Raw genomic sequence first — 108,104 nt, 5'->3', positions numbered from 1 at the left:
TGGTACAAGGATGGAGCATTTAGGAATAAGAGATCAGCTTTTGATTCAGTACCCAGAAGCACAAAATGTTAAGAGCTCGGTGGGACATCAGAGAGCATATAGACCAAACTTCTCATTTTATGGGTAAGGAAGTAGACCTAGTCAGTTGTTAGTGACTTGCTCATTAAGCCATTTAAATGTTTAGGTTTGCCTGCTGGCTCTCTTACTGTGACCTAAGTAAAAGCTCTATAGAAAATTCTGGGTCTTATAAGAAAGGGATAATCCAGATTAAACCACTGTACAAAGGGCTATTACCCCTCCCCCATGGAAAAAGAAAGAAAGAAAGAGAGAAGTGCTCATAGATCAGAAATTGCTCATTCAAAATAATTTGGTCTGGTGTCAGGGTAAGAAGTTTTTTCTGTCCCCCATTTATATATCCCCAAAGGTCTTTCTTTACCTAATACCAATTCTAAACAGTAATTCAACACTGAGGCTCCATTCAAACCATTATTCTGTCCCTCTTTCCTTAGAACCTTCCTCTGTTCTATTCCTCAAACCTACACCTTTAAATCCATTATTAATGCACGTCTGCCCTACAAGGTTCACTTAGGAGTATAGAATTTTAGAGCTGGAAGGGACCTGAGGAATCCCCCAGTAAAAATATCTCATTTGGGGCCCTGCTTAGTTGGTTTGTTGTAAAGTACCATACCCCAGATTCTAAAAAGCACCGTACCTCACTTCAGTGGGTTTACGTAGAGACACCAAGTCCAAAAAATGAATTTTGAGGAGTTATTGATTAAGCCGGTGGCTTACACGGGGGATTCTTCAGACCCAAATCATGCAGCCTGGAGTATATTTTATTTATTTATTTTTATTATTTATTTATTTATTTATTTTTGTGGAATAACAAAAGCCTTTATTGAGTATAGAGCGTGCATCCCACCGGTGAGGTTCCCTGGCCCCGAGGAAAGATGGAGGCCAGGGAAGTCACCCCGAGTATATTTTAGAGGCTGGTTATATACCCTTTGACTACATGCAGGTTGGGGGGGGGGCATGACAGCATGACACAATCATTAACAAGATTATAACATTTGTCTAGGTGATTTACAAAAAACGTTAAAACTTTTAAGGTAATACAATAAAAAACATTCATAAACCTTTTAGTGTCTATCTCTCCTCCTCTGCCTAGAGCAGTGTTTTTCAACCAGTGTGCCGTGAGACATGCTCAGGTGTGCCGTGGGGAAATTAAACATGGGTCCCCAAACTACGGCCTGCGTGCCCGTGGAGGCTATTTATCCAGCCCGCCGCCAGCCGCCTCCATCCGAACATAAACATTCCCCTCACAATCCCTCCAGCTATCAGCGACAGGAAGAGTGGAGGCACAGGAACACTCACTGACCAATCACCTTCTAGGATTCATCCCGACCACTAGCGATGAGTCAATAGTAGGCCGCCTCTCATCCATACCCAGGAAGGTCCCACTTGGGCTGCCGCGCACTTGTCATTGTGTGGCCGCAGTGAGTAGTTGAAGCTGCTACTCCTCCCCATGGTCCCGATTTCTAATCCTAGTCAGGACTGGAGGTAAATGTTGCCACCACTAGATGAAGCCTCAGCCTCAGCTGGTTAGGTCTATCCTGATGGTGTATATAGATATTTGACCTTTTTATTTTTAAAAGAGGCCCCCCGCAGAGGGTGATATACAATGCATCACAATGTTATCTAACTTTAAAGCTAAAGTTTGCTAATCTTCCTTTGGACAGTTTTTGGTTATCTGTTGCCAAGGAGTTCCCCATTCTGGCCAACAAAGCTATTTTGACATTGCTCCCGTTTTCAACCACATATCTATGTGAGCCGAGCTTCTCAAGCTTGACTGCGATAAAAACTAAAAACAGAGAGAGACTGAGAACTGTTGAGGAAGAGCTTCGTGTGTGTCTTTCTACCATTCCTGCCAGGATATCCCTTTTGTGTTCATCAAAACAGACCCAGGTTTCACACTAAGTGAGTATAAATACATTTAGAAACTATATTATTAACTATATGTATAATATGTACTGTGTTAGAGTGTCATTTTATGTCATTTTGGTAGGTGGTGTGCCCCAGGATTTTGTAAATTTAAAAAATGTGCCGCGGCTCAAAAAAGGTTGAAAATCACTGGCCTAGAGGTACACGTTAATCTCATGATTCCAGGAAAGGAGGGAAAGCCAAAATCAATGTAGGGTGGTATGTAAATTTTGCCTTTTATTGAAAGGGAAAGGGAGTTCTTCAGATAACCTTAATCCTTTCAAAGAACTTAAAACCAAATGACCCTCATCATCCTTGTAAGTCAGGAGATTTCTATATCCTTTTCCCTCCATTTTCCAAAAAAGGACAAGACAGAAAGCCTGACTTTTCCTCTTTAAAATGGCATTGCCAATACTAAGTTTTACAGTTTTCTGGCACCTTACCACAGGTTCAGTGGATAGAGCATTGGCCCAGGCTTATGAATATCCTGGGTTTGATTCCCAGTCAGGGCACACAAGAGATGTGAACATCTGCTTCTCTCCCCTCCCTCTTTTTCTTCCCTCCCACAGCCAGTGGCTTGATTGGTTCAAGCATAGGAGCTGGGCACTGAGGATGGCTTGGTTGGTCCTAGTATTGTTGTAAGATACCAAAAGCTGAAAATTGGGCCCTGGCTGGTTGGCTCAGCGGTAGAGTGTTGGCCTGGCGTGCGGAAGACCCGGGTTCGATTCCCGGCCAGGGCACATAGGAGAAGCGCCCATTTGCTTCTCCACCCCCCGCCCCCTCCTTCCTCTCTGTCTCTCTCTTCCCCTCCCGCAGCCGAGGCTCCATTGGAGCAAAGATGGCCCGGGCGCTGGGGATGGCTCCTTGGCCTCTGCCCCAGGTGCTGGAGTGGCTCTGGTCACAGCAGAGCGAGGCCCCGGAGTGGCAGAGCATTGCCCCCTGGTGGGCAGAGCGTCACCCCTGGTGGGCATGCCGGGTGGATCCCAGTCGGGCGCATGCGGGAGTCTGTCTGTCTCTCCCCGTTTCCAGCTTCAGAAAAATACAGAAAAAAAAAATAGGGGCATGTTGGGCAGATAAAATGTATTATGCTCACTTTATTAAAGATGGAGGCCGTCGCTCAGGTGATATTAATGTGTTGAGAATCCTTGTAGCCTGGGGCTTGGTTTTGGGATTAAGCCTTTCCCACCCTTTTTGATGTGGGGTGGTACAATCCAATCATGCCTCAGAGAAGTAACTTTGTATTAGAGACTTCCCTATTTTATATATTGGATTAGAGGTTGTGAAGCTACACTATAAAATGAGGGTACAACGAGAGTTTAGGTGCTTGGTTCCTGAGATTATCATTAGAAGAGAGAGCAGAGGAGAGCAGAGAAAGGCCACGTGGAGGAGGCCAGAAGCAGCCAAGATGGTGGAGTGCTGAGTGAGATGCCAGTTTGTGTAGAGTTTGTATCTGGGATAAGGAAGGAGATGGGGAACTGAGGAGAATAAGGCTGGTGAGCTAGAAACCTTTGATTCTAGGAAACTCGGATAAGTCAGTGGCTTTGTGAGCACTGAATGTGAGTGGCTTTTGGAGCCCAGTGTATGTTTTTACTTGCCGCCGGGTGCAAGCTAGAATTAAAGACTATGGCCCACCAGTTTGTGGCTCCGTTGTTTCTTTACCGACTGTCTGAATCCAATGCGAACCTGCATGGGCCGGGCTGCTCTGATGGTGGCCCTGGCCGTGCCTCCTGGCTTTACAGGGCAGAACAGGAGCTTGCTCTCTTAATTCCTGAGATTATCATTAGAGAGCAGAGCAGAGAGGAGAGCAGAAAAAGGCCACGAGGAGGAGGCCAGGAGAAGCAGCCAAGATGGTGGAGTGTTGAGTGAGATGACAGTTTGCAAGTGCAGAGTTTGTGCAGGAAGAAGGAAGGAGATGGGGAACAGAGGTGAATAAGTCTGGTGAGCTAGAAACCTTTGATTCTAGGAAACTCGGGTAAGTCAGTAGCTTTGTGAGCACTGAATGTGAGTGGGTTTTGGAGCCCAGTGTGTGTTTTTACTTGCCCGCCAGGTGCAAGCTAGGATTAAAAGCTAATGGCCTACCAGTTTTTGGCTTCGTTGTTTCTTTACCGAATCCAATGCGAACCTGCATGAGCCAGGCTGCTGTGATAGTGGCCATGGCATCTGGCTTTACAAATACCTCTAGGCTAGTAAGGGAAGATGAACCATGAAAGATTTGTGTAAAGCCAGTAGCCAGGGCCACCATCTCAGCAGGTTCGCATTGGATTCGGACAGCCGGTAAAGAGACAACGGAGCCAAGAACTGGTGGGCCATTACCTTTAATCCTAGCTTGCACCTGGCGGGCAAGTGAAAACACACACTGGGCTCCAAAACCCACTCATTCATTGCTCACAAAGCTATTGACTTATTCGAGTTTCCTAGAATCAAAGGTTTATACCTCACCAGACTTATTCACCTCTGTTCCCCAACTCCTTCTCTCTGCACAAACTTTGCACAAACTGGCTTCGCATTCAGCACTCCACCATCTTGGCTGCCTCTCCTAGTTGGAATCCATGGGAGTCCACAAGACCAGAGTAACAGGCTTTATTGAAAGGAAAAAAGGAACCCTGCCGGGCACTTCTCTTGGGGAGAAGAGCACTGGTTACAAACTAGGGGTGAATTATATAGTGTTTGGAAGAGCCTGAGGGGATACTGAGGCAAAAGTCCTAGTATGTCCGGAATGCTCCTCCTTGGGGGGCTTGCCAGCTTCTTGGAATTCCTCTGTCTCAGGGGCGATAGTCCAGTAAGGGTGAGGTCTGACAGATAAGCAGAACATCAAGAGGGCAGTTTGGAATACACATATCTATCATTTCTCAACTCTGTGGTTACATATAAAAGAAAGGCAGTTATTAATTTTATAATATACAATGAGAGGTGGTGAGGAGAAAGAAGAGAAAAAATTGAAAAATTATTGCTTCTTCTGGAGAAAACGCAAGAAAAGAATCTTGCGAAGCCAAGTTCCCCATCCAGTTAAGGAGGTCGTCAATTTCCATGCTGTAAGGTCTGAACCAGGCGATGTCCTCAAAAACCTGAGTGAGGAAGTAAAAAAATTTTGCGAGGTAATAATTGTGAATTGCTTGCTGCGTGTGCCGAGTAGACAGAGTGAGATGGTGATACAAGGTCTCCTAGATGAGCCTCATGAGACGTGCTGGTCTGGTTCCTCTCGAATGGGAGGACATGTGGAGAATTTTAGAGACACAGAACCTGTCGGTGTAAGTTTTTGAAGGACTGAATATGTGTGGTTTAAAAGGAAGGGGGTTTGGAGAACATTCAGGAGGTAACTTCTCGGGCTGAGGGGCAGCTTCTTCCTGCTTTCATCTCTACCTATTTGATATTTCCCTTGTGAAGTTCTCCTTGGGATATTGGGGGCAAGTATTTGGAGATCAGGAATGCAGAGATAAGGAGGATTGTATAGCGGGGGGTGAAATTTCTTCCATGGTAAAGTTAAAGATATTCTTTCCTGGCAGCCCTGGAGAGAGAGCAGTTAGCTTGAGCTAAAAAAAAATGTTTCGCCCTGGCCGGTTGGCTCAGTGGTAGAGCGTCGGCCTGGAGTGCAGAAGTCCCGGGTTCGATTTCCGGCCAGGGCACACAGGAGAAACGCCCATCTGCTTCTCCACCCCTCCCCCTCTCCTTCCTCTCTGTCTCTCTCTTCCCCTCCCGCAGCCGAGGCTCCATTGGAGTAAAGATGGCCCGGGTGCTGGGGATGGCTCCTTGGCCTCTGCCCCAGGTGCTAGAGTGGCTCTGGTCGCGGCAGAGCGACGCCCCGGAGGGGCAGAGCATCGCCCCCTGGTGGGATCCCGGTCGGGCGCATGTGGGAGTCTGTCTGACTGTCTCTCCCAGTTTCCAGCTTCAGAAAAATACAAAAAAAAAAAAAAAGTTTCATGTTCGTTTGTAGGCTCTTCTTCAGCCAAGAAGACCCAGCGATCTTGTCCTCTTACTATGTGAAGGGTAAAAAGACTGAGAAGCGTTAAGAGGTGAATGCTATTCATTCTCCTAGTTCTTCAGGGATATGGGAGAGCTTTAGGGTTAGGGGACCTGTAGGGGTTGAAAGATAGGATTTAGGATGTTTGCTGATATAGGGTTTCAGATTTTTCTGTTCTGTGAGGGCAGGTTTCAGGGTTGGTATGTAGGGTTAGGTAGATTTTTCCAATTTTCTGATTGGCGAAGGTCTGCATGCGGTTCTGAAAGAAACTAGTGAACAAACATAAGAGGCAGGGTCTAAAAGTTAGAAAAATAAATAGGAGAGTGAGTGGACCAATGAAAGGCAATAGTCAAGATGCCCAGTTTGTATGAAACCACTGATTCCATGTTTACAAATTCGCTGGGCTTCAGAGAGAGAGAGAGAGAGAATAGGAATAAGACAGGGAAGGGGCCAGTCCCCCTGCCCTAGACCTACTTTTGTAGAGATTTCTAAAGCAATAAGAAGAGGGATTACTTGTACAGCTCGTTTGGTTCTTAGACTGACGGGTAGTGTACTAGGAATTGAAAGAGGCTCATGGGGTGGGATTAGGTTGATATTTGGGGTGAGATAGACTAGGGTACAGGTTTCTGTCCAATTAGTAGGGAGATATATATAGGTGTTGGTCCCATACAAGTAGAAAGCCCCTGATTGGGTGAAGTAGGCTGAGAGGTGAATAGAGCATAGAAGGACAAGGGGTCGGTTTTGTTTCTCGGTTTCTGAGCTCCAGATGGTTAGGGTGGAGGAACGATCGTCCCAATAAGTAGGGAAAGTAGAGGATTGTTAGTTAGGGTGACTGATTAAACATTCTTTGAAAACCAGTTTTCTGACTGTACAAATTCTTTTTTCTCTATACAAACTTCCTACAATCTGCACAAATTTTCTACAATTTACATAAACCTTCAGCTTTCATGCACTTTCTTATCCAGAAATAACTGGTCTTTATAACAACTTGCTTTTCGTTTTTCTTTCAAAAGTATTTCCATACCTTATACCTCCTATTATCAAAACCATACAATTCCTTTCTAGTCAGAACTCTTGATTTAAAAATCTTTAACCTGCCTGACGAGGCGGTGGCACAGTGGATAGAGCATCAGACCGGAATGCGAAGGTCCCAGGTTCGAGACCCCGAGGTTGCCAGCTTGGGCACGGGCTCATCTGGCTTGAGCAAAAGCTCACCAGCTTGGACCCAAGGTCGCTGGCTCCAGGAAGGGGTTACTCGGTCTGCTGAAGGCCCGCGGTCAAGGCACATATGAGAAAGCAATCAATGAACAACTAAGGTGTCGCAACAAAAAACTGATGATTGATGCTTCTCATCTCTCTTCGTTCCTGTCTGTCTGTCCCTATCTATCCCTCTCTCTGACTCTCTCTATCTCTATAAAAAAATAAAATAAAATCTTTAACCTTTAGTGACAATTAAGTTGACTTTCTTTTTTTTTTATTTTTTTAAGTTGACTTTCTTTTTATCCTAGTTTCCCTTTTCCCAAAGCCTGATTAAAAGAGTCCTTAGGCCTGACCAGGTGGTGGCGCAGTGGATAGAGCATCGGACTGGGATGCCGAGGACACAGGTTTGAGACCCCGAGGTCACCAGCTTGAGCATGGGCTCATCTGGTTTGAGCAAAATCTCACCAGATTGGACCCAAGGTCGCAGGCTCAAGCAAGGGGTTACTCAGTCTGCTGAAGGCCCATGGTCAAGGCACATATGAGAAAGCAATCAATGAACAACTAAGGTCTCACAATGAAAAACTGATGATTGATGCTTCTCATCTCTCTCCATTCCTGCCTTTCTGTCCCTGTCTATACCTCTCTCTGACTCTCTCTCTCCCTGTAAAAAAATAAAATAAAAAGTAAAATAAAATAAAAGAATGGCTCAATAAAGCCAATTAAAAAAAAAAGAGTCCTTAGTTTTTTCATATATTTGCCATACGTAGACCAACCAGCTTCAGGTTTGTGGTTGGAGTAAGGCATGCCATTTTTCTATTTTAGCAGCAGTGGGAGTTGTCAGGATCATGGTGTGTGGACCTGTCTAGAAGAAATTCAGTCCTTGGGTGATGTACTGCTGGAAGCGCCTCTTGGACAGTCTTTAAATAGTTTTCTGAGTAACCTGTAAATCCTGCAAGTACTTAGAGAAAGGGTGGTTACATTTCTACACTTTTCAGTTAGAGTTTAAGTCCTAGTGACCACTGCTTCTAGCTGGAATTAGCAGCAGGTCCCAGCCTACAATAGGTATGGGGCATTGAGACAAGAGGAATACAGGAGATACTATACATTAAATAAAGTAACAAAATTAGACTGTCAGTACCCACAGTAGAGATCTTCAAGGGATAAATAAAACTCAAATATTTAGGCAAGGCATAGTAGATGGCTCTTGTGTTTACAAGAAATGAGATTAGTTTATCTGCTACTTGGAAGAAATACCTAAGGCTCGTGAACGATGTTCTTGGGCCTTCAGTAGCAATTCCCAGCATGCTGGGCAAGGTCAGGTCACAGGTAGCTGGAGCAGGGCTAGAAGAGACTGAACCCTCCCTCCATGGAGCAAGGGGGCAGCTTACCTTCTCGTGTCCCTCTTCCACAGCACAGAAATGTAAACCGGTGGGGCCGGGATTCAGTTCAATAACCTTTCTTTCCACTGTGGAGCAGGATCCTGATGTAATTCTATGAAGCCTTTTAGGGTGCTAGAGTCTTTAGAGTGTATGCCAAAAGCTGGTATTTCCTGACTTCTTTTGGGCCTTATTTGCCTTTTCTGTTACTTCCTTGGTCATTATAGACCTTAAAAGCCATGCTCAGAAGATCTCACTGAGGGGCTTGACTAAGAGAGCAAAATTGGGGATTCAGTGTCTAAAGAAGCCTCTTAGACTGAGGAAAGAAAGGATTTGATTTGCAGTGGTAGGCGGTTGGAGACTGTGGAGGGTCTGAGTTCGATCTTGGGTGAGACCTCAGGTGGTGGGGGTTAAGGTGATGCCCAGATAGACTATGGAGTAAGAGTGAAGTTGAGCCTTAGCAGAAAAGACACGATATTCCTACACAGTGAGGAAGTTAAGAAGGGTGGCTGTGTGTCTCCTTGAGGCTGGCAGGGAGGGGCTACAGAGGAGTAGGTTATTTATATATTGTAAGAGAGTACTAGTTTTTAGATTGCATGTTGCTAAATCCTGAGCTAGTGCTTGCCCAAACAGGTGTGGGCTGTGTTTGATCCCCTGGGGTAAAATAGTCCACGTAAGTTGCTGGGCTGCATTAGTGTCTGGGTCAGTTTAAATAAAGGTAAATTCAAACAGAAAGTAAGAGTCAGGGTGTGTAGAGGAATGATAAAGAAGACATTTTTGAGGTCTAGGATCCTGAAGTGAGTGGTGTTTGAGGGAATGTGTGACAGTAACTTATAGATATTAGGGACTACTGGATGGAGGGGAACTATTGCCTCATTGATTAGATATAAGGCTTGTACAAGGCGATAAGCCCCTGAAGGTTTTTGAATAGGAAGGATAGGGGTATTGCAGGGAGAGTCCATGGGGATGAGTAAGCCTTGATTTAAGAGGTGGGTAATTATTGGTTTAAGGCCTTAGAAACAGACACAGACAAAGAGACAAAACAGATTACTTACTCACACAGCTTAATAGACAATTCTGTTTTTTAAAGTTTTTCGAGATGGCAGGGAGTTGCCAGCATAGAGGGGAGGAAGAGAGAAAGACAGATGAACAGTGTGAACAGCTGGATGGAAAGAAGGAGGGTCAGAATCTGCAGGAGGAGGGGAGGAGGTTAAAGTGCTTGTGATCAGAGGAGTTAAAAAGATTTAGAGCTCTGAGAAGAGGGGAGGGGGCGAGGGGGAAAGAGGCACAGTCACAGTTTGTAAGGAGGAAGCAGGGGTCAGAGAAGAGACAGACAGAACTGCAGTTTGTAAGGAGGGAGAAGGGGTTTAAGAACACAGTGGAGAAGCGAGGGTTCCCTGGCCAGCAGGGGAAGAGAAAAAAAGACTGGTTGGTATTTGCTAGTGAATGAGAAAGAGGATTCAGTGAAAAGAGGGGAGGAGGCTTTCTGAAGAGAAGAGACTCAAGTGGAAGAGATTTGTAGAGGGACCAGAGAGGGGTCCCGAGAGAGGGGTGCCCCTGGGGGTCAGGCAAGAGGGAGAGAGAGTTGGGAGTCCATGGAGAAGGAAAGATTAGGAGTGGAGGTTTTAGGTGAGGTTTCTTTGGCCAAAAAATGGCCTACGTGTAGAACAAGCACTACAGAAATTAAGGACAGGAGAAAAGGTAGAAGAAAGCCTGCACATAAGGAATCTCTGATGCCCTTCCCATCGGTGGCAGAAATTGTCAAGATCTCTTAGGATACTGTAATCGAATGTTCCATTTTCAGGCCAATGGGAGTCATTGTCTAGTCTGTACTGAAGCCATACTGTGTTACAGAAGAAGATTAATTTCTTTAGTTTGAGGTCTGAGAGACCGAGTTTGGTGAGGTTTTTTATGAGACATCCTAGAGGGGTTTGGTTGGAAGGCCTAGACTCTGAAGAGCCATGGAGACAGGTGAGCAAGAGGGGGCATCCCTGCCTTTTGTCACTGCCCCAAGAGGAGAGAATCTCCATGTGGGGGAGTCGTCCCTAATAGAGGTCGTCACCACCTGTCAGGGAGCTCCGAGGACCAGAAGTCTGAGAAAGTGGAGAGGTTTGGCTAGGCGCCTAGTCTTCCATGCAGTCCACTGAGATTGAAAGTCAAACCCCTCAAAACGTGAGGCGTGTCAGAGAAAACCATCCAACCAGGAAGGGGTGTTTTTAGAGAGAAATTTGGAGGCCAACTGGGGAAGGGGAAGGGAGAAACTCCTTACCTTTCTCTGGTCTGGCAAGGGTTCAGGACAGGGTTAGACTGCCGGCCAGTCAACCTACAATTACATGTCAAAACAATCAGGGAGTAAGCCCGGATGAGCTGCTGCTGCCCATTGCTTCCCTGGTTGTAAGTTTGGACGGCAAAGAGGGATCGTCCAGGCAGTTAGTACCCTGTCCCGGGTTTTGGCACCAAATATTGGAATCCATGGGAGTCTGATAGACCAGAGTGACAGGCTTTATTGAAAGGAAAAAAGGAACCCTGCTGGGCACTTCTCTTGGGGAGAAGAGCATGGGTTACAGACTAGGGGTGAATTATATAGTGTTTGGGAGAGCCTGAGGGAATACTGAGGCAAAAGTTCTGGTATGTCTGGAATGCTCCTCCTTGGGGGGCTTGCCAGCTTTTTGGAATTCCTCTGTCTGAGGGGCAATAGTAGAGTAAGGGTAAGGTCTGACAGATAAGCGGAACATCAAGAGGGCAATTTGGAATTCACATATCTATCACTCCTGGCCTCCTCCATATGGCCTTCTCTGCTCTCCTCTCTAATGCTAATCTCAGGAACTGAGAGAGCAAGCTCTTGATCTGCCCACATTTTATAATGTAAAAATCAAAACCTTTAATCCAATATACAAATAAGGAAGTCTCTGATACAAAGTCACTTATCTGAGGCATAATGGTATTCCTCATGAGAGTGTACCACCCCACATCAAAAAGGATGGGAAAGGCTTAGTCCTAAAACCAAGCCCCAGGCTATAAGGATCCTGCCTGCTCACAGCCTGCCTCAACACATATTAATATAATCACACCCATTCCAAGCAAGAAGGGCAACTAATATCACCTGGGCGATGGGCTTCCACATGGGCAGCGCCATCTTTAACAAAGTGAGCATAATATATTTTATCTGCCCAACAATCAATCCCTATGCTCACTTTACTACCCACAATCTACACCACCAGCATCCCTGTGCAAGGAGATTAGACACATTACACAAATTACAACAACATGACAAATCATACAATTTCAACAATTACAAAGGTACATTTCACCAGTCTCTGAGTACTTTGCCAAAAGCGCAAAATGTCCTCGGCCTCCTTTCTAGCCATGGGAAAAGCTTCCCGGGGCAGGATAGTGCTTCCAGCCAAGCCGCCCCCACCCTTATCAGGGTATTTCACATTGTCCAAAATCCATAAGTCCATCCAACAAAGGAGCCAGTGCCCCCTCCTGTCGTAGTCCAGGAAATCAGTCCATGCACATGGGGCATCAGCCACCCCCCTCATTCCTGCCATCCTGGCAGGTCTTACACTGTCCCAAAGAGGAGCACATGGCAATTGCAGTCAGCATTTCCATCTCTGCTCCGGAGAGCATGATGGTGTCCACCCATATGTCCCAAAATCACAGTCCTACCAGGAACATAGTAAGTATTCCTTGCTACTGGGCTCTTACCTTCTGGAGACTGTGGATCGCCACTCCAGCCCGATTCTTTTCATCCTCCAAAGAGGAACTGGAAACATCAGCTCCTGCCTCCGGCCTTGCAGCCCTGGGCCCATCCTCAACCCAGGCCTCAGCCTGAGCCCCGGTCTGCCACTGCTGCTGGCTCTCCACAATGTCCAGGTTAATCTTCAACTCACAAACTTGTGATTTCTTCTCCAGCATCTGCTCCATTTCCAAACGAATCTCGCAAACCTGGTTGGCCTCCTCCGGTGCTTGCTCCAGCTCCAGGGTTGGCGTCTCTTTCTCCCACATTTGCTCCAGCTTCTTCCACTGCTCAGTTTGCAGGTCCTAGGCAGCCTCTTCCACAGAGCTCTTGGTTTTCTCACACATGGATGTAAAAGTCAGCCAGCCTACGATCCCCAAAAGGATAGCCATGGAAAACCATAACAACAACCAGTCCTCTACCATGCACATTAAAGGTGGCAGCTCCATACCAATCTCTGAGTCCTGCTGACTACACCAAATGTAAAGCCAGTATCCAGGGCCACCATCACAGCCACCCAGCCCATGCAGGTTCGCATTGGATTCGGACAGTTGGTAAAGAAACAACAGAGCCAAGAACTAGTGGGCCATCATCTTCAATCCTAGCTTGCACCTGGTGGGCAAGTAAAAACACACTCTGGGCCCCAAAACCTACTCATTCAGTGCTCACAAAACTACTGACTTATCCAAGTTTCCTAGAATCAAAGGTTTCTAGCTCACCAGTCTTATTCACCTCTGTTCCCCATCTCCTTCCTTCTCTCTGCACAAACTGGCTTCTCACTCAGCACTCTGCCATCTTGGCTGCTTCTCCTGGCCTCCTCCACAAGGCCTTTTCTGCTCTCCTCTCTAATGCTAATCTCAGGAACTGAGAGAGCAAGCTCCCAATCTGCCCCCATTTTATAGTATAAAAATCAAAACCTTTAATCCAATATACAAATAAGGAAGTCTCTGATACAAAGTCACTTATCTGAGGCATAACTAGATTCCTCATGAGAGTGTACCACCCCACATCAAAAAGGATGGGAAAGGGCCTGACCAGGTGGTGGCGCAATGGATAGAGCGTTGGACTGGGATGCAGAGGACCCAGGTTCGAGACCCCGAGGTCGCCAGCTTGAGTGCGGGCTCATCTTGTTTGAGCAAAAGCCCACCAGCTTGATCCCAAGGTCACTGGCTCCAGCAAGGGGTTAATGGGTCTGCTGAAGGCCCACGGTCAAGGCACGTATGAGAAAGCAATCAATGAACAACTAAGGTGTTGCAACGCACAACAAAAAACTAATAATTGATGCTTCTCATCTCTTTCCGTTTCTGTCTGTCTGTCCCTGTCTATCCCTCTTTCTGACTCACTGTCTCTGTAAAAAAATAAAGAAATAAATAAAATTAAAAAAAAAAAAGGATGGGAAATGCTTAGTCCTAAAACCAACCCCAGGTTCCAAGGATCCTGCCTGCCCACAGCCTGTCCCAACACAAATTAATATAATCACGCCCATTCCAAGCAAGAAGGGCAACTAACATCACCTGGGTGACAGGCTTCCATGTGGGCAGCACCATCTTTAACAAAGTGAGCATAATATATTTTATCTGCCCAACAATTTGTAAACATCTTTGATTGTGTTACCTTGAGAGTCTTAATGTTTCTGTGTATCCCCTAAACAAATGTTGCCAGCTCGGGCCATGATGTCATGCTCTCCCCCACCCGTGTGTGAGCAAGGGTATATAAACAGCCCCTGAACTATTTTTGGCACTGCACAATTTGGGCTTGCAGATGCTCCGTGTCAGCCATATGCAGCTGTCATATTAATAAATCTCCTCTAATAAAAATCTTCAAAATTCATCTGGACTGGGTGTCTCTACGTGAACTCGATGAAATGAGGTACAGTGCCTTTCAGAATCTGGGGTGCAGTAGTTTATAACAGTATGTCAACCTCAGGTGCTAAAAATAGTTCAGTTGGTTCAAGCATTGGCCCCAGACAGGGTTTGCCAGGTGGATCCAGGTCAGAGCACATGTGGAAGTCTGTCTCTTTATCTTTCCTCCTCTCACTTAAAAAAACAAAAACAGCCCTGGCTAGTTGGCTCAGCAGTAGAGCATCAGCCCAGCATATGGAAGTCCTGAGTTCAATTTCCAGTCAGGGTACACAGGAGAAGCATCCATCTGCTTGTCTACCCCTCTCCTTTTTCTTTTTGTCTTCCCCTCCCACAGCCATGACTTGAAAGGTTTGAGCAAGTTGGCCCCGGTGCTGAGGATGGTTCCATGATCTCTCCTCAGGTGCTGAAATGACTAAGTTGCCAAGAAATGGAGCAGTGGCCTCAGATGGGCAGAGCATCACCCTGTGGAGGACTTGCTGGGTGATCCCAGTTGGGGCACATGTGGGAGTCTGTCTGCATCCCTACCCCTCACCTTATTGGAACAAACAAACAAACAAAAACTTCTCATTTTAGCCTGACTGATGGTGGTATAGTGGATAGAGCATTGACCTGGGACACTGAGGTCTCAGGTTGAAATCCTGAGATTGCTGGCTTGAGTGCAAGCTCTATTGGCTCAAGCACAAGCTTGCCAGTTTCAGCATGGAGTGGCCAGCTTCAGTGCGCTCATGTAGAAACAATCCCATGGTCACTGGCTTAAAGCCCAAGGTCTCTGGCTTGAGCAAGGGGTCATTGGCTCAGCTGGAGGCACCTCCCTGTAAAACTAGTACCTATGGCCACCATCACAGCCGCCTGGCCCATGCAGGTTCAAATTTGATTCGGACAGACGGTAATGAAACAACAAAGCCAAGAACTGGTAGGCCATTACATTTAATCCTAGCTTGCACCCAGCGGGCAACAAATACACACAGTGGGAAAACACTTCCCTTTCCATCCAGGGCTCCCAAAACCACTGACTTATCCGAGTTTCCTAGAATCAAAGGTTTGTACCTCACCAGCCTTATTCACCTCTGTTGGGCAGATAAAATATATTATGCTCAGTTTGTTAAAGATGGCGCTGCTCATGTGGAAGCCCGTCGTCCAGGTGATTGCTTCGGATGGGTGTGATTGTATTAATGTGTGTTGGGGGTGGGCTGTGGGCAGACAGGATCCTTGTAGCCTGGGGCTTGGTTTGGGGATTAAGCCTTTCCCACCCTTTTTGCTGTAGGGTGGTGCACTCTTACGAGGAATCCTGTTATGCCTCAGATAAATGACTTTGTATCAGAGACTTCCTTGTTTGTATATTGGATTAAGGCTTTGATTTCTATACTATAAAGTGGGGCAGAAAGGGAGCTTGCTCTCTCTCTCTCGGTTCCTGAGATTAGCATTAGAGGAGAGAGCAGAGAGGAGAGCAGAGAGAGCCACGTGGAGGAGGCCAGGAGAAGCAGCCAAGATGGCGGAGTGTTAAAAAAGAAGTCAGTTTGTGCAGAGTTTGTGCAGAGAGAAGGAGATGGGGAACAGAGGTGAATAAGGCTGGTGAGCTAGAAACCTTTGATTCTAGGAAACTCAGATAAGTCAGTAGCTTTGTGAGCACTGAATGAGTGGGTTTTGGATCCCAGTGTGGGTTTTTGCTTGCCCTTCAGGTGCAAGCTAGGATTAAAGCTAATGGCCCACCAGTTCTTGGCTCCATTGTTTCATTACTGTCTGCCGTAAACTAATGAGAACCTGCATGTGAATGGCCACGATGGTGGCTCCTGGCCATACATTTGGTGTAGTCGGCAGAATTCAATACAGATCGGCAAGGAGTCACCACCACCTTTGAGCAGTGGAGTAGAGCAGTAGTTCCCAACCTTTTTGGCCACGGACTGGTTTAATGTCAGAAAATATTTTCAACGAACTGGCCTTTAGGATGGGACGGATAAATGTATCACATGACCAAGACAAGCGTCAAGAGTGAGTCTTGCCTGACCAGGCAGTAGCGCAGTGGATAGAGCATCGAACTGGGATGCAGAGGACCCAGGTACGAGACCCCTAAGGTTGCCAGCTTGAAAGCGGCTCATCTGGTTTGAGCAAAGCTCACCAGCTTGGACTCAAGGTCGCTGGCTCGAGCAAGGGGTTACTCAGTCTGCTGAAGGCTCGCGGTCAAGGCACATATGAGAAAGCAATCAGTGAACAACTAAGGTGTCACAACAAAAAAAACCTAATGATTGATGCTTTGCCTGACCTGTGGTGGCGCAGTGGATAAAGTGTCAACCTAGAACGCTGAGGTCACTGGTTAAAAACCCCAGGCTTGCCTGGTCAAGGCACATATGGGAGTTGATGCTTCCTGCTTCTTCCCCCTTCTCTTTCTCCTCTCTGTCTGAAAATGAATAATAATAATAAAAAAAAGAGTGAGTCTTAGATGGATGTAACAGTGGCAATCTGGTCATTTTTAAAAAATAAAACATCGTTCAGACTTAAATATAAATAAAACGGAAATAATGTAAGTTATTTATTCTTTTTCTGCGGACTGGTACAAATGGCTCACGAACCGGTACCAGTCCGCGGCCCGGGGATTGGGGACCACTGGAGTAGAGGACTGGCTGCTGTTATGGTTCCCCATGGCTGTCCTTTTGGGGGCCATAGGCTGGCTGACTTTTACAGCTATGCGTGAGGAAACTGAGAGCTCTGTGGAAGAGGCTGTCCAGGACCTGCAAACCAAGCAGTGGAAGGAGCTGGAGGAAACATGGGAGAAACAGATGCTGACCCTGGAGCTGGAGGAAGTGCTGGAGGAGGAGGCCGACCAGGTTGGTGAGATTCACTTGGAAATACAGAAGCTGCTGGAGGAGAAATCACAGGTTCGTGAGTTGCAAATTTCCCTGGATGTTGTGGAGAGCCAGCAGTGCCAGGAGGCTGGGGCTGAGGCCAGAGCTGGGGCTGCAAGGCCTGCTGAGCAGAAGGCAGCGGTGGCCCGGGGCTCGAGCTCTGCAGCGGGAGCTGGTATTTTCAGTTCCTCTTTGGGGGATGTTGGTCAAATAAGTTTGTAAATGTGATATATATGTTTGCTCGCTTGTGACTTGTATTGGGTGTGGGGGACAGGCTATAAGCAGGCCAGGTCGTTGCAGCCTAAGGTTTGGTTTTGGGACTAAGCTTTTCCCCACACCCTTGACTGATTGTATGATCTGGGTGGTGCACTCTCATGAGGAATCCAATTATGCCTTGGATAAGTGACTTTGTATTGGAGACTTCCTTGTTTGTATATTGGATTAAGGGATTTTGGTTTTCTACACTATAAAGTGGGACAGACCAGGAGCTGGCTCACACAGTTCCTGCTATCACAATTGCAGGGGCTTCCCTGATCCCTTGCCCTTCATGGGAAGAGCTGGTTTTCTGCTTTTCCCTTGTCTTCTTTTGTGGTTTGCCTGTCTTGGTGAGACACCAATAAATAGGATGGCCCCCCGTCCTCTGACTCCGCCATTTCTTTATCGTCTGCCTGTAAGGCCAGGAGCCGCCATCGTGGCCATTCACATGCAGGTTCCCATTGGATTCGGGCAGACGATAAAGAAATGGCAGAGTCAGAGGACGGGGGGCCATCCTATTTATTGGTGTCTCACCAAGACAGGCAAACCACAAAAGAAGACAAGGGAAAAGCAGAAAATCAGCTCTTCCCATGAAGGGCAAGGGATCAGGGAAGCCCCTGCAATTGTGATAGCAGGAACTGTGTGTCCAAGCTCCTGGTCTGTCCCACTTTATAGTGTAGAAAACCAAAATCCCTTAATCCAATATACAAACAAGGAAGTCTCCAATACAAAGTCACCCATCCAAGGCATAATCGGATTCCTCATGAGAGTGCACCACCCAGATAATACAATCATTCAAGGGTGTGGGGAAAAGCTTAGTCCCAAAACCAAACCCCAGGCTACAACGACCTGGCCTGCTTATAGCCTGTCCCCCACACCCAATATAAGTCACAAGCGAGCAAACATATATATCACATTTACAAACTTATTTGACCAACACTGCCCGAATCCAATGGGAACCTGCATGTGAATGGCCACGATGGCGGCTCCTGGCCTTACAGTGGTCCTAGCCAAAGTGGGCGGGTCTGAGTTTCTACATGACCATCCCTCTATCCACCGACCTTACATTCTGACCTTTTGTGTTAAATAGGAAAAGGGGCGCCATTTATCCGTCTGGCTACTTCCTGCTGAATAGGGGCATCGTGGGGAGGGGAGATCAGAAGGTGGTGGCTTTGAGGGGTGTCAGGAGGTACATTTGTGTGGCTGTGACTGGAGAAACTTCACAGATGCGGTCCTGTAAGGATTTTAAAAAAAAAGAGGAGTAATAGGGGAATTTGCAGGGTCCAGGCTTTTGGTGAGCTGGAGATGGATGAAGTCCAGTGGTTCTGACTGTCAGTGGTCCTATAAGGAGGCAAGCTTGAGGCAGAACTGCATGTCAGGAGTGGCGTAAGAAGGGGAAAGAAAGGGGTCCCATCTATTCCCATAACCGAAACCTGTGAGGGAACTAGAGGTCCAGAGTGTGATGGTAAAACAGAGAAGGCAGCCCCCTTGTCCACAAGAAATGGACTTACTCACTTGTTGCAGAACCCTGGGTTCTCCAAGTCCAGGCCATGTCCTAGGAGTTCGAGCAATGCACCCACCTGGCTGGATTGGCCTTCCATTTGGGCGGCTTGTCCTCCACGTAGAGGCGCTGAGGAAAAAACCTGTTGCCCAAAGGGGCAATCACTCCACCAGTGACTGGGCTGCTTGTAGTCAGGGCAGGGCTCAATGGGCAGCCGCGGGCAGAGGCCCTGCTGGGACCAGTGGTCCTGCTTGCCACACTTAAAGCAAGATGCTGGTGGCTCTGCTGGTCTCAGGGTTGCCACAAGAGCTGGGGTTTGGAGCGTTACCTTCTGCTGTATGCAAGCCCTGGCGGAACAGCCTTGGCCTGTATTAGTTGGGACTGTTAAAAACTTTAAATACCATGTTCACAGGTTCCGGATAGGGGTTTGGGGGATTGGGAATAAGAGGAGGGGGGCTTGTGTGGAGCCTGGCACCCAGATCCCACAGGAAAAACGCTGGAGCCAAAGGCAGGACAGGGCAGGAACTTCCTGTAAGAAAATTGGGGTTGGACATCCTGAAAACCGGTGTAAGAGCCAATGCAAGGCTGAGAAAGGCCTGACGGAGGCGGGACTAGAGAACACAGTGAAGGGAGGGGCCCCTGGCCAGCAGGGGAGGAGAAAGAGATGGTAGTAGATGGCGAATAAGAACAGGTTTTTGTGAAGGGAGGGGAGAGAGAGTTTGGAGTCCGCGGAGAAGGAAAGATTAGGAGTAGAGGTTTTAGGTGAGGTTTCTCTGGCCAGAAAAATGCCTGCGCGGTGGAACAGGCAGCACAGAGATTAAGGACAGGTGCGCGAATAATTACAAGCTGTGAATGTAAGAGATCTCCAATCAGTTCCCAGCTTTTTTGGCGATAGTTAAATTGGTGAGGGGGTTAACACCGAAAGTCCCTTCAGGAGGCTAATTGAGTGGGTTCTGTGGCCTGGCCACAGCGGAAAAGAAGAACAGTTTCTTCTTCCTTAGGGAGGGAAATTCCTGTGCCCCAACAGCCGCACTCAGTTCTCGGAGTGGTCAGACCTGAGCATTAGTGTCCTAAAAACTCAATGTCCAGCCACGGATGAAAGTGGATGTGCTTGGGGAGGTCTCCACAAGCACACGCTCACTCGGACGGAAAAGAGTTCCCTGACGTAGCTACGGTTTTGGACAGGGAGTCTCGGAGGAAAGAACTGAGAGGAAAGCTGGAGGCAGGGGACTTACCACACTGTGCACCGAAGTGGGTTGCAGATTGGAGATCCTGGTTCTTTCTCGGAGGGGAAAGGAAAGGAGCGGTCCTTACAGACTTCTAACTCCTCCCGGGTTTTGGCACCAAAAATGTAAGGTATTTTTCCCTGCCGAGAAGGAAGGAAGAGGGCCGGAGCCGCAAAATGTGGAATAATAAACGGCTTTATTGAGTACAGAGCGCACACCCCACCCGGCAAGGTTCCCTGACCCCGAGGAAAGAAAGATGGAGGAGAGATGGAGGTCAGGGAAGTTGCACAGATTAAACTGCGTGGGAGATATTTAAAGGGTCCCTCTAGGGAAGTGGAGCTACTATGACGTGGTGAAATTTCACTGGCTGGCAGATGACCGCTTCTTTCCAAATGGTTCCTGGGAAGCGTCCTTTGGTGGGCTTGATTGTGGGCGGTCCTAGCCAAAGTGGGTGGGTCTGAGTTCCTACATGACCATCTCTCTATCCATCGACCTTACAGGTTTCATATGTGCAATTTTAATAGTAATAGTACATTTTTTACTTATTTAAAAATATGCTTAACATTAAGGTGACCAATCATCCTCCATTAGGGAGGACAGTTCTTCTTTTGTAAGTTCTGTCCTCCTACATGTCCTCCTTTTTGATATTGGAAGACTAATCTGCAAATGTTCGTATTCGATCGATGCAGAGTTGATCCATTGCGTGTGATGTGACATATTTGTATTTGACATGACAGTTCATCAAGGATCAGTACAGCATGGTGAGACGCAGTTATGAGACACATGTGCTCTGCACAGGAGATCTTGAGAGAACACGCAATATACCCAGTGCGCAAATGGCTTTGTGTACTTCTTACTGAAACACGACACAGCACATAGACACTGTAGACTCACGATTATTTCTTTCTCAGTAAATATTAAATCATAGGTAAGCACAATTCACATTTTATTAATTCACTATCTATTTAATAATTTCCAAATACGTATAATTTTATTTACAAATATTTTCCCGAAATTCAAGTTTTAAAGTGCAAATCTAACTTCAAACCATATCTATTAATAATGCATTTTGATTAAATAGTTGCATAAAACAGATGTTTTTTAATTAGAAAATGAAAAATACACTCAAATATCACTCCAAATTAGTGGATTTGTTTGATATTTAGTTTTACTAAATGAATACTTTTTTCTTAAAATTATTATTAAAAATTAATAGGCATGTAAGCATAATTACAATATAAAATATTACAAATATTTTTATTATGCATTTATCATACTATAGTGCAGGGGTTGGGAACCATTTTGGCTGGGAGAGCCATGAATGCCACATATTTTAAAATGTAATTCCGTGAGAGCCATACAATGGCCCATGTACATTATGCATTATCCAATAAAAATTTGGTGTTGTCCCAGAGGACAGCTGTGATCGGCTCCAGCCACCCGCAACCATGAACATGAGTGGTAGGAAATGAATGGATTGTAATACATGAGAATGTTTTATATTTTTAATGTTATTTTTTTTTTATTAAAGATTTGTCTGCGAGCCAGATGGAGCCATCAAAAGAGCCACATCTGGATCGTGAGCCATATGTTCCCAACCCCTGCTATAGTGTATTAGTGTATTATTGTTGAAATGAATAAAATGTTTCTTTTATTTACGATATTGTTTTTTTCAATTTATTTTTGTCCTCCTTTACATTGTAATAAAGTTGGTCATCTATTTATTTATTATTTTTTAAAATTAATTTTAATGGGGTGACATTGATAAATCAGGGTACATATGTTCAGAGAAAACATCTCTAGGTTATTTTGACATTTGATTATGCTGCATTCCCATCACCCAAAGTCCAATTGTCTTCCGTCACCTTCTAACTGGTTTTTTTTGTGCCCTTCCCCTTCCCAAACCCAAGTTGGTCACCTATTAACATGTATTTTTATTTTTCCTGTCTCTGTCTTTTTTTAAGGGGCCCAATATTTTCTTCTGTGCCTGGGGCCTCAACTGGCCTTAATCTGCCTCTGCCCAAAGCCTTTAAGCATTCTCCAGTTGCACACCCGGAAAATCTTCTCCAGCCCAGTTCCTCCTGGAATCAAAGGCCCCACCAGCCTCAGTGGAGCTCCCAAAGCCCCTCAGCTCAGGTCCGCCTCTGCACTTCTTTTCCTGCAAAACCCAGGCTGGGGAAAAATCCCTTTTCCAGCAAACATTAGCAATACAATGGCCACTCCCAAGCAGGAAGGTAATCTGCCATTTGCAATCTGTTGCCCTGAGGGCAAGCACAGCAGCCTTTCACAGATTACAGACACATGTCACTGCCCAGGCCAATGCAAAATATAAGCAAGCAAACCTAAAAAACACATTTTATAAATTCATTTGGCCAACAGACCATTTTACCCAAAGCAATATATAAATTGAATGCAATCCCCATATTGGGCAGATAAAATATATTATGCTCACTTTGTTAAAGATGGCGCTGCCCACACAGAAGCCGTCGCCCAGGTGATATTAATGTGTGTTGGGGGCAGGCGGTGGGCAGACAGAATCCTTGTAGCCTGGGGCTTGGTTTTGGGATTAAGCCTTTCCCACCCTTTTTGATGTGGTACAATCCCATCATGTCTCTGATAAGTGACTTTGTATTAGAGACTTCCCTATTTTGTATATTGAATTAAAGGTTTTGATTTCTACACTATAAAATGGGGGCAGAACAGGAGCTTGCTCTTTTTGGTTCCTGAGATTATCATTAGAGGAGAGAGCAGAGAGGAGAGCAGAAAGAGGCCATGTGGCCAGGAGAAGCAGCCAAGATGGCGGAGTGTTGAATGAGAAGCCAGTTAGTGCAGAGTTTGTGCAGGGAGAAGGAAGGAGATGGGGAACTGTTGGGCAGATAAAATGTATTATGCTCACTTTGTTAAAGAGGCCGTTGCCCAGGTGATATTAATGTGTGTTGAGAATCGTTGTAGCCTGAGGCTTGGTTTTGGGATTAAGCCTTTCCCACCCTTTTTGATGTAGGGCGGTACAATCCAATCATGCCTCAGAGAAGTGACTTTGTTTTAGAGACTTCCCTACTTTGTATATTGGATTAGAGGTTGTGAAGCTACAGTATAAAGTGGGTGCAAAACGGGAGTTTGCGCTTTTGGTTCCTGAGGTTAGCATGAGAGAGCAGAGCAGAGAGCAGAAGGAGGCCACGTGGAGTAGGCCAGGAGAAGCAGCCAAGATGGCGGAGTACTGAGATGCCAGTCTGTGTAGAGTTTGTATCTGGGATAAGGAAGGAGATGGGGAACTGAGGAGAATAAGGTTGGTGAGCTAGAAACCTTTGATTCTAGGAAACTCGGATAAGTCAGTGGCTTTGTGAGCACTGAGTGTGACTGGGTTTTGGAGCCCAGTGTGTATTTTTACTTGCCCGCCGGGTGCAAGGTAGGATTAAAGGTTATGGCCCACCAGTTTTTGGCTCCATGGTTTCTTTACCGACTGTCCGAATCCAATGCGAACCTGCATGGGCTGGGCTGCTGTGATAGTGGCCCTGGCCATGGATGCTGGCTTTACAGGAACAGAGGTGAATAAGTCTGGTGAGCTAGAAACCTTTGATTCTAGGAAACTCGGATAACTCAGTAGCTTTGTGAGCACTGAATGTGAGTGGGTTTTGGAGCCCAGTGTGTGTTTTTTGCTTGCCCGCCGGGTGCAAGCTAGGATTAAATACTATGGCCCACCAGTTTTTGGCTCCATTGTTTCTTTACCGACTGTCCGAATCCAATGCGAACCTGCACTGGCCAGGCTGCTGTGATAGTGGCCCTGACCCTGGCTACTGGCTTTACACCCCATCAAAATCCCAGTGCCATTTTTTAAAGAAATAGAACAAAAAAATCACCACATTTGTATGGAACCATAAAAGATACTAAATAGCCAAAGCAATCCTGGGAAAAATGAATGAAGTCAAAGATATCACACTACCTGACCTCAAATTATACTACAAAGATGTGATAATCAAAACAGCATGGGCCTGACCAGGTGGTGGCGCAATGGATAGAGCATCGGACTGGGATGTGGAAGGACCCAGGTTCGAGATCCTGAGGTCGCCAGCTTGAGCACAGGCTCATCTGGCTTGAGCAGAAAAAAAAAGCTCACTAGCTTGGACCCAAGGTCGCTGGCTCCAGCAAAGGGTTACTCGGTCTGCTGAAGGCCCACGGTCAAGGCACATATGAGAAAGCAATCAATGAACAACTAAGAAGTCGCAACGCACAACGAAAAACTAATAATTGATGCTTCTCATCTCTCTCCGTTCCTGTCTGTCTGTCCCTGTCTATCTCTGCCTCTGTAAAAAACAAACAAACAAAAACAAAAAAAAACACCCCAGCATGGTATTAGTGGCAAAAAAGATATATCAACCAATGGAATAGAATTGAGAGCCCAGAAATAAAACCATGTATAAGGCCAGTAGCCATGGCCACCATCACAGCCACCTGGCCCATGCAGGTTCGCATTTGATTCGGACAGATGGTAATGAAACAACAGAGCCAAGAACTGGTGGGCCATTAGCTTTAATCCTAGCTTGCACCCGGCGGGCAAGAAATATACACAGTGGGAGAACAGTTTCCTTTCCATTTAGGGCTCCCAAAGCCACTGACTTATCCGAGTTTCCTACAATCAAAGGTTTGTACCTCACCAGCCTTATTCACCTCTGTTACCCATATCCTTCTCTCTGCACGAACTGGCCTCTCCTTCAGCACTCCGCCATCTTGGCTGCTTCTCCTTTCCTCTATGTGGCGTTTCTCTGCTCTCCTCTCTAATGCTAATCTCAGGAACCAAGAGAGAGCAAGCTCCCGGGCTGCCCCATTTTATAGTGTAGAAATCAAAACCTTTAATCCAATATACAAACAAGGAAGTCTCTGATACAGTTACTTAGGGTGGGAAAGGCTTAGTCTTAAAACTAAGCCTTAGGGTATAACAACCCTGCCTGCTTACAGCCTGTCCCCCACACCCAATGCAAACTATAAGCGAGCAAACCTATATATCATATTTACAAACTTATTTGACCAACACCACATATAGGGACAAATAATCTTTGACAAAGGAGCCAAAAACACACAACAAAGAAACGAAAGCATCTTCAATAAATAATGCTGAGGAAATTGGAAAGCCACATGCAAAAGAATGAAACTTGACTATAGTTTGTCCCTGTGCTCAAAAATTAATTCAAAATCGGTCAAAGACCTAAATATTGATATAAGGTCTGAAACAATAATTTACTTAGAAGAAAATGTAGGTACTAAACTTATGGACCTTGGCTATAGAGATTTTATGAATCTGACCCCCAAAGCAAGGGAAGTAAAGGCAATAATAAATGAATGGCACTCAGGGGGTCCTCAGGTTCCTACCACAGTGACATAACAAAAATTTTAGTATAAGTCAAAATACACCCTAACCTAAATAACTTACCTACTTTAACACAGTTGTTAAATCATGATCTAGAACAGTGGTTCTCAACCTGTGGGTCGCGACCCCGGCAGGGGTCGAATGACCAAAACACAGGGGTCACCTAAAGCCACTGACTTATCCGAGTTTCCTAAAATCAAAGGTTTGTACCTCACCAGCCTTATTCACCTCTGTTACCCATATCCTTCTCTCTGCATAAACTGGCCTCTCCTTCAGCACTCCGCCATCTTGGCTGCTTCTCCTCTCCTCTATGTGGCGTTTCTCTGCTCTCATCTCTAATGCTAATCTCAGGAACCAAGAGAGAGCAAGCTCCCGGGCTGCCCCATTTTATAGTGTAGAAATCAAAACCTTTAATCCAATATACAAACAAGGAAGTCTCCGATGGCTTTAGGTGACCCCTGTGTTTTGGTCATTCGACCCCCGCCGGGGTCGCGACCCACAGGTTGAGAACCGCTTATCTAGAACACAAAAACACAACTAAGCCACAGAAAAAGGAAAAGGACATAAATATACTGTACCGTACACTGTACTGTAGTAACAGAAAAAAATGACAAAAAATTAGTAAGCCTAAACACTCATGTCTCAACTTTTATAAGTTTTTATGGGAGTAAGCATTATAAACTCAAAGTGTCATATGTTGAGACTGTCGTAACCCAAGGACCTTCTGTATCTCAAACTTAAAAAGCCTCTGCACAGCAAAAGAAAGTGACAGCAAAACAATAAGGCAGCCAGCCAAATAGGAGATGATATTCACAAACAACAGCTTTGATAAAGGGTCAATATCCAAAATATATAAAGAACTCACAAAACTCAGCAACAAACAAGCAAACAATGCAGTTAAAAAATAGGAGAGGTTCTGAATAGATCTTCTCTCAAGAAGACATACAAATGGCTCTGGCCGGTTGGCTCAGTGGTAGAGCGTCGGCCTGGCGTGCAGAAGTCCCGGGTTTGATTCCTGGCCAGGGCACACAGGAGAAGCGCCCATCTGCTTCTCCACTCCTCCCCCTCTCCTTCCTCTCTGTCTCTCTCTTCCCCTCCCGCAGCCGAGGCTCCATTGGAGCAAAGGTGGCCCGGGTGCTGGGGATGGCTCCTTGGCCTCTGCCTCAGGCACTAGAGTGGCTCTGGTCGCGGCAGAGCATCGCCCCCTGGTGGGCAGAGCATCGCCCCCTGGTGGGCGTGCAGGGTGGATCCCGGTCGGGCACATGCGGGAGTCTGTCTCTCCCCGTTTCTGGCTTCGGAAAAATCCAAAAAAAAAAAAAAAAAGAAGACATACAAACAACAAATACATGTGTGAAAAGATGCTCATCTTCGCTATTAGAGAAATGCTGTTGCCCCATTAAAAATAAAATTATAAAAAAAAAAAGAAAACTAGATAGAAGGTGACACAGGACAATCTGACTTTGGGTGATGGGTATGCAACATAATTGAATGACAAGATAACCTGGACATGTTTTCTTTGAATATATGTACCCTGATTTATTGATGTCACCCCATTAAAATTAATAAAAATTTATTTTTTTAAAAAAAAAGAGAAATGCAAATCAAAATAACATTGAGGTGCCTGACCAGGTGGTGGCGCAGTGGATAAAGCATTGGACTGGGATGCGGAGGACCCAGGTTTGAGACCCCGAGGTTGCCAGCTTGAGCACGGGCTCATCTGGTTTGAGCAAAGCTCACCAGCTTGGACCCAAGGTCGCTGGCTCGAGCAAGGGGTTACTCGGTCTGCTGTAGCCCCATGGTCAAGGCACATATGAGAAAGCAATCAATGAACAACTAAGGTGTCGCAAGGAAAAACTGATGATTGATGCTTCTCATCTCTCTCCGTTCCTGTCTGTCTGTCCCTATCTATCCCTCTCTCTGTCTCTCTGTCTCTGTAGAAAAGAAAAAAAACTACATTGAGGCCCTGGCTGGTTGACTCAGCGGTAGAGCATCAGCCTGATGAGTGGAAGTCCCGGGTTCGATTCCTGGCCAGGGCACACAGGACAAGTGCCCTTCTGATTCTCCACCCCTCCCCCTCTCCTTTCTCTCTGTCTCTCTCTCTTCCCCTCCCACAGCCAAGGCTCCATGGAAGCAGAGTTGGCCTGGGCGCTGAGGATGGCTCCATAACTTCCACCTCAGGTGCTTGAATGGCTCCAGTTGCAGTGGAGCAACACCCCAGGTAGGCAGAGCATCGCCTCCTGGTAGGCATGCCAGGTGGATCCCAGTCTGGTGCATGTGGGAGTCTGTCTGCCCGCCCCCCCCCCCACCCCCTCTGCTTCTCACTTTGGAAAAATACAAAAAAAAAAAAAATAGATCAGGAAGAGCAGGTTTTAAGGAACAGTGATGAGTTTAGTTTTGGTCATAACACAAATAAAGTACCTGAAGACAGACAAGGGAATATTTTCCCCTGACGTTTCTAAAAGAAGTCTGGGCTAAAAATGGAATTGGAAAGCATTAGTGTACAAATAGTAGTCAAAACCATAAAAGTGGATGAAACTAGTTAGAGTTTGTAGAAGCAAAAATGAAGTAAAAATGGCTGAGGACCACACTTTTTTTTTTTAATTTTTCTGAAGTGAGAAGCAGGGAGGCAGAGAGACAGACTCCCACATGTGCCCAACTGGGATCCACCTGGCATGCCCACTAGGTGTGATGCTCTGCCCATCTGGGGCATTGCTCCATTGCAACTGGAGCTATTGTAGCACCTGAGGTGGAAGTATAGAGCCTTCCTATAGAGCCTTCCTCAGTGCCCGGCCAACTTTGCTCCAATGGAGCCTTGGCTGTAGGAGGGGAAGAGAGATTGAGAGGAAGAAGAGGGGGAGGGGTGGAGAAGCAGATGGGCACTTCTGTGTGCCTGGCCAAGAATTGAACCCAGGGGCTTCACATGCCAGGCCAAAGCTCTAATACTGAGCCAACTGGCCAGGGCCCACACATTTTTTTTTAAGTGAGAGGAAGGGAGATAGTGAGACAGATTCCCACCTGTGTCCCCACTGGGATCCACTGGGCAACCCCTGTCTGGGGTCAGTGTTGGAACCAATCAAGCCACTGGCTGTAGAGGGAGGAAGGAGAGAAGGGGGAGGGGAGGAAGAGAGAGCAGATGATCACTTCTCTTGTGTGCACTGACCTGACCAGAAATTGAACCTGGGACGTTCACACACCAGGCCCATCCTCTATCCACTGAGCCAGGGTCAGGACCACACATTTAAAGCTGGGGAAGAAACTGACCAGGCAGTGACACAATGGATAGAGCATCGGACTGGGATATGGAGGAGCCAGGTTGGAGACCCCGAGGTCACCAGCTTGAGCGTGGGTTCATCTGGTTTGAGCAAGGCTCACCAGTTTGAGCCCAAGGTCGCTGGCTTAAGCAAGGGGTTACTCAGTCTGCTGCAGCCCCCAGGTCAAGTCACATATGAGAAATCAATCAATGAACAACTAAGGAGCCACAACGAAGAATTGATGATTCTCATCTCTCTCCCTTTTCCTGTCTGTCTGTCCCTCTCTCTGTCTCTGCTCAAAAAAAAAAAAAAAAAAAAAAAATCTGGGGAAGAAGATGGTTAGCAAAAAAGCAGAAGAGAAGCAATCCAAAGGAACACCTGAAGAGAGTGGGGTCATGAAACCAAAGAATAACATTTCAGTGAAGGTGCAAATGTCAAAATGAGCTGTGATGGTTTTGAACTTTATCGGTTTAGCCAAATTAGAATGAATTTCCCAGAATTCCTTTCCCTGTATGATTTCATGTTATGATTGACCCACAAGAGAAATTTGTGTGAGATTTGATAGGAGGCAGTATAGCAACAAAACCTCTAGTTAGTGTTGTTGAGGAATAGACATAGACATGGAGGGGAGGATGTCCAGTTTGGTGATAAAGAGAGGATGAAAAATAGAAATAGGTCAGTCAGATAAGTATTCTTATTCAGTCTTATACTTTTTTTTTCCCAAGACATTTTTTTTTTTTTTTTTTTTTTTTTTGTTGCAACACCTTAGTTGTTTGTTGACTGCTTTCTCATATGTGCCTTGACCTCGGGCCTTCAGCAGACCGAGTAACCCCTTGCTCGAGCCAACGAACTTGGGTCCATGCTGGTGAGCTTTTTGCTCAAACCAGATGAGCCCGCGCTCAAGCTGGCGACTTCGGGGTCTTGAACCTGGGTCCTCCGCATCCCAGTCCACACTCTATCCACTGCGCCACCGCCTGGTCAGGCAGTCTTATACTTTTGAAAGGTCTCAGAATCTATCTAGTCTTTAATAGCAAAACATAAATATCATCTTACACTAGACTAGACTGTAAGTTTTCTTATTTTTTTTTTCACAGAGACAGAGAAAGAGTCAGAGAGAAGGATAGATAGGGACAGACAGACAGAAACGGAGAGAGATGAGAAGCATCAATCATCAGTTTTTTGTTGCGACACCTTAGTTGTTCATTGATTGCTTTCTCATATGTGCCTTGACTGTGGGCCTTCAGTAAACCAAGTAACCCCTTGCTCGAGCCAGCAACCTTGGGTCAAAGCTGGTGAGCTGGTGAGCTTTGCTTAAACCAGATGAGCCCGCACTCAAATTGGCAAACTTGGGGGTCTCTTGGCATTCCAGTTCTGACACTCTATCCACTGTGCCAACAATTGGTCAGGCTAGAATGTAAGTTTTCTTTTCTTTTTTTTTTACAGAGACAGAGAGAGAGTCAGAGAGAGGGATAGAGAGGGATAGACAGGGACAGACAGACAGGAACATAGAGATGAGAAGCATCAATCATTAGTTTTTCGTTGCACATTGCAACACCTTAATTGTTCATTGATTGCCTTCTCATACGTGCCTTGACCATGGGCCTTCAGCAGACCCAGTAACCCCTTGCTGGAGCCAGTAACCTTGGGCTCAAGCTGGTGAGCTTTTGCTCAAACCAGATGAGCCCTCACTCAAGCTGGCAACCTCGAGGTCTCGAACCTGGGTCTTCCACATCCCAGTCCAACGCTCTATCCACTGCGCCACCACCGGTCAGGCTAGACTGTAAGTTTTTAAGCAGAGACTGCACCCCGTTGTACCCCAAGTGCCTAACACAGTTACTGGCACGTAGTGATAAACAAAGGATTTGTTAAATAAATAAATTCTACACTACCCATTCCTAGCCCATAGTATAAGGGCTAAGAACTGTACCATGATGATGAACTTGCTGCTTCCACTCAAAAACTTTAAATGTTCACTTCAGAGAAGGGACAGTCTTCAAAAAAATATTCCAATTAATAAGTATTGGGGGGTATGAGAGAAATAGAACACCACAGTAGTAATTACCACAAACAAGACCCATCAATGAATGCTAAAATTAGTGGGGAAAAGTGTAAGGAGAAACAAAGTGTTTGCATAACCTCACAGTGTCTCCTCCCAAGTATATATTAATAATAAAAGGAAAAAGTAACTTCACAGTGAAGAAATCTAGTTGACATCACCTTTACTAAGAGATCAGATTAACATCACCAGTTATAAGATGTATCATTTGTTCCTGACCAGGTGGTGGCGCAGTGGATAAAGCATTGGACTGGGATATGGAGGACTCATATTTGAGACCTTGAGCTCGCCAGCTTGAGCAAGGGCTCATCTGGTTGGAGATAAGCTCACCAGCTTGGACCCAAGGTTGCTGGCTTGAGCAAAGGGGTACTCGGTCTGCTGAAGGCCCACAGTCAAGGCACATATGAGAAAGCAATCAATGAACAACTAAGGTGTTGCAACGAAAAACTGATGATTGATGCTTCTCATCTCTCTCTGTTCCTGTCTGTCTGTCCCTATCTATCCCTCTCTCTGATTCTCTCTCTGTCTCTGTTTAAAAAAAAAAAATGTATCACTTGTTATATAGCCCCTGATAGAATGTGTTGAGAGGGGCACTTCACCTCATGGTATTCTAAAAATTCATAATCACAGTATAATCGTGAGATAACATCAAATGAACCCAAATTGAGGGCCTTTCTACCAATACCTAACCAGAACTTTTCAAACATGTCAAGGTTGTAAAAGATAAGGAAAGACTAAGGCAACTGTTACAACCATAGTAAGGAGAAGTAACAGTAGATGCAATGTCATGTCCCATACTAAGTCCTAGAACAGAATAAGGACATTAATGGAAAAACAGATGAAATCATAATAAAGTGTATTTCATTAATAGTATATTACCAATGTTAATTTATTAGTTTTCATCATTATGTCATGGTTAGGTAACATTAATATTAGAGAAAGCTGAATGACACTGTCTTTGCAACTCTTCTCTGAGTCTCAAATTATTTCAAAATAAACATTTTTAAATGTTTACCCCACTTTAAGTCACCTGAATTGGAAAAATACAAATGTAAACGTTGTGAAGATTTCTTCTTGTGGTAAAAAACAGAACTCTCTCCAAAAGAGGTATTAAAAAAGGCTTAGGTTTACATACTGAACATTCTATCCTCAAAACTGAACATCACTGCTAGTATATAAAATATATTAAAACTTTTCCTGAAAGAATAACTAAACCCTTTTGGAGGCAGTAGAGGAGCTGGTTGACTGGTATTAGGTCTCAACATATGGGTGGAATGAGGTAGGGATTCTCTGAAGTTTTAAGTCTTTGGAAATAAGTAAAAAAAAATTGGGGGGGGGGGAGCCTGGCCAGTTGACTCAGTGGTAGAGCATTGGACCAACATGTGGAAGTCCCAGGTTTAATTCTGGGACAGGGCACACAGGAGAAGCAACTATCTGCTTCTTCACCCCTCCCCCTTTATATCATCCCCTCTTTATCACTCTCACTTTCTCTTCTCCTCCTGAAGTCATGGCTTGAATGGAGCAAAGTTGGCCCTGGCCTCTGAGGATGGGTTCATAGCCTTGCCTCAGGCACTGAAATAGCTCAGTTGCTGAGCAATAGAGCAGTGGTCCAGACAGGCATTGCATGATAGGGGGCTTGCCAGGTGGATCCCGGTTAGGGCTCATGCAGGAGTCTGTCTCTGCTTTCCCACCTCTCACTTTAAAAAAAATTATTTTTGAGAGAGATAGAGAAATATCAACTCACCATTGCACCTACTTGTGCCATTGATTGCTTCTCATACGTGCCCCGACTTGGGCTTATACTGGCCACCTCAGAGGTCAAGCTAGCGTCCTTGGGTCTATCCAGTGATTCCAGGTGTTGCTGGTGACCTCAGGATCAGCAACCCCAACTATCTGGACTGATGATCCACCATGCCACCAGCCAGGGCGTGTGTGTGTATGTGTGTGTGTGTGTGTATGCATATATATATATATATACACACTGTATATAAAAGTGTGTATATATATATATATATACACACTGTATATATATATATATATATATACACACTGTATATAAAAGTGTGTGTGTGTGTGTATGTGTGTATGTGTATACACATACTTTTTTTGAGAGAGAGAGAGAGAGGCAATGAGAGAGAAACAGGAACATTGAGCTGCTCCTGTATGTGCCCTGACTAGGGAATCAAACTGACAACCTCCACACTCCCAGACGATGTTCCAACCAACGAAGCTATCTGGCCAGGGCTTAAATTTTTTTCTTTTTCTTCTTTTAGATGGGAGGAGGGTAAATAGTGAGGCAGACTCCCACTTGCACCCCAACCGAGATCCACCCCACAACCCCATCTGGAGCCAATACCTGAGTATCGAACTATTTTTAGCACCTGAGGCTGGTGCCCTCAGACCAACCAAGTTATCCTCAGCACCCCAGGCCACGCTTTAACCAATGGAACCACTGGCTGCAGGAAGAAAAGAGGGAGAGAAGGGGAGAGGGAGAGAAGCAGATGGTTGCTGCTCCTTTGTGTACTGACTGGGAATCAAACCCCAGACATCCACACACTGGGCTGATGCTATATCCACTTAGCCACAAGCCAGGGCCCAATTTTTTTTAACTGATTAATTTTTTAAAAGGACAGAAAGAGAGGAAAGGAGAAAGAGGGGAGAGGGAAGGGAAGGGAAGCATTCATTTGTTGTTCCACTCAGTCGTGCATTCATTTGTTGCTTCCCATCTGTGCCCCGACTGGGGATCCAACCGCAACCTTGTTGTTTGGGGATGATGCTCTTAACTGACTGAGCTAACTATCTAAGACACCTTTGATAAATATTTTCTAAATGAAAAATTTTATATTAAAGAACAGTGATAACATATGAATATATTATAATTAAGAAAAAAATAACAGATTCATAATTAGTGATCCATGTTGAACATTAAAAATAAGTTAGTTATGCCTGACCAGGCGGTAGCACAGTGGATAGAGCATCAGACTGGGATGCAGAGGACCCAGGTTTGAGACCCCAAGATCACCAGCTTGAGCGCGGGCTCATCTGGTTTGAGCAAAAGCCCACCAGCTTGAACCCAAGGTTGTTGGCTCCAGCAAGGGGTTTCTCGGTCTGCTGAAGGCCCGTGGTCAAGGCACGTATGAGAAAGCAATCAATGAACAACTAAGGTGTTGCAACATGCAATGAAAAACTAATGATTGATGCTTCTCATCTCTCTCCATTCCTGTCTGTCTGTCCCTGTCTATCCCTCTCTGACTCACTCTCTGTCTCAGTAAAAAAAATAAAAAAAATAAAAAAATTTAAAAAGTTAGTTATTAAAAAAATTAATTAATTTTAAAAAAGTTATTATGGTAGAATTTATACTGTTATAAAATTTCTTTCTTCCTGCATTATTTTTATATACTTTATGCTATAATAAAACAAATATAAATTTTTTTTGTTTCTAAGTAGGAACACATTGGTTTAAGTTACAAGATGATATTTGAAAATGTAATAATTAGAGACCAAAGGGGAAACTATGTTTCAAGCTTAATACAAATCTTTTTTTTTAAAGATTTTATTTATTCATTATAGAGAGGGGAGAGAGAGAGGGAAGGGAGGAGGAGCAGGAAGCATCAACTCCCATATGTGCCTTGACCAGGCAAGCCCAGGGTTTTGAACCGGCAACCTCAGTGTTTCCTGTTTGACGCTTTATCCACTGCACCACCACAGGTCAGGTGATTAATACAAATCTTATGTTAAAAATTTTAATTATTTCACAACAATATCTAAATCCTAACTTTACTTCCAAAATGCTCCTGAGGAACCCTCAGAGTTACCTGGCATAGGACTTGAATCTCTTCTTTGACTTAAGAAGAATGGTGAAAACTATAGCAAGGATACTCAGTCAGGGCAAGGATAAATGGAAGCTAGAGGAGTGATGGATTCATTACTAGTGAGGCTTGATCGTGAGACTTTAGAATATTTGCATTTTGTCAGAAAAAGTTTTGCTTTTGTTTTTGAGCAGCTGCTTTCACATGGTCCTGGGCTGCTGAAAGGATAATTTGGGGGTGGGGAGGAATAGGAGGAGGTAAAATCAATTTTCATGGAAGTTACCATTTATTACTTAGTGATCTTATGAGGAACTAGTTAGGGTAGCTGGGATTTCTGTCTTCTTTGCTCACTGATGTATCCAAATGCTTAGGATAGTGTCTAGAACATAGGAACTCAGCAAATATTTGTTGAATAAACTTCTATTCAAGTATCACTGAAACCAGATCATTTTTATTAAAGAAGGAGTTAAAGAATGAGCAGATGAGCTTTCCATTTGAGAAGGTGAGCTACAGAAAGCCAGGAGGAGATCAATCATTAAATACCTATAGAGCAGTTTGAGACTTTAATATGCATATGTAAAACCTGATTCGATAGGCCTTGAGGATGGAACCTGAGATTCTGCACACCTAATAAGTTACCAGGTAAAGCCAGTTCTTCTTGTTCTCAGACCATACTATGAGTAAAGCTACTCAAAGATGCTACTCAAAAAGCAAAAACTTTGTATATAGCATGTGTAAGATTTAATGCTTCCTTACTCTATTTTATCATTTATTGTATCCGGATTGTCAAGTTCAATGGGTGCTCAAATACAGATCTTACTGGATCATTCCTTTCTTGAAATTCTATCTTGGCTCTAGTGACATTACTCTAGAACAGTGGTAGTCAAACTGGTCCCTACAGCCCACTAGTGGGCATTGCAGCTTTCATGGTGGGCAGTAGCCGAGCAACCAAAATATAAATAAAAAGATAGATTTAACTATAGTAAGTTGTTTTATAAAGTAGTTTTATAAAGATTTATTCTGCCAAACTTAGCAAAAATCTGACATAAAGTACTTGGTAAGTAATTTTTATTATATGCTTTAACTTGCTGTAACTCTGCTTTATAAATTTTATAAAGTAAAGTTACTTCCCTACTTTATAAATCACCATTACTGTGGAACTGGTGGGTGGTTAGAAAATTTTACCACTAACAGAGATACAAAAGTGGGCGGTAGGTATAAAAAGGTTGACTACTCCTGCTCTAGAATGATTATCCTCCTCTCTTCAGCTCTTTCCTCTCAGGCTTCTTAGTTGGCTCCTCTCCCTCCTCCTATCCCTTAAGTGCTCCCATTTCCCAAGTGTCTGTCTCTAGGCTTCTTTTCTTCTATTTGTACTGAATGGAAATTCTTTGTTATCTCTAATTCTAGTTGACTCCTTTGGAGTTTCTAGGTATACAATTGTGTCTAAAAATAATAGTATTAGTTCTTTGTTCTGTTTATACCATAGTTCTTATAACAAGGTATTTAATACAAAATTATATATTGACATTTATTTTTAAAACATTTTTATTTCTCATTTTATGGGGAATGACTACAATGCTTTTCCTTGAAATATAATGTTGGTCCTTGGTTTTAGATAATTTTTACTTACTTCATTTTAAAAATTAATATATAGTTCACATAATATAAAATTCACCATTTGGAAATTGTTTATTTTAGAGATGAAGGGAGAGAGCAAGAGTGAGAGAGAGAGACAGGAACATCTATGTGGGGAAGCAGCTGTGTTGGGCTTGCTCACTGGTTTACTGGCTACAAGCACTTTGCCTGATTGGTGTGTGAGCACATGGCAGAGGCGCATGTGCATAGCCTATGTAGGGCTATGGGTGCTTGCACTCAGTGCAGATTGCAGAGGGTGAATGGCAGATTGCCTTTCCGCCATTGTGAGGGGCCATTTTGCTGTTTGTTCACTTGCTGCTGTGAGAGGAGGGTTTCTCCTGCCTGTTTGCTTGTCTGCTGTTGTGAGAATTTATTAAAAGGGAATGGCCCAATGCTTTTTGGCTCTGCAGTTTCTCTACCATCTGCCCAAATCCAATGTGGACCTGCCTGGCCTTGGCCACCAGCATTACAATCTATGTTCCTGTATGTGCTCTGACCAAAGATTGAACTGTCAACTCTATGCTTCAGGATGATGCTCTAAGGGCAAAATTCATCATTTTAAAGTGTACAGTTTAGTGCTGTTTATATACGTATGAGTTAAACACTCAAAACATGATAGAATTTTAATAATAAACATTTCTAAAGACTTGCATCATCCAACAATTGAATGGGATTCCCTGTATGTAACTAAAAACATTAAGCAGCAGCTGGATAATTTCTCTTTCAGCGATGTTCTAAAGCATGTTCTTGCTCTGATAGGGGATAGAAGGGACCTCAGAGTTGATCTAACACTAAGAATCTATGGGATGTTGTAATGCTGGCGGCCGCCAGGCACGTCCACATTGCATTTGGGCAGATGGTAGAAAAACTGTGGAGCTGGAAAAGCGTTGGGCCATTTCATTTAATAAAGTCTCACAATGGCGGACAAGCACACAGGTAGGGGAAACCACTTCTCAGGCAAACAAACAGCAAAATGGCCCCTCACAGTGGCAGGTAGGCATTCCACCATCCACAATCCCCAATCTCGTCTCTCTCGAGCGCAAGCACCCGTAGCCTTATATAGGCCATACACACGTGCCTCTGATGCTTATGCACTAATCAAGCAAAGTTCTTGCAGCTGGTACACCAGCGAGCAAGCCTAACACAGTTGCCCCACATTCCACCCCTGTAGGGTTGCTTGCCTCACAATAGGCACATTACATACATTCTAAAAATAATTACAAAGGTGCCCTTCACGATGTCTCCCTGAGCACTCTGCCCAGGGAGTTAACTGGAGGCCCACCTCTAACTCCCCACCCCATGGTGCCAATAAGGCCACCCATCATGGGTGGGGGGCCTGTGCAGTCCAGGGCCATGTCCATTGAAACCAAAAATGTCCTTGGTGCGTCTCTGCAGCTGAGTGAGAGCAGTTTCCTGGTGCAGGAGGGTCTCCACCGGAGCTGGCCCCCCCATCAGGATCTCTCATACTATCCAAAGGCAGCATGCCCATCCAGCAAGGGAGCTGGTGCCCACCTCTGGTTGCAGTCCGTGATAGACAGCCCAGCTGTCTGTGCAAATCACCAAAGGTCCATTACATGCAACTAGGTTCACATAGGGCCTCAGGCCTCCTGCCTTATTCCTGCCATCGTGGCAATTATGAAGACACTGCCCCAAGGAGAAGCATGTGACAACAGTGGTCAACTTCTCCACCGCTGGTCCAGAGAACATGATGCCATCCACCCCTATACCCCACAATCACAGCAACCCTACCAGGGGAGGTACTCTTTGCTGCTGGGTTTTTACCTTCTGGACAACTACTGGCCAGGCTCTGAGTGTGTGGACAGCAGCTTCAGCCCAAGCCTCCTCACCCTTGGAAGAGGGGCTGGAAATGCCTGCTCTCACTGACTCAGAGCCACTCTGTGGACAAGGCCTGCCAGGGGAGAGGATGACGGAGACGCAAAGACCCAACCCCGGAGACCAGGTTCAGTGACGCAGATCCACTTTATTAAAGAAGTAAGCTAGCTTATATACATGAGTTCAGCCAATAGAATGTTACAGCATGTCCTTCACAGCCAATGGCTGCAAAGGTCAGGGAGCTGCCTGGCTGGCGCTGAGTCATTTCCATATAGTGGGTGAGCTCCCTTCCTGGGTGTGCCCAGGAGGGTTCCAGGAGCTGGAGTATTCTCACAGCATTGCGTCAGCCACAGCTGCTAGGTAAATATTCTGTGCTCTACCTACATCTCCTCCCCCTTCTCTTTTAATTAAGGCCAGTTGAACCTGCTTGATGACTGCTTGTTGCTTTGTAGCTTCTGAAAGCTTCGCATTATGCAATGGAACCCTAGTAGAACTAAAACAACTATAATACCTGTTATACTATATGCTAATAGATTAGCTGGATTAAACAATGAGACAAGCTTCTGTAATGTATGACTAGTTAGGAAATAGAACAGGGGTCTTAAACAGGGGATTCCTCCTAGGGATCGAAATGTCATTTTCCTCCCATTGTGTTACAGAGACCTTCCAGGTGCCATTAAACACAGTTCCATTTTGATTGTAAAAAATGGATGTAGGTCCATGCACGCCCCCTTCTCACAAAGGTCCCAGCATCCAAACATGGAACAGATGGCTTGCTGCAGGCTGCGTACTGCATATGGTTGCATTCCATCTCTCAGCTTCTGATGCCAAACTTTGAGATTGATGGTCTGCACATCCAGGCCAGAGGCAATGTGGCAGTCTCTCCAGGGAATTCCTTCTCTCGGGAGTGTTCTTAGATGTTCGTCATACAGGAATGGGCAAAGAGGCTACACTGGGAAGGCAAGGTTAGCGGGGTGGGCCCAGCTGTTGGTAGCTAGGGGAAGGAGGGCTTGTAGGCCAAGTACTGAGCCTTGGTTGGTAGTACCATTTTCAGCAAAGTTCCCTGTAGTATTATTTCAAAGGAGGACCCACCCCTCCGAGGGGATGGTGTTATTATTCAGAGTAAACTTAAGTAGCATTGGGTCACTGAGGTTACCCCATATAGTGCCGTTCCATTGTTGGGATTACCGGCTACTATTGTCACAAGGGAGATTAAGGGAGAAGTTACTGGAATATGCTGTTGGAAACTGTGGGCTTTTAAATTCTACAGGCATAATTATGCCAGGGTGGGGAACAGCCACCCAGAAGTGGGGGTCTGCCCACATCTGGGAGTTAGCGGTTACTATAGCACACACAGCAAGAACAGAGCTGTTGGGCAGATAAAATGTATTATGCTCACTTTGTTAAAAACGCCGCTGCCCACATGGAGGCCATTGCCCAGGTGATATTAATGTGTGTTGAGAATCCTTGTAGCCTGGGGCTTGGTTTTGGGATTAAGCCTTTCCCACCCTTTTTGATGTGGGGCGGTACAATCCAATCATGCCTCAGAGAAGTGACTTTGTATTAGAGACTTCCCTATTTTGTATATTGGATTAGAGGTTGTGAAGCTACAATATAAAATGGGGGCAGAACGAGAGTTTGATCTCTTGGTTCCTGGGATGATTAGCATGAGAGAGCAGAGGGAGCAGAGAGAGAGCAGAAAGAGGCCATGTGGCCAGGAGAAGCAGCCAAGATGGCGGAGTGCTGAGTGAGATGCCAGTTTGTGCAGTGTTTATATCTGGGATAAGGAAGGAGATGGGGAACTGAGGAGAATAAGGCTGGTGAGCTAGAAACCTTTGATTCTAGGAAACTTGGATAAGTCAGTAGCTTTGTGAGCACTGAATGTGAGTGGGTTTTGGAGCCCAGTGTGTGTTTTTACTTGCCCGCCGGGTGCAAGCTAGAATTAAAGAAAATGGCCTACCAGTTTTTGGCTCCATTGTTTCTTTACCGACTGTCCGAATCCAATGCGAACCTGCATGGGCCAGGCGGCTGCTGTGATGGTGGCCATGGATACTGGCTTTACAAGAGCACCAGGGCCTGGGGGCCTGTCAGGGGCCATTCCCTGGGCCCACTCCACCAAAGCCTCCACATCACCCCAGGTGATGGGGTGCACACACTGGCCACGAGGTCTTCTTCTGGAGTGCTGAGGACCTCCTCCCCTCAGGCACAGTCGGTGTGGAGGAGGCCAGGGCTGTAGCTTTGGACAGGTAAAGACTGAACCACTTAGTGGGTGCCCAAGAAACCCTGTCAAGCAGGTTGGGGGATTCCTGGAATCCAAATTGGCTGAAAAAACACAAGCATAACCTCTCCCTTGTGTTAAAAGAGGGTGTGGTCCCCGCCACTGTGCTGTGGCTGGGTCCTTCCAGCGTCATTTCAGAGAGAGGGGTGGGGGAGAGAGAGCACAAAAGATACAGAAAAATAAACAAGACAGACAAATGAGGGGAGAAAAGAAAAAAGATACATGGGAGCATATAGGCTGGCCCATGGGTCTTCAAAAGGAACACATGTTGGAGTTAAAGCTGGGGTAGAAAATGGCGTCTGAGAGGCTGGGGTGGGGCACTGAGCCCTGGCTGGGAATGCAGAAGTAGCGAATTCCGCTTCTTCGGGTGGCAGAGCTGATGGTGCGGTTTCTAATGTATCTAGTTTTGTTTCTGCATGCTCAGCCGCGATTTTGTCAAACTCGGAGGCTAAATTATTTTCCTCCTTAGTGGAGGGGGCGAATAGGATGGTAGGGGCTCCCCAGAATGAGGGGGTAGCCTGTAATATTTTTGGCACCAGTGGAGGGTCCCCAGCAGGAGCACTGGTCAGGCAGGCATGTATCGCTAACAGGGCAGGAATGAGGCCAAGAGGAAAGGTTTGTCCTTCATGTACTTCGGCAGAACGGACGTGCCAGATAGCTCGGGCCCAAGTATCGGGGTCCCAAAGAGGCACATCTGGAACCAAGGGTTGAAACCTGAGAGGATTTCCCAATAGGTACAAAAATCCTTTTCACTAACTTTAACTTGCCTCCTCTGCAATAGGGGATAGAGGGCTCAAGCTTGCAGGGCTCGAGGGTGAGGGAGAAGGTTTCCCATTGCAGAGGGTCACTCACCTGTCCTTTGAGTGCCGGCTGGGTCCCTGGACTAGAGGACTGGCTGCTGTTATGGTTCCCCATGGCTGTCCTTTTGGGGACCGTAGGCTGGCTGAGTTTTACAGCCATGCGTGAGGGAACCGAGAGATCTGTGGAAGAGGCAGCCCGGGACCTGCAAACTGAGCAGTGGAAGGAGCTGGAGCAAGCGTGAAAGAAAGAGATACTGACCCTGGAGCTGGAGCAGGCACTGGAGGAGGCTGACCAGGTTCACGAGATTCACCTGGAAATGAAGCAGCCAATGGAGGACGAATCACAGGTTCATGAGTTGCAGCTTGCCCTGGACATTATGGAGAGACAGCTGCAGCAGGAGGCCGGGGCTGGAGTTGCAAGGTGGCGGCAGCCCAGGGCTCGAGCCTGGCAGCCAGAGCTGGTATTTTCAGTTCATCTTTGCAAGATGAAGAGAATTGGGCCGGAGTTGCAATTTGCAGACTCCAAAAGGTAAACGTCGGCGGCTGCTGTGGGAGGATAAATGGACATCCCAGAAGCCAGGCTTGTATCGCTGAGTGGCTGCTGGAATGGCAGGGAGTGCCTGCTAAGCCGCTGGTGGGTTTGCTGACATATTGGGACATAGGGGTAGGGGCCATCATGCTCTCTGGAGCAGAGATGGAAATGCTGCCATTGCCACGTGCTCCTCTTAGGGAAGTGTAAGACCTGCCAGGACAGCAGGGTTAGAGGGGTGGCTGATGCCCCACATTGGGCACCAGTTGTGAACAAGGCCTGCCTGGGGTGAGGACTTTGGAGATGCAAAGACCCAACTCCAGAGCCCGGGTTCAGTGACTTTATTAAGGAAGTAAGATAGCTTATATACATGGGTTCAGCCAATAGGATGTTACAGCATGTCCTTCACAGCCAATGGCTGCAAAAGTCAGGGAGCTTCCTGGCTGGTGCTGAGTCATTTAGCGGGCAAGCTTCCTTCCTGGGTGTGCCCAGGAGGGTTCCGGGAGCTGGCGTGTTCTCAAAGCATTGCGTCAGCCACAGCTGCTAGGAATGCGCTCTGTGCTCTACCTACACCACTCCGCTGGCACGGCTCCATCTTCAGCTCCTGTGGCTGCTGGCTCTCAGCGTGAAGCTGAACTCACAGTTGTTCCTCGAACTGCTGCTGCCAACTTTCAACTTCCAGGGCAAACTGCAACTCATGAACCTGTAGATTGCTCCAGTTCCAGGCACCATCGGTGCTCTGCAGCTCTCTAACCCAGTCGGCCTCCTTCTCCAGCTCTCGCTCCAGTTCACACAGTCGTTGCCGCTCAGTATGCAGCTCATCCTGGAGCTTTCAACCTCGCTCAGCTTCTCGCACAGAGCTCTTAGTTTCTTTTTAATTTTTATTTATTCATTTTAGAGAGGAGAGAGAGAGATAGAAAGAGAGAGAAGGGGGGAGGAGCAGGAAGCATCAACTCCCATATATGCCTTGACCAGGCAAGCCCAGGGTTTCGAACTGGCGACCTCAGCGTTTCCAGGTTGATGCTTTATCCTCTGCACCACCACAGGTCAGGCAAGCTCTTAGTTTCTTCTCACAGGATTGCAAAAATCACCCAGCCCACAGTTCCCACCAGGAGAGCCACCGGAAACAGCCACTCATTTACTCACCCCTCAAGGCAGTTGGTGGCTCCATACCGATCTGCTTAGAATCCTACCCACTATGCCAGATGTAATGCTGGTTGCTAAGGCCAGGCAAGTTCATATTGGGTTCAGGCAGATGGTAGAAAGGTTTGGGCCATTCATTTAATAAAGTCTCACAACGGTGGACAAGCACACAGGCAGGGGAAACCACCTCTCAGGCAAACAAACAGCAAAATGGCCCCTCACAGTGGCAGGCAGGCAATCCACACATCCCCAATCCCTCATCTCTCATCTCTCTCGAGTGCAAGCCTTATATAGCCTATGCACACGTGCCTCTGCCATGTGCTCACACCACTAATCAAGCAAAGTGCTTACAGCTGGTAACCCCACAAGAAAGCCTAACACACTGCCCCACAGATGCTTACTGATTTGAACATTTCTACAAAGTGGAATCACTGCCCTCAGCAATAGGAAGGAAATGGAATAAAGGATTTTATTTTGACTCAGAAACAGGTGAAAATAATGTTTGATTAAAGTTAATGGTACATGGGAGAAGCAATGTTTGTAGAGGAGGCAATGGTAACAATAGTTCTCCATTAGTTGTACTAATATACCTGGGATCTCTTTAGCTTAACCCTCCACAAGAGAGGCTTGTACCCACCAGGGAGGGAGAGGGAGAGGGTGAGATTAGGAGTCTGTCAGGAAGTAGAGTTTGCAGAAAGGTGGGAACTTGAGTTACAAAGTCAAGGAAAGAGTCAGCCTGAGCAGCTGTGGGAAGGGTAGAAAGCCAAGAACCACAGGCTCCACTGGTCTTTTTCACCTAATCGTGTATCTTTCAGTATTCTCTATGTATCAGAGACAGGGCACTAAGCAATTGTTAGCAGTATTTATTAAACATTTATACTTTTAATTCTCCATTTCCAACTATTCCCTTCATTATCTGTTGCCAAATATATCAAAGGCATCCATCATCGACTTTACTTGTCTTCAAAGTTCATCAGTGCCTGAACTGTAAAGAAAAAGACTGTGAGGCTGGAGAACTAAGAATATTTAGAACATATAAATGTTTAAAGACCTTTATCTGGGTTCCCACACAAATTCTTATTAGTCTTTACTCTTGTAAAAAAAATATTTATTGATTGATTGGTTTTTAGAGAGAGAGAGAGAAAGAGAAAGAAACATCAATTTGTTCTACTTTTTATCCATTTGTTGGTTGATTCTTGTATGTCCCCTTGAATGACTAGGGATTGAACCACAACCTTGGCGTATTGGGACGATGTTCTAACCAACTGAGCTACCCGGCCAGAGCTAACCTTCACTTTAAATTAAGCCATATGGGCCCTGGCCAGTTGGCTCAGCGGTAGAGCGTCGGCCTGGCGTGCGGGGGACCCGGGTTCGATTCCCGGCCAGGGCACATAGGAGAAGCGCCCATTTGCTTCTCCACGCCCCCCTCCTTCCTCTCTGTCTCTCTCTTCCCCTCCCGCAGCCAAGGCTCCATTGGAGCAAAGATGGCCCGGGCGCTGGGGATGGCTACTTGGCCTCTGCCCCAGGCACTAGAGTGGCTCTGGTCTCGGCAGAGCGACGCCCCCCAGAGGGGCAGAGCATCGCCCCCTGGTGGGCAGAGCATCGCCCCTGGTCGGCGTGCCGGGTGGATCCCGGTCGGGCGCATGCGGGAGTCTGTCTGACTGTCTCTCCCCATTTCCAGCTTCAGAAAAATACAAAAATTAATTAATTAATTAATTAAGCCATATGTTACATGTCAACTTTAATTGAAAAATAAAGAATTAAGCCATATGCACCTGTACTCTTTTCCAAAGATGAATTAATCAGGATTAAGCCTTTGAATAGTATGCACGTTCATGTACGTCCTCACTCAAAGGGTTAACAAAAAACTCACTACACAAAGGGTTAAAGAAGTGGTCTTGCTACTTCTCTCGTCATGTTCTCCTTAGAAAATAAGTGGGAAGGCAAGGCTGAAGACAGCTGGAAAGAGCAGGATTAACTTTAGGCAACATTTGAAGTAGGTGAATGTCTATTTTGACATCCTGTTCTAAATTCCACATTCCAAAGTTATAAATTTCTCTTGCCTGACCAGGCGATGGCGCAGTGGATAGAGTGTCGAACTGGGATGCGGAGGACCCAGGTTCGAAACCCCGAGGTCGCCAGCTTGAGCGCAGGCTCATCTGGTTTGAGCAAAGCTCACCAGCTTGGACCCAAGGTCGCTGGTTTGAGCAAGGGCTTACTCGGTCTGTTGAAGGCCTACGGTCAAGGCACATATGAGAAAGCAATCAATGAGCAACTAAGGTGTCGCAACAAAAAACTGATGATTGATGCTTCTCATCTCTCTCCATTCCAGTCTGTCTGTCCCTATCTATCCCTCTCTCTGACTCTCTCTCTCTGTCTCTGTAAAAAAAACCCACAACATTCTCTTATTGGCCACCATCAACACACATTCCTCTTCCCCAGTTGTTAATTTTCACACTGAGTTCATTTCAACTAGGTATGAGGAAGACAACATGAATCCATATTAAATTGTAAAAAAAAGAAAAAGAAAGGGCAGAGGCCCTAATTCTTCCAGTTTTTATTTGTAGAGAGAAATTTTATTAATCCAAATTAATCTTCAAGTTGTGAAATTTCAAGTAAGAAATTTAGGGAAAATAATTCTATTATTTAAATCTCATACTTCTCTCTGCCTAAACTGACTGTAGAAACTGTTGAAAGAAAGAGAAGTCTACAATTTATAAAATTTTGCGGGGGGTTGAAGGTAGTGGGCACTTGTAGGCTTTCTGTTGTCTAATTGCCATAGCTATCAGTCATTATATATGCAATCTCAAAATCTTAAGCCTAAGGCCCTACTACTCAGGTCTAAAATGTGGCCTTCAAAGAGAAGAAACATGTACAAAAGGGGAGTGGACTACCAAAACAAGCAAGAGCCCACCTGTCTTAATTCCCAACAACTGGAACATTCTCCACTTGGGAAACAAGCTCTCAGAACTGAAAGTATTTAGGAGTCCTACTGAAGAGGCAAAATTGCCAGGTTCTCTCTAGGTTAGAAAAAGTCAGGACATATGTCCTGAATGTAACATGCCAAACCAAGGATTTGCCTTTTTTAGGTATGAGGTAGAAATTCAGAGGCTGAGATACCAAAATAGTGACCACCCACATCCTTAATCTCAGTTATATATGTTACTCCAAATGTACTTAACTCTTAGTCCCTATGACTGCCCCAAATCCATACCTGCAAACTCTTGCAACTGTTGACGCTCCTCTAGATTATACTGAAGCTTTTCCAGCAACTCCAAATATCGAAAGAGTGAATCTCTAGGCCAAATAACATGTTCGGCCTCACCCATGTCCACTAGCCCAGGCAGATTCTGGTGCACATGAGTCTCCCAGTCCAACTGACCTGGATGGAGGAATTCTTCTTAAAACATATAGATTTGCGGAAGTTGGGAAAGAACTGATAAAGCTTACGGTGTGTGTGGAGGAAAAAGCAGGGATGGAAGAGGAAACAGGAAGCAGGGAGGAGGGTAAATAGTGCATCACCAAGAGATCACTTTTCACAATAAGCAAAGACATCCACAGCCACATTTATCCAAGGTGAAACAGAAGTACAGGGAAAATGAAGAAGCACAAAGAAAGTAATTAAGACAGAAAATCAACCTGACCAGGTTGTGGAGCACTGGATAGAGTGTCGAGCTGGGACGCAGAGGAACCAGGTTCGAGACCCTGAGGTTGCCAGCTTGAGTGCGGGCTCATCTGGTTTGAGCAAGGCTCACCAGCTTGAGCCCAAGGTCACTGGCTTGAGCAAGGGGTCACTCACTCTGCTGTAGCCCCCTGGTCAAGGCGCATATGAGAAAGCAATCAATGAACAATTAAGATGCCACAATGAAGAATTGATGCTTCTCATCTCTCTCCCTTCCTGTCTGTCCCTATTTGTCCCTCTCTCTGTCTGTCTCTGTCAAAAAAAAAAGGAAAAAGGACAGAAAATCAGACTGGTATAGAAAGTGGGAGAGCTCCTAATAAGATTGGGATGTCTCCTAGAGATGAAGGGTCTGAATTCAAATGGAAGAAACTCTGCTTACCAGTAGCCTTCAAATTTATGGATTCAGAAGATGAAGATAAGAAGGAAAATGTGGACTTTTCCTTTTTTGACAAAGACTCTTTTGTTTTTGGCTCAGATACTTCTGGACTCTCTTCAGTGACACTGCTTTCAGGCTCTTGAGAAATTTCTGAGAAGTCCATAGATTCTGCTTGTTGACTGGTAACTCTATAAGTGAAAGGGGAAATTTTATTGCTTCAAATACATTTATGGGATATAGCTAACTCTTTCATTATTCTGGTCCTGGACCTGGCCCTGGCCCTGGGCATCCCCAATCCCTGAGACTTTAGGTTGTGAGGGCCAAAATGCTCACTGTATATACAAGTTATTATATATACAAGCCCAAAATCTGATCTTAAGCACTTTCAACCTCAATTATCCCAGTGCTATATCTATATTAGTGCCTCTCAGCACATAGCTTCTGTGCTTAGTTTTACTCATGTTTCCACATTCCACATCCAGCCTTATTTTACCAAGCTTTGGCTCCCCACTCCATAGTCCTATGCCTATTACACCATAACTACAGCTTTTGTCCCCACGATTCAATCTCTTAATAGTACAGGGCTCACTTTGCTCAGCTCTTGGTCTTTTTATCTTCTCCATCCAGTCAATCCTTTGGTTATCTAATCTGAGTTTAAATGCCTACTAAATGTAAATGTAAACCTCTGGTCCAGACCTCATTCCTCAAACCAGACTAGTATAAACAACTTTGACTCACATATCACTACTTGAATGTCTAATAGAAATCTCAAATTCAACCAAAAGCCAACTCTTTGCCCAAACACTTCTTCCAACTTCAGCTTTCCCCATCCTGACATTGCTCAGGCAAAAACTTTGGAGTCATCCTGAACTCTTCTCTGATACCTTACATCCAATCCATCAAGAAATCCTGTTGACTCTACCTTCAAAATACTGTATATCTTTTCTCACTGGTACCACTCTAGTCTGAGCCATTATCATCTCTTGCTTGGATAGCAGCATAGCCTCCTAATTCATCCCTGTTCCTTCCCTTATACTTCTACAGTCTATCATCATCACAGCAACCAGGGTAATCCTTAAATCTAAGTCATTTCATGTCACTGCTCTGCTCTGTTCTCTATTTCACTCAGAGTCAAAGCCCAAGTACCTACAATGGTACCCACAGCCCTACAGTATAGGGTCTCCACTATCTATCTGACCTCATTTCCTATCACTCTTCCCCTGCTCACTTTGATCCAGTCACAATGGCTTCCTTGTTGTTTCTCAACATCAGACATGCTTCTGGCTTAAGACCTTTGTAGTAGCTGTTCCCTCTGCCTATAACACTCTTCCCATAGATATTCACACAGTAATCCCCTCACCTATTCTAAGTCTTGCTCAAATGTTACATTTTCAGTGAGGCCATCATGACTACCTTGTTTAAAATTACAACCGATCTGCAACCCCCACCCTCCAATCCTCCTTAACCAGTCCTACTTTTCATTCTTTAATAATGCTTATATATTTTAATGTTAATATGCTTTTTAATATATTCATTATTTATTGTCTCTTTCCCCTACCTCATATGTAAGCTACATCAGAGCAAGCATTATTGTCTGTTTTGTTCACTGACATATCCCAAGCATCTAATAAGCATTCAATAATTATTTATTAAATGGATGAATAAGTTTATTTCTCCTTCTACTTTCTTGTTCATGGTGGAATACTTACGGTCTAGTATTCATAGAATAATAGTATTCCAGGTATTCTATCTAGTATTCTGTTTCATAGAAGGTACTTGTATTAATTTCCTGTGGCTGCTGTAATAAATTACCACAATCTTGATAGCTTAAAATAGCAGAAATTGATTCTCTCGCAACTCTGGAATCCAGAGTCTGAAATCAAGATGTTGGTTGGTCCACCCTCCCTCTGGAAGCTCTAAGGGAGAAGGTTCCTTGCTTCTTCTAGCTCTAGCAGTTAGTTGCCTGGCATTCCTTGACTTCTTTTGGCTGTGGTTGTATCACTCCACTCTCTAGCTCTATCTTCACATCTCTTATTCTCTGTCTATTCTGTCTCTGATGAGGACCATTGCCACTGAATTTAGGGTCCACCTGAATAATCCAGGATAATCACATCTCAAGATCCCTAACTTAATTGCAACTGCAAGGACCTTTTTTCCATATAAGGTCATGTTCACAGGTCCTGGGAGTTAGAACATATCTTTTTGGGGGGCTATCATTCAACCCACTACAACTAATAGTTATTGAATGAATGAATTCTCTCTCAAAGCCAGTATTCATCTTTGGTTTTATACCCTCTCCTCCTTCATGTGTGTCCATCCAGTTTATAGTCCTAACCTGGTATCCATTTTGCTAATGCTTGACATTTGTGCCTCAGGGGACAGGTTTTGTCTCCTGCAAAGCAAAAAACACAAGAGTGAAGAGATTTACACTAAAGCAGTTGTTTAGTGAGGAAAAAAATAATTCATATCATAAAGTGAATAAAACTGAGTGAAGAGAACAACTTGTAATAAAGAGGTGAAAAGAAGTAGAAAAGTCAGCCCTGACTGGTTGGCTCAGTGGACAGAGCATTGGCCTGGCATGCAGAAGTCCTGGGTTCAATCCCCAGTCAGGGCACACATGAAAAGCAACCATCTGCTTCTCTTCTCCCTCTCCCCCTTTTCTCTCTCTTCCCCTCTTGCAGCCAGTGGCTTGAGTGGTTTGAGCATCAGCCCCAGGCTTTGAGGATAGCTTGTTGGTCCTAGTGCAACAACCTTAGGTGCTAAAAATAGCTCAGTTGATTTGAGCATTGGCCCCAGATGGGGGTTGCCACGTGGATCCTGGTTGGGGTGCATGCGGGTATCTGTCTCTCTATCTCAGCTCCTCTTACTTAAAAAAAAAAAGAGTAGGGAAGTACCAACAGTAGATAAAGAATCAGGCAACAATCTGACCAGTGGTGAAGCAGTGAAAAGGGTATCAAACTGGGACACTGAGGTCCCAGGTTTGAAACCCTAAGATCGATCGCCGGCTTGAGTGTGAGGTCATCGACATGATCCCATGGTTGCTGGCTTGAGCCCAAAGGCTTGAAGCCCAAGGTCACTGGCTTGAGCAAGGGGTCACTGGCTCAGCTGGAGCCCCCACCTGCCAAGGCATTTATGAGAAGCAATTAATGAACAACTAAAAGTGCCACAACTATGAATTGATGCTTCTCATCTCTCTCCCTTCCTCTCTCTCTCTCTCTCTCTCTCTCTCTCTCTCTCTCTCTCTCTCTCAAAAAAGGAAAAAAAAGGCAATATTTTAGAGCTGTGTCAGGCAAATTGCCTGTCACAAAGGGAAAAATGGTGTCAAGGCCAAAGAGTAGAAACAAGGAATGAGGTCAGGAAACTGTTGAGAACTATAGTTGAGTTTGAAATGGGGAAGCATACCTCTGGGTAATCTGCTGCTTGAATATGTCGGCTTTGTGCTGAACCTCCAGGTTTGTCATCTCCTCATTCAGCTCATTTCTGATGTTCTGAAAGTTAGTAACTGCCCCAAAGGGCCATTAGGAGTTGGGAATGGTGGTGACTAGACCTGGGGAGAGGGCTTAAGTGGGGATAAACCAAATGAAATATCCATTATAGGCCCCAAGACCTGTATCAGGTTCTCTCTCTCCATAATCCAACAGTCCTAGCTTTCACTCTAATATCTTCCCAACCATCCATCCCACCAAGTTTCACCTGTTCTATGCTTACCCATCATGGCTACTATGATATTTCGAAAGATAATAGACCCAAGGAACAACGAAAGGATGACATAGATGCTGCTGAAGGTGCGGCTGACTTTGGGCACCTTCCAGGTGTCCTGAAGCAGTGCATACCAATGATCCATGGTGAAGAGGATGAACACTGTCACTAGGGAATTCAGCAAGTCCCTGAAGAAAAAGATGTGCATTTAGATAAAACAGAGATATAAACCTCTCAAAAACAGTTTCATTCTCACTCTTTTTTTCCCATTTTCATTCTTAAAGCAACATAAGAGCATTTCTTTATAGTTTGCTCTGAATGTGTCTTTTTCTACCATACTTAATTTTTTAGCTAATTATTCTTAAGTTTAAGGTTGTTTTATGAGGTTTTCCTTTATCATAAATAATCTATGAATTTCTCTTACTACTTACTCCATTAGTATCTGGAGCATAGTAGATACTTAATAGATACTGACTGAATTTTTTAAAAAAATGAATGAATCAGCAACTACATATCATTTTTTGTAAGTTCATTCTCCACTGTCCTACACATGTCACCTAACAGAAGGTCACTTAATGAATTTAGCCTGACCAGGCGGTGGCTCAGTGGATAGAGCGTCGAACTGGGATGCAGAGGACACAGGTTCGAGACCCCAAAGTTGCCAGCTTGAGCGCGGGCTCATCTGGCTTGAGCAAAAAGTTCACCAGCTTGGACCCAAGGTCGCTGGCTCAAGCAAGGGGTTACTCGGTCTGCTGAAGGCCCATGGTCAAGGCACATATGAGAAAGCAATCAATGAACAACTAAGGTGTCACAACGGCAACGAAAAACTGATGATTGATGCTTCTCATCTCTCTCCGTTCCTGTCTGTCCCTATCTATCCCTCTCTCTGACTCTCACTCTGTCCCTGTAAAAAAAAAAAAAAAAAGAATTTAGCAAACATCATTCCTATTTAATTTGTTGGTATGAACTGATAGGCAAATGAACAAATGGATTTGTGACATAAACACGTGATCCCAAATAATAAATATTAATATATCACAAAAGCTCTAAGGAAGGCATGTAAAATTGCCTTCTTTCCTCCTTAGTCCTCCACATACAATTGGTTCAAAACATCAGGGCCTGAATAGGATCAATTTTAGTACTTTCCTGACTCATACATTAGTTTTATAAGAGAGAAGAGCTGAGAGGTGCTGAAAGATAGGATTCCAATTCATAAATAACATTATCACCTCTAAATCCCAATTGACTTTTTACTAGTAATCAGTGTTCTCTAGACAGAGATCTTGCCGGGATTTTACTCTCTAATGAGTATAAGTATGTGCATGTGTAATCCCCACACCTAGAAATTGAGGTAAAACCAACATGTATGAGAAAGTAACATTTATTATCACTTACAATATGTGTTAAATACTCTGCTAAGTGCTTAGATGCATTACCTCATTTATCCCTTACACTCTTATTCCCATTTTTCTTTTCTTTTTTTTTCTTTTTCTTTTACAGGGACAGAGAGAGAGTCAGAGAGGGATAGATAGGGACAGACAGACAGGAATACAGAGAGATGAGAAGCACCAATCACCAGTTTTTCGTTGCGACACCTTAGTTGTTCTTTGATTGCTTTTTCATATGTGCCTTGATCGCGGGCCTTCAGCAGACCAAGTAACCCCTTGCTGGAGCCAGCGACCTTGGGTCCAAGCTGGTGAGATTTTGCTCAAGCCAGATGAGTCGGCGCTCAAGCTGGTGACCTCGGGGTCTCGAACCTGGATCCTTCCGCATCCCAGTCCGATGCTCTATCCACTGCGCCACCGCCTGCTCAGGCTTATTCCCATTTTTCAAAAGAGGTAACTGAGTCATAGAAACCAGGGCTTAACCATTGGAGTATACTGGTATTTAAAGATGGTTTTTGAGGGTGTGCATGAATTTGCAAAATCCAGAGCAAATCTGGTAGCTGCCCTATCCTCAAAATCAGAGTGAATACAATTAACCATTCCTTTGCTTTCTCTTTGCCTCTCCTTACTGTCTTCTATTCTAATTTCTTACAATAGACTATACTTTATTACTATACTTTGAACTAGCCTCCCAGTCTCTTGCCTAAATTCCCTCCCCCAACCCAGGCTTCTCCCAGTTCTGCTTACGAGAAGAACATGTGGTACTTCAGGTCCGTGCGAGATGAACGGGTATAATTCTCGAAGAAGTAGACACCGGTCACAGCAAAAATGTAGAAGAAGATGATCAGCAACAACAAGAGGAAGGTCATACTCTAGAAACCATGACTTCAAGTAAGAGCTGGGCCAGAGAAGGCTGGTCTTCACTTATAGCCCAGCTAAGTCCACCCTGTCAATCCCCCATCAAATCCTTATTTCCAGTCCTGAGCCCTGTCACCTCTAGACCACAGGAGCTTGACCTCAGCCCTTTTTCATCCAATTACATATAATAGTGTCTTTCACTGCCTTCTTTGACCCACTCAGACTAGTTTCATGTAACCCCCATGTTCATCCACTCCGCCCACCTGGCTGTGCTGCTACAGTCAAATCACCTTGAGGGCCCTGACCAGGGCCAAAATAATGACTCGAATTTGACGAAATCGTGTAAAGAGTTTGAGAGACCTTAAAACCCGGCAGATCCTCAGCAACTGGAGCCATACAGACTGGCCTGTTACCCCTACCAGCACCACAACCTCAGGAAGCAGGGACTGTGAGAAACAAATAGATTATGAGTAAAATATACCCAAAGCACCCATGGACAGTAGCTCCTTCATTATCTGATATTCTTCATAGTTCCTTGGAAATTACCCCTTGAAAAATATTCTCTAGTGATTGTTTTCTATTCAGTCTATTTGATATTACTTAAACTCTGTATTTCAATTTGCTCAGACATAAAAGGGATAAATACAGTGCTTATCTCATTGGTTTCTTGTGGATCTCAAATGAGAAAATATATGTAAAACACTTAGAAGGAAGCTTGGCACTTAGTACGTGCTTAGTAACTGGTACATATTATTGTTGGGGTTAATGTTGTGGTTAGATTCTGCCTTGCTCCCAATAGCAGCAACTCCTGCAATGATTGACTTTTAGTTTTAGATGGAAAATAAGAAAGTTAGGTACATTTCTATTTGTTTCTTCCTGTGACCTAATTATCTTAATTTTTCTTGTCATTTTGATTCAGCTAGGCACATCCTCAGGATATCTATCCTTACCAACATGGTAACAACAAAATCAAAGACATTCCAGGCATTCTTCCAGAATAGGGAAAAGCTGGATAGCCACATAAGAATAATCTCCAAGATGAAACTAAGTAAGATGAACCAAGCTGCCACCTCCAGAGTCAGCTTCACGGGCCAGAGTTTGGTATTTGAGGATTCCAACAATTCTGTGGGCATAAAGCAAAGGATGAATAAGAGGGAAGTGGGAAGCTGAATCATAAAGGATGATCAAAACGTGTTACAGCTTGATCAGGTGGCACAGTGGGATAGAGTGTTGGACGGGGATGTGGAGGACCCAGGTTTGAAACCCCAAGGCCACTGGTTTAAGCATGGGCTCATCTATCTTGAGCACGAGCTCACCAGCTTGAGCATGGGGTCACTGGCTTGAGCGTGGGATCACAGACATGACCTCAAGGTCATTGGCATGAGTCTAAGGTCACTGGATTGAGCAAGGGGTCACTCACTCTGCTGTAGCCCCCTAGTCAAGGTACATATGAGAAAGCAATCAATGAACAACTAAGATGCCGCAACAAAGAATTGATGCTTCTCATCTCTCTCCCTTCCTATCTGTCTGTCCCTATCTTTCCCTCTCTGTGACTCTATCAAAAAAAACAAAAACGTGTTATAAACTCCAGTTTTGCCCATTGCTATTATACTTTTCTTTGCATTTCTCTAAACACTGCTGTTACTTCAACCTGTGAAATACAAGGGAGGGCAGAATCAAACATGAAAAATAGCTATGACTCATCTCTCCCGCTGGCATGGATGTGCCTAACAGCTGCCAGTCACTGCCTTTCCCCTCTGGGGTCACAGAGACACTAAGAGATTCATTTCTTTTCTTTTTTTTTCAGTGAGAAGAGGGGAGGCAGAGACAGACTCCTGCATGTACCCCGATCGGGATCTACTGGGCAAGCCCACTAGATGGCGATGCACTGCCTATCTGGGGTGTTGCTCCATTGCTCAGCAACAGAGCTTTTCTTAGTGCTTGAGGTGAAGGTCATGAAGCCATCATCAGTGCCCGGGGCCAACTCGCTCTAATTGAGACTTGGCTGCTGGAGGGGAAGAGAGAGAGAGAAAGAAAGAAGGGGGAAGGAGAAGGGTGGAGAAGTAGAAGGTCACTTTTCCCATGTGCTCTGCCCGAGAATCTAGCCAGGGACTTCCATATACCAGGCCAACACTCTACCCCTGAGCTAACCCGCCAGGGCCAAGAGATTCATTTCTTTTCTTTCTTTTTTTTTTTTTTTTTTTTTTTTTGTTTTTTTTTCTGAAGCTGGAAACGGGGAGGCAGTCAGACAGACTCCAGCATGCGCCCGACGGGGATCCAGCCCGCCCGCCCACGGGGGTGGGGGGGATGTGCTCTGCCCATCTGGGGGGTTGCTCTGTTGCGACCAGAGCCAGTCTAGCACCTGAGGCAGAGGCCACAAAGCCATCCCCAGCGCCCAGGCCATCTTTGCTCCAATGGAGCTTTGGCTGTGGGAGGGGAAGAGAGAGGCAGAGAGGAAGGAGAGGGGGAGGGGTGGAGAAGCAGATGGGCGCTTCTCCTGTGTGCCCTGGCCAGTAATCGAACTCGGGACCTCCGCACGCCAGGCTGACGCTCTACCACTGAGCCAACCGGCCAGGGCCGAGATTCATTTCTTAACTACCACTAACCCCAGCCTGACCTGTGGTGGCGCAGTGGATAAAGCGTCAACCTGGAAACGCTGAGGTTGCCGGTTCAAAACCCTGGGCTTGCCTGGTCAAGGCATATATGGGAGTTGATGCTTCCTACTTCTCCCCCCTTCTCTCTGTCTCTCTCTCTCTCCCCTCTCTATAATGAATAAATAAAATCTTAAAAAAAAATAAAGAAAAAACTACCACTAACCCTGTCTGCTGCACTGTTACCCATAGTCCCAAATTTCACAAAGAAGCAATAAGCCTTGAGAATAGAATGAAGATGTAGGGCCATGATATGTTAAGTGCTTTAAAGGAGATATAGAAAGAAGCCAGATTCATGGGGCATACTGTTATAATAAAAAAATAGCTTGGTTTTTTTTTTATTATTATTATTAAGTGAAAGACAGGGAGGCAGAGACAGACTCCCACATGCAACCTGACTGGTCCTCCTGGCAAGACCCTTACTGAGCAATGCTTTGCCTAGCTGGGGCCACTGCTCGGCAACTGAGCTATTTTAGTGCCTGAGGTGAGGCCATGGTGACATCCTCAGTGCCCAGGGACAACTTGCTTGAACCATTCAATCCATGGCTTAAGTAGGAGGAGGGGGAGGGAGAAGAAGGGGTGGAGAAGCAAATGGTGGCTTCTCCTGTGTGCCCTGACTGGGAATTGAACCTGGGACTTCCACATGCCAGGCTGATGCTCTACCGTGGAGCCAACCAGCCAAGGCTATTTGTTAGCTTTTAAAACATTCCTTTTCTTCTATAAAATTGATTTGTCCTACAAAGCAAATTATATCCTGTACTTTCTTTCTAGAACCCTATTATTTGCTAATTGCTATTCCTTAACTCATTGCCTTAATCTTTCAACCCTCTTCATCTCTTTTATACATTTAATGGATGTATGCCATGCGATTGAAAAACACGTTGAGATTAAAATAGGCTTAAAAGCTAAAAATGAATATATTTCCCTTTAAAATAGAATACTCTGAGGGCCTGCAAATGCATGATGACTGATATGCTTGGCAGTTAATGGAGATCAGAAGAGCATACTCAATCACCCTGAAGAACACAAACTGCTATGTAGATTTTGACACACAGTTTTAAATGGTTATTGCTTTTAGTAATATTTTGGTTAATTAATCCACAGTGGAAGGAACAATGATGTTGAAATAGAACTTCATGAAGAGCATAATAATTCTGAAAAATAGAATTCTGCATGTTTATCTCAAGATGATCTTATCAGATTCTATAAATTACATATATCTGATTTAAAAAATCTTATATAGCCCAAGATATCTCTAGAATCTCAAAAATCAATGTAAAAAAGTATAAGAATGTTATACTTGGTTTCTCTCTCTTTTTTGGAAATAAAAACTACTCACACTTGCAACATATTACTTTCAGAGAAAATGAGCCAAATCTTCTTTCTTTTTTTGCTTATCATTCAGAAACAAAATATGAAAATTATTAAACTAAGCAACGGATATCATTGTGAAAGTAGACATTTTTCTATTTTTTATGCCCTATTACATAAATTTACATCTTCACTTTAACATATAGAATACATGTTGTAAACCTGCAACTGTTGTCAATGATCTCATTTAAAAAAATAATAATAAATTAAAAACCATACAGAGTACAAAATTAATGTATTTGATCCAAAGTCAAATTTAATGGCATTTTAAAATTAATTTGTAGACAAATCATGTATTTTCTTTAAATTAGCATGAATCAGCCTGACCAGTGGTGGCAGAGTGGATACAGCATCGATTTAGGATGCTGAGTTCCTTGGTTCCAAATCCTGAGGTTGCCAGCTTGAGCAGAGGCTCATTGGCTTGAGCACAGGCACACCAGCTTGAGTGCTGGATTGATGGTTTGAGCATGGGATCATTGGCTTGAACCCAAAGGTCACTGGCTTGAGCAAGGGGTCACTGGCTCTAAGTGAACTGCCCCCACCCCCCCATCAAGGCACATATGAAAAACAATGAACTAAAGTGAAGAAACTAGGAGTTGATGCCTCTCACTTTGCTCCCTCTCTCTCTTAAAAAAAAAGAAAGAAAATGCATGAATCACTTAAAACATTGCAAAAGTAAAAATTTGCTCACATTTTTAAATTTATAAATATTAAAATACAATATTTAATATGCTGATCTAAAACATTGTTTTATTTCAATTTGTTTATTCCACATAAAAATAATTAAATGATTAAAACACCTAAGAAAAAGAAACACCTAAGAAAGTTTTTAAGATTATATACAGTGTGTCTGTAAAGTCATGGCGCACTTTTGACCGGTCACAGGAAAGCAACAAAAGATGATAGAAATGTGAAATCTGCACCAAATAAAAGGAAAACCCTCCCAGTTTCTGTAGGATGATGTGGCAGCATGTGCGCATGCACAGATAATGATGTAACACCGTGTATACAGCGAGCAGCCCACGGCCATGCCAGTCAAGATGTAGACGGTACAGGGGAAAGTTCAGTGTTCTGTGGCTCGCTAAATTTGAATCCGTGACCAAAGTGCAACGTGAATATCGGCGCATTTATAACGAAGCACCACCACATAGGAATAACATTACTCGGTGGGATAAGCAGTTGAAGAAAACCAGCAGTTTGGTGGAGAAACCCCGTTCTGGTAGGCCATCAGTCAGTGACGAGTCTGTAGAGGCTATACGGGATAGCTATCTAAGGAGCCCTAAAAAAATCTGTGCATGAGCCCACATCGAGTTGCACTGAATAGGTATGAAACTGGGAGAGTTTTCCTTTTATTTGGTGCAGATTTCACATTTCTATCGTCTTTTGTTGCTTTCCTGTGACTGGTCAAAAGTGCACCATGACTTTAAGGACACACTATGTATTACTGGGAAACAAAATCAGAAGACAAAAAAAGATTGGGGGCTTTGATCTAGAATCCATTAATAACTATTTTTTTTCTCTATAACAACATTCTTTGTGACCTGAAAAAATTCTTTTGAGAGAGAAAGGGGGGGGAGAAGTGGGAAGCATCAACTCATAGTAGTTCTTTCTCATATGTGCCTTGACTAGGCAAGCCCAGGGTTTTGAACCAGAAATCTCAGCATCCCAGGTCAACACCTTATCCAATGCACCACCACAGGACAGGCTGAAAACTTGTTTTTTAAAAGCCTTTACAAAATCTTAATGTTTATTGCCTGGCCTGTGGTGGTACAATGGATGGAGCATTGACCTAGATAGAATGCTGAGGTCACTTGCTGGTTGAAGTCCCAGGGCTTGATCAGTCAAGGCACATAAGACAAGAAAACAATGAACAACTAAAGTGAAGTAACTATGAGTTGATGCTTCTCGCTCTGGCCCCCCCTCTGAATTAATATTTTTTTTTTAAATCATGTTTATCATGTAAACTAATCTGTTGAAATAAATCTGCTAGCCGCAAATTATTATTCCTCCTGCCCTTCTACCATGGGAATGTACTGAATAAAATTTGCATAAATTTTCCAGGTGATTCCCACTCAGGCAATCAACCTATTCTCTGGCATAGTGATCATGTTTCACAATCAGCCATTTTACTAAATAGAATGGTTAGTGCTATTCTTTTTTGATTTGTCCATTAGATGCAAGGAATCCTGTACATTTACTGCTATTTACTTTATTCCAAAGTTTAACACTATATCCCTAACTTCACAAGGCAAATACATACCAGTTATCAAGAAATAGGAAATGTAGGTGACCTAGTTCAAAATCCTCCCTATATGCAAAGGAAATAAAATACTTCAAGCCCTGGCCGGTTTGCTCAGTGGTAGAATGTGCAGATGTCCTGGGTTCAATCCCTGGTCAGGGCACACATGAAAAATGACCATCTGCTTTTCTTCCCCTCCCTCTCCACCTTCTCTCCTCTTCCCCTCCCCTCTTGCAGCCAGAGGCTTGACTGCTTCAAGTGTTGGCCCAATAGCTCAAGTGGTCACAGCGTTGGCCTCAGGTGCCAGACAGGGGTTGCTGGGTGGATCCTGGTCAGGGTGCATGTGGGAGCCTGTCTCTCTATATCCCCTCCTCTCACTTAAAATAAAATAAAAACATTTCAGGCCCTAGATGGTGTCATAGATAGAGTGGATAGAGTGTTAGCCTGGTGTATGGATGTCCCGGTTTGATTCCCAGTCAGGGCACACAGGAGAAGCAACCATCTGCTTTTCTCTTCCTTACTCTCCCCCTTCTCCTCCCATAGCCAGTGGCTCCATTGGTTTCAGTGTGGCCCCAGGAGCTGAGGATAGCTGCTTGGAGCGTGTCGGTCTCAGGCACTAAAAAGAGCTCTGTACTTGAGCATCAGCCCCAGACAGAGTTGCCAGGTGGATACTGGTCGGGCACTTGTGGGAGTCTGCCTCACTGTCTCCCCTCCTCTTACCTAAAAAAATAAAAAAATTAAAAATAAAACATTTCAAAGTATACATAATATACTATAGTAGTCAATGACATCAATTATCATGGTATATTTAAATATCTTTGACCTAATTTTATTAAAAGATGGTTTTATTTTTTTAAATAGATTTTACAGAAAGAAAGGGACAAAGGGAAAGAGAAACATCAATCTGTTTCTGCATGCACCCTGCCCGGGAATCCAACCAGCAACCTCTATGTATCAGGAGGATACTCTAACCAAGCTATCCAGCCAGGGCAAAGAGTTTTAAGGTTTTTTTGTTTTGTTTTGTTTTGTTTTTTTTTACAGGGACAGAGAGAGAGTCAGAGAGAGGGATAGATAGGGACAGACAGACAGGAATGGAGAGAGATGAGAAGCATCAATCATTAGTTTTTCGTTGCGACACCTTAGTTGTTCATTGATTGCTTTCTCATATGTGCCTTGACCGTGGGCCTTCAGCAGACCGAGTGACCCCTTGCTCAGTGAGCTTAGGTCCGAGCTGGTGAGCTTTTTTTGTTCAACCCAGATGAGCTCGTGCTCAAGCTGGCGACCTCGGGGTCTCGAACCTGGGTCTTCTGCATCCCAGTCCGACGCTCTATCCACTGCGCCACTGCCCGGTCAGGCAAATAGTTTTAAGTTTTAAAGTGGGAGCCTGACCAGGTGGTGGCGCAGTGGATAGAGCGTCGGACTGGGAGGACCCAGGTTTGAGACCCCGAGGTCGCCAGCTTGAGCGCGGGCTCATCTGGTTTAAGCAAGATTCATCAGCTTAGACCCAAGGCCCCTGGTTTGAGCAAGGGTTACTCGTCTGCTGTAGCCCCATGGTCAAGGCACATATGAGAAAGCAATCAATGAACTAAGGTGTCCCAACAAAAAATGATTGATGCTTCTCATCTCTCTCCGTTTCTGTCTGTCCCTATCTATCCCTCTCTGACTCTCTGTCTCTGTAAAAAAAAAAAAAAAGTTTGGTTTTTTTTTGGGGGGGGAGGATATTATTATGTGGCAAGTTTTTTTTCAGGGGATTTCAAAGGAATTGGACAGGAATCAATTTCTTTTATTTTCTTTTTTTTACAGATATAGAGAGAATCAGCCAGAGGGATAGACAGGGACAGGCAGACAGGAATGGAGAGAGATGAGAAGCATCAATCATCAGTTTTTCGTTGCAACACCTTAGTTGTTCATTGATTGCTTTCTCATATGTGCCTTAACTATGGCCCTTCAGCAGACCGAGTAACCCCTTGCTCGAGCCAGAGACCTTGGGTCCAAGCTGGTGAGCTTTTGCTCAAACCAGATGAGCCTGCGCTCAAGCTGGCAACCTCGGGGTCTCGAACCTGGGTCCTCTGAGTCCCAGTCCAATGCTCTATTCACTGCACCATCACCTGGTCAGGCAAGCAAAAAAAAAAAAAAAAAGTTTTAAAGTGGGAAACTTTCCCAAAACACTGAGGATAAAACAAGGAAGTACTTCTACTGTCCTTAACCTTCTAAGCAGTTCTAAGCAGTTTGTTTGAGATAATCAAATGAACTTACTGATTCTTCAGATTTTTCTTGTTAATATATTTAATATAATTTGATTGGTTTAGAATTATTTACTCTTTTTTTAAATTTTTAAAATTATTTCTTTATTAATTTTTAGAGGGGGGGAGAGAGAGGGAGAGAGAGAGAGGACAGGAGGCATCAACTTGTAGTAGTTGCTTCCTGTATGTGCCTTGACCAGGCAAGCCCAGGGATTTGAACCAGCAACCTCAGCGTTCCAGGTTAATGTTTTATCCACTGAGCCACCAGAGGTCAGGCGAATTATTTACTCTTTAGGTCATTTTTTGGCTCATCTAGTATCTTAACTGTACCCAACTTATTTGTCCTTAATCTTTCTAAATATACTTGTAAAAATGTAAGTATTGGATCACTCACTGATAGGAATCAATATCTCTAATAGGAAAGGTTAATTCAAACAAATTTAGTTTGGCACAAGAAATATAACTGGTTTTTCCAGCTCCAGTTCCTTGTATTATATCCTACCACTAAACGTCTAGACTGCCTTATATCTATTACACTTTCAAGAGCCCTCCAACTGTACCTATATCTTAGTAGTTGCACAAACACTACTCCAGAAGACTTAATATAACTATGCCTATTAGAATTCAAGTGACATTCAAAAATGCAAAATGATCAATATAAAGGAAAAATGACTCCACTTCCTCTTTTTTTTAAAAGTATTTATTCATTTTAGAGAGGAGTGAAAGAGAAAGAGAGAAAGGGAGGAGCAGGAAGCATCACCTCCCACATGTGCCTTGACCAGAAAAGCCCAGGGTTTTGAACTGGTGACCTCAGTGTTCCAGGCTGACACTTTATCCACTGTGCCACCACAGGTCAGGCTCTCTTTTTTCTTTTTTTAATTTACTGGTTTTAGAGAGAGAGGAAAGGAGAGAGACAGAAACATTAATCTGTTCCTGTAAGCGCCATGACTGGGGCTTGAACCCACAACCTTTGCGTATCAGGAAGATGCTCTCTAACCAACCCAACCATCCAGTCAGGGCCCACTTCCTCTTTCATTCAAGGTCAGTTCTCACCTATTTCAACCATCAGTACAATTGTATTCAAAAAGATGAGGAAGATGATGAAGTTTGTGAAGAGAGGACCTGTTTCCTCTTAAGGAATCATACATAGTGGAATTCTGGTTCTTTTTTTTTTTTTTTTCCTGAAGTTGGAAACGGGGAGGCAGTCAGACAGACTCCCGCATGCGCCTGACCGGGATCCACCTGGCATGCTCACCAGGGGGCGATGCTCTGCCCATCTGGGGCGTCGCTCTGTTGCAACCAGAACCATTCTAGCACCTGAGGCAGAGGCCATGGAGCCATCCTCAGCGCCTGGGCCAACTTTGCTCCAATGGAGCCCTGGCTGCAGGAGGGGAAGAGAGAGACAGAGAGGAAGGAGAGGGGGAGGGTGGAGAAGCAGATGGGTGCTTCTCCTGTGTGTGTGCCCTGGCAGGGAATTGAACCCAGGACTCCTGCGTGCCAGGCCGACACTCTACCACTGAGCAAACCGGCCAAGGCCTTTTTTTTTTTTTTTAACTAGAACTGCTGAATAAATTCAACATGCTTTCTTTTATTTTTAAATTTTTCTTTACAGAGACAGAGAGAGAGTCAGAGAGAGGGATAGACAGGGACAGACAGGAATGGAGAAATGAGAAGCATTAATCATTAGTTTTTCATTGCGCGTTGCAACACCTTAGTTGTTCATTGATTGCTTTCTCATATGTGCCTTGACCGCGGGCCCTCAGCAGACTGAGTAACCCCTTGCTTGAGCCAACGACCTTGGGTCCAAGCTGGTGAGCTTTTGCTCAAACCAGATGAGCCCGCGCTCAAGCTGGTGACCTCGGGGTTTCGAACCTGGGTCCTCTGCATCCGATGCTCTATGCACTGCGCCACCGCCTGGTCAGGCGGAATTCTGATTCTTGCAGGTGAAATCATAGGAGCAAGGATAGGCCCAGTGAGAATGAGAATAAAATGGGAGTTCGAAAAGGGAAAAATAAAGTCATAAGGCAGATGATGAGACAAGAGAGACAGTAAAGAAATGGGATAAAAATGAGTGGCATTGAAAGGATACGCTCAAGGACCCATCCAGCCCACAAAGAAAGAGGTGGCCTCTGACTGCAGCGCACTTGAAACCTGCTAAGCAGCCTATGGGCATGTGTAATCCGTTCTACATGATGAGGCTTCATGGAGAAGCGCACCAGCTGGTGTTGATCTCCTAACATAAGTTTCTTCTGTTGAGAAGAATCTACACCAAAAATAAAAAAGAGACAGATATAAAGAGAAGTTTTAGGGGGATAAGAAGAGCAGGTAGGATTGGGGGCAGGAATACTAGTTACATAACCAGCCCAAGAGCTGGCTTTTGCCTTGCTGCTCCTACTCACAGCAACCAATACTAGTTTGAAGAGCTATTGTATTGCTTATGATCAATACTGTCCATACCCAAGAAAAAAAGGCAGCAGGTTCAACCCTTTAAGTTTTAAGTGTCCTTGGTAAAAACTTCCACATCAGCCAAGGCTAGCAGTTATCCTAGGACTATAAGTGAGAGGTATGGGTTCTATATCCTGGACTCAAGGAATTTTATTTCTAAAGCCTTTGATTTATCAAGTTTATTGTAACCTCCGAACTAGTAACCAAATCAACCTCCCCTGAATTTTCTACCCTTAATATTATCTGTCTTCTTCCTATTCTTTAGAGGGTGTGGATAGGAGTCTTAAGTTTCTCCTTGTGAAGAAAAAGGAGAAACTGCTGACCAAGTATCTCTCGGATAGTGTGCCGTGGCACAGCTTGACTGAAGCCTTGCAGATGCTGTATGAGGGAGAAAGTATCAATGAGACGAGAACGAATGGCATCAGCTCGGGGCAGTTGACTGTGTCCTTCTCGGTGGTAAGTGGCCATGTCTGTTAAGAAAATGGAAGAGAAGTATCATTTCATTCTTGAAGTTGCACCCAAGATCAGTGGTTTTCTTCTCTCACCTCCCCCATTCTTGCCTTTAAGAAAACAAACACATTGTACAAAGATTCAAGGATTTTTGAAACAAGAGATAAGAGTCGTAAGAGAATATTGCGCAGTTGATTAAGTGGCCGAGCACCTTCATTTGTGTGAGGGTATTTCTAAGAAAAAAGCAACAACCACAAGGGCAGGAGTCCCGGGGCTGGACAAAGAGGAATTCGGGAACCACCCGGACCCCAGGGAACCAGGCAGTGCATTGAGGTCAAGCAGTGGGAGTTGGGGCTTCCCCCTAAAAAAAATTTTTTTTTAATAAAAAAAAATTAAGAAGAATTGGACAAAATGTAACAGCCTGACAGTTTGACAATGTGTCCGGTCCCAACGCTCCCTCGGCCAGCTTCTCTCAATTCCCGCTCGTGAGGCTCACCTCAGCCCGGCCCTCTTTCTCCCACTCAGCCCTGACTTCACTCCTCCGCCTCCGCCTTTTGCGCCCCCTGAGGTCCTCTCTCCCTACGCAGGATGCGCTCAAGGTTGGATCGCCGCCTCACTGCGCCCCATTTCCAGTTCCGCCCCGCCCGCACTCCCGGTTCCGGCTCGCCCGGGACCCAGCCCCCGACCCCCAGCCGCCGGCCCACGCCACCACCTAGCCTCCTGGCCCGTGTGCTAGCCGCTTCGGCCCCGCCCCGCGCCCCTGGCCACTCGGCAGTTACCAGCTGGTACCGCCCGCCCGACGCAGGCGCCGCGCAGCCAATCAGCGGCTGCCACACTGCGGCCCGAGTGGGGCTGGGGGGTTGGGACCTCCGGTTGCAGGTCCGCCTGGGTTAGACAGTGAGTGCAGGCAGAGGGTGCGTGGTTGCCGGCCCGGCATCCGCAGTCCCCCGACAGAGCCCCAACCCTCCTGGCCGCCTCGACCTCACCTCGTTGCCATGCGCCTCCGCCGCCTAGGATTGTTCACGGGAGTGGCGCTGCTGCTCACCGCGGCCTACCTAGCTGCTGCCTCCGACGTGCTGGAACTCACTGACGACAACTTCGAGAGTCGCATCTCCGACACGGGCTCTGCGGGCCTCATGCTCGTCGAATTCTTCGCCCCCTGGTGAGGCCCCTGAGCCGGGAGCGGGTGGGAGTCGGGCTGGGTCGGGGGCGAAGGCGCGGGAACGGCTGGGCCTACGCAGCGCTGGGTCGTCCACAGTTCCAGCGGGCCCGGCTGCGGCCTGCGAATTTCCCGGCCCTGGGGGTCCGAGGTGCCCCGTCGAGAGAGGAGAAGTGGGTACTGATCGCCGTGGGGGGGAGGGGGCGAGACCGGAGAAGGAAAACCCGAGAAGGGCCTTCTCACTCAGAGCCACATCCTCACCTCCGGGCTCTTGCGGCACTTCCTACTCGCAGAGGGTTTAACTCTCCCCTTGGCCCCTTCGATGGGGATCTTCCCGTTCCTGAGTGAGTCACTGTTCTCCGTTCTACAGAGTGGGCATTCCAAAGCCTCATCTCGGAAGCGAACGTTTCATCAAGTGCAGAGGTCCTAGGCTCCCAGGGTACTTCCTTTCTTCTTGCCCCAGACCCCGCAGCCAGTGGTTTTTAGCCAAGGTCACTCGGTGGCTACATAATGGTCCTAAGTGCTTTCTTGGGGCGAGCAATTATTTTGTCCATCCTATGGTGCACACTTTCTCCATTAAGTACACCGCTTCGCAGCACCAGCAGAATCCTGTCAGAAAGATGGAGTAGGTGAACAAGAGTTAATTTCGTCAGAATCTGCCTGAATTGTCCGATTTAATTAGGATTTGTTTTTTAATGCCAAAAAATTCTCCAGTCGGAAAGTGAGCAGTGTTGGAGAAATACTTCACTTCAGGGTGATTGAACTAAACAAGGCTGTAAATTCCTTAGGATAGAACTAACTCGAAATAAAAAGCTGGGGGTAGGAACAGGGAGCAAATAGGATTTCTGGTCCAGTAATAAACTCAAGTTTTATTTTTTACTTAACCCCTCAAATCTTTACCACAGAAAAACTGCAAACAGTGATTAAATTAACACATGCGATAGCTCAATATATCTATGCTAATTAGCAGTACTTAATTTTCCACCCTGCCACAATTGGTACCCTTAATTAAAACCTCTGTATTCGGCTCTGGCCGGTTGGCTCAGCGGTAGAGCGTCGGCCTGGCGTGCGGGGGACCCTGGTTCAATTCCCGGCCAGGGCACATAGGAGAAGCGCCCATTTGCTTCTCCACCCCCCCCCCCTTCCTCTCTGTCTCTCTCTTCCCCTCCCGCAGCCAAGGCTCCATTGGAGCAAAGATGGCCCGGGCGCTGGGGATGGCTCCTTGGCCTCTGCCCCAGGCGCTACGCCCCGGAGGGGCAGAGCATCACCCCTGGTGGGCGTGCTGGGTGGATCCCGGTCGGGCGCATGTGGGAGTCTGTCTGACTGTCTCTCCCCATTTCCAGCTTCAGAAAAATACAAAAAAACAACTCTGTATTCAAGCCCTGGATGGGTGGTCAAGTGGTTAGAGCGTTGTCCCCCACACACCAAGGTTGCAGGTTCCATCTCCTGTCAGGGCACATACTTGAATCAACCAGTGAGTGCATACATAAGTGGGATAGCAAATTGGTTTCTCTCTCTCTGTCTCTCTCTTCTCTCTAGAATCAATCAATTTTTTTTTTTTTTTTTTTTTTACTATGTATTTTAAAGTATCAGTAAAGCAAAGTGCATAACTTTCACTTGCTTCCAACTCTGGTCTGGCTAGTTGAGTGTTATGCTAGAACTCCTATAATGAAGTTCATCACCTGAACCAGAAGGATTGTGCTAGAGGCAGTGAATTTTGTTTTTAACTTGTAACCGATTTTGTGTCCAGGGCATTCCTATGGCTAACTGGCAGTACTGAATACACATCATATGTGGTCTTTATACATCTTTAGATTCATTCTCTCTTAGAAAACTCTTTCCAATCATATAACCATGCTGTTAGCTTTAAGGGGGTGTTACTGTAATTAGAGTGCCCATATGGAATTTTTTTCATAAGTGGGTGATGCTTCAATGACTACAGGAGTCAACATGAGGTGAATTGCTGGAGAACTGTGTTTAAGAGTAAAATGAGCCTATTTTGAGCGGGTTCTTTTTCTGATTTAGGATATTTTTTCCACTTTCATTTTACAAATGAAAGTGAAAGATTCTTTTTGAAAACTATTATTTATAGACTAATTTGTAATACTAGCATTATCTGAATTTCTCTGGGCAAGTAAATATGTAGCACCATTTAAATGTTTGTGATAATTTCAGAAAATTTAATCAGTGGTAAATTTTAAGTCCTCAATATCTACTTATGTTGTAGATTTCTGCCCTACTCTCTAGGACAGTATTATTAAATAATGACATTTGATATACATAGTTTCTAGCATAAAGAAAAAGACTGTCCATAATATGAAATGGAATAATTAATACAGGGTGGGGCAAAAGTAGGCTTACAGTTGTTAGTATGCAAAACAGTCTATTCTGTATTATTTATTAATTGTATTATTTTCAATATGAACAACTAAGTCTACTTTTGCCCCACCCTATATTTATTTATTTAATGTTTATAAAAGAGGGAGACGGAAGTATCGATCTGTTCCTATATGTGCCCTGACCAGGGATTGGACTGGTAATTTCTGCACTTATGGACAATACTCTAACCAGCCAAGCTGTTCAGCCAGGGCCTGTATTTATTTTTATATGTGCTGAGTCCTTTACTTGGATTCCTGCCCCTGTACAATGACCCACACAGCTCCCAAATTGATCGTTTCAATAAAATTTAGCTCAAAAGTTACTTCTTCCATCTTTAAACAACTAACTGGGTTAACTCCCTCTTCTCTATTGGGACCTAATAATATTGTCTTACCCCTTCAGACTGGTGCTTCTTTAGGGAAAGGACTATATCAATTTTTTCTGTCAAGCTAAAATACTAGCCTTTGGCATGCGGCAGGCATGAAGTGATGATTAATGATTCATTCTAGGGTGAATATTTGTTGGGATTCATTACTGCCAAGTGCTGTCTTTGAGGGTAGAAGTGATTATTTGTGTTTTCATACTATCTAGGAGTGGGTAAAATTATTAGTGGTTAATCTTAATGTTCACCTTCAAACTACCTGGGTTTCATTCATCAGAATCTGTCTAAATTGTCAGTTTTAATTAAGAGTTTTGAAAAAGCTAGAGTACTCCAGTGAGAAAATAACCAGTGTTGGAAAAATTCTCACCTACAGGGTGATTTAACTGAACAAAGGTGTAAATTCTTTAGGATAGAACTACTGTAACTGAAATAAAATCTTGGTGGGGGGTACAGAAACAAATAAGATTTGTGGCCCACTAAACTTGAGTACTATTTTTTATTTTACCCCCAGATCTTTACCACAGCAAACAGTGATTTATCTTTTTTTTTTTTTTTAATTGCTTTTTGGAGCTCCAGGCCGACGCTCTACCACTGATCCAACCTGCCAGGGCCATACATTAACTTTTTGAACCCTTAGTATCTTCCCCCAAGCCTGGAGAGAGAGGAGAGAAGCAGGAAGCATATGCTCATAGTAGTTGCTTGCTGTATGTGTCTTGATGAGGCGAGCCCAGGGATTCGATCCCGTGACCTCAGCATTCCAGGTCAGCACTTTATCCACTGCACCACTACAGGTCAGGCTACAGTGATTATCTTAATGCATGGGATAACTCAATATATCCATGCTAATTAACAGTACTTAATTTTTCCACTTCTGCCACAATTATTTTTAATTAAAAACTATCTGTACTCTGCTTGTCCTGTGGTGGCACAGTGGATAGAGCGTCGACCTGGAATACTGAGGTTGCCAGTTTGAAACCCCGGGTTTGCCCAGTCAAGGCACATATGAAAAGTAACTACTGAATTGATGCTTCCCACTCCTCCTGCCTTTTTCTTCCCCTCTCCTCTTCCTCTCCTCCAAAAAAAGTCAGTAAGTCTTTTAAAAAAAAACAACTATCTGTATTCAAAAGTATCAGTAAAACAAAGTACAGGGTGGGACAAAAGTAGGTTTACAATGGTGAGTACACAAAACAGAGTTTATTCTTGTATTATTTGTTAATTTTTGTATTATCTTCCATATAAACAACTGCGAACTTACTTTTGCCCCACCCTGTGTGTAACTTTCACTTTCTCCTCACTGTCTTCGCTTCAGGGTCTCAACTGACTTGTTGAGGGTTTACACTAGAACTCCTATAGTGAAGACCACCTGAACCAGAAGGATGTGTTAGAGGCAAGGAATTTTGTTTTCAGCCTTCTTGACAATTACTACATACTCAACAGAAATCTCTCTTCTGTTTCTTCTTTATTCTCATTGTCACTGTACTAGGCCAAGTGTTCATTTCTGCCATGTGAAATATCTCTAGTGGCATTTTTATCTCTGCTTTTTCCCTTTGTCCTATATATTGCTGGCTGATGTAGTCTTAATACATAACACATTTATTATCTCTTAACAACAACAAAAAAGCCCTTCACAGTTCTCTGAATAGGTCCTTCTCACTAGAAATTTTATCTTTATTTTATTCTTTCCCTAAAATACCCTACCATGTCCTTTCTGAAGCCTTACATCTTTAGCAGCTCAGATCCAATTCTTACTCCCTTTAACATACATTAACTTTTTTTTTTTAAACACTAATTAATAAGTTTATTTTTATTGTATTTTTCTGAAGTTGGAAATGGGGAAGCAGTCAGACAGACTCCTGCATACACTAGGCTGGGATCCACCCGGCATGCCTACCAGGGGGCGATGCTCTGTTGCCAGCCAGAGCCATTCTAGCGCCTGAGGTAGAGGCCATAGAGCCACCCATCCTCAGTGCCCCGGCCAACTTTGCTCCAATGGGGCCCTGGCTGCAGGAGGAGAAGAGAGAGACAGAGAGGAAGGAGAGGGGGAGGGGTGGAGAAGCAGATGGGCGCTTCTCCTGTGTGCCCTGGCCGGGAATCGAACCCGGGACTCCTCCACGCCAGGCCGACGCTCTACCACTGACCCAACCGGCCAGGGCCATACATTAACTTTTTTTTTTTTTTTTTTTTTTATTAACAGAGGCAGAGATAGACAGGGACAGACAGACAGGAACGGAGAGAGATGAGAAGCATCAATCATCATTTTCTCGTTGTGCGGGCGACTTCTTAGTTGTTCATTGATTGCTTTCTCACATGTGCCTTGACCGCTGGCCTTCAGCAGACGGAGTAACCCCCTGCTGGAGCCAGCGACCTTGGGTCTGAGCTGGTGAGCTCTTTGCTCAAGCCAGATGAGCCCGCGCTCAAGCTGGTGACCTCGGGGTCTAGAACCTGTGTCCTTCCGCATCCCAGTCTGACGCTCTGTCCACTGCGCCACCACCTGGTCAGGCCATACATTAACTTTTGAACCCTTAGTATCTTCTCCCAAACCTGGATTTCTCAGATAAATTGGTTATTTTATTATATTAGATTAATTATAATTTGCATACTTTTGCTACAACCCAAGTACATAAAATTTTAATTTCTTATACAATATTAGAATTGAAAAATAAAGAGGATACAATGAATAATTTTATATTTCAGACATACCTACGATGCCACTGATTATGAGAAGAACCATTATTTTCTGTCTCACAAAGAAAGAAATTCTATCATTGAAACTTGCACTTGCATGGCACATTCCAATTTCAGATATGGTAAAATGTGCATCTGTGAAATATAGTATAAGGAATACCATTTATTCTCCACTCAGTCTAAAAGAAATAAAGCCAGTACAGTTGAAGCCCCATGTACTCCTTCCCCAACTTATGCACTCCACCACCCAGAATTTGGTATTATTTGGTCCTTTTGTATTTTTAGTAAATAATGTATGTGACTAATAAAATATTATTTTTTTAAAAAATACCACTTTTCCTTCATTTAAGTTTTCTGATGATATTTTTATAGGACTCCTAAAGACCTGGAAGAATATAAAATCATGTATTTTTTTGTTTTAAACAAGTTTTAGGGGCATATGTATCCAAGTTGCTTATTTATCACTTAAAATAAATTTTGAGACCTGGCCTCTTGGCTCAGTGGTAGAGCGTCGGCCTGGCGTGTAGGAGTCCCGGGTTCGATTCCTGGCCAGGGCACACAGGAGAGGCGCCCATCTGCTTCTCCACCCCTCCCCTTCTCCTTCCTCTCTGTCTCTCTCTTCTCCTCCTGCAGCCAAGGCTCCGATGGAGCAAAAAGTTGGCCCTGGTGCTGAGGATGGCTCCATGGCCTCTGCCTCAGGTGCTAGAATGGCTCTGGTTGCAACAGAGCAACGCCCCCTGGTGGGCGTGCCAGGTGGATCCTGGTCGGGCACATGTGGGAGTCTGTCTGACTGCCTCCGCATTTCCAACTTAAGAAAAATACAAAAAAAAAAATTTTTTTTTTTTTGAGACTGTTGGCTATGAAATATAACAGTTCGAGTTTTTCCCATATTTTCCTTCCTTTTTTCTAATTCTATTTTTGCTGTCTGGGGCAATCTCAGAACTAATCACCTTCTCAGAGTGAACCCTGTCCAACCCGTTGGCTTTTGAAGAGGTGATATACAGCTGGTGTTAGTTGTATACTAAGGAGGAGTATGTTACTCACCTTCCTCCATTGTATATTCACTGTACCTTGAGGCACTGTTCAGACTTTCTGGTAGAGGAGCAGGTGTTTCTGATGGCCCTCTGAGAACATTCTAATTGACATAATATTTTATCCTCATCCATTCTTATAGCCAGGTGAACTGTGTAGCTGTAAAAATCAGGCCTGCAGTCATTTCAGATTCTATGCTGAAACTCAGTTGAGAGGGAAAATACCTCCGATGAGCTGCTACAGTATCTATTTATAACAAATGAGTGCCTTCTGGGCTTCATTCTGCTACCCCTCAAACTGGATTTTTGGTCAAAGGGAGTCATATTTAAGGAATGGAGAAAAAATACTTGATGGTGATTCTTAATGCGTGCATATCATACTTGGGACCTTAGAGGTTTCAATCACAATTTTTTTTTTTTTTTCCTGAAGCTGGAAACGGGGAGGCAGTCAGACAGACTCCCGCATGCGCCCGACAGGGATCCACCCGGCACGCCCACCAGGGGGCGATGCTCTGCCCATCTGGGGCGTTGCTCTGTTGTGACCAGAGCCACTCTAGCGCCTGAGGCAGAGGCCACAGAGCCATCCTCAGCCCCCGGGCCATCTTTGCTCCAATGGAGCCTTGGCTGTGGGAGGGGAAGAGAGAGACAGAGAGGAAGGAGAGGGGGAGGGGTGGAGAAGCAGATGGGCGCTTCTCCTGTGTGCCCTGGCCGGGAATCAAACCCGGGACTTCCGCACGTCAGGCTGAGGCTCTACCAGTGTGCCAACCGGCCAGGGCCTTCAATCACAATATTTTTAAGGACCACAGTGCTGTTTTCTTAAAAATATCTTGTCCTTCATTTTATCCTCATTATCTGATTGAAAAAACTTGAGCCCTTTATGTCTTTAATGTAAATACATTTGACTGCCACTTTCAGGACTCAATTAATTGCACTTTTATTGAGAAAATAGATGCTACTCTGGACTGAGCTAGTCTTTAGGCTAGATATAATGATACTTTTACCTTTTGAGAGCTCTGGTTTGCCCTAAATACTAATGGATATTGTTCAAGTGGTGATGCTTTTATTTTTGGAAGCAGCTTCTAGTTCAGATGTAGCATTATAGTTTGAGTTTCTGCCTAGAGAAATAAAGTTAAAACATTTCTAGGATTGAACTGATAATTTGGCTTTTTAAAAAAATATATCTGTATAGGTGTGGACACTGCAAGAGGCTTGCCCCTGAATATGAAGCTGCAGCTACCAGATTAAAAGGAATAGTCCCATTAGCAAAGGTGAGTATAGGTGGATTCTTCATTAAAGGAAATGAGGTAATTTAAATAATAGTTTGTAAAATTAATATTACTTCTACTCTCATGGTGCTAAGAAGAGAGAACACTAGTTTCTGGACAGATACACAGCTGACTGTTGTATCAATTATGGTTTCAAAAGATTAAAAAGAGTAGAACTAAGGGAATTATTGGCGAAAGAAACAAAATATGGTAAATAAAAACTAAGGGGCAGCATGACCTGTGGTGGCGCAATGGATAGAGCCGTGATAGTCATCATGGTACTAAGTCATTCGATTCGAGTTGGCTAAACTGCTGAGGGTTTGATGACTGCTTGGCATCAGAAGAAGACCCTTCAGATTCTACAACCATTTCTTCATGCATCTTATCAAAATACACTTGATCACCATGTTCACTTTCTTTGTCCTTAGAAGAAATAAAACCATTGAAAACTGGAACCTGGAGTGTCTCAGAGTGTAGGATAGGGTGTATTGCTGAAGAAATATTAGGATATGCGATCATATGCCATTTTTTCTTGCTGATGCCCTTTGTATGGATCAGACAGAAATAACAGTCACTGCTGTGGTCCTTAGGTTCACGCCAAACCATGGGAATACCAAAAGGCATTCCTTTGTGTTTTCCTTTTGTCCAGTCAAGATGCATTCCTCACAATTATGACACACAATACGAGGAGCCCAATTCTTGTCTTGATCGCCAAGAGGAATTTGAAAATAGGCAATATATGCACGTGTCACAAATGATGAAATATTGCGCCTTTGACGTTGAAGTGTGTAACAGCCACGTATACAACAGAAGGTGTCAGGACTATTCTTTTTTTTTTTTTTTCTGAAGCTGGAAATGGGGAGAGACAGTCAGACAGACTCTCGCATGTGCCCGACCGGGATCCACCCGGCACGCCCACCAGGGGGCGATGCTCTGCTGCGACCAGAGCCACTCTAGCGCCTGGGGCAGAGGCCAAGGAGCCATCCCCAGCGCCCGGGCCATCTTTGCTCCAATGGAGCCTTGGCTGCGGGAGGGGAAGAGAGACAGAGAGGAAGGAGGGGGGGGTGGAGAAGCAAATAGGCGCTTCTCCTATGTGCCCTGGCCGGGAATCGAACCCGGGTCCCCCGCACGCCAGGCCGACGCTCTACCGCTAAGCCAACCAGCCAGGGCCAATCAGGACTATTCTTACATTTACGCCTACTCGAAGCCATGATTCAATCTTAAAACAAAATAAAAGGGTGTTTTTATCAGATAATTTTTTACATTTAAAAACAATTACATAAAAATGATGTTTATAAAACATTAATTGCCTGTGGTTATGTTCAATCCAAGAGTCATTGGCCTTTAAAGCCAATTTAAAAACCAATGCATACCATTAACTGTAACAAAGAGAAATTAAAATTGCATAAAAACTAGAGCATGCACCAAAAAACAGATTTCAGATTTGGAATCAGCGATGCAGAAACATATATAAAACCTCATGCAACAGAAAATGAAAAAAAAGTTGTTCCCCAGTGTTACTGAGTAAATTAGTTCCCTAAACTATCATATGGTAGTCACAGTGATGGAAATTGGAAAATGACATGAGGATGTTGATAAGTATTTAACTAACTGGTCAACTATAAACTTGGTGTATACTTTTACAATGAAAGCTATACTTCTAGAATTTTATAATTATTCTGTATTAAACCCATAGTTGTTCCATTCTTAGAGCTCACATCTCATCCAGTCTCAAATAGTTCAAACATACTTATTTGAACAATTGGAAACTGCTCTTAGTCATAATGTTTCTATGGCAACTTGCCATAGGAAAAAAGGGAATTCAGTCTTAATTTTTGTCACATGTGGCTATAGCCTATGTTAATCTGGACACAAGACTTTTCTGAACCTCAGTTTATGTTAAAGCATTGTGATAATAACCAAGTGACTAAATAAATGGAAATTGTCTTCCCTCTTACTCATTGATCTTACTGGATGTCATGTTATAGTTTAGCCCAGAAACATACTACCTCAGGGAGTATATTCAAGTATTGGTATCTTTGCTAATAACGTTAGATGATTTGCCAAATCAAATTATACCCCACACCCCAGCTAAAAGATATATACATTTTGCCATGTATCTTCTTGATAATAATCATTATCAAAATAAGCCACTGCTACTAACTTAAGTGATTTATCCCTCCCATGTTCTGAAGCAGAAAAAAGTTGGAGGTTGCTTTCAACAATAGAGATTTGAAGGGCAGAATTTATTCATTTATTTATTTTTAGAGAGAGAGAAACATCAATATGTTGTTCCTTATTCGTGCATTCATGGATTGCTTCTTGTATGTGCCCTGACTGGGGATTGAACCTGCAACCTTGGCATATCAGGGTGATGCTCTAACCCAGTGGTCCCCAACCTTTTTTGAGCCACGGACCAGTGTAATGTCAGAAAATATTTTCACGGACTGGCCTTTAGGGTGGGACGGATAAATGTATCACGTGACCGAGACAAGCGTCAAACGTGAGGCTTAGATGGATGTAACAGAGGGAATCTGGTTATTTTTTTTTTTAATAAAACATCGTTCAGACTTAAATATAAATAAAACCGAAATAATGTAAGTTATTTATTCTTTCTCTGCATACTGGTACCAAATGGCCCACAGATTGGTACCAGTCTGCGGCCCGGGGGGTTGGGGACCACTGCTCTAACCAGCTGAGCTACTTGGCCAGAGCTCCAAGGGCAGATTTTTTGGGGGGGTGGGGGGATTTTTCTGAAGCTGGAAACGGGGAGGCAGTCAGACAGACTCCCGCATGCGCCGGACAGGGATCCACCCGGCATGCCCACCAGGGGGCGATGCTCTGCCCATCCGGGGCATCACTCTGCCTCGACCAGAGCCACTCCAGCGCCTGGGGCAGAGGCCAAGGAGCCATCCCCAGCACCCGGGCCATCTTTTTGCTCCAGTGGAGCCTTGGCTGCAGGAGAGGAAGAGAGACACAGAGAGGAAGGAGAGGGGGAGGGGTGGAGAAGCAGATGGGCGCTTCTCCTGTGTGCCCTGGCCGGGAATCGAACCTGGGACTCCTGCACGCCAGGCCGACGCTCTACTACCGAGCCAACCGGCCAGGGCCAGGGCAGAATTTAAATTGTTATTTGTAAAAATAATAATAAAATAAATTTAATTTAAAAATTGTCATTTGTGTGTTTTATATGGGAGTATATTCAAGTATTGAATATACTCTAAGAAATCTTAAGTTTCAAAGATTTTCTTAGGTGGTTTTTAATGTAGCTAGCCCAGCACCAGTCTGCCTTTAAAATCTAATGTTTTGTGGCACGTGTGTCAAAAACTGCTTGATCCCATTCTGACTTGACCAATCTTAATATTTAGGGAATATAGGAAGAACTGGTAGGCATTTGGATAACAAGTGGCTTATGCATTTTAATCTTTAGGTTGATTGTACTGCCAACACAAACACCTGTAATAAGTATGGAGTCAGCGGATATCCAACCCTGAAGATATTTAGAGATGGGGAAGAAGCGGGTGCTTATGATGGGCCCCGGACTGCTGGTAAGGATTCCTGATTATATTCTGGAAACTGAATTTATTAAGTACCCTATTTGTAGTGAGAACATGACATTTTTCTTTACAACATACATTCAGTCTTTAAAATTCCTCATCTAGCTTGATCAGGCGGTGGCTCAGTGGATAGAGCATTGGACTGGGATGCAGAGGACCCAGGTTCAAAACCCTGAGGTTGCTGGCTTGAGCGCAAGCTCATCCGGTTTGAGCACAGCTCACTAGCTTGAACCCAAGGTCGCTGGCGTGAGCAAGGGGTCACTCGTTCTTCTATCCCCCCCCCCCCCCCCCCCCCGTCAAGGCACATATGAGAAAGCAATCAATGAACAGTGAAAGTGCCGTAAAGAAGAGTTGATGCTTCTCATCTCTCTCTTCCTGTCTGTCTGTCTGTCACACAAATAAATAAATAAAATTCCTCATCTAAGAGATCAGTTGGCAGCTAACAAAATACTTCTCTAAATAAACAGATTATATAAGTAACAGAAAATATTTGAGCTTGAGTTGTAAGATCAGCTAGGCATTTTTTCATTTGACAAGTATTGAGTACTCTGTGCCAGGTATTCTAGATATATCAGGTGCTCAGTATTTATTGATAAACAAAACAGACAAGGTTCCTACTCTTGTGATGCTCACATTCTGGAAGATGAAGAAAAGAAGGCAACAAGTTTTAAAATAGAAATAGGTAACTGCTACCTCACATCCATTAGGATGGCTACTATCAAAAAAAACAAAACACATGCTTGTGAGGATGTTGAACAATTGGAACCCTTTTGAATTATTGGTGTAAATGTAAGATGGTGTAGCTGCTATGGAAAACGGTATTGCAGTTACTGAAAGAATTAAAAATAGAATTATCATATGTGAACCACCAATTTCACCTGGGTATACACCCAATAGAATTGCAAATAGGGTCTCAAAATGATACTTGTACACCCATGTTTATAGCTGCGTTAGTCACAATAGCAAAAAGGTGGAGGAAGCAGCCCAAATGTCCATCAGTGGATGAAAGGAGATAAAATATTTGGTATGTTAATGATAATTAAATAGTGTATATATCATACAGTGAACTACATGAACATACAGTGAAGGACATGAACTACAGCATGGTTGAACCTTGAAGTTACTATGCTAAGTGAGATAAGCCAGTCACAAAAAAAGATAGATATTGTGTGAATCAACCTATATGAGGTTAGGTTCGTACAGTAATCAAATTCGTAGAGACAGAAAGTAGAATAGTGATTGCCAGGGACTGGAAATGACAGAGTGGGGAGTTATTTAATGGGTGGAGTTTCTGTTTTGCAAGATGAGAATAGTACCGGAGGTTGGTTGTACAGCAATGTGACTGTATTTAATGCCACAGAACTGTACAATTAAAATTGGTTAAGATGGTAAGTTTTATGTTGTATACTTGACCACAGTTAAAAATTTTAAATGTCAGTATCATGGATAAGATAAATTCAGTTAGTGATAAGAGCATTAAAGGAGAAAAATAAGACCATATGATGTGGTTTTCGGTGCACCACATAATCAGGGTGATCAGGGAAGTAAAGTCTGAGCTGAGAATTGAATGATAGGAAGGAGCCAGCATGAAAATATCTGGATCAGAGCCCTCCATGCGAAGGAAAAGCCAGTGCAAATAGACTTTACAATATAATTGAGCTTGGTGTGTTTAAGGCGCAGAAAGACCATGTGTGACTGGAAATAATTAGCAAGGCTGACAGGTGAAGTTTGAGATATACCATATTTTCCCATGTATAAGATGCTCCCATGTATAAGATGCACCTTAATTTGGGGGCCCAATATTTGAAAAAAAAAATGTATTTCATAAAGTTATTGAACTCATGTTTTAGTCATCATAAAATTCAACTCATCACTGTCAAAACTCCCATCCATTAGCTTGTCCTCATCTGTGTCTGATGACAAATCACTGTCTTCATATATTGCCTTGTCCTCAGTTCCATCTATGGCCTTTGAAATGCCACAACCACTGTACAGGTGCACCTAGTTTTTAGAAACCAAATTTTTCAGAAAATGGTGCATCTTATACATGGGGAAATACAGTAAATAGGGAACTATAATAGATCCTATAGGACCCATAAATTGAGAGGAAAAATATTTTTATATGAACAAAGGCAATTTTATCTTCAGTCTATCCAATATTTAGACATACTTTTATCTTTTATGGTGGTGAGCTAATAGGAAAGGGGATCAGTTGGGCATTTTAGGTGATGTGAAATTTTTTCAGTATGATTGATACTCAGAGAAAGCTCTACATAGCTTCCTAATTCTGATGTTATCTGAAGACTATTTCAATTTAGGACTTTTGTCCTGGCTGTAATGATCTTCCTCCATGTTTGCATAGCTTGCCCCTTTTTGTTATTCAGAACATGTCTTAAAGTTTACCCCCATATCCCCAGGCTTTCCCAGGCCACCAGACTAAAGGGTTTTTTTTACTCACATCCTCTTAATTCTCTGCAGAGCATGGATTTTAAAATTTTCTTTATTTGGAGATTTATTTTATTATCTATTTGGGGATCTATTTGGAGATTTATTACTTTATATTGCATGTTCCAAGACTGCAGATACCTTGTTGATATACTTACTGCTATGTTCCCAGCACCGAGACTGGCATAGGTATTACTTATTCAGGAACTCTTTGTTAAAGGCATGAATAAATATTTTGGCCCAACTGACTTCATTTAGGCAACACTCCAAATTGGATATGTCTAAGCACAAAAGGAAATTTTTCCCCCTTTTTTCTTTTTCTGAACTTAAAATCATTAATGAAGAACTCTTTTTATTAGTTTTATTTAGGATAGATGGACAGGTCTTAAGTAAAGTATAGATGAACCCAACCAGAATGCTGCTAGGCAAATATTCTCACTTAGGCTGCAACTTAGTTATTTGTTTGTTTTTTGGAACTCAAGAATTTCTCAGCAAAAGCATCTGATTAGGAGGTAAGATGTTTGGCTGCTTAGGATTATTTTGTTTATGTACTCCTTTAAGAACGGTGCCGTTTTTCCTTCATGCATAAAGTAGTTACTCAGTACTGTACTTCCACTACACCTTCCAAAGAGTTAAAATACTCTTAGGGGAAAATAACACTTTTCTTCATAGCCCTGAGTTAACGTTCTTTATTTATTTATTTATTTATTTATTTATTTATTTATTTATTTATTTTTGAGGATGGTTGACAGATTCCCGCGTGTGCCCTGACCAAGATCCATTGGGCCAAACCCCATCTAGGGCCGGTGCTCAAATTGACCGAACTGTTTTTAGCACTTGAAGCTGATGCTCTAGGACCAACTGAGCTATCCTCAGCATCGGGCTGACACTTGAACCAGTTGAGCCACTGGCTGTGGGAGGGAAAGAAAGAGAGAAGGGGGAGAGGAAGAGGGGAAGCAGAGGTCGCTTCTCTTGTGTGCCTGAACTGATAATCAAACCCAGGACATCCATACAGTAGGCTGATGCTCTATCCACTGAGCCCATTGACAAGGGCCTAAAGTTTTTTGTGTGTGACAGAGACAGAGAGGGACAAATAGGGACAGACAGGCAGGAAGGGAGAGATGAGAAGCATCAATTCTTTGTTGCGGCACCTTAGTTGTTCATTGATTGCTTTCTCATATGTGCCTTGACCGGTGGGGGGGATGGCTACAGCAGACCGAGTGACCCCACGCTCAAGCTAGCAACCTTGGGTTCAAGCTGGTGATCTGTGCTCAAACCAGATGAGCCTGCACTCAAGTCGGTGACCTCGGAGTTTCGAACCTGGGTCCTCTACGTCCAGTCGATGCTCTATCCACTGCACCTTCAAAGATTAAACAGTTTATATCCATTTTCAACTAATATATTGATACAGTCTCTCCTCTGAGGAATTGAGGGAAACATTTAAGAGGGGGGGATCATGAATGGAGAGAGAAGGAGGAAACTACCTTACAAAAAAAATGCAAAGTAGGCTCAGTCATGTTGAAAGAGTTAAATAGTATTCTGTCTTAGCCAGTTAGCAAATGATTAGAGTACATAGAAGAGAAAGGGGATGAAACAGGTAGAATATTATGGTGAATTGCATTCCCTCTGCCTGGCCTATAAGCATTTTGAACCTCTGAATGATTTCAGTGGGCCCCAGAAGAAAGTAGAATAATGGTCTGTCAACTACTAGGCTTATGGGATAAAAGATTTTTTTGTGTGGTTTTATATGTGGTTGTTATTCTAAACTATTTTACTTAACTAGCCCATTTCACTTCAGTAGGAAAGTATGATTTGGGTGGATCCTGTACATGAAATTATTTGATCTCATGTAGTAACTACTATATAAGCTAGCCAGGTCATTGCTTTTTCTGCTTGTAAAATTTAGTAAGGCTACAAGTAACTCCTTGTGATACTTAAGAATAAGGGATTTGTTATTTGCAAAATGGATGTTTCTTAGGTGCTGGTATTATTCTTAGAGCTAGGTATATATCAGTCAAACAAAAATTCTTAATCATGTGGAACTCATAGTAGGAAGGGATAGATAAGAAATAATGATTGAGTGTTTTAATTAGATGGGTGAAAGTGTTGTAGAGAAAGATAAACAGGAAAGATATAAAGGAGCTTTGGAGGTTAAGTTTTAGTTTTCAATAGGTCAGAGAAGGCTTTATTTATTAATTTATTTTTTATTTTTTTTTGTATTTTTTCGAAGCTGGAAACGGGGAGAGACAGTCAGACAGACTCCCGCGTGCGCCCGACCGGGATCCACCCGGCATGCCCACCAGGGGGCGATGCTCTGCCCCTCCGGGGCGTCGCTCTGTTGCGACCAGAGCCACTCTAGTGCCTGGGGCAGAGGCCAAGGAGCCATCTCCAGCACCCGGGACATCTTTGCTCCAATGGAGCCTCCGCTGCGGGAGGGGAACAGAGAGACAGAGAGGAAGGAGAGGGGGAGGGGTGGAGAAGCAGATGGGCGCTTCTCCTGTGTGCCCTGGCCGGGAATCGAACCCGGGACTTCTGCACGCCAGGCCGACGCTCTACCACTGAGCCAATCGGCCTGGGCCGAGAAGGCTTTATTAAGATGACATTTGAGTAAAGATCTAGAAGAAAAGAGGTAAGGAAGGGAGCCACATGGATATCTGGGGAAAGACTGTTTTAGGCAGAGAGAATACCATGCACAAAGTCATGACTTAATTTGTACTGTTATAAACACTTTTCTACCTCGCTGGTAGGGTATAAATAAGTACAGTCTCACACTGGCCAGGTAGCTCACTTGGTTAGAGCATCGTCTCAATATGCCAACATTGCAGGTTTGATCCTGAGTCAGGGCACGTACGAAAAACATTCATTGAATTCATAAATAAGTGCAACAACTAATCGATGTTTCTTTCTTAAAAAAAAAAATAATTAAAAATCAATAAACCTGACCAGGCAGAGGTGCAGTGGATAGAGTGTCAGCCTCAGATGCAGAGGACTCAGTTTTGAAACCCTGCAGTTGTCCGCTTGAGTACAGGCTCGTGCAGCTTGAGCGCAGGGTTGCTGGCTTGAGCACAGGATCATCGACGTGACCCCATAGTCACTGGATTGAAGCCCAAGATCGCTGGCTTGAGCAAGGGGTCACTTGCTCTGCTGTAGCCCCCCTCCCCAGTCAAGGCACATATGAGAAAGCAATCGATAAACAACTAAGGTGTCACAATGAAGAATTGATGCTTCTCATCTCTCTCCCTTCCTGACTGTCCTTATCTATCAGTCCCTCACTCTGTCTCTCTCGCTAAAAATAAAAAGGGGGGGGGGAATCAATAAGTAAAAAATAAGTAAGTACAGTTTCTTTGAGGGGCAGTTTAAGAATTATAAAGGGATGCACTCTTTGACCCAGTGACTTCACTTCTTGGCATTTACCCTACAGATAGCCTCAATCATGCAAAATGATGTTAGTACAAAGTTGTTTATTTTAGAATCATAATAGCCAGAAATTTGAAACAAATGTCCATTTGTTTGGCTGGTTAAGTAAATCTTGGTACATCCATACTATGAAGTGCAGTGTATGCATCCATAAAAAAGATTGAGGTAACTCTACGTACATTGACATAAATTATCTCTAAACTATGGAAAATGACAAAAACAATACAGAATAACGTGTTATGCTGCCATTAGAGAAGAAAAGTCTAAATATGTAATTGGCTTGCTTATGCCTAATAAATCGGGAAGGGTACATAAAAAAGTAGGTGAGTAGGGTTAAGGGAGAGGATTTTATACCCTTATGAATCTTGTGAACTTGGAATTATGTGAATAGTTGGTTACCTTCTCAAAAATTAGAAATGTGTCACTATAATCTTTCATCTTGTCTTTTAAGATGGAATTGTCAGCCACCTGAAGAAGCAGGCAGGACCAGCTTCAGTTCCTCTTAAGACTGAGGAAGAACTTGAGAAGTTCATTGGTGATAAAGATGCTTCTGTGGTGGGTAAGTAACAAATATTTGATTATGCCATGAAAGCATCAACTTGGTTTCATAAACCCTGTATAGCTGAGTGAATGACAAGGTTAAAACAGTTTTGGTAACATTAAGGGCAGTGAAAAATACAACTCACAGAATTAGCATGTATAATGTGGAAAAAATTGGTATTTTGAGTGTCTTCCTATAGGTGTAAAAACTGAATTTCACTTAAAGGGCTAAAAGAGGAATATCTTCAGCTTTTTCTGTCACGTCTAAACTTTGCACTTTATCTCAAGTAATGGGATAGTTAAGACTGAAAATGGAGTTTTTTGTTTGTTTGTTTGTTTTTCATTTTTCCGAAGCTGGAAACGGGGAGGCAGTCAGACAGACTCCTGCATGCTCCCGACCGGGATCCACCCGGCATACCCACCAGGGGGCGATGCTCTGTTGCAACCAGAGCCATTCTATTCTAGCGCCTGAGGCAGAGGCCACAGAGCCATCCTCAGCGCCGGGGCCATCTTTGCTCCAATGGAGCCTAGGCTGTGGGAGGGGAAGAGAGAGACAGAGAGGAAGGAGAGGGGGAGGGGTGGAGAAGCAGATGGGTGCTTCTCCTGTGTGCCCTGGCCAGGAATCGAACCCGGGACTCCTGCACTCCAGGCCTACGCTCTACCGCTGAGCCAACTGGCCAGGGCCTTGTTTGTTTTTTTAAGTGAGAGGAGGGGAGATAGACTCCTACATGTGGCCGACTGAGATCCACCTGGCAACACCCATCTTGGACTGATGCTCTAATCAACCAAGCTATTTTTAATGCCTCAGGCTGATACCCGTGGACTAACCAAGCTGTCCTCAGTGTCCAGGGCCAATGCTTGAGCCAGTTGAGCCACTGGCTGTGAGAGGGGAGGAGAGAAAGAAGCAGATGGTTGCTTCTCTTGTGTGCCCTGACCAGGCATCAAACCTGGGACATATGCCAGGCCAGTGCTCTGTCCACTAAGCCAACCAGCCAGGGCCAAAAACAGTTTTCAGGTGGGAGGATACAAGTAAATAATAAACCTCTATGTCTGTTATTTTCATAATCATAGGGGAATTTAAAATTTAAGATCAAATTGCTAAGATTTGTGTATATTCTATAGCAGTCTTTGCTTTCCTAGGTGTTGTACCTTTTTTGATCCTTAAAATAACTTGAGCCAATTAAACATATTCTACATGTTGGGTATTCTTTGATTTGTCTGAAATGTATAACACATTTGATTAAAGAATCAATTTACCCTGACCTGTGGTGGCATAGTGGATAAAGCAGCAACCTGGAATGCTGAGGTTGCTGGTTCAAATCTCTGGGCTTGCCTGGTCAAGGCACACACAGGAAACAACCACTACGAGTAGATGGTTCCCGCTTCTCCTCTCTCTTTCTCACTGTCCCTTGTTTCTCTCTCTCCCTTCTCTCCAAAAATCAATATATAAAATCTTTAAAAAAAAAAAATTAAACATATAAGTTGTGATTTTGCTTCTCTTAATATCCTAATTATTATAAAACTGACTTTCTGGTAGTAGAAGATGGTTTATAATGTAAATTTAACTAAAGCCACTTATCACCTGGATTTTACTGATTCAGTATATGAAACACTTGCTTCATTCATTTTTCTAAACTTGAAGTTTTAAAAACGAGACAAAAAATATGGTGAAGTGAGTTACATTTATTTTGACATATTGCCTTACTTTAAGTAAAGCATTTTGCACAAATTTATTCAATTGTAAAATTTAGAGTTAAGACTTGAACCCTGACAGATCCTCTACTTTGGTTCTTTCAAAAATAATATTTTAAAGGGTAGAGGAAGAATTCTTTTGAGTGTTTTCTCAGATTTCTTAGGTAGGCATTACAAAGCAGACCCCAGTCCTCTTGCCTCCCTCACGTTGCTTGTTCATAATAAAGACATTAAAAAGTAGAATTTAAAAATTTTGAATTATGTCTCAGCACTTACTATTTCTTCCTTGTGTTTGACATTTTCCATGTAGGTTTTTTCAAGGATTTATTCAGTGAAGCTCACTCTGAATTTCTAAAAGCAGCCAGCAACTTGAGGGATAACTACCGATTTGCACACACCAATGTTGAGTCTCTAGTTAACAGATATGATGATAATGGAGAGTAAGTAACCGAGAAGAATGCCCGTGTAAATATCTGGACCAAGTGCTATTGTGTGAACTGGTGATCTTTAATGCCTGGTGTTTTGTTTAGTTTTGTTTTCAAAAGGCTTATTATTGAGAACTTGGCTAGGCATTTAAGTGCTGTGAATACTGTTGTGACCTTTAAGGGACAACTAGTAGGAAGAGACAGTGGGCAATAGATAAAAATGTTGTGTAGTGCTCATTACAGGTGTTATGATAGACATATATGCTGGGTGTGTTAGAAGTACAAAGGAGGGAGTGATTTCTTGAAGTGTGCCTTAAAAGATAAATTTTTCCAGGCTAGTTATGGCAGTTGGGATAAAAATTATTCCAGATAGAGCAGCAGGAGTGTAGCCCATGAGATGTGAAACACCTTAGGCATGTTGGGAACTGTAATATTGTTAGTAAATGAGGTCATAGTGAAAGGTAAGATAGGAGAGGTAAGCAGAGACCAAATTATAGAAGTTGTTAAGTGCCATACAAAAAAAATTTAGATTTTAGGCATTTGAGAGCCATTGAAAGACTTTTGAGTTGGAGAATAATGTGATTAATTTTGTGTTTCAGAAAAAGTCACTGACAATCATATGGTGGTGGTTTGAAAGGGGAGAGGTGACAAGGCAGTCAAGGGAGTCTAAACTAAGGGTGACATCTGAAATTCTGAGGTAGTATTAGGGGCAGTGGAGAGGAAAGAGTGAATATTTGAATATTTTAAAATGTAAACAGGATTTGGTCCCTAGCCATGTGTGAAAAAGGGAAGAGCTAGAGTAAATTTAGGTGACATTTATCAGCAGGCTGGAGAAAAGACCAAAAGAAACAAACTTGGAGTAATGAGTTCTATTTTGTCACAGTGAGTTTGAAAAGTTTGTGTGACATCCTGTTGGTAAAGACCCAGTGACGGACAATTGGATAGACGAGATAAGAATTCAGGAAAAGTTCTAAATTAGAGATAAAGATTTATAGGTTAACTGAATGAATGATTACTCTCTGGGTGAGACAGATCTATTATTTTCCCCATTTTACAGAGGAGAATGGCCTCAGAGAGGTAAAGTAATTTTCTTACTTCACATAGTAAGTGGCAGAACTAGAATTTGAACATAGAAATGCTGGCTGCAGAGTTAGTAGCCTTGATCATAAAGCTCTGCCTTTTAGATTGAGAGACACCAGGTCTGTAAATGGATTTGGAGCCACTTGTCGCTCATTAAAAACACCATATTCAGCCTTTTAACCTTAGATTTGTTCATTGTGGCTTGCCTTTTAAAGTGGTTTACCAGCACCTGATTAGAAGTTTTACTGAGAAGACCTTATGGGAATGAAGGGTGTCTTAAGGCCTCATACCTAGTGTACACCAAGGCCGTATATATCATCATTAGAGATGACTGCCTGATTTCTATTTTTTGAAAATAATTGCTCTGATATTGATAACTATACTTTAAAGAAAAAAAATTAGCCCTGTTAACATTCTTGCTTGCCCAGCATGTTTATTGGGTTCCCTTTTGCTATGTAATGTTTCCCTGTGTTCTCTGAAAATGCCTGTATTTTAATTGACATAAAGTTAATAGTTAATATTAGAAGAGTAAGAGAGGAATGCTAGGACTTAAGTAATAGAATTGTATGTAGGTGTGTGTGTGTGTAGTATGGGGAGGAGAAATGAAAGGAGAAACTAGAAGTAAGATAACATCAGTTAGAATAATGGTATTTTCTGAGAAAGCTGATAATAGATATAAATGTGAGACTCAGAACCAAACCGGGGTTCGGTTTTAGTTGAATAAAAGCCTAGAAGGAATTTGTTTCAAGTGTTCCAATGGAATGAGGAAAGGCTTAGGTGGAGTATCAAAGTAATACCAGCAAGAAGAAATTTTGTAAACTTGGTTTATTGGTATAGAGAAGTGTAGAACAAAGGAATTTTTAATAAACTCAAGCCAAACATTTTAATTGTATACACCTACAGAATATATATATTATAGCTGGAAAAATATCTTAAAGGTATTTTCTCTAATAAAGTAATTTTCTTTCTGTATAGGAGAGTGGCGGGGAAAGGCACCTTCCAATAAGAGCAAACTCTGCTTTATTTTATTGTACATATTAAGGCTTTGGAGGGAAATTGGTTCTGTTTCTTACTGTTTTTTAAGGTTTCGAAGTTAATCATCTATTCTGTCCCCCTGTTGTACTGATGAAAGAGCTGAAGTACAGAAGAATTAAATTGATACCTGGTGCAAGGTCTTTGAAATTAGTGTGGAACTAGAATTAGAACCAAGGTCTTTCAACTTTTTACCCAGAGTTTATTAAACCCTCATACCCACTTGTAACACTTGAGATTAAGGTGGTTCGCATCTTAGTGTTGATAAAGTTATGTTGCCAAATCTGTGGTCCCAGAAAAGAGTCCTTGTCTGCTTCAATTAAATAAATGGTGATAATAAAAGTGGCAGCAAGAGTAGATAACTCTGAACTTTAAATTAAAGATGGGAAACAGTTTCTCTGGTGTCTACCTACTAAGACTTTTTCTTTATAGGGGTATCACCTTGTTTCGTCCTTTACATCTGATGAACAAGTTTGAGGACAAAACTGTAGCATATACAGAAGAGAAAATGACCAGTGGCAAGATTAAGAAATTTATCCAGGAAAACATGTGAGTACCTTTTTTTTTTTTACCTTGTTTGGGATTTCTTGGCTTCATTATATTTTGTTTACCTCAGTTATTAAACTGAGCCATGTTATGGTTTAAATAGTCTTAATCAAGGGATTATAATAGTTGAAGTTTACATTAAAGCATTAATGGATAGATCCTAGAACTCCATTATCCTATAAATATATTGCTCAGTACTTGTCTTTTTTTTTTTTTTTAGAGAGAGAGAGAGAGAGTCAGAAAGAGGGATAGATAGGGGACAGACAGACAGGAACAGAGAGAGATGAGAAGCATCAATCATTAGTTTTTCGTTGCGACAACTTGGTTGTTCATTGATTGCTTTCTCATATGTGCCTTGACCGTGTGGCTACAGCAGACCGAGTAACCCCTTGCTCGAGCCAGCGACCTTGGGTCCAAGCTGGTGAGCCTTGCTCAAACCAGATAAGCCCGCACTCAAGCAGGCAACCTCCGTGTCTTGAACCTGGGTCCTCCACATCCCAGTCTGATGCTCTATCCCCTGCGCCACCACCTGGTCAGGCAGTACTTGTCTTTTATGTTGAAAATTTCTTTCCTTTAAATGCTATCAGTTACTTTCTGATAATTTCACAAAACAGCCATAAACCTACCAAATTTGATAATGTATTACTTCATTTCAGTTTTGGTATTTGCCCTCATATGACAGAAGATAATAAAGACCTGATACAAGGCAAGGACTTACTTATTGCTTACTATGATGTGGACTATGAAAAGAATGCGAAAGGTTCCAACTACTGGAGAAACAGGTAATAAGAGTCATTTTTCCCCTTTATAAACAAGTTTACCCAGTGTATAAAAAGTTCCTTCTAGTTCTGCTGGTACCATGTAGGGTGGGGAGAACAGATAAGAATTGGAACAGTGGCTCCCCAAAAATATTTAAAGTCATAAGAACAAATAACAACATAAACTACTTCTAAAATCTATTGGGTATGTCTTCCATAGGTATACCTCTGTCTTGTGATACAGCTGATTCCTTACCTCAGAGTAAAAGATGCTAAAATGTACTCTAAAACATTGTGTCTTCTTGCCCACTGAGACTCTCATTGCATTTTAGCCTTATAATTTTTATTTTCAAATTAATCATTATGCTTGCAATATTTTATTTTATTATTTTATTTATTTATTTTTAGGTCTCCAGAATGTATTTATTTTTAACTGAAAGTTTGTACCCTTTTTTTTTAATAAATAAATTTTTATTAATTTTTATGGGGTGACATCAATAAATCAGAGTACATATATTCAAAGAAAACATGTCTTGTCCTTCAATTATGTTGCATACCCATCACCCAAAGTCAGATTGTCCTCCGTCACCTTCTATCTAGTTTTCTTTGTGCCCCTCCCCCTTCCCCTCTCCCTCCTCCCCCCCCATTTCATATTTTATTTTACTTTATTTTTTAAGTGAGAGGAGGGGAGAGAGCCAGACTCCCACATGTGCCCAGACCAGGATCCACCCAGCAAGCCCTCTGGGGGAGGGGTGCCCTGCCCAACTGGGGCCATCTCTTGCTTGGCAGCTGAGCTATTTTTAGCACTGGAGGCTCTAGGAGCCATTGAACCTGAGATATCCACATGCCAGGCTGATGCTCTACCACTGAGCCAACTGGCCAGGGCCAACATTTTAGTTTACTATACATGTGTATATATCAAGATTCAGTAGGAATGGACTGTTTGATGCAGAACCACCAGTGTGGCAGTGGAGTTCAATAGGACATTTGAGTACACCATAATCCTGTGTTAGTGCCTAAGAACACAAGTTCAGACTGATTCCAGAGGGCTGCGTGGACTCTGGACTGTAAAACTTGGTCTTGGCTTTCTAGATTTTGCTTCTTTGTTTCAGAAGTGCTTTATCACCTTGATATAATGTTGACATAAATTTCTCTTGTTTCCTATAGGGTGATGATGGTAGCAAAGAAATTCTTGGATGCTGGACACCAACTCAACTTTGCTGTAGCTAGCCGCAAAACTTTTAGCCATGAACTTTCTGATTTTGGTTTGGAAAGCACTGCCGGAGAGATTCCTGTTGTTGCTATCAGAACTGCAAAAGGAGAGAAGTTTGTCATGCAGGAGGAGTTCTCGTGAGTTACAAGTTAGCACGGGTTTGGGATTTGATTCTGCAAGGAAAACTATTAACCCTTTGAGTAGTACGAGTGTTGATGTATGTCCTCGTGCCTCCTAACCATGCAGAGTACGATTGATTTACTTTTAAAATGTGTAAGGCAACATTAGAAAAAGGCAAACGTATGTTCTTCTTGTTTCCATAAATTGGTTATCAAACAAACATGATTTTAAGTTAATAAAACTGTAACTGGAACTAATTTCGTTTTTTGAAAAAATACTCCTAGGGATCAGCAAGCATGAAAAAGACTCACTACTCAAAAGGTTAAAAGCCTTTAACACTACTGAGAATTTATAAAATAAAATGTTCAAATGTGAAGATAGGTTTTTTAATTATGGGTACTTTTAAGAATCACAATCAATAATAAATTCTGACAACTTAACAAAAGTATGACAGCTTGAAATTGTTGTTACATGATTGTTTCTATCCTGCCATTAGAAATAGTACTGTAGAGGCCCTGGCCGGTTGGCTCAGCGGTAGAGCGTCGGCCTGGCGTGCGGGGACCCGAGTTTGATTCCCAGCCAGGGCACATAGGAGAAGCGCCCATTTGCTTCTCCACACCCCCCCCCCTCCTTCCTCTCTGTCTCTCTCTTCCCCTCCCGCAGCCGAGGCTCCATTGGAGCAAAGATGGCCCGGGCGCTGGGGATGGCTCCTTGGCCTCTGCCCCAGGTGCTAGAGTGGCTCTGGTCGTGGCAGAGCAACGCCCCCTGGTGGGCAGAGTGTTGCCCCTGGTGGGCGTGCCGGGTGGATCCCGGTTGGGCACATGCGGGAGTCTGTCTGACTGTCGCTCCCCGTTTCCAGCTTAAAAAAAAAAAAAAGAAATAGTACCGTAGAGCGCAGACCAGTGCTGGTCTGACAGAAATTTCGTCTGGTCTGCGAAAGAGTTAACCATCCCGATGTTGTATAAAAATCTTAATCAAATTTGCTTAGGCTCAAGGTGATTTCTGCTTTAGCTGTCCCTGATATAATTCTCCTATTTTCACTGGCCCCCAAGAGTAAAAAGGTTGAAAAACACTGCCATAGAGAACACTGGACAGTCTCTTTGAGATTGATGTAATTTAGTCCCCAGATTTTTTTTTTTTTTTTTTTCTGAAGTTGGAAACAGGGAGACAGACAGACTCCCGCATGCGCCCGACTGGGATCCACCTGGCACACCCACCAGGGGGAGATGCTCTGCCCATCTGGGGCATCGCTCTGTTGCAACCAGAGCCATTCTAGCACCTGAGGCAGAGGCCACAGAGCCATCCTCAGTGCCCGGGCCATCTTTGCTCCAATGGAGCCTTGGCTGCGGGAGGGGAAGAGAGAGACAGAGAGGAAGGAGAGGGGGAGGGGTGGAGAAGCAGATGGGCGACTCTCCTGTGTGCCCTGGCTGGGAATCGAACCCGGAACTCCTGCACACCAGGCTGATGCTCTACCACTGAGCCAATCGGCCAGGGCCGTCCCCAGATTATTTTGACTTTCACTTTCTGAGATTTTGGGAGATCAGGACAAGGAACAGTCTTCCTTTCGACTCAGTCAGTAAAATGAGATGCTATAAATAGGACTGATTATTAGGCAGAATTGAATTTTCAGAAGAACAGTGTTTTCCTCATTTCTGCCCTTTCTAATCCGCAAAGAACACACTAGAATTACAAAGTGGTTGGTTTTTGTTCTGCAGATTGAAAGAGAAGAGCCCCTCCTTTTTTAAGCTTCCACTTTTTTTCTGGTATTGAAATTGAAGCTAAAATATATAGAAACTATTCTAAGAAATCGCTTTTAATCCTTTCAATGGTGGGAGTAAAATAACAAACCTGACCCTTGTCTTTTCATTTGGCAGGCGTGATGGCAAGGCTCTTGAGAGATTCCTGCAGGACTACTTCGATGGCAACCTAAAGAGATATCTAAAGTCTGAGCCAATCCCAGAGAGCAATGATGGGCCTGTAAAGGTGAGGTGCTTATAGCCTCCATAAGCCTCTACACAGCTGCCTCTCCTCATTTCTTCCAAATTGTTGGGTCTAAATCAGCAGTTCTCAACCTGTGGGTCGCGACCCCGGCAGGGGTCTAACGACCAAAACACAGGTCGTTAGGTGACCCCTGTGTTTTGGTCGTTAGACCCCCGCCGGGGTCGCGACCCACAGGTTGAGATCCGCTGGTTTAAATGAAGACCTTGTTGACTATTGTGTTTTTGTCTGTCCTCATCACCACTCTACCCTGCCCCACCCTATGGACATAAAATAGCAGGAGTATAAAATCTTCATAGAATTTTTCTGGTGGTATTTCTATCAGAGCTAGGTTACTCTTTGGGACAGAGCAAGCTAACCCCTAAGAATAATTTTAAGACATTGATTTTTTTAAGGAAGCATTGGATAGCACTTGTTTCCTGTGACTTCCTGAACATAATTTGACAGAGACAGATATGGGAATAAGTTGGTTTCTGGGGAATAGCAACATCTTTAATACAGTCTATAAATGTGATTTGGGTTTCAGTGACATGTTTTCAGCACATCAAACTTGAGAGGAATGGGGTCCAGAAACGAATATAACTCATGAATTTATTCTTCAACTCACCTTACCTAGAGAATTTTTTGTGTTTTCTAGGTAGTGGTAGCAGAGAATTTTGATGAAATTGTGAATGATGTAAATAAAGATGTATTGATTGAATTTTATGCTCCTTGGTGTGGCCACTGTAAGAATTTGGAACCTAAGTATAAAGAACTGGGAGAGAAGGTAAGTAAAACTGAACTATATTCTGAAAATAAAATCTGAGTTGGGATGTGTACATACATATTTAGCCTTGGCTAATTAGTCAGCCCTAATTAGTTCTGTACCTAAGTACTGGTAGACTGCCTGGCACAGTGGATAGAACGTCAACCTGGAACAGAGTCTCCAGTTCAAAACCCTGGGCTTGCCCTGTCAAGACACATAAAGGAAGCAACTACTATGAGTTAATGGTTCCTGCTTTTCTCTCTCTCTCTTTCTCTCTCTCTGTTTCAACAACTGTCTACAGTTTACTCACTTCCTCCTGGCTTTCCCCTAGTGTCTAGTTTGAGCAGTGCCACAAATACCTGCTTTAACTCCAGACTCAATCTAGTTTATGGTTAAAAGTATCCAGATTCTGAGTTATTATTATTTATTTATTTATTTATTTATTTATTTATTAGGAAAAAAAGATTACATGGAGGTAGGAGAAAGCAAGGCAGGGCTTTTTTTTTTATTTTTTTTTATTTTTTTTTTTACAGAGACAGAGTCAGAGAGAGGGATAGATAGGGACAGACAGACAGGAACGGAGAGAGATGAGAAGCATCAATCATCAGTTTTTCGTTGCAACACCTTAGTTGTTCATCGGTTGCTTTCTCCTATGTGCCTTGACCGCAGGCCTTCAGCAGACTGAGTAACCGCTTGCTTGAGCCAGCGACCTTGGGTCCAAGCTGGTGAGCTTTTGCTCAAACCAAATGAGCCCTCGCTCAAGCGGGCGACCTTGGGGTCTCAAACCTGGGTCCTCTGCATCCCAGTCCGACACTCTATCCACTGTGCCACTGCCTGGTCAGGCTTTTTTTTTTTTTTAAGTGAAAGGTGGGGAGATAGATGACTCCCACATGTGCCCCGACCAGAATCCACCCTGTCTGGGCCAATGCTTTGCCCATCTGGGGTCCATGCTTCCAACTGAACTATTTTTAGCACCTGAGGCAGAGAGGCTCCAAAGGGAGCCATCCTCAGTGCCTGGGCCGAATGTGCTCAAATCAATGCAGCCATGGCTGCAGGAAGGGAAGAGAGGTTGGGGAGAGGAGAAGAGAAGCAGATGGTTGTTTCTCCTGTTTACCCTGACCAGGAATTAAACCTGGGACATCCAAACACTGGGCCAATGCTCTACCACTGAGCCAACCAGCCAGGGCCCAGGCTATTATGTTCCTTCATCTTAAAAAACACCTGGTTAATGTCTTATTTAGGCCAGGTAAGTTTGAAGGTAGCTGTAAATATAGAGTCTTAAAATGGAACCAAGAGAGAAAAGGGAAACTTGTGAAAGGCAAGATACTATGTGCAGGTGTTAACTACTTTTCTTGTCTGAGCAGCGAAATTTGTCCAAGTGTTTAAAGATGTGATTGTTTTAAGTCCTGAGTTGACTGAATGTTTCTCAGTCACTGAAAACTTGAAATTTCAAGATCTAACCTTTTTATTAACAGCTCAGAAAAGACCCAAATATTATTATAGCCAAGATGGATGCCACAGCCAATGATGTGCCTTCTCCATATGAAGTCAGAGGGTAAGTAGATTAAAAACTAATGAAAATGTGTAGGCAATTGAACAAAAAAATTAGCTGGTAAACCTTTTTTTTTTAATTGGGTAAATGTCAGAGTTATTCTGGAACCAGAAATTAGTTAACTCTTTTTTTTTTCTTTCCCCAGTTTTCCTACCATCTATTTCTCTCCAGCCAACAAAAAGCTAGATCCAAAAAAATATGAAGTAAGTGCATTGTCTCATCTCTCCACAAATAAAGACACATACATACACATGCCTGTACATACATAATCCTTTAAGTTTATTTAACTGGAAATGAAATTTCAACTCGCATTGTCAGTATATGTGGTGGTTAATGAGCTTTACAAACTCAGAAGTCTTCCTGTTGTGAGGGGGACACAAAGGGTTCTTTAAAAGGTTAAATTTTCATAGTAATCTTTCTGTTTTCAGGGTGGCCGTGAATTAAGTGATTTTATTAGCTATCTACAGCGAGAGGCTACAAACCCCCCTGTAATTCAAGAAGAAAAACCCAAGAAGAAAAAGAAGGCACAGGAGGATCTCTAAGGCTGCTGCCAAATATACCACTTTTTAAAGGACTTTTCCACCAGAGCTGGGGAAACCATTGGGGAAGACTGGGACCCAGATGGGATTATTACCTCTCAGGGCTGAGAGGACAGATGGATATAATCTGAATCCTGTTAAATTTTCTCTAAACTGTTTCTTAGCTGCACTGTTTATGGAAATACCAGGACCAGTTTGTGCTTTTGGGAAAAATTATTTGTGTTGTGGGGGTGGGGGAATAGAGTTGGGGGGGTTATTTTCTAATTTTTTTTGTACATTTGGAACAGTGACAATAAATGAGCCCCCTTTAAATTGTCTTTTTTTTTTTCCACGAGATGGGAAACCAGAGGTTCTCTAGACCCGCACTAATACCGTGATGGCGAACCTTTTTATAAAAACAGCCCTCTTTTGCAGTGCTGGTTCCAGGTTTTGTAGAACCAGGTTGATCAGCACTGCAAAAGTGGGCAGTTTTTATAAAAAGGTTCACCATCATGGGTCTAATAGAACTTTCTGCAATAATGGAAATGTTCTGTAACTTCCATTGTCTAATACATGTATGTAGCAATTGAGTGTTTGAAATGTGGCTAGGAACTACATTTTCTTTTTTCTATTGATTTGAGAAGGGGGTAGGGAGGGGGAGACAGAGAGAAGCATCAACTCGTTTCACTCAGTTGTTTCATCTATCAGTGCTCATTGATTACTTCTCGCATATACACTGACCAGGGGTTGAATCTGCAACCTCTGACAGGCTGGGTTGATGTTTTATCCAGAGCCACATGGCCAAGGCAGGAACTACATTTTAAATTTTCATTAATTTAAATAGTCACATGTGGGGCTAGTGACTACCATATTGGTGAGTACAATAGTACAGTGGTCCCCAACCTTTTTTGGGTCACGGACCGGTTTAATGTCAAAATATTTTCACTGACCAGCCTTTAGGGTGGGACAGATAAATGTATCATGTAACTGAGACAAGCGTCAAGAGTGAGTCTTAGACGGATGTAACAGGGAATCTGGTCATTTTTAAAAAATAAAACATCGTTCAGGCCTAAATATAAATAAAGCGGGAATAATGTAAGTTATTTATTCTTTCTCTGCGGACTGGTAGTGGTCCGCGGCCCAGCGGTTGGGGACCACTGCAATAGTAGACCAACTGTCTGGGTCCACAGTTATCTAAATCTTTTCCAAACTTTGTTTCTTTCTGTCCTTACATGTTTATTGCCCAGGCCCCCCTAGTCTGATAATTAGAACAGGTGAGGGACATTTTTTATTGGGCTCTGTTTCTGACCCTGTCTAGCCTTAAGGATTGGTGGCTATTTATCCTTGCCATGGAGCTGAGCATGTTTATACCTCCCAAGAGCTGTTGTCTGCCCAGAAATGCCGTGTGGGTGTGGAATCAGGTTGGAGTTCCATCCAAGTTTCAGGAATTGCTGACACTGCTGAGTGCAGCTCTCTCCCCCAAAACCCATGGTATGGGCCTATTAACTTTCCAGTGGACTGGGAAAGGCAGTGTCATTCTGGTTGTGAGTGAGAGCCAAGCCATTTTCTTCCACAACGAGGAATGAAAAGGATAGGAATGGTATGATCTTTTATTAAGTGAATTGAACCATTTCACCTCTTTTTGTAAATCTAAATCCTGTCCACAGTTAATAGTTTTCAGTCACTATTTCCAGATAGGATCCCTATTTATAAGTGATCTTCAACCTTGATGTTTAGAAAATGAGAACTTTAGCCTGGTCTGTAGTGGTGCAAGGGGATAGAGCACCAACCTGTAACACTGAGGTCGCTGGTTCAAAACCTTAGGCTTGCCCAGACAAGACATACAACAAGCAACCAATGAAAGGCTAGAGTGAAGCAACTATTTCTTACCCTCTCCAGAAACTCAATCTTTAAATTAAAAAAAAATAAAAAGGAGAACCTGATTCCTCCTGTCATCTCTGGTTGTCAGTTATAAGATGGATTTGGTAGAGCCTTATAGCAAAATATGTATCTGGATCATCCATAGTTGAAGAAGTAAAGACACCTAATCATAATCGTGGAGATTCTGATTCACAAGACCTGGGCTGAGATCTAGAGATCTAATTTTTTGTAGAGCTCAGACATACAGCCAGGGGTAAGAACCACTACCTTGGGAGATTTAAGGAAAGCATATAAATTTGTACAAAGAATATGAACAGTTTTAATTTTTTAGCCATGTTTGTAAAAGAATTCATTTTCAGTACATGGGTAAGACCCCAAGCCCTTTCCCATTATATCCAGGTATATTACAAGTTCCTAAAAGTTCTCATTGTTTTGTTAGGGAGGCTATCAGCCTGAATTCTAAGGTCCTTGAAATATCTTGTCCTGGAAATGGTGTCATTTCTCAGGATTTGAAAATGACTTCGCTGAACTAAAGGTGAAGAAGCCAAGCTTCTGCTTTTCCTAATCACCTGGGCATAGCTATGGAATGTTGGCACTGTGCCCACACCCTAAAAATTAAAAGAGAGCACAATGAAAATCAAACCTTAACCTAGAACAGCTCTCTTACTTGCCAGCATGAATTCAGCAATAACAGAGCAGACAGTTGCACTCTTATTTTATAGCTACTTTGTTCCTTCATATCTTACTGAGCAGAGGGTCAAAAGCCCTCTGACTGCTTCAGCTGCCCCTGTTCTTTTCCTCAAACTCCAGGATGAGACCTTTAATGTGGGATAATTTCTGATGCAGGTACTCACAGCGACGCTTTTCTTCCCTGTAACCAGGATTTCGCTGCAGAGAAAAAGCATCCATGTCAAAAAGGGAGGGAGGGCCTGACCTGTGGTGGCGCAGTGGGATAAAGCATCAACCTGGAACACCGAGGCCGCTGGTTCAAAACCCTGGGCTTGCCTGGTCAAGGCACATATGGGAGTTGATGCTTCCTGCTCCTACCCCTTCCCTTCCTCCCCCTCTCTGAAAATTGAATAAAGTCTTTAAAAAAAACTTAAAAAATAAAAGGAAGGGGGGAGAGGGGAGGGGAGGAAGGAAGGAAATCCATTTTTATCTTGCTACCATTCCCAGACATAGTCTTACCTTCCTGAACTTTGTATATTCTTGAACTATCTTTTCTTCCAGCACCTGAAACAAAGAGAATGCTAGAACCAAGTTCAACCTTTAGAAAAGAGCTCCAGTTCTCTTAAGGGAGAGAAGTAACTTCCTTCTCATACTACCAAATTATACAGAATAATTTTTCTTTCAAAACAGGCTTGCTTGTCACTTTGGTCACTGAACAAACACGTTTATGGGCAGTTAGCAGGGAGTTTATGGTCAGTAGAGCTGGAAAGCCTACCTGGGTCCAGTCCTTACCTTGTGTTCTGGAGTTCCCCGCTGAACTCTCTTGATCTCTGCTCCCAGCTCTATGAACCTTTGGCTTGCAGCCTTAACTCTAGCATGCAGGATGCGATATTCAGCATAATCTGTCTCAAAGTCCTGCTCATAGGCTTGTTGCTGCTCTGCACTGTGGATGGCACCATATTGCCTGCCAGGAGCAGAGAGTTAAGTTACCACCTTCAATTTTATTACCTTCCAAAGCTCCCAGCCCCCAGGAAATTCATCTTAATATCTCATATGCACAAGGCTTGAGAAAAGTAGAAAGAAATGGCAGGGGACTCACAAGAAGTAATCTGGTACCTCTTCAGGATTTAGGGATTCAGAATCTATGAAGGAAGCAAGACACTAGGTGATTATCGATCTTTTTTTCTCCTACTGTGGCAATTTTACCCTCTTCTCATAAACTCACCTGCTTGAACTGAGGGATTTTGCTCCAGCCCGAGGCTCATGTCTTCATGTTTAGCTTCTTGTTCCCAATCTTCTCCTTCTTGTAGACCCTGATAGGGTAGCCCTTGTGGGGGACTTGGAGCTAGAGGCAGAGTTCTGAGTCTCTTTACTTTTAGTTCTATAGTGCCTGCAGGCGCTGGATGCTTCTGTTGGGAAAAATACTTTTTTCACACTGACAGTATGTCAAAAGCCTCCTAGTCTGTCTTTCTCTTGAAAATTATTTCCATATAATCTCTGAGCATCAAAATGAAGGCTCCCATTTTTTAAATTTTAGTGTGATTAAATCTCTGAAAAACTCTTGCTATTACAACTTACCTTGTTCAGATGTTTCTGACTAACAGAGGAAGGCAGTGCCTGGTCAGGCCTTCTGATTGGAAGATGGTTCTGGTTCCTAGGATATTTGAAGAGGGAATGGAAGAGATGAGCACCAGGGTAGGAGGCAGGGCTAGATTTCTTATCACAGCATTCAGGGTGGAGATTTGAGGAAGACAGTAACAGGGCTTCACAGGTTAGTCCCACCCCGTCCCAAGTACCTCACTTCCCGCTGAGCCATGTGTTCCCTCGAGGATCCTGGAAGTGACTGTCTTTGGCTGCTTGCCGGTAGATCTGGCACCTGGCAGGGAGTGGCAGGGGCACTTGGCTATCTGGCCACAGGCTTTGCCCCACCTTCCCAATTCCCTGCAGTTTCTGGCCTCACCTCTTCTAGTGCCATCTGTGGCTGTGAAATTGTATCTCCAGAATATTCTCCCATGTTCTGCCAATTCTCAAGCTCTCTGGCATCTTCAGTTAGTTTGTGTCCCTGAACTGAAGGTGGGACTGGGATAGAATCCATGGCTGTCCAAATAGTGAGGCGCTCCCTGAGTGGGCCCAGGCAGTGGAGGTTGTTAGGCCCAGATCTGGAAAGGAGTGGTGGAAAAAATACCCAGAAGGGTGGAGAACTTTTAAAGCACCTCTGGACATCCCCTTCCTGGACTTACCACAACCTTTTTTCACCTGCTGTTTGTTCCCTTACCTGCCTAAGCGTTGGCACACAAGGTCCAAGCCACCACCAGGGCCTTCCTGGCCACATTGGGACACTATGAAGGAGAAGAGGGAGGAGCAGCCAGGGCCTGGGAGCCTCAGATACTAGGAGTGAAAGGAGATCGTAAGGCCCATGAAGTCGCCCTTCCCCCTCCTGCCAATGCCACTCCTCTTTGAGCCAGCGCCTAAGATTGAAGATGGGTCCCACGGGACTCGTTAGTACACCAGGTGCACCTGGGCCCGAGTTCCCAGGAGGCTGAGACGGCAGAGTCTCTTCAACCGCAGCCTCCTGAGACCACAACCCCAACAGCCCCTTCACCCACCTCGGGGTTCAGTTCTCAGGAACTTCCTCAGACCATGACTGCTTTCAGCCTCCTGCCTTTGACCGTACCTTCCCTGAGCCTGCACCTTCACACACACACACACACCCCCCCCAGGTCTGTACTTACCCCTCGGTTGCCTTGGAAAGCGATCACTGGCCGAACCTGCAGGGAGAGAGAGCACAGAAGCAAGCTGAACGCAGGTGAAGCGACGTCCCCAGGATTCGGTCCCCAGGAGTGCCGGAGGGACCTGCCTCGCGGGTTTCACTTGGAGAAATAGGGACGCCGGAGCCTGTGAATGCCGCTCCCCATGCCAGGTCCCTTCGTCAGGGTCTCTGGCTGAAGTCTGAGGTCCCGTGGGGTGGAGGATAGGTAAGATGGGGCCGGGGACAGCCGCACCTGTTGCCTCTGACACTCTTGCAGCGCCCTCAGCGCCGCCTCGTTGAGCCTGAGCAACAGGAGACTGGTCCGAGCAGCGGGGGTGAAGCAGAGCCGGAGCTTCCCACTCAGAAACTCCTGGGGTCCCGCCATGGCCGCGAGGTCGAGCGCAAACAGAACCCGAACTTCAGCGAGGGCTACCACCACTACTTACGCTCTGCAGGGCTGGACTTGTACAGCCAGTAGCCCAGGTCGGCCCCGCCCCCGCCAGGACCCACCTCCGGCCCCACCCATAGCCAGCGCCACTCCAGGGGTTTCCCAGCGGCGCGTGGGCGGTGCTTCGCGCCTCCGGCGGACCTGCGTGCGGACCTCTGCGGTTTCTTTTTGGTTTGGCTTGCACCTTATAGGGCTTTCAGTAAGGGTTCTCTCAGTCTCCGGAGAAAGGCTGCGGCCAGCCTCAGACCCTCTCACCCAGAGTCTCCAACCCTGCCTTGGTTTCCCCAGCCAACGTGAACTGGGCATTTCTGTCTCTAAGTGAAGCTGAACCTGCAACCTCTAGGTTTTTAGGCACAGTGAAACGGAAGGGAGGGCCTGGTTGCTAGGCGCTTTGAAGGCCAAAGCCCCCAGGGTCTGGAGGATGGCGGACGCAATGGGGGATTCCTGACTCCAACACCTGCCGCACAGAGGCGGATTTAAGGGCGGACACACCAGGCGCGCGCCCTGCGCCAAAATTCTGAAAGCCCCCCCACCCTCCGCGCAAAACCCCAACTTTACACTTTTTTCTAATGACACCAACTTTGGGTTCATGTGTGTAATTTTAACATTAATACATATTTTTTATTTATTTAAAAATATGGTTAACATGTATTTTTATTTTCCCTGTCTTTCTTTTTTAAGGTGCCCAATATTGTCTTCTGCGCGCGAGAGGCGGGGAGGGGGGGAGCCTCAACCGACCTTAATCCGCCTCTGCTGCTGCAGCACTTCTGCTTTTTCCCCCGCCTGCGGTACTGATGCACACCAGAAACCGGTTTCTAAATAAGGCTGGAAAGAAATAAAGGCACCCTGAGTGCCCTGGCAGCGGTGAAGCTTGGCTGTTGCGGGCTGGAACGCCCCCCCCCCCCCCCATCGCTGGAGGCGGGGGAGGCCACAGAAGAATAGAAAGGCAAAGGAGAGGGAGGACTCAGTACCCTGTTGCCCCTCCCAGCCGAAACACAAGAAACTGGTGTAGAAGAGAGTTGGCCCACTACTTTAGAAGGACCAAGGTGCCACGAAGTTGCCAGACATCCCGGAGGTCTGGATTCTGGTGCAGTGAGACCCCAGAACTAATCTCAGGTTGGTCTTTGGTGTTTTCACTTGGTGTTTCCACTCGTCCCTGTTTGGGTATGTTTTCCAAGAGCTCTGGTGGTGTTCTCTTTTCTAACCGGATTCCTCTGCTAAATCTCTCAACCTGCATAATCCCAGGTGACCTGAATGTCCTTCACCCCAAATCAAATTACTATATGTACATTTGTCAAAAACCCATCAAATTGTACTTAAAACGTGTATATCTTAATGGATGTAAATTATACCTTAATAAAGTTGACTTAAATCAGCACCACAGCCCTGGTTGGATAGCTCCTTTGGGTAGAATAGAGGTTGCCAGTTCGAACCCTGATCAGGGCACATACAGGAACAGATCGATGTTCCTTGTCTCTCTCTGTCTCTCCGTCTCTCTGTCTCTCCGTCTCTCCTCTTTTCCATCCTTTCTTGCTAAAATCAATCAATTAAAAAAAATCAGTGCAGCGTGACCAGGTGGTGGTGCAGTGGATAGAGTGTTGGGTAGCGTTGCTGAGGGCCCAGGTTTGAAACTCTGAGGTCACTGGCTTGAGTCCAAGGTCTCTGACTTGAGCAAGGGATCACTGGCTCCGGAGGCCCCCCCCCCCCCAGTCAAGGCATGTATGAGAAGGCAATCAATGAAGAACAACTGAGGTGCCGCAACTATGAGTTGATGCTTTTCATCTCTCTCCCTATCAGTGCAATAACTCTCCAACTCCAACAACAAAAACATTTACTGGTCCATGTCCTCAGGGCTCTCTACTTCTCTGTGTGACAATTCGCTAATTTGATAAACAGTTGTGGCAATGCATAAAGCTGGTCTTTCAGGGTTCCTTTCCTTCCTAGATGTCATCTATGGCCATTTGTTAGATTTTCCTGGATTAAAAATCAAAGGATAGACTAAAATGGTAAATTTTCCAGAGAGGAAGGAAGGAGCAGTGCTGTAAGAGGAAGCAACTGGGGAAGATATTTAGGGAAGAGAAGTAGGGATCTAACATTTTTTGGGTGTCAGGATTACTGCCTGTTATTTAATCCCTCAAATAGCTTTTTAGAGCAGGTATTATTGTCCACATTTTTCATTCATTTATTAAACAAATATTTATTAATCACTTACTCTATACCAGACACTGTATTGTACTATATCCTTGGACTACATCAATAAATATATTCTAGCTTTGGGAAAGTTTACATTCTAGACAGGAAGGAGAGACTATAAACACACTGAAGAAATAAACATAAAAAATATAGTTTGCCTGACTAGGCATTGGTGCAGTGGTTAGAGCATCGACCTGAGATGCTGAGGACCCAGGTTGAAAACCCCGAAGTTGCTGACTTAAGCTTAGGCTCATCTGGCTTGAGCGCAGTTTCATCAACTTAAGTGTAGGGTCTCTGGCTTGAGTGTGGGATCACAGACATGACCCCATAGTCGCTGGCTTAAAGCCCAAGGTCGCTGGCTTGTACCCAAGGTCACTGGCTCAGCTTGAGCCTCCTGGTCAAGGCACATATGAGAAACCAATCAATGAACAATTAAGGTACTGCAACTATGAGTTGATGCTTGTCATCTATCTCTCTTCCTTCTTGTCTATTCCTGTCTATCCCTCTCTCTCTCTTTCTGGAAAAAAATATATATTATATATATATATAAATATATATATATATTTTAAAATATATATATCTCTTTCTGGAAAAAAAATATAAATTTATATATATATATATATATATATATATCCCTGACCTGAGGTGGCGCAGTGGATAAAGCATCCTCCTGGAACACTGAGGTCACCAGTTTGAAACCCTGGGCTTGCCTGGCCAAGGCATAAATGAGAGTTGATACTTCTTGTTCCTCCTCCTCCTCTCTTTCTCTCCTCTTAAATGAATAAAGTCTTGAGATTATATATATATATATATATATATATATATATATATATATATGGCCTGTCCTGGCCAGATAGCGCAGTTGGTTAGAGCATTGTCCTGATACACAAAGATTGCAAGTCACAGAAACAGATCAATGTTTCTGTCTCTCTTTCTCCTTTCTCTCTCTCTAAAATCAATAGATATGGCCCTAGCCAGTTAGCTCAGTGGTAGAGTGTCAGCCTGGCGTGTGGATGTCCTAGGTTCAATTTCTGATCAAGACACACAGGAGAAGTGACCATTGGCTTCTCCACCCCTTCCCCTCTCCCTCCTCCTTTTCTCTCTCTCTCTCTCTCTCTCTCTCTCTCTCTTCCCTTCCCGCAGCCATGGCTTGATTTGTTTGAGCACATTGGCCTTGGGTGCTGAGGATAGCTCTGTGGAACCTCCACCTCAGGCACTAAAAACTTAGTTGGGAGCATGGCCCCAGATGGGCAGAGCATCGGCCCCAGATGGGGTTGCTGGGTAGATTCCTATTGGGGCACATGCGGGCGTCTATCTTCCCTCCTCTCACTTGGAAAAGAAAGAAAAATTAAAATCAATAAATAAACTTAAAAATATATATATATACTGTATGGGATGTGGGGGGAGGTTGAAGAGAGTAAAGAGGGTCAAAATATCTAGTGACAGGAGACTAGACTTAAGGTGGTGAGTACACAGTGCAGTAGACAGGTGTTGTTTTGTTTTAGATTTTATTTATTCATTTTTAGAGAAAGAGGAGAGAGAGAGAGAAGGGGGAAGGAGCAGGAAGCATCAACCTTCGAATGTGCCTTGACCAGGCAAGCCCAGGGTTTCAAACCAACAACCTCAGCGCTCCAGGTTGCTGCTTGATCCACTGAGCCACCATAGGTCAGGCAGATAGGTGATGCATTATAGAATTGTACACTTGAAACTTAATCTTATTAACAAATGTTGCTACGTAAACTTAACAAAAAATATAGTGTATGCTAAAAAGTGATAAGTGCTATATAAAAAAAGAAGAAGTAGAGCGAGGTAAAGGGGTTTAAAAGTGGAGGAAGAGGGCTTGTCCAGGTGGTGGCACAGTGGATAGAGCATTGGACTGGGATGCGGAGGACCCAGGTTCGAGATCCCAAGGTCACCAGCTTGAGCGCGAGCTCATCTATTTTGAGCAAAGCTCACCAGCTTGGACCCAAGGTCACTGGCTTGAGCAAGGGATTACTTGGTCTGCTGTAGCCCCACAGTCAAGGCATATATGAGAAAGCAATCAATGAACAACTAAAGTGCCACAACGAAAAACTGATGATTGATGCTTCTCATCTCTCTCCGTTTTTGTTTGTCCCTATCTAGCCCTCTCTCTGTCTCTGTAAAAAAAAAAAAAAAAAAAAAAAAGGCCTGACCTGTGGTGGTGCAGTGGATAAAGCATCGACCTGGAAATGCTGAGGTCGCCGGTTCGAAACCCTGGGCTTGCCTGGTCAAGGCACATATGGGAGTTGATGCTTCCAGCTCCTCCCCCCTGTCTCTCTCTTCTCTCTCTGTCTCTCTCTCCCTCTCTCTCCTCTCTAAAATGAATAAATAAAATAAAAAAAAATTAAAAAATTAAAAAAAAGTGGAGGAAGAGGAAATAGTGGAGGGTGGAGAGGGTTGACTATATATTAAGTAAGATGATCAGAAAAGACTCTCTGGAGAAGAAAAATGTGTGCAATGCCCTAAAGGAGTCTAAGGACTTGGCTAAGCTGCATAGGTGGAGGAAATGCTTTCCTCCCTCCCTTCCTCTCTCCCTTCCTTTTTCTTTCTTCCTTTCTATTTTTTCTTTCTTTCTTTCTTTCTTTCTTTCTTTCTTTCTTTCTTTCTTTCTTTCTTTCTTTCTTTCTTTCTTTCTCTTTCTTTCTCTTCTTTCTCTCTCTCTCTCTCTCTTTCTCTTTCTTTCTTTCTTTCTTTCTTTCTTTCTTTTTTCTTTCTTTCTTTCTTCTTTCTTTCTTTCATTTTTTATTTTTCTGAAGTGAGAAGCCAGGAGGCAGAGAGACAGACTCCTGCATGCGCCAGACCAGGATCCACTCGACAAGCCTACTAGGGGGCAATGCTCTGCCCATCTGGGACATTGCTCCGTTGCAACCGGAGCCATTCTAATGCCTGAGGTGGAGGCCATGAAGCCATCCTCAGTGCCCAGGACAACTTTGCTCCAATGAAGCCTTGGCTGCGAGAGGGGAAGAGAGAGATAGAGGGAAAGGAAAGGGGGAAGGGTGGAGAAGCAGATGGTCACTTCTCCTGTGTGCTCTGACTGGGAATCGAACTTGGAACTTCCACACTCCGGGCCAATGCTTTGTCACTGAGCCAACCGGCCAGGGCTGCTTTTCATTTTTTGTTTTGTTTGTTTTTGGGGGGGAGGGTTGGCATTATTTTTTTGTTGTTGTTTTCTGGAAGTACTTTACAGACAGAGGGACTAGCCAGTTCAAACTCTGTAAGTTAGAAGTGTGTCTGGCCTGACCAGGCGGTGGCGTAGTGGATAGAGCATCTGACTGGGATGCGGAGGACCCAGGTTCAAGACCCTGAGGTTGCCAGCTTGAGCGTGGGCTCATCTGGTTTGAGCAAAAGCTCACCAGCTTAAACCCAAGGTCACTCGCTTAAGCAAGGGGTTGCTCTGTCTGCTGTAGCCCCATGGTCAAGGCACATATAAGAAAGCAATCAATGAACAACTGAGGTGTTACAATGAAAAACCAATGATTGATGCTTCTCATCTCGCTCTGTTCCTATCTGTCTGTCCCTATCTATCTCCCTCTCTCTGACTCTCTGTCCCTGTTAAAAAAAAAAAAAAAAAAAGTGTATCTGGAGTGTTTGACGAAAAGTTGAGGCCTGTGAACCTGGAACGAAATAAGTGATGGGGAGAGTAGCAAGAGATAAGTCAGGAAGATGAGCAGGGGCGATTGAGTCATGGAAGGCCTTGTGGACTATTGTAAAGACTTTGGTTTTTACTTTAAATGGAATAGGGAGTCATTGCAGAGTTTTGAGCACAGGAGTAACATGAAGTCACTTCTATTTTAAAAGGATCACTCTTGTTGCTGTGTTAAGAATAGAATAGGGGGACAAGGATAAAAGCAGTATGACCTGTTAGGAAGCTATTGCAGTAATCTAAGCTAGAGATGGTAATGGCTTGCACCAGGGTATAACAGAACAGGTGGGAGAAGGAATAGGTTTCTTGATTTGTTGAAAGTAGAGGATTTCCTGATGGGTTGAATCTGGTATATGAGAGACAATTGTCATTAAGGATAACTCTAGGATTTTTGGCAAGAACAACTAGAAAAATGAAATTGTCACCTACTAAGGCAGGAAAGACTGCATGTGAAACAGTATTCTGAATATACTGAGTTGTCTACTAGAATATGCATGGGGATGTGGAGAAGGCAGTTATATGCACAAATTTGGAGAAGATAAGAGATGTTTGGGCTAGAGATGTTATGTTCCACTGAGTCAGCTCCAACTCCTGCTGACCCTTTGAGTGAGTGGTGTCTACAATGTCCTATCCTTAACAGCTCTACTCAGCTCCTACAGAATCATGCCTATCGTTTCTTTTATGGAGTCAAGCCCTCTCATATTTGATCTTCCTCTTTTCTTGTTGCCTTCAATTTTTTCAAGCATTATTGTCTTTTCTAGAGAAACCTGCCTTCACAAAAAAAAGAAAAGAAAGAAAGAAAAGAAGGAAAAATAAGGAAAAGCTTTTTATTTTTTGACAGAGACAGTGAGACAGATAGGGACAGACATACCGAAAGGGAGAGAGATGAGAAGCATAATTCTTCGTTGCGGCTCCTTAGTTGTTCATTGCCTGCTTTCTCATATGTGCATTGACAGGAAGCTACAGCAGAGCGAGTGACCCCTTGCTCAAGCCAGCTACCTTTGGCTCAAGCCAGCGACCTTGGGGTCATGTCTATGATTCCATGCTCAAGTCAACTACCCTGCGCTCAAGCTGGTGAGCATGCACTCAAGCAGGATGAGCCTGTGCTCAAGCTGGCAACCTTGGGGTTTTGAACTGGGTCTTCTGTGTCCCAGTCCGATGCTCTATCCACTATGTTACTGACTGGTCAGGCAAAAAGTTTTCTGAAATTGACAGTGGTGATGGTTGCATATATCTGTGAATATACTAAAAACCATTAAATTTTACATTACACTTCAAATGGGTGAATTCTGTGGTATGTGAACTCTATCTCAATAATATATATATATACACACTATATATATGGTAGTTAATTGATCACTGGATTTAGCAATGTTTGTTCATTGGTAACCTAAACAAGAGTACTTATAAAGTCTTGACAAATATGGGAGTAAAGAAATAGGGGCCCTGGTCGGTTGGTTCAGTGGTAGAGCATCGGCCTGGCGTGCAGGAGTCCCAGGTTCGATTCCTGGCCAGGGCACACAGGAGAAGCGCCCATCTGCTTCTCCACCCCTCCCCCTCTCCTTCCTCTCTGTCTCTCTCTTCCCCTCCTGCAGCCAAGGCTCCATTGGAGCAAAGATGGCCCGGGCGCTGGGGATGGCTCCATGGCCTCTGCCACAGGCACTAGAATGGCTCTGGTCACAACAGAGAGACACCCCAGATGGGCAGAGCATCGCCCCCTGGTAGGCGTGCTGGGTGAATCCCGGTTGGGCACATGCCGGAGTCTATCTGACTGCCTCCCCGTTTCCAGCTTCAGAAAAATACAAAAAAAAAAATATATATATATATATAAAATTTTAAAAAATTTAAAAAAAGAAATAGGGAGTTGCCTGACCAGGCGGTGGTGTAGTGGATAGAGCGTCACACTGGGATGCGGAGGACCCAGGTTCTAGA

At 44.0% G+C, this 108,104-nt stretch overlaps 3 protein-coding genes across 3 annotated transcripts; 1 reads left to right on the top strand and 2 right to left on the bottom strand.

Moving 5' to 3' along the window:
• Window positions 1-43,489: 43,489 nt before the first annotated feature.
• Window positions 43,490-64,714, bottom strand: CATSPER2 (cation channel sperm associated 2). The gene is made up of 13 exons (XM_066344455.1): window positions 64,529-64,714; window positions 63,906-64,052; window positions 63,227-63,400; window positions 62,191-62,259; window positions 53,584-53,756; window positions 52,924-53,079; window positions 52,523-52,647; window positions 50,400-50,578; window positions 50,094-50,193; window positions 49,027-49,083; window positions 46,695-46,879; window positions 45,848-46,015; window positions 43,490-43,618 (listed from the first exon to the last, which is right to left on the bottom strand). Exons 2-13 carry the CDS (start codon window positions 64,048-64,050, stop codon window positions 43,587-43,589), a joined length of 1,563 nt encoding a protein of 520 aa, XP_066200552.1. The 5' UTR covers window positions 64,051-64,052; window positions 64,529-64,714; the 3' UTR covers window positions 43,490-43,586.
• Window positions 64,715-64,880: 166 nt separating this feature from the next.
• PDIA3 (protein disulfide isomerase family A member 3) lies at window positions 64,881-94,901 on the top strand. The gene is made up of 13 exons (XM_066344456.1): window positions 64,881-65,194; window positions 72,858-72,936; window positions 76,361-76,478; window positions 82,801-82,908; window positions 84,892-85,021; window positions 87,551-87,667; window positions 88,321-88,446; window positions 89,590-89,772; window positions 91,630-91,738; window positions 92,391-92,519; window positions 93,974-94,053; window positions 94,196-94,253; window positions 94,479-94,901. Exons 1-13 carry the CDS (start codon window positions 65,028-65,030, stop codon window positions 94,590-94,592), a joined length of 1,518 nt encoding a protein of 505 aa, XP_066200553.1. The 5' UTR covers window positions 64,881-65,027; the 3' UTR covers window positions 94,593-94,901.
• Window positions 94,746-100,301, bottom strand: ELL3 (elongation factor for RNA polymerase II 3). Its single transcript, XM_066344457.1, has 11 exons — window positions 100,121-100,301; window positions 99,851-99,886; window positions 99,394-99,506; window positions 99,079-99,277; window positions 98,915-98,994; window positions 98,697-98,772; window positions 98,344-98,527; window positions 98,218-98,260; window positions 97,911-98,082; window positions 97,638-97,682; window positions 94,746-97,337 (listed from the first exon to the last, which is right to left on the bottom strand). The coding sequence occupies exons 1-11, from the start codon at window positions 100,250-100,252 to the stop codon at window positions 97,227-97,229; spliced, it is 1,191 nt and encodes a 396-aa protein (XP_066200554.1). The 5' UTR covers window positions 100,253-100,301; the 3' UTR covers window positions 94,746-97,226.
• Window positions 100,302-108,104: the final 7,803 nt, after the last annotated feature.

This window comes from Saccopteryx leptura, chromosome 6 (genome assembly GCF_036850995.1).
Source record: "Saccopteryx leptura isolate mSacLep1 chromosome 6, mSacLep1_pri_phased_curated, whole genome shotgun sequence".
Classification (NCBI taxonomy): domain Eukaryota; kingdom Metazoa; phylum Chordata; class Mammalia; order Chiroptera; family Emballonuridae; genus Saccopteryx; species Saccopteryx leptura.
The sequence above is the reverse complement of the archived record's forward strand: the minus strand, read 5'-3'. Positions and strand labels throughout refer to the sequence as shown.

Bases quoted from the DNA above. Each gene is read 5' to 3' on its own strand.
- CATSPER2 (XM_066344455.1), bottom strand. From the start codon at position 64,050: ATGGCCACTTACCACCGAGAAGGACACAGTCAACTGCCCCGAGCTGAT. The intron at 62,260-63,226 runs GTATCCTTTCAA...AAGAGGAAACAG, and splicing joins GGCTGGATGGGTCCTTGAGC to GTCCTCTCTTCACAAACTTC. The intron at 53,757-62,190 runs GTGAGAACTGAC...TTATGCCCACAG, and splicing joins TGTACTGATGGTTGAAATAG to AATTGTTGGAATCCTCAAAT.
- PDIA3 (XM_066344456.1), top strand. From the start codon at position 65,028: ATGCGCCTCCGCCGCCTAGGATTGTTCACGGGAGTGGCGCTGCTGCTC. The intron at 65,195-72,857 runs GTGAGGCCCCTG...ATATCTGTATAG, and splicing joins GTCGAATTCTTCGCCCCCTG to GTGTGGACACTGCAAGAGGC. The intron at 72,937-76,360 runs GTGAGTATAGGT...TTTAATCTTTAG, and splicing joins GAATAGTCCCATTAGCAAAG to GTTGATTGTACTGCCAACAC.
- ELL3 (XM_066344457.1), bottom strand. From the start codon at position 100,252: ATGGCGGGACCCCAGGAGTTTCTGAGTGGGAAGCTCCGGCTCTGCTTC. The intron at 98,995-99,078 runs GTGAGGCCAGAA...ACTCCCTGCCAG, and splicing joins CACAGATGGCACTAGAAGAG to GTGCCAGATCTACCGGCAAG. The intron at 98,261-98,343 runs GTGAGTTTATGA...CTTCCTTCATAG, and splicing joins AAATCCCTCAGTTCAAGCAG to ATTCTGAATCCCTAAATCCT.